Here is a 144,179-nt window from a genome sequence, read left to right as displayed (position 1 = left end):
ACATTTGAGGAAGTGGCTGGACAGCGGGAATTTTAAAGTGGATGAGTCATGGGGGATTAGAGAGGGAGCCAGGGCAGCTGGAGGCAGAGGGTTCACAGCCCAGCTCTGGGATTATTCTGAAAGGAGACCTGGCACTTGCCTTTGTGGAAGCCAAATGGCGGACAATTGCTGCACAGAGGGCAGGGGGTGGGATATGGCGGTGACAGGACACAGGCTGGAGAGACAGGTGGATCCTGCCCTCCACTGGCCTGGTCCCAGTGACTGTTACCACACCCCTGGGCTGCTACTGAGTCCCACATGGGTGTGGACCTTGGCTCACTCTGGAGAGCCATGGGCCTCCACAGTCTGGGGAAGGAGGTGGCTTCCTGGACCAGACCATGGTGGTCCTTGGTGTCCTAGTGTAGGGTTGGGACTGCTGATGCGTCTCCGATTTATCTGTATGTTTTTTTATTTTTAAGATAAGTTCCCGATTACCCAGGCTGGCCTTGAACTCACTGTGTAGCCAAGGATAACCTTTAACCTCTGGTTTTACCGTATCTATCCCCAAGTGCTGGGATTATGGGCACCAGCATAGCTGGCTTACCTGGTGCTGGGGATCAGGCCCAGGGCCTCATCACATAGGACAAGCACTCTACCACCACGCTACAGCACCAGAACTTGTTTTCTGAGTCCTTTCGACAGAGCTCTAAAGATTCCTAGCATTTCACCAGGGGAAAAGGTCTAACCTCATATGCAAGCCGGCCACTGACCTGGCATGGGCTTCTGTGTCTTACATCTTGCCTGGTGGCAGTGTTAATGATGAGACTTTCTAGAACTCACTGTCCTTTTTCTTGGTGACACGTCTCTCTTTTCCCTGGGGGTGAGTGGGGAACTGTGTTCTTAGCCTGTGGCTCAAACGGATTGTCCAGCCTACAGAGACAGAAGCAACCACAGCCCTGCCTTCAGAAGAGCAGAGGGGGCTGAGAATCTGAGACCCTTGTTTCATCTCTGCCAAGGCTGCTCCGTGACTGCTGAACTGAGGTCAAATGCCAGCTTGCAGTGGGTCTCTGCACAAACATGCACGTTAATGAGGAAGATGGCTGCAAAGATGTCAGCAGGCCTCCATGCCTTTCCAAAGGTGGAGTCTGTTTCTTTACTGCTCTCAGCGGGCCAGACCTGGCACTGTCCTGAGTAAAGAATGTGGTAGAGGCTTCACCAGGCCACGCCCATACCTGTGAACTTCTGCATACTCTCCCTGATCCCTGGGGCTCCCCACAGAGCTTCTGCCTTGCTGGGAGAGCATGGCACAGCCTGCTCAGAATGGAACATTTTGGGGAGAGAGGCTTGTTATCTTAAGCGAGGTCATTTTGACCCAGCCCACAATCAGATACCTAAGAACTCTGCTAAGATGGGTGACTCACCAGAATTACCCCTGTGGGCATAGCTGATCCCAGAAGAACCACATAGCTGACCTTCAGAGATATGAACAATGCTTGTTGTCTGAGGCCATAAAGTTTTGGAAGTATTTGTTACTCAGCAGAAGCTAACCAGTACAGACATCACTCGTTAGGCTTACTGGGCACTGAGCAGGTCCTACTGCTGTGGTAAAAAGTTGTCTAAACAAAATGTAACCTGCACAAGTCCTGGGGCTTTGGGAGGTCACTGACTTTGAAAGCACAAGGTATTCTTGTTGCCATGGATACTTCTATTGAGACAGTAGAGAGCAAAGAGAGAAACCTAGTGTTGCCTTGACAACAGGGTTGCAGATTGAAATCTGGGAAGGCAAAGGCCTATAAAAAAAATAAAGAGGTGGATCAACTTTGAAAGGCCTTTCCCCGACATCTTGCCTTCATGCCCGTGATGGCCTATCAGAAGCAAGTGTCATCGGAGATGGGAGCTGTAGAGTGAGCGACAGGAAGCACTTCCCTCATTAAAGCCTGTCCCACAGCAGGAAGCAGCAGGAAACACGGCCTCTGAGTGTTTCCTCTTAGAGTTGCAGTTTTCCGTTAGCCAGTTGCACTGCAAGGGTCAGAGCTCGCCCAGCTGGAGGGAGTTTAACAACCTCTAGTCCCTTGCTCCTGCCTTCTTTTGGCGGGAAGGGACATAGAGGCTTAGAGAGCCAAGGAGCATGAGGGTACCACTCAGCTCTGAAGCCAGCCAGCCCTGGACATGCGTGTGCAAGTCAGGCCATTTCCTAGCTGTGTGCCCTGTGCAGGCCTGATGGCTCCAAAATATCGTGGACGCTGGGCGTCACCCTAACGTTGGCCTTGAGGAAACGCACAGCAAAGCCCGCATAGCCTTTGGCTTGCAGTGGGTTCGAGACCATTGCTTGCTGTTAATTACATTTACTGTCAGGGTCGCTCTGTCTAACACTCTGGATGAACTGAAGTCAGAGAGAGGAGACCCAACCAGATCCAAAGTCTTCTAAGGGAGGCCCAACGGTGCCATCATGGTGCCATGGAGCTCAGGATTTGATGTCACAGTTGATAAGTTTCAGTTCAGTTCGGAGTCCCCTTTCTTCCTTGAGGGGCAAGTAAGGAGGGGTTTGACTAACCTAGTCTTCCACTTTGTCAAGGAAGGAACTGAGCTGCAGGGATGGCTAGTCTGCCCCCAGTCTCCAGGAAGTTTCTGGAGCTTGAGGGCTGACTCTGTTCCCTGGTCTGTGTCTCCTTGCCCTACACCTCACTGACTCCTGCAGAATAGTATCTCCACATAGAGGACCAGATGTTGAGTTTTAATGAAGGGAGAAGTGAAGGAAGAAGTTTGGGGGATCTGTTTGTGAGAGAAAACTCGCCAGTTGTGCGTGGAAATCTTATGCATAGCAAATAAGCGATGGCGAATCCCCACGTGCATACGCAGAGGTGCGCTGCAGCCGTGCACATCTGTCTCCGGTGACAGAGTGTGGTGAGGAGTGTGCAGACGCGGGGAAGGTTTGCTTTGCTTTGGTGGAGGTTCTACCCAGGGGCTGGAGAAAGGGCCCAAAACTGACAGAGTTACCAGCGTGAGCCCACAGCAAATCAGGAACTTGTGGGGCATGATTTGGGGTCAGGCAAGCATTTGACCAGCACAAGGAGAAAAAAGGACAGAGGAGACAGGTGTGCAAGTGACACAACTTCCTGGTCACCGGTGGGAAGGTCACCGGTGTGAAGGTCACCGGTGGGAAGGTCACTGGTGGGAACGCGTGGGCCTCTGTAAATCCCTGGGAGCCCAAGACTTCCCTGAATTGCTCACATGGTCCAGGGAACGTTGCCTTCCTTGTGTTTTGAGTCAGGGTCCTCTTACTTCTTTCACTAAACACAAACTAGTTTGGAAGCCCAGCAGTGCATGTGTGGAGTGGGTGCCATGTGGGAGGATACTGAAGTTCTGACTGGTAACTAGTTCAGCCAGGACACAAGCAGGCAACTCAGGTACCTTCCTGCCAGACATCTGCCATTCCCTGTGAAGGTCAGTGGTGTTGAAGGTGTGTGAGGAGGGAGGGAGCCTCATGCCAAACAGTCTATGTTGGTGGCAACATCAGGTGATTTTCTGGAGACTGAAGAGAAATAAACGCTCCTGTTAAGGCTGCTCCATTTTCAATGTTCGGTGTGTGTGTGTGTGTGTGTGTGTGTGTGTGTGTGTGTGTGTGTGTGTGCGTGTGTGTGTGTGTGGTGTGTGTATGTGTGCACATGGCTGTATATATTCCATTACTGCAGTTTCTCGGGTCATTTCTCAGGCTCCACTGGCAAAGAAAAATGGCTTCTGTGTTGGTGGCCTTGTCTGGCCTTGTATTAGGATGTGCTCCCTGAAAGCACAGCTGCATACAGATTCTGATTTTGAATAAAATTATTGCCTCTCTTGTCCCTTGGCAACGTCCCCCAATGCCACTCAGGGTTTGTTTTTGTGTATTCAGCTCACCATCTGTCCAGGGTTAGCTCTCTGATAATTTGAGTTTTGCAACCATGATTAGCTGTGGCTCTGGCTTTTTGTCGACTCTGAGCATCTGGTTGGGGATTACAGGTATACATAAGTGGGCTTCTTGGTGGGGCTCGGATGCCTCCTTGGGCACAACATGTCCAGCAGCATCCACTTCAGACTCTAGTCTTCACATTCTGTCAAGGAAAAGGTCCCACAAGGAGATATCAAATTGTAGTGAGAAGACAGGTCTCTGACTACATTTCTGAGCCTCAGCCTTTCCTAGTAGGGAGGGTCCTAGGAGATGCTCACTGTGGAAAGTAGTACTCTTACCTCAGCAAGTTACTGGTTTGGATAGCTGGCCTCCTTCACACTGGACGTGCAGAAGGAGGAAGCTGTTGTCCCCAGGCAGAGATGAATTCTGATTGATGGTCACTTCTGGCTATCTTATGCTTTTGATTTGTGCTGGGTCTGACCTAGGAGACTCTAAATGATGCTTGCTGAGGGCTCTAAGAAAGGCAGCTCAAGCAACAAAAACAAAGCTAAAAAGAGACTCGAGGGGGCTGAGGATATGATTCAGGGTAAAGAGGTTGCTGTGCAATCACACCGACATGAGTTCAGATCCTCAGGACCCATGTAAAAAGTCAAAGCTACTAGCTCACAGCAGTAACCCTGCATTGGGAGGTCAGAGGCGGGAGGGCCGGAAACTTATGGCCAGCCTAGCTGAATCAGAGAGCTTTGGAGTCAGTGGAGATCCTGTCTCCCAAAGATGAGAAGTTACTGAGGAAGACGCCTGTGTTATGGGAACTCATTCAACCAATAGCTTTTGGGGCACCGGCTCTTAGGGCACGGTCTAAGGTGGTATTCTATGAGTCTGTTTTCCATTTGGGTCCCATGTCCGTTTTTATTCCCATAATGGAGACAACTTGTGACTCTCTTTTAACACCTGAAGTTGACCTTTGCCCCCACACCCACTCCCACACTAACAAGGACACATAGCCTCCACACAGAACACAATGCACACACACCTGGATACACAGTACAGCATGCACATACGCCAGAAGAAATGAAGCAGAGGGCCATAGAGAAAGACACTCAGTGTTGATCTCTACCGGACGGAACACCACACACGTGTATTCCTGTTTGCACACACATCCACTTGAATGTGTACACATATACACATGCACAGGGGTTTCTGGCAGAGAAGACCCTTGCCTTTGGCTGGAGCTGATTGGCTGTCTTGCGACGGTCATGACCTGGAGTACAGAGCCTACATGCTGTGGCTGCAGAGTCAGAGCTGTAGCAAGGGACCCAGGTTTCAGTGCTGGCAGAGCAATGGCCCGAAGCTCTCGTTCCTTAGAATGGAATTGAATCTGTGGTGTTGGCACTCCAAGGGCTTGACAGAAGTGTGGGTCTCAGTCAGGCATGGGCTGCATGCGTTTAATCTCCAAATTCTGGGAGGCTGAGGCATGAATATTGCCGAGAGTATGAGGTCAGTCGGGCCATGCCTAAAGAAGGAGATAAAGGGAGGGAGGGTGAGGCAGACAGACAGGAAGGCAGGCAGAGGGGAAGGGCAGGGGAGGGGTGGTCTGGGGTCCGCTCCTTGCTATTCCCAGGACACCTGGGTGGCTGTGTAGGAGTGTCTGGGAAACCCCACGGCAGGAGCATGCTTTTTTGTCTGAAAAGCCTACTGAGGAGGATTCTGGTTTTGACAATAGTGGGTTCTGTGTCCCCCAGGATAGAGAGGAAGGCATTGGCTGTGTGGGTTGCAAAGTCTTCCGGTGGGCCAAAACTGAGCAATGCTCAGTAAGACAGAGGCTCGGCAGGCCTTCAGAGTTGCTTTCTGCAGTGCCCCAACTATTCTCCATTAACTCTCATTTGGGTATGGCATCGATTTCAATCTTGGGCTATGAGCACAGAGAAATCTCATTAATTCAGAACTCACCAATTCTGAGGTGCTAATTGGGGTGGAGGCTGGGCTGCAAGGGAGAGTGAGTGGGTTTTATGGACTCAGGCTCACGCCGTGGATTCAAAGAGACATCCCCAATTATCCACGACCCTCAGTGTGTTCAAGCTCAGTGGGAGTCATTCTTGAAAATCAATCTATCAACAACCATTCACCAAGGGTTCCTTATGCTCCAGTCCCCAGCTGGCAGACCATACTTCAGGGCTGGAGAGAAGTAGATGTTTTTAGGAAATGTGATTTCTTCTCGGGTCTGTGTTCCTGTCTTCCAGTGGCCTCCCCGAGCACAAAACACCTCCCTCCTTATTCATCCCATTCATCCTACATCCCCAGCTCTAACCATGCCCCTCCCAACTGCCTCCCTCCCAGGGTTCTTGTAACTTGCTGTTATTTCTATTATTTTAAAGAGAAAAAGCTGCCTCTCTGCCCCCCCCCCATCCCTCTCATCCCTCATCCCATCCCCTACCCAAGGGTGATGCTCTTGTGAGCTCACAGGAGGCCGGATACTGCCACAGACTGGGTCTGTGTACTGTTCTTATCGGTGACCTTAAGCACAGCTGGCCCCTCTGTTCTCTAGAAACACATGTTTTGGGTTGTGGTTGCTGGGAACTGAACACAGAACCTTGTGTGTGCCAGGTAAGTGCTCTACCACTAAGCCATACTCCTGCCCTTGCTTTGTTGAAGCAGGGTGTTGCTATGTAGCTCAGGCTGGCTTTGGACTCACTATGTAGACCAAGTTGACAACAAACCTGCAGCCCCTCCATGTCCGCCTTCCCAGTGCTGGGTTACACGTTGGGCTTGGAAGTGTCTTTCTGGTGTGTCTTCCAGGTCCTAGGTCTGGATTCCACCCCCCCCCTTGGTGGTTGCTCGCTCTGCTGGGTTTTCTTCTTCTGTGCCTCCATGTTGTTGTGTCTGACAACAACTTTGCCTAGTCTTCTCTCATGAGGCGGGAGTCAAGGCTTCCCTTTCCTCTTATGTTCGGGGCTCCAAGTTCATGCCTGAGTGTGGGCCTTTCCACACTGCGGCTGCCTTGGGTGGCTTCATCCCCCGCAGGGAGCTCCCCCACCCACACGGTCACTGTTTGAGTCCATTCCAGTGCTGTCTCCTGTTCTGCGTGCAGGACTTTTGGAGCGAGCTCTGACTGTGTTTCTAGTTCTCACCCTACGTGGAGTCCACCAGCAAATCCTTCTGCTCTGTCCTTAAGGAGGGTTTTTGATGTGTCTATTTCTCTCTCTCCCTCCCTCCCCTCTTTCCTTTTCTTTTTTTGTTCGTTTAACAAGGGTCTTTATGGGTAATTCAGGATGGTCTGGTACTTGCTATGTAGCAATTCTCATGCCTCAGCTTCTAGATCATTTGGACTATAGATCTTTGCTACCAAACCCAGCTCTCTTTCTCCTCCGCCCGGTCAGAACCGTCCCTTGGGTGATGGCCTTCCTTCCACCCAGTCTTGTCATCCTTCCTAAGTGGGTGTTGTTCAGACCCTACCCTAGCCATTGGCAAACCTTCCTGAGGCATTCGTCTTTCCTAGGGAGGGTCCCCAAGCCCTGTCCCACCTCCTAAAGCCACCTGAGGCTCTTAGCTCTTCCCCTGCTGGTCCAACACGTCTGTGGCTTGGGTTCTGGCTCTCGGTTCCCTCTGTGCCCAGTGCTTACTCCTTCCTCCTTGCTCAGCACAGGGGCCTCATTTTGTGTCTGCACTCTGGTCCTGGAATGTTCGTAATATAGAGCAGGCCTTGGCTGTTCTGGGGACTGTGGTATCCATTACTTTACTGAGCCCCAAATCAGCTGCCAGGGGAGAGGATCTCCCTGTGGACTGACTTCCTAGCCTAGACAAGAGGTGGGCAGAGACTTTCAGGCTCCTCCAGCAGCCAGACACCAAGCTCGGCCCCGGAGGTAGAGTCCGCAGTCAGATGGCTGCTGCCATCTGTGGGTGGCTAGGCCTAGTAAGAGTATTGCAAGTGTGTGTTTGTGCGCTCACGTGCACATGTACATACATGTGTGGGTCTGAGAACAGACGTCAAACAATAAATACATACAGGAAAAGATTAGGCGGGCGGGCCATGGCAGCACTCACCCATCATCCCAGGGAGACTGATTTTGAAGCCAGCCTGGGCTACAGAGTGAGAAACCTTATCTTAAAAAGCAAACTCAAACAAAAAGGATGATGTAAATCAAGACAAATGTCAGTCAGGGTGAGGCTGGGCATGAGCAGGCCTGTCAGAATGCTTGCATGCATGATGTCTAGGTTTCATGCTTAGAGTCCCACAAACTGAGTGTGGTGGCATGTGCTGGCATATTATTTACGATTTATTGAAGATTGTCTGAGGATCCATAATGCAAAGCTAGCCACAGCCATAGAGGTCAGGCAAAGCTGATACACACCTTTAATCCTAGCAGCCATACTAGCAAGCCATAGAACGAAAGCTCTGAGAGCATCTCTCTTCCTTATATCCCTCTCCACCCAGCCATATCTCTCCTGTCTCCACCTCCCTAGTGCTGGGATCAAAGGCCTGAGCTCTGTTTCTCTTCTCAGGGTGGCCTTGAACTCAGAGAGATCCATCTGCCTGTCTCCTGAGTTCTGGGATTAAAGGTGTGAGCCACCACTGCCTGACTTCTATGGCTGTGGCTCACTTTGCATCCTGAATCCTCAGGCACGCTTTAATGTTATAAATAATATATCACCACATTTCCCCCTTTTTGTCTAATACAAAAAGAAGGCGACAACCCACATAGGAAAAATTCTATAAATAAGTAAAATAAGAATACACAGTACATACTTGCAGTAAGTTCATCAACACTGGCTCACACCTGTAATCCCCCTTTGGAGGTGGAGACGGGAGGGTCAGGAGCCCAAGGTCAGTATGGGTTATAGAAGACCCGGTCTCAAGAAATATTTTTTTTTCTCTTTTTAAAGGAAATGTCTTTTCCTGTTGCTATGATAAAATATTCTGATGAAAGTATCTTAACAGAGAAAGGGTCTGTTCTGGCTCAGGGTCCGGTCTTTCATGGTGAGGACATCGGGGTACAGGACCTTGAACCAGCTGTCACATGCATCCACAACTGCAAACCATCGAGCAGGGAATGCGTGCTGCTGATTGGCTCTCTCCTTCCCTTACTATAGTCCAGGGCCCCAGCCAGAGGAATGCCCTTACTTCAGTTCACTCAGTCTAGATAGTCTGCTATGGGCATGCTCAGAGGCCCCTCTCCCAGCTGATTCTAGGCTTTGTCAAAGAAGTGGGGGGCGCCAATGAGGGGATGTTCTTAATTGTGTATTGTTGCATTTCAACCTGGTATAATTCCATGTTCCACCGGGTTGAAGTGTTACATTTGATGAATCATGGCGAATGTATATGTCCACATTTCAGTCCTTGAAGGCGTTTTAAAGTCATCAGCTGAGAAAAGTCTCTCTGAAGAGAGATCACCTGAGCAAAGCCCAGTGGGAGGGGAAGAGGGGATGAGAGGGTCTGTGTCCCGACTGGAAGGTTATCGTGGAATACGGATCGGGGGAAACAGATAGGCTGAGTAGACGTTTATTCAGGGAGAAATAACTTACTACAGAGACAGATGAATGCCAGCAGGTTCCTGGTCTCAAGGAAGCCTCCAGATGCTCCTCTGTCTTCGTCCAGGAAGCGAGAGAGCTCCGAGGTCCCCAACCCTAGACTTAGTTCCCCCAGGTCACGTCCGCACCTGTCCCCACCCCCAATGGGCAGGGTCAGTGCCACAGGTGCAGACAGAATGAATCTCTCTGGGGTACCAGGGTAATGAGGAGGGCATAAGAAATAGCCAGTGGGCAGTTTGCATGAGCCCTGTTGATCTTGGCTGTGCCCTGTGGTCTTTGTGGCCTCGGATACGGTAATGGATGAGGGTGTGCCCAACCTTTTGAAACGGCAACATGACATCATCATCTACAAAATCTATGCCCAAGAGTCAAGAAAGTTTATGATATTGTATCACTTGTAGCTACCCTGGTGCACATAGCCTGTGAATCTCAGGTTGGGAACACTCGCAAAAGTATGTGTCTCCATGGTGTTAGAGATAACAAAAATTCAACAAGATTTGATCACATTCTGGAGTACTGTTGCATAATTACAAGTACATATTTATTTAGTACACACATGCTACAGTGAGCATGTGGAGGTCAGAGGACACCTTTCAAGGTGTTGGGCTTCCCATTCCACCATGAGAGCTCCAGGCATTGGACTCAAGGTGCCAGTTGGTGGCAAGAGCCCTTACCCACGGAGCCACTTAACTGGCTCTGAGGACATGCATTTAATCTCTTTGGACTTAGAAGTACTTTTTAGTATCAAAAGGAATTGTCAAAGTCACAGAGTTCCCATGAAGCCTTGGCTAACTTCCTAGATGATGACATCTTACACAGCCACACACCTTGTCAAAGCTTGGAAAATGACCTGGGTACCCAACTGCAGCCATGTCTCCCCAAGTGAGCCTGTGCCTCTGTGTGTGCGAGTGTGTGCATGAGGGTGTATGCACATGAGTGTGTGTTGGAGCACTGAGATCTTTTTGCTCACAGCTAAGCAATGGCGATACCAGAAATGTTTAATATTCAGGATGTTCCTTCAATGACAGAGATGAATAACCTGTGTTTCTGCCCAGAAGGCTGGAAATGGAGTTGCTAGTCACTTGTGATCTGTGCTCTCTGTAGGGCCAGGCCACACCAAACTTCCACAAGCAGGACAGGAGTTAGCTAATGGCCCAAATGACCTCTATGCTATCTGTATGACTGAGATACACCAGATCATTCCCTAGACCCTGAAGACAACGCATGTAGCCTCTCTCTAGAACACATCTTCATGGAAAAAGTGGCATGCACTTTGAGAATTTCAGTGTAATTGTGTCTCCTTGTATACAGATGATTGTGTTACAGCAGGATATTATTATTTTATTACAAATTGTACTAAACTTAAAAAAGCCTACAATAAACTGTCCAGGGTCAGACTCTAGAAGTTTGACCCAACACTGGCTATTGAGTTGAGTTGTGTTGAACTGGGTTTCCTACAGAGACCGCTGTATAAGCGCGAGCATGTGCATGTATGCATGTGTGCGTGTGTGCGTGCGTGTGCGTGTGTGTGTGTGTGTGTGTGTGTATGTGTGTCCTAGCGCACACATGCACTTCTATACCATTTTATTACACATGGGATTCCAGGAGCCTGAACATTACCGGTTCACGCACTACCCTTCACCTGGAAGCTGTTCCCATGCAACAGTCTCCTGGCTGTAGCACAGGGCAATCCAGATTCTAGGAGCCTAGAGTTGCCTCTCCCTCTCGGAAATCTGTCAGTCTGAACTTCTCACGTGCATTAAATCGCTCAGTACATACTCTTTATGTATCCTACCTGTGTTATGTCCTTGCCTTTGTCTTCCACTCAGTGACGATTTGCATATTGCTGACTGGTCTGGGTGAGCCAGCTTCTGGCAGAGGACAGTCACACTCCTTAAACTATAAACTAGATGCAAACTTCATGCAGACTTCAAGGTGTCTCATACATGGGGACCTCCTTGAGCCTGTGACACTAGGAGAATGGGGGTAGAGGCATGGTGTTGGCTTGGGGTGGGGGATAGTGAGCCGGGAGGGGCCCATGTGCAGACTAGAACCCAGCCAATGTTAAAAATAAAAGACTTGAGAGGCCGGAAGTGTCATGGGCTGGGGGGACAGTCATGTTTCTGTAAGAGAAATGGCCTTTGGGCAGGGCCAGGAAGCACACTCATTCCAGCCCCGGCCTGGCTTCCCCTGCCTTCCCTTCCCTGTTTGTCTAACATGTCGTGAACTGATGTGGCTACTGGAAGATGCGTGGGTTTCCCAGGTGCGAAAGATCCCCAGTTCTCAGGGCTCCACTCACCGTTTGGGGGTGTCCAGCCTGGAGCTCTGAGCGCACGGGCACCAGATGTGAGTTCTTTCATCTAACATGTGGCTGGGGTGGGAGCCAGGAAAATGTGTTTAAGGCCATTGGCTCCCTTTCCTCCGGATGAATGAACTAGGCTTTATGAACCTGCCTGTGGAGGCTTGCAGACATGGCTTCTTCTGGAGATACGTGACCCTCTCTGGCACAGATGGACAGTGGAGCCCCAGGCAGAGAGATGAACCCAAGGTGGATTGCATGGGTGAGGAACTACCCAGAATCCTGTTGGGCATGGAGATATGCAGGCTTTGGGAGCGTGGGGGGGGCATCATACATAGTTTTTAGGTGACCTGCCCAAGGACCTCGGGGGCGGTTTCCTAGTCTTTGCTTCTAGGACTCTGGAGTCTGGATTCCAAGTTGTGCTCCAGCTTGTACTTGTCATATAACTTTAGCTGTCACTGGTCTCTGTGGCCTCCATGTTCAGCTCTGAACCGAGGGCTGTTGATCTGCTCATTTCTGGTTGCTGTGAGACCCGGTAGCAGCTCAGCTAGGAGCTCAGTAAACGGGAAGTGTTCCTGAGTCGTGTCGTGTGACGTGCTCACAGGGCAGAACGTTCAAAGATGCACTGGCCCTGCTCCTTCACTTCTTACCTTCTCTTTCAGTGAATTCCTGCCACCCATGGGGGTCACCACTCCCCTACTTAAAGTTGCCTTTCAGCCAGAGTCCAGAAGTCCTGATGAGACATGACCCAGGCTAATGGCGGTGGCAGCAGCCAGCCCTCGTGACCGCGCCCAGACTTCAGTCCCCAAGTGTTACATCTACAAAGAGGCATCCCACACCCCGACGTAAGGAAGGACATGGCTTCCCACACTCACTGACTGGGCTGCCCTCAGTGGCCATGGCCTCAAGGTACTTCCGCTCTACGCCCGACAGTGGCCTGAGCCCTACTCCTTCCCCACTTGACAGTCTCTGGCCTGGAACAGGGGCATGATCTTGGGAGGGAGGTGGGGCAGATGCTTCATGTGCAGCTGCAGGGAGGTGTGACGTAGGGCCTACCCTTGAGCAGTAAATGGTCCTTCAGGCTTGTCTCCCACCAGGCCTGGCGAGAGCCGGCAGCGGCTGCTGCGAGTTGTGCTTCATTAAGTTTGTCCCTTCTTTTAAAATGGAAATGGCTTTTATTGCGCTTTTTCTGATTATAAAAATGATGCATGATCATTGTAAAGAACTCAAACCGCACAGGAAAGCATAAAGATGAAAATTAAAACCCCTCTGGTTCTTTGCTCGTAGGGTAACATCGGTCCGCTGCTACTCCGGTGTCTCGCTGTGTGGGCAACACACGCCCCATTGTGGGAGCAATTTTGCGCAAATGGGAAGAAACATCGTCCTGTGCTGATTTGTGACTCGTTGGGGTGTTTTCTCTCTCTCTCTCTTCTTCGTCTTTTTATTTGCTCAATAATATGATAGAGATATCCTTCCAAGTAATAATGGTAACAAAAACCAGTGTTCCATCAGCATTTCCGGTGGCTGTCTCGTGTTCCACAATATGATGGCCATCACTAGCCAAGCTGGCCTCTGTTGGAAATTCACCTTGTCTCCTCTCTATCCTGGCAAGTGTCCGAGGCCACCAAACCATCTCCGTGTGTAATCACGGTAGTGGGGTTAACACACGGGTCTCCCCAAAGCTTACCTTGTATGTGAGTTACTTTTCTTGTTGCCCAAATACAGGAGAAGCAACTTAGAGAGCAAGGATTCACGCTGGCTCACCTTTTGTGAGGGTATGACCCATCACAAACAGCATGGTTCACAACTGTGGCAGATGGAGTGGGTGGCTGCTAGCTCACATCTCAGGGGACCAGGAAGCAGACACGGGAAAGAGTATGGAGTGCACAAAGCCAGGCCCTCAGAGATCCACTTGCTGTAGCTGGGCCCAATTCCTGAAGGTTTCACAACCTTCCCGAGTAGTAGCTGGGAGCAAAGCATTCATGCCCACAGACCCACGGGGATGATTTACATGTTAAATTCTAACACCACGTAACGTACTGTCCACAGGGCAGAAGCATATCCCATGCCTCACCCTGCCTGGGTAGGTGCACCTGGGAAATATTGAACTTGTTGCCACTCTGGTGGATAAATACTGCCAAGCTGTCTTATCCGTCCCCCTTTGGATGAGCAAAGAGGTGACATGAATACTTATCCTCTGTGGCCATGGTGGCACGCCTTCTGGAAATACCCCACTGAAATGGATGCCTTGTCCTGTTCCTATGTTGTTGTATGTGTGCCTGTGCACATGTATGTGTGTGTACATGCAGGTGTGCACATGCAGGTGTGCACATGCAATCAGAGTTCAAGCTCAGGTACATTCATTCCCCAGACCCGGCGCCTCTCACTAGCCTAGGACTTGTGAAGGAGAGTTAGCTTCCTCCTGAGGATGTTTTCACCATGGTTTTGGGTGTTAAGAGTGCATCACCCTGCCCAGCTATTTGCCTGGATTCTGGGGACTGAACTCTGGTTCTTACGATTACCAGGCAAAGACTTTACTGACTGAACCATATCTCTAGCTGTTCCCACTCGTCTGAAACCGCTAGATCACTAGGCTGACAGGTTAAGTCAAATCCTCTGTAAACCCTGGGTTTAGCCTTCAGCAGCCTTCAAGGGGGAGGTGAGCTGGGTAGGTGGCCCCATGGAGACAGGCCGAGCACTCACCAGGCTACAGCTCTGCTATTGCCAACCCCCAAAGCCAGACAGTGGCCCCTTGTGCTGCTGACCTGGGCAGCCGCTCAGGAGCTATGTTAGCCTGCATTCACCCTCTGGTCCTGTGTGGCTCAGGAGCTATGTTAGCCTGCATTCACCCTCTGGTCCCGTGTGACTGCTGCGGGGCAGTCACGGGCAGTTTCCATGCTTATTTTTCCAGTAGGAAAACACACGCACCCGTCAAACCTTCACCCAAAGTCAATTTCCAAAATGATTTAAGGCAGAAAACTCAACACAGACCTGCACACAGGCCCCGCTCAGCCGAGCCAGACAGGCCTCCCTGTGGACTGGCTGAGGGGCCCCTGAGTCTCAGTGGTGGTTGCCAAGAAGGAAAAGTATACAGAAAGGGCCGATTGATGACTCCAGGGGTGGGTCTGGGTACACAGCAAGCAGAGACGGAGGCTGAGGGTACAGGTGAAGAATTCTCACACATGTGAACAAGAAAGGTCCAGGTCACTTCAGAGTTTGTCTTCCCCCTCCCCTCCCTTCACATCTCAGGAAACTGAGGCTCAGAGAAGGATAGCGCTAGAGTGCCACCCTTGTCCCCTCCTCTTCCCTTTACAACACTTCCGCTCTGTTCCATCTCAGGTCCCAGGACTTGAGCGTTGAATCCACGAGGCACTGCAGGGTGAGCAACACTCTACTATGGAGTAAATGGCTGCCTACAGTGACTACGTTTCTCAGTGATCTCCCTGTAAGGCCCCCGAGTAGGCTGAAAAATCTGCAGAGCCCTCAAACACAGTGATGTTCACACTCTCTCTGGAGCATGGACAGAGGGTCATGTGACAATTCACAGATTCCTGAGGTCTCTCCGTGCTGCAGCGAGGGCCGGGAAGAGCCATGACACCAACCGAAAGGGCCCAGCCATGCGTGAGATACAGCTGACTGTGCCCCACCCAGGCTTGCTTGTAAAACTGGTCACCCTGGGCAGATGCTGGGAGGTGATGCCCTGCAGGAAGTAATCAGGTCACTAGAGTTTGTCCCTTGGGAAGAATCAATGCAATTTTCAGAGAATCCTGGTCCACGCTCATGAGATTAACGTAAAGCCTGGACCCTCCCTGGTCTTGCCACATCACCATTCCTGAAGGCATCCCTGCCAACATGATGCCATGCCCTGGAACCATCTACCCGGGGAAGTCAATCAACTTAATCTCTTTAAACATGTGTCTTGTTACACATCCACAAATGGCTGTCCAACTCTGTCCACCCACAGTTACCTCCTCGCTAGAATTCTGTATAAGGTCTGTCTTGCTCATCCGTGAAGTGCAGAACCCAGGATGCTGTGTTGAAAGTGCCTTAGTGGTTCTGTGAGCCCCCTCTCCCTAAGGGGACATCCATGGTCATCTCTAGAGACTCTTGGAAGATGATGTTCCCAGGTCCCTTGGCTGTTGGATGAAGCCAGTTCTAGGTGCTTCTAGGACATCTCAGCTTCTAGAGGCCACAATGCTGTTTTCTGGTCCCCCTCCCCACAAGAAGGCAGTCAGCAGAGACAAAGGCTAGTTTCCTATCTCTTCTGTTCATGGCCTTACACCGGTCCCAGCGGACAACCCAGAGTTTTCCTATTTCACAGTCAGCTTTGTCCCATCACCAAGGTCCTTTTGCAGTAGCATGCAGGCTAGACACAGGCTAGACATCCTTTAGGAACATCTTGAGAACGGCAACCTTCACATCTACCCCTCCTCAGTAAAGAGCAGGATCCTAGCTCTGTCCTGTGGCCCCCGGAGCCCAGGTGACACTTGGTCTCAGATGCACACTGGTCCCTTGAGAACATCCTGAAACCACACTTTTGGGGTAGACAGCTGGCTCTTTCACCGGTTCCCGTCTCTGCAGCCCTTCCCCGTCTGGACTTGTAGGTGAGATCTGGGCAGTATTCTCTTCTTTTCTACCAGGTTCCAGGCTCTCACTGTTCCCAGTGTCTCGTCTGGCTGTCACAGCTGCTGATCCCCAGATTTCCAGATTTTAGCTGGACCCATGGTCATACAGAACAGAAATAAAACTTCCAGAGCCTGGAGAGGGGACAACAGAGGAGAGCAGAGCGCTTGCTGTTCTTGCAGAGGACTTGAGTTGGGCTCCCAGAACCCACACGGTGACTCGCATCTACCTATAAATGCAGATCCAGAGGATTCATCAACCACTGGCCTCCTAGGGTACTGCACACACAGAGATACATGCACAGGCACAGGTACACACACATATGAAATAAATATTTAAAAGACACTTCCTACTTCTCCTGCATCCACTTACAGCCTGATGTCCAGATTCTGGGCAGAGAGCTAGACATACATGATTATGTCATCTCAGGAGTTGTAATGGCAACATTGCCACATCTAGTGAGGGTTCCTGGCAGATGAGGACCACATCGACTGGATATGTGGGGCCAGCAGCGGGGTGGGGTGGGTGAAAGGGCTGTTCTCTTGGCACCGATGTGTTGTTCTGAGCTCCCACCCTGAATCACGCCCCTTCCTCCCATTTCTATCCATCCTGGAATGTGGTGGCCTGTCATCTCAGTCCACATGCGTGGGGCCATGTGTTAAGAAGGAAGCACCATCAATGAGAAGCAGTTCAGGTCCACCATCAGACTGCTGGGAGGTACGTGTGTGTGTGTGTGTGTGTATGTGTGTGTGTGTGTGAGAGAGAGTGTGTGTGTATGTGTGTGTGTGCGTGTGTGAGAGTGTGTGTGTGTGAGTGTGTGTGCATATGTATGAGAGTGTGTGTGCCTGTGTGTGAAAGTGTGTGTGTGTGAGAGAGAGTGTGTGTGTATGTGAGTGTGTGTGTGTGTGTGTGCATGTGTATGAGAGAGTGTGTGTGCCTGTGTGTGAAAGTGTGTGTGTGCGTGTGAGAGAGTGTGTGTATGTGAGTGTGTGTGCATGTGTGTGAGAGAGTGTGTAAGTGTGTGTATGAGAGAATGTGTGTGCCTGTGTGTGAAAGTGTGTGTGTGTGAGAGAGTGTGTATGTGAGTGTGTGTGTGCATGTGTGTGAGAGAGTGTGTGTGTAAGTGTGTGTATGAGAGAGTGTGTGTGCCTGTGTGTGCCTGTGTGTGAAAGTGTGTGTGTGTGTGTGAGAGAGAGAGTGTGTGTCTGTGTGTGTTTGGCAGTCAGAAGATAACCTTCCACTAGCTTGAGGCAGGTGTCTTATGATTTAGCACTGCCTACAGCGGACTAGTTGGTCCTCAAGCTCCTGGGGACTCTGCCTTTGCCTCCCATCTCCCCACAGGAACAGAGATTACAGATGCATCTGGCTGTGTGTGGGCTCTGGGATCTGAAGTCCTTGGGAGCACACAGCAAGTGCTTTGCCCATTGAGCCAACTCCACAGTCCCTGTATTGCACTGTTATGTAGGAGAAGGAAGGGAGGGCAGGGGTGGGGTGAAGAGGGGGAGGAGGGGAGGAGGGGGAGGAGGGGGAGGAGGGGAGGAGGGGGAGGGGGACGAAGAGGGACAGCAGTGGCAGTAATACTTACTAGCTTCTTGATTAATTAATTCACTCTTAGGTTGCGTGTCTATTACAAAAGTCCAAACTATCACCGGACAGCAGATCCCAGACCACTGCCGCTAATATGCCGTCGATACGCTCCCAGTGGGTGTTTCTTCACTTGGGTGCGTGCATCTACAACGTGCTGTCGACGAGGCACAAGCCCCTTACCTCTCCCACTGTGTCGTACGCACTCAGTCCCTCTTCTTGCGTGCCACTGCTAAAACCGGGTGGGAGGCTCAGAACGTTGACATGTTTCTTGATGGCTGTAGGTTCCCCCAAAGCGGCCAACCTCAAACTGCAGCCTTTTCCGTTTCACTCAGTGGTGCAAGCGTTCATGGATATTAGGACTGACGGAAGGTCAATGGGTGACCAGCACACTTGAGTGGAGGAAAATGGGTGAAGTCAGGTCAGTCTGCACATGGGGACAGCGAGTGGCGCTGAGCAGCAGGTATGGCGGGACTCACTTGTGTTATTAAGTTAGTCTCTGTGCTGGTTTGAATGAGGTGACCCAATAGGCTCATGTGTTTCAACACTTGGTCCCTGGTTGGTGAAACAGTTTGGGAAGGATTAAGAGGTGTGGCCTTATTGGAGGAGGTGTGTCATTGGGCGAGGGCTTTGAGGGCTCAAAACCTCAAGTCAGGCCCAGCCTCTCTCTGTCTGCTACTGTGGGTGAGATGTGGCCTCTCAGCAAATGCTCCAGCACCAGGCCAGCCTGCCTGACTCCATGCTCCCTTCATGATGATGATGGCTGTAAGCCAATCCCTAATTAAGTGCTTTGTCTTGTAGATGGTCTTGGTCACGGTTTCTCTTCACAGCAACGGAAAAAATAAGACAGTCTTTCTCTGGCCTTGAGTGGACCTCTAGCCATCTTAATGCATATTGTCACTTCTGCCTCAAGTTCAAGACCTGGATTCCGCTCCTCTCTGGCCACCCCAGGGAGAGTTGTGAAGATCCTTTGAACTTCACTCACAGGTTGCTTGCTCTCAGAAACATTACTTTCCATCTCCCAGACACCAGGTATTGAATGTCATCAATTACTTGATGTATTTAATTTTAGGATTAATGCTGAGACCCAGTGATGGGCTTAAGGACACACTAAATGTATTATTTTGAGACTGCCGTTAATACAGACTTGGGAAGATTTTGGAAGACTAAGTGCTCAAGAACCACATTCTGGTGTTGCCATGTTTGTTCAACCAAAGTACGTGTGGCAATTAGGTATAACCCAGACAGCTCATTGTGCAATTAATTGTTCAGTTCTGTCTGCAGGCACTTGGGGTTCTGACTGGGATGAACTTGTGTTTCTACAGCAAAGTCGGGCTGCAGAGCAGGGCCCCTCCAGTCTGATGGCCTCACCTTGTCCACCCTGATGCTTGTCAGAGCCTCGAGGCCTCTGGGCCTGCTTCTCCATGCCCTCCTCCCTGCCCTCCTCCCTCCCTCCTCCCTCCCTCCTCCCTGCCCTCCTCCCTCCCTCCTCCCTCCTCCCTCTCTCCTCCCTGCCCTCTTCCCTCCCTCCTCCCTCTCTCCTCCCTGCCCTCTTCCCTCCCCCTCCCTCCCCTCCCTCCCCCTCCCTCCCCCTCCCTCCTCCTTCCCCCTCCCTCCTCCCTGCCCTCCTCCCTGCCCTCCTGCCTCTTCCCCCTCTGTCCCTGTCTCTGTTGCATCATAACTGCTCCTCTCCATATATTTTTGGTTCTTCTCCCAAGCACGTGGTGGACAACCCTCCGCTCCCCCATCATCTTAAAGCTGGGTATCCCTAGTAACTAAAGCATTGTGGGCAGAAGGGACATGTGCCACTTCTAGGCAGAAGCTACACAACCCCATTTCTTCTCCTTTACCATGGCAACTGGAGCTTTCCCAGATGCAAGCTTCTCCATCAGCCTTGGTCTTGGCACCAGGATGTTGAGGTCTGTTTGTGACAGGGAGTACGCAGTTTACGTGGGCCTCTTTTACTTTAAGATACTGAGAGATAAGGATTGGTTTGTGTGACCACATGATCTAATATGATCTGGTAAATGCAGCCAAGTACAGCTTTCTTCCGTCTGCCTCCTCTGAGCCACACCTGACTCTGTTTTTCCTTTTTTTTTTTTCTTCATGGCACTTTTTGTCACCAATAATAATAATAATAATAAAATAATGATGATGATGATAATGACAATTATTATTATTATTTGGTTTTTCGAGACAGGGTTTCTCTGTGGCTTTGGGGCCTGTCCTGGAACTTGCTCTTGTAGACCAGGCTGTCCTTGAACTCAACAGAGATCCGCCTGCCTCTGCATCCTGGGTGCTGGGACTAAAGGCATGCACCACCAACACCCGGTGCCACCCAAAATTATTTAATTTGCCCATTGTGTCTACATTTCAACAGTTCAAAGATGAACATGGTTCTACATGCTTGTCCTTCTCAGTTAGGCTGGCTCTTGTTGCCCATGACATGTTGTTAACACCATGATGTAGGGCTGGGGAGACAGCTTGATTATAAACTCTGAGTTCCATTCCTGGAATCTACGAAAAACAAATAAGTAAAAGTAGGCTCGATGGCATGCAATTGTAATCCCTGTGCTGGGAAAGGGGAGAGAGGTGGACCCCTGGTCTCACTGGCCAGACAGGCTAGCCTACTTGGCAAACTCCAAGCTAGTGAGAGACCCTGTCTAAAATCAGACACAACCAGAGCTGAACAGTACCTGAGGAATGACATGGGGCTGACCTCTGCCTTCCTCATGTACATCGCATTCCAGCACAGGAATGGGCATATGCAGACCACAGCATACTTGTGACGTGTACGAACATGCATGTGGCCAGATGCACACGTGAAGCTCCATTCTGCAGCTGCCATGTACCATTCACATGTCCCAGAACATGTGAGCATGCAGAGAGGTCTCCTCCCATCTCTGTGAGCACCTTAGTTGTAGGATCACAGTGGTGAGTATATTGGGGCCTGTTGTTGAAAAGAGATATGAAGCTGAAACACAGGCGCAATTTATTTAAGAGCCCAGTAGCCATTGTCCTTCATCACATTTGTTTATTTATGATGTCCACTGCCTTCATCTATTACTTTCCATTATGTGCTTGGAGACAGGGTCTCTCACTGGGTCAGAGGCTCAGCATTTAGGCTAGGACGACTGGCCAATGAAGTCCCGTGATCCTTCCCACCTGACTGTTTCTTTATCTATGTGGGATCTGGATCAGGCCCTCATGCTTTACGTGCGGAGTCAATTCCCCAGACCCCCTTTTTTGTTTGTTGTTTGTTTTTTCAAGTCATGTTTCTCTGTGGCTTTGGAGCCTGTCCTGGAACTCCCTCTGTAGATCACGCTGGTCTCGAACTCACAGAACCTGTCTCTGCCTCCCTAGTGCTGGGACTAAAGGTGTGTGCCACCAACACGGGCCCCAGGCCCAGCCCTCCTCTAAGTCTTTTAAGGATGCGTGGAAGGGTAGCTGCATAGGAGCCCTGGCAGGTGACAGCAGGATATAGCGCATGAGTCTGAGCTGAGAGGAAGTAGTAGTGGAGTTCAGTGTAAAGCAGTTTGAGGACTAATGATCAATGACTCTGCTTGCATCCGAGCTTTTTTGTATGCCCAATAGTAATATGCGATAAAAAGCTGTCTAATTAAGCCTCAAAGCACTCTTTCGATAAGTAAAATTAAAAACTCTCAGTGATAAGAAAGCATTGTGTTTCGGTTAATTGGCAGCATATTTTCCTTTCCCAGGGAACAGAAACGATAGCACTTCTTGTGGTTGTGGGACTCGGGCTGAGGAAATGCAGCATTTCTTCTGAGGCTTGTCCTATCACTAAGATATCCGCTGTGTCATCCCACCGAGTTCAGCTGAGTTGAAACAAGGCCTCTGGAAGACGGGAAGGCTGGCTGCACTGGGCTGTGCAGCTTAAGCTCAGTGCACCGGGGAAGGATGCCACTGCCTCACCTGTGTGGCCCAGCTATGTGATGTCCTGCTCTGGCTGGGAGGGGCCCAGCTCCCAAGGGCAGCCATTGTGGGCCACACTCGTGTGGGGGCCTCCTGCCCTCTCCTCCCGGCCCTTCTTCCTCTCTTCTCCTCTGCTCCCCCTCCTCCCTCCTCTTCTTCCCTTATCCCCCTTTCTCTGCTCTCGATATTTTCTTTTTCCCTTCCCAGCCTGAAATTTCATATATATCCAAGCATGACCTTGAACTTACATATTCCTCCCACCTCCACCTCCCCAGTGACGGGATTACAGGAATGCCCCATTATGCCTCCCTTCTTGAATATGGTTCTGTGGGTGGAGCCCGGGGGCTCAGGCATGCTTTGCAAGCACTCTATCAACCGGACTATAGCCCAACCCTGCAGTTTTTATTTTCTATATTCATAAATCGTCTGAAGCAATTCAGGGAATAGGTTCTTTTGTGAAGTCTTCTATTTCTCCTTAATGATAGGCCCACTGGAAAATTCTAAAAGGAGTCTAGAGACCCCAGGAACCATTCATCCAGTCTCCCTAATGATGACAGCTTGCTTTTTTAGACAGGGTGTCATTATGTAGCCTTAACTTGCCTGAAACCCTATGTAGACCTGGATAACCTTGACCTCAAAGACATGTACAAGGGAGCTCATGGATCCCAGCATAAGACCGACACAGACCTCCTGAACATGGGTGTCAGTTAGGAGGCCTGGGAAGTCTGTGGTACCTCTGACCATGGAACCAGGATGTTTCCCTAGTGTAGGAACGGACTTCAGGAGTCCAATCCCCATGGAGGGATACTCCCTCAGCCTAGAGACAAATGACTTAACAATAGACTTTGATGATCCCTCATGGGAAGGCCTCACCCTCCCTGGGGAGTGGATGGAGGATGGGATGGGGGGGGCTGTGAGGGGCTTGGGAGGATGGGAGGGAGAGGGAACTGGTATTAATCTGTAAAATAAGCAAAAATATTTAAAAAAAAACAAAAAATAATTCATTAATTCAGAAAGAGAGAGAGAGAGAGAGATCTACCCGCCTCTGCCTCCTAAGTGCTGAGGTCAAAGGATTACACCACCATGCCTACTTAATATCAAGGTTTTTTGATACTAAAGCGCAGTGTCAAAAGTAGGAAGGTAATGGGGCACTACACAAGGGGCTGCTCCCAAGTCTTCAGCTAGCATCCAGCTGTTCATATTCTCACACGTCTACATGTGTGTGGTTTTATGCCACACTGCCACGCATTTGGGGTCCTGCGATGCCGGGTTCTGCCTGTCACCAGGGCTGTCCTTCTAGGGGAAGGTGTCCCTGGTCCGCACACTCATGACCGTGCAGGACCCCATTGCTTCTCTGTCTCCTTAGCTGTGTCATCCCGAGGACACTATTACACCGAACGTGCCGTGTAACTGCTCTTCTCCACTATTGGGTTGGGTGTGTCCTGGGTGTTCCTTTTGTTTCTACAGGGCTTCACAATCTAAGCGCAGCATAACCCGACTTAATCGACTACCCTGCTGAAAGATATCTGAGTTGCTTCGCTTTGACTGTTGAAATCAAAGCACTCATAAATGTTCAAATGTAACTTTTCTTGTATTTTGTTTATGTATTTTGGATGGACACAGAGAGAGAGAGGGGGGAGAGAGAGGGAAAGAAAGGGAGAGGGGGGGGGAGAGCACTCTCCCTTCAGGAGAAAGTACAACTTGTAAGAGGCAGTTTTGTCCCTTGCCCCTGGGGCCCAGGGATTAAACTCTTCATTAGGGTTGGCCTCTACCCACTGAGCCAGCTCATTGGCCCCAAATAGTTTTGTATGTGAAACACATACTCATTTTGCTGAGTTGTCTGGTAAGGTACATGTGTTGGCCAGTTTTACGCCAACTTGACACAAGCCAGAATCATCTGAAAGCAGGAATCTTTAATTAAGAAAATGTCTCCAGCCAGGTGTTGGGAGAACACACCTTTAATCCCAGCACTCAGGAGACAGAGGCAGGTAGATCTGAGTTCCAGGACAGCCAGGGCTACACAAGCAAATCCTGTTTCAAAAAACAAATCACAACAAAACCTCCATAAGGTGGGGCTGTAGGTAGACCTGGAGGACAGTTTCTTAATCTGTGACCGGGGAAGGGCCCAGCCTGCTGTGCACGGGCGACCCCTGGGCCGGTGGCCTGCTGGTGGCCCAGGGTTTTATAAGAAAGCAGGTTGAACCAGCCAGTCAGTAGCTCCCCTCCATGGGCTCTGCATCAGCTCCTGCTTTCAGGTTCCTTCTTGCTTGGGTTCCTGCCCTCACTTTTGATGGTGAACTGCTATTCAAAAGTGTGGGTGAAATAAATCTTGGTCGTGGTGTTTCATCACAGCAACAGAAACTGTAACTAAGACAGACAGCTACCAGAGGTGGGACATTGCTACAACAGACCATATTGTTTTGGGGAGGATTGAGAATTGAGTATTGACAGCTTAGTGAGCTGTTCTGTAGGAGCTTCGAAGATAAGAATGTAGAGAGCAGTGAGGACTAGGAGACCTGGCCTGTGAAGTTTCAGAGGGAAACCAAGACTCTACCGGGCCTTTCGTGTGAGAACCCATGGTGTCTGGTCATCTGGAGCTGGAGTAAGCTGTGATTTAACAAGAGACGGGAACCACTGAAGTAAAACCTTTGCTTTGCCGGGGCGATGGATGCTGGGGATGAAGAATCAGCTGTGATTAGTGAGATATCAGCATCGCTAGGGTGAAGTCTTCTGGTTAACGTTTGCTCAGGGACGGCACACAGAAGCTGTGCTCCAGCAGTGGACGAGGTTGCACCTCCTGTTGATAGCCAAACTTGATAGTTTGAGAGTCACCTAGATGATTCTGGTTTTGAAGGCATGAAAGGGTTGTGGAGAAGGGATGAGGCATTGAACTATGTGGCAGGGCTGGAGCCCCTGAAGACCGCTCAGGAGAGGCTATTGGTGAAGGTACATCGCAGTAGCAGTCCCAGAGTTTTGGAGCTGCCAGGCCCAAAGGATGACCACCAAGAACAGCAGCAGCAGGGGGGTGGAGCCTGGAAAACAGCTGTGTGTGCTGCAGAGGGCAGAGCTAGGGAAGCGACCTGAGCCCTTTGGAGGAGCCCAGAAGATCGTGAGCGGATCCCAGACATTGGATACTGAGTTGTTTACATTGCTGGAGTTTGGTTTTGCTTTGATCTAATTGTGACTATGTTCTGGTCTCACCTTCTTGAATTAAGAAAGTATTTAACTTAATTTTGATTTTTATAGGAGCTCACAGTCGAGAGACTTTGAGCTTTTAAAAGAGATCTTGGGTTCTTTAAAGAGATTGGATTTCTTTTTAATCTTTTGAGCCACTTTTGGTGGTACAGGCCTGTAGTCCCAGCACTTGGGAGGCAGAGGCAGGCAGATCTCTGTGAGTTCTAGCCCAGCCTGGTCTACAGAGTGAGTTCCAGGACAGGCTCCAAAGCTACAGAGGAACTTTGTCTCAAAACACACACACACACACACACACACACACACATATATAGAGAGAGAGACTGAACTTTCAGTGTTTTAATTTGTAAAGACTGGTGCTTTTAAAATTATGTTTTATGTTGTGGTATTAATATGGCATCTCGGGGATAAATGAGAAAGGAAACCTTCTAACTGTCTAGAACTAAAATGCATGTCAGGTGGTCAAGGGGTCAGTTGTGCTGGCTAGCTTTATGTCAACTTGACACAAGCTAGAGTCCTCAGGGAGGAGGAGCTTCCACTGAGAAATTCTCCATAAGATCAGGATATAGGTAAGCACTTTCTTAATTTGTGATTGATGGGAGAGGACCCAGCCCATTGTGGGTGGTGCTACCTACCCCTGGGCCGGTGGTTCTGAGTTCTATAAGAACAAGCCAGATATGATGAGCAGGCCAGTAAGCAGCACCTTCCATGGCCTCTGCATCAGCTCCTGCCTCCAGGTTCCTGCCCTGCTTGAGTTCCTGTCCTGACTTCCTTCAGCAATGAATAGCATGATTGAAGTATAAGACCATAAATGCTTTCCTCCCAAACTTGCTCTCTGGTCATGGTGCTTCATTGCTGCAATAGGAACCCTAACTAAGACACGTCGGTACCAGCATAGTGGGGTATTGCTGTGACAGACCTGACCTTGTTTTGCGGAGGATTGGGGACGAGGTTTGGGATCTGGGGCTAGAAGAGCCATGAGAGCTCTGTGGGCTGTTCTGTGGGAACTTGGAAGATAAGGGTGTGAGGAGTGGTGCAGGGGATGGAGGCCTGGCTTGCCAAGTTTTAGAAGGAAATGTAAAGATTCTACCTGGATCATTTGCTCTCTTGAATTAAGATCCTGTGGTCCTGGTTGGCTGGGGCAAAGAATCAGGTGTGATCAACAAGACATTAGAACTCCTAAAGCGAAACTTTGCTTTGCTGGGAAACTTGATGCTGGTTGGCCGGAACTAAGACATTAGCAGTGATTAAGAAGAGACCAGCATCACTGACATAAAATCTCCTGGGAAGTATTTCCTGAGAGCACAGAGAAGCTACTATGTTCCAATGGCGGCCACCGTTGTATCTCGTGTGGGCAGCCAGACTTGGTAATGTGTAAGAGTCACCAGGAGGTACCGGTTTTGAAGGCATGAAAGGGTCATGGAGAGCAGCTGAGGCTTGAGCACTGTGAGAGGCCGGGAGAGGTGAAGGTACAGCCTCAGTGGCTGTTGAAGGCCCAGGACTGAACTTGAAGCCTGGCACCATGAAGAGAGCCTATGGGAGGGAGGCTGTTGGTGGAAGTAGCCCAGTTGCAGCAGAAGAACCCAGTGCCTTAGAGATGTCAGTATCCTGGGATGGCCAAGGAGAGCAGCAGTGAGTGGGGACAGCTGTGTGTGCTGCAGAGGGTGGAGCCGGAAAGCGGCTCAAGCTCCTCGGAGGAGGCCAGCAGACTGGACACTGGGGCATTTTCAACGTGGTAGTTTTGTTTTGCTTGGTTCAGATTGTGACAGGGTCCCCTGGTTCCTCCCTCTTGAAGAAGTTATTTAATTTAATTTTAATTTTTAAGGAAGCCCACGGACTTGAACTTTTAAAAGAGATTGGATATTTTAAAGACTGAAATCTTAATGCGTTTGAATTTGTGATGACTGGGAACTTTTAAGATTAATGTGAGATCTTGGGGATAAATAAGAAAGGAAGGGTTATGGCTTAATAGTGATAACTTGAGCGTCAAGTTGACAAGGGCTCAGTTGGACTGGCTGGTTTTGTGTCCGCTTGACACTCGCACAGTTGTCAGAGAGGAAGGCGCCTCAGCGGAGGAAAAGCCTCCTTGGGAGCCAGCTGTCATGGTGTTTTATCACAGCAATAGAAACCCTAACTAAGGCAGATCCTTTGCAAACCAGATGTTGGGAATAGTAACAAAGTCTAATTTAATGATTCTTTTTTTCATTGATTGTGGGTTTATTTTTTTTTTGTATGTGTGTAATCTAAGAACTCTTGGATTTAAACCTAAATCTCAAAGTTTTCTTCTTAATAATTAAATTCTCTCTCTCACCCTCCCTACCTCTCCCTCCCCTCTCCCCCTCCCCTCTCCCTCCCCCTCCCCTCCTCGCCAAGTTAAATTTCTCTGCATTGTTTGTTGAGAAGATGACTCTTCCTACCTTCTTCCCTTGAGTCCTTGTCTGGGCAGTCTGGCACAGGATCTGGGCTCATTTCTGCACCCTTCATTCTGTGCTCCTGAGCTGGGTGTCCTTCCCACCAGGACCACACTGACTTGGTTGCTGTTGCAATAAAGCAAGTCTTAAAATTAGGTGTTGAGGAGATCCTTCCAATTTTTTAAACACTACTTTTATTGTAACATTACACACGCACGTGCGCGCATGAGCACACACACACACACACACACAACAAAAACCAACAACCAAAAAGCTGATGGTTAATGCTTTAGGGACACTTACCAGTTTTATTTATCAGATCCGTACTGTCAAAGTTACATTAAGTGTGCATGTTACTATTATAACTCTGAGACTTCATCTTTGAGTCATGTGTAACAACCTTAGGAATTGATAGATTAGTCAGGGTCCCAGCATCCTTGTTGGGAAGCCTGTGGGATGCTGGTTTCTGAGGAGGTTTTCTTGCATAGCTCTGCCTGTGTCTTGTGCTCACTTGGTATCACTGACGGTCCTGTGTGGACAAGAAAGGATGGTTCCCAGTGATGGAACCCAGAGGGAGACCTCTGCTCAGCCAAGAGCCTCCCTCAGCACGGCCCAGCATCAGATGGAAGGTGAGGCAGTAGCTGGTAGCAGGTATCTGGTGGGAGCCATTAAGAATCAGGGCAGCCCCTCCCATGGAAAGAGCCACAGACTCCTAGGGCTGGGAGCTGGTGCTGGCTGGCTGGGGCAAATGCCCTGGTGCTATCCTAGGTCCTGAGCAATCTCTGAAGTCCCTGAGAGCTGTCTATGTCCTCGTCTGTCTATGTCCTTGCCCTCCCCCATAGCCCCTCCACACCAAGAAAGTGACTCATTCGCTTAGGATCCACAGAGTGGTCAGGGTAAGAAGAGCTAGTGTGCACGGAAACCAGCCCTAAGGAGTGGAAGATCAAATGACGGATAAGTTACCCTGTTCATGATTTTGGCCAAGAGCAACAGGAAGAGGCCAATACCTGGCCCTTCCTCCTGCCCTTCAACATAGACAGATAAAAAGGCTCCAGGGTCAGAGAGGGAGAGTGGGGCTTTCAAAGCTAAAATTTAGCAAGACTCTTCTGTTGTAATGGTGTTTTTTTTGTTTTTAAATTATTTACTTGTTTGTTCATGTTTGTGTATGTGAGTACACATGTTGTAGTGGGTGGGAAGGTCATAGGTCAACTTCTAATGTTGTTCTTCTGGCACTAGCCAGTTCCTTTGGCCTGTGACTCGTGGATTAAGCTAGGCAGGCTGCCTACTGAGCCAGGGATCCATTTGGCCCTTCTGGCCCTTCTGTCTCATCACAGAGGCTGTGGTTACCTCCACACTTAACTCGGTGTCCCGACCAAGTTAAGTGGGATCCCGATGCGGGTGTTCATGCTTACGGGACAAGCACCTCACCACCTAAATACTCCCGAGCTTTCATCGTTTCCATAGTAATTTCCCAGCTCATGTTTTCTTCCTCAGGTAGCCTGTGGTGCAGGGTGGTAGCTGTAATTGTCAGCTGACAAATGATTGACTTGGATCTTTTCTGGATTCCTCTTTGATTTTGTTCATCCCAACCAATAGTGAGTGACTCTTTTGAATTTTGTTCCTAAGGCCTTGCAAAGCACAAGTCTAGAAGACCAAGTGCTTAACCACAGCCTTTCCAGGGTTTCATACAGGAGTGGATGTGTGAAAGCCGCATGGGAGTGGACCTCACATTCTGGCTTGGGAACTTGGCTGGCCAATCTTCCTCCAGAGTAGCCTTTTGAGGGCCCCTCACACAGTGTCTCCTTCTTGTGTCCCGCTGTGCCTCGCTGGCCTAGGACCACCTACATCTACAACGCTTGTACCGCTTGCTTTTTAATTTGCCCCCAAAAGAAAACCCTTCCCTGGGTCTGGACCCCGAGTTGGAGGTCCTGTGGAAGTGGGAGGCCAGAACGTGGCGTGGTCTACTCTGAGCCTGCAGTCACCTGAGCATCAGTCTGTGTCGGGGCCTCCTGTGATTGGCTGTACCACAGCGACTCCTGCTAGAGCTCCTGCTTGACTTTAAAGAAAAATCCTCAGCCAGGTCTGGCGCATTAGTGTTGTAGCCTCCTTCAGGGTGAAGGTCAACCAACAATTTTCAGCTTTGTTTAGAGCATTTTTAATGGCGTCTAGAAAATGCTCTAATTATGAGTGATTATCTGCTGAAGTGCTCACACGCTCTTTGAAGCCCTTCTAAGTTTCTCTGTACCAGTTCACTCTACTCACAGAGTTCAAGTTGTTGGAGGTACTTATGAAGGATGAGGCAGTTTTTCTTTCCCTTTCTTTCTTTCTTTCTTTCTTTCTTTCTTTCTTTCTTTCTTTCTTTCTCGTGCAATTTGGACCATTTACAAGGAAGGCTGGCTCTCTTTCCTTTGGGTCTGAAACAGGGAGATTTTATTTTCCATTCATTCCTGTGCTGTCTCCTAAGTGAGTGGAAGCTGTCAGAATGACCTGGAAGTTTCCTTCTTACCTAGGCATAGTTGCATTCTGAGGTGAAAAGAATGTCCACATGATCCTTACCCGCACCCCACAATGGGACCCACTCAGCACTAACGATATTGGAGACTGGATCCCCTTTGTCATCCATCTGCCCTGAAGGACCTTCGGCGGCAGCCCTAGTTTGTACTCTTGGAGCCTGCAACCAAAGGTTGCAACATTTCTGTGTTGCCTGAGGAACAAAATTACCTGCAATTGTCAACAGCTGACTCAAAGCACTCTGATCAAACCACACATGCACCCATGTGAAGGGAGAGAGAGGCCCTGAGGGTTGGGGTGGGGGGTTACCTCTTACCTTACATGGTTAAGTTTTGACATCTCGACGCAAACTAGAGTCAACAGAGAAGAGATGAAGAATTGCCTCCATCAGAATTCTATAGGTAAGGCTGGGGGACGTTTTCTTGACTGATAATCGATGTGTGATGTGGGAGGTCCCAGACCACTGTGGGTGGTGCCACGCCTAGGCACGCAGTCCTGGGTTCTATAAGAAATCAGGCTGAGCAAGCCAGTGAGCAGCTCCCTCCACGGCCTCTGCATCAGTTCCTGCCTCCAGGTTCCTGCCTTGAGTTCCTGTCCTAATTTCTCTCGATGGTGGTCTGCAATCTGTAAATGAAATAAACCTTTCTTGCCCAAGTTGCTTTTGGCCATGCACGGGGAGTAACTAACTAGGGCAGCTTAGGTGGGCTGGTGGCCTTAGACATCTTCCAGCTCACAGGAGGCCCTGTCCTTCATTCTCTTGTCCTGCTGCACCGACAACCCACCTTCCTTCGTCTGCCGTTGCCACGGCTGTAGAGAGCCCTCTGTCACCTAGAGCCACCTCTTTAGGATGTGTGCTCCAAGGCTCTGATCTTCCTCCTCCCTGGATACAGACTCTGAAACCGCATCTCCCAGCTTTGGCACAGTCTGTGGCTGGGAGACCCCGGCAGATGGCAGTACAGTAACCCAGTGACCCGAGAGCAACTTTTTTTTTTTTTTTTTTGCCTCCCGTGGGCTCTGAACTGTAAAAGTGTGGCAGAGACCCACCCAGAAGGGAGGTGCTCGCAGCTACTCACAGCTGAGAGAAATCAGTCATCCATATTTTAGAGCCACAGTCCCGAGCAGAGTGTCCTAAATCGGTGAACCTTCATTTGCAGTAAGACCTCTCATCTAGGGCCTTACACTTTCTGGAAATACCTAAGCAATGTGAAACAAGCTTCTGAATGCAGGGCTCTTCAGTGCCTCATTCTCTGCCAAGAACTATGATTATTCCTGGGCACATTGGCATGTGACGTTTCTCAAAGTAGTTTGAGCACAGACTCTGGTTCCTTTTCAAGCAGTGTCCCCTAGCACTGTTCACGGGATGTCCTTTGGGGAAAGTGTCACTCAGCAATGACAGCGTTATCACCCAACTTCTTGCTGGCCTGACCGGTTCTGACGTATATTTGAAGCCAAGAGAGATGACCTACCCTCCAGTATGGAGGTCTAAGACCCTGTTCAGTTGTATGGTTTCGAGTGGGACCCTGGAGGACTGCCGTTTGAGTGAATGGATCCCAAAGCTTGGTGAACATGTTGCACACTGTCTACCCACAGAGGTGGTCACTGGGGTGGAATGGCGGAGGAGATAGGTCGGGGAAACCTGAGGAGCCAGCAAACACCCTGACCTTCCTCCAGGGAAACCCCTTGAGCAGAGGAGAAGGAAAGTGTGGAGAGAAGGAAAGCAGAAGTTTCCATTTGTGCCCAATGGGTTTGTTTTTTTTATCTGTTTGCAAATGTTCAGTGTAATGGTTTGAAACCCAGCCGTGAGCTGCCGCCGCCCACACAAAGCTGCCGTGGCGCTGAGCTCCGGCAGGCAAGCCATCTCCCCTGTGTCGGCCATTACCCCGAACCCACACCAGGGCAGGCTGCTCACCACCCCCCAGTGTCCCTATGCCACCCCCCCACCGCCTCGGCACCCCCGACTCCCACCACCCTCCACACACACCATCCTTCTTTTTTTAAATCTCCAGCACTCGCTCTTCTCTAGAGGAGGAACACAGAGAAGGCAGAGATGGGACGAGCTGGGAGAAAGCTCCGGCCTCATCGGAGCCAGCAGCTTTCAGGAGAGCGCGGCAGGCCCCCTGCCTGTGGAGTGACCACTGAAAGGTGAGAGAGGACTTTGTGATTTCTTTGTGCACCTGGAGGTCTGGGCTGCAAGGCCGGGTGCAGGGCTCCGATCCACAGTGAGGCAAGCATGATGGATGCCTCCTTCCAACACACGCAGTTGTTTCTGACACAATCCCCCACTCAGGGGCACACAGGAGCTCGGAACCCAGGGGCTTCTGGTTTCCCCCCACCCCTCCTCCACCTTCTAGCACAGCCTCCAAACCCTGAGGTGTGGAGCAATGTGTGAGCCTGTCTTCGCCTTGACCTGTTGATTTCCGACTAAGGCTGCCGGCCCTTCCTCCCTGGAGTGAGCACTGACCCACACTTTGGGGGCCATATGGAATGGTCCTCCATCCAAGGGGCTTTGGGAAACCCCTTTCCCTAGTGGCCCCAAGCCCGGTAATCAGAAGCAATCAGACCCAGCTGTCCAGCTAATCGGTATGAAATAGGCTTCCTTCCTTGCAGAAATCAACAAAGTTTAAAATAGATGGGACTGTAATCGGAAACGAAGCTATAGAGTTGTATGTGATGTAACAGGCAGGGGCATCCGCATGGAAAATACAAATGACACAGTTTAGGACCATGGGAGCCAGGAAAAGCAATGATGTCCTTGCTTATTAAGCATGCTTATGGGTCAGAGGGTAGCTGAGTGGGACCATCACTTCCGGAAGTGAAATCTTCCAACACTAAGAAAAGAAGGACAACAAAGATGGACTGGAGAGAGAGAGAGAGAGAGAGAGAGAGAGAGAGAGAGAGAGAGAGAGAGAGAGAGAATAGCACATATAGAAGAGAAGCTGAAAGGCTCTGAATTCTGTGTAGTCAGAGATGAGTCAGTTGGCAAATCTCTATTTTTAGTTTTCAGACTCTGCTGTTGCCGTCTGCCTGGCATTAATTAATGTCACAGGCATGTCCCACACTAGGTTCTGAAGGGCCTTGGCATGCCATTCAGACTAGAGGTGTTGATCTTAAGCACAGGCTCTCCACAAGGCCTTTCGGCCTGGTCTCTAACAAAAAAAACGTGTCCAGAACGTCCTGCCCTCTGCCCTTGGCCTCTCCGGGTGTATCCGTTCGTCTCTTGGCTCTAGGCCTTAGCTGTCTGGCCATTGGCCAAGGGAGAAATACAATTGTTATTCCTTGTTTTTCCAAAAGGAAAGGTTGTACAAGTTGAAATTAGTGTGTGTTGGGGGGAGATGTTGGGTCGTGGTTTGGAATAAGAAAGGGGGTCCCTGGGGTATTTCTCCTACTGCTAGGAAAAAGGATGCTGACTTTGACAAAGTTTTATACCACCACCACCGCCACCACCAAAGCCTGCTTCTGTTTCAAGCAGTAAATCTGTTCTTATAGAGAACCATATTAGAGCAGAAGAGGCCACTGGCATGGAGCCATGCTTCGTGGGGAGGTGAAGGCAATGGACACGTTGAGCATAAGGCAGAAGGAAACATGGAAGGCTGGGCGGCATCCAGTATCTGGGATAGCTGCCTCTGTGTATTAACACTACCACCAGGCCGAGCAAAACGCGGGAGTCCCTCTGCCAGAATCCTATTTAAGAGACCACCCTTATGTTCTCTTCAGTGACCCAGAATAGTTTCCTACAACGTAAGAGTGAGCCTGAACCGTCCACAATTTTGTCTTACATCTGTGGAGGCCAGCACACAGGTTTCATCAGTGGATAAAGGTCCTCTGGTTGGCCACTCCAAGCCCGACCTCTGATGAACTCTTCAGCATGGGATGGGAGAAGTCCTATTGTGCCTGGTGGTACGTGAGAGGCCCCTCCACGGAGTGAAGAAATGTGGGATATAGAGGAATTTCTGAAAATCAGGGCCAGTTTCATTTCCTGGCCCTGAGGAAGGATTGCCTTCCCTAAATCTCCGAAGCCTTGGCGAATAATGGACAAACACAGGGTGTTAGACTTTGGCCTCCATTCTAGCCTGGCATCCAGATGGCTGCACCACGGGCCCTGAGTTGTGTGTTCCAATCCCATAGATGCCCTCAAGTTCTTAGGCCACTTTCCCACAAGCCTCCTCTGAAGCTCTTCTAGCCTAGGAGGAGGGCCCAGATGGAACCTGTAGACCAGGAACACTGTCCACAAGGGGCAGAGGCAGAGGACAGGTCTCCATTAGTCAGGAAAGTCCCTAGTCCTTTCTAGGCTGGCCGTAGTATTTGTGACCACAGACAGGAAAGTGGTTTTCAGACTCCTGGCCTCTGTTGGAGGTCTGACCGTAGCATGCCATTAGCAGCTCTGGTGAGAGCCTCCTTGGTGCCCTGGCTGCCTTTGTTGCATAGGTTTAACCATCCACAAGGAAGCAGATCACCACTGGCTCAGATTCATAGGAAACAAGTTCCCAAAGGAAAACCTCACTAAGGCTGGAAGTGTCATGGAAGGGTGGTGCTGTGTGTTACATCGTCTTTGTGATTGCCTGAAGGGTGGGAGCCCACCCAGCATGACTTCAGGGGAAGAACGCAGGATCCTATGTTTTAATTTTTAGATTTTATCCGGTCCTACACCCCATAACATATCCTATCCACCGGCCGTAACCGTACAATTTATCTTCTCCACAAATCTTGAAGGAAAACGGTCACTCTTGGGTGAGGCACGTGTTTACCAATAGTGTCCCTGTTCCCCAGGGTGCAAAACCTGGCCTGGCAAAGCCCTCAGGTGCAGAGCTGACCCCCTCCCGGCCATCATGCATGGCTCGTGCCCAAGACTGTCACTTATTCCCTGTCTTTCCTCTCTCTCGGGTCTCAGACAGCCTAAGACGGCCTGAAACTTGCTATGTAGCTGAGAGTGACCTAGAAGTTTTGATTGCCCAGCCTCTGCTTGCTCACCAATGCTGGGGTGACAGGTGTGTCATGCAGTGCTGCAGATCACGGAGTGGTGTGTGCTAGATGAGCAGCTCCACCACCAGAGCCACACACAGCCCCCTCTCCTTCCCGAGTGACCAGCGCAGTTGAGCTTGGTCTCAGGTGCTATGCTCTGCCCCACACAGCATGGTGCCTAGCTCAGACAAAGTCCTTAAGTAAGCCTAGTGTTGCTCTGAACTGTCTGAAGGGCTCCAGAGAATTGAAGGATGATGGAGGGATCTGTGGGTAGCCGCGGCTTGGACACCTGCTCCATCCTGGACTGAAACAGCCTGGTCCACATTACCATCCCCCCACAAGCTCCACCCCCACCCCCACGTGCCATGGCTCACCTCTTCCTCTGTGACCCTGCCATGGGCCTCACATCCTGTGAGGAGGCCCTAGAAACGGGTTTTGTTGACAAAAACACGCGTGCTCTTCACCACAGGAAGCGTGGCCTCACGTTCGCGGTGATAACTGCCAGGCTCCTCACAGGGCGGGAGGGGAACACAGTCTAGCTTTCGTACCTAGATTAGGAAGCACACTCATCCTAGCCCCTGGGCAGTTCTCAGTCCGCCTCACATGAAGCCTCCTCTTCCCCCTTCCTATCCCAGAGTAGGACGCAGGACATTTAGGAAACAGAGACCGTGTCCCCTTGAGCTTTGGAAGAGCAGCAAGAAAACAGGATATTAGTAATGACTGGAGCCCCCAGGCCTCGGCCCCAAGTGTCGTGTTTTTGTAGAATCTAGGTCACCCGGCTAAAGTTTGAATTTCAGTTAAACAGCAGACCTTGTTTTGATATAAGGTTCTATAGAAGCTGCTCTTCATAAAGAATTACTCGCCGTTCCCTTGGAACGTAAATTTAACCAAGAGTCCTGTAGTCTTGTGTTTGTGGCGACATCTAGTCACTGAGGCCTAGGGGACCCACTTCTTCACCTAGATGCAACTCTTGGCCCTCACATACAAAAAAATACGGAGCTGTCTATATGCCAGCATTGCTCCATGCTGGACACTTTATGTCAGGGGTTCTTATTGCAGCTGTCTCGATGTGTGTCGTCCAGAGGAGAAACTGAGGCTGGGAGGTCGGTGTGAATCACTGATCTGCCAGCTCTCAGTCGGTCTGCACGCATAGTACTCACTGGCAGTGGGTGGGTAAGCGCCGCCAACTTCGGAGAGGCAGTAATAACAGGTTAGCTTGGGAAAGCTCTGCACAGAGATGGGGAGGGATGTGTCAACACATGCAAATTATATGCAAATATACGTGGCCCTCCTGGCAGGCTCACTAGGGGAGACCCAGGGACACAATCTCCAGTTGTCCATGGGTTTCTGGCAGGGGCAAGGGTAGCAGGCTGGTAGCTGCCGGGTCCCCAGGAGGGCCTGAGTTCCCGGTGCACGTGGGCTGGGGTAAATGCTCACACGTGTTCTCGTGTTCTCTCGGCGTGGATGCGGATGTGAGGGGGCTGGCGTGGAGGTGGATGCATGAGGCTGTGGGGCGTGGTGATGTATGCGTGACCTGCCACCTTGATCTGTGTATTTCCAGCAAGCCACATGGCTCCTGTCTCCTGGGATAACCTCCCCCAAAGCTCCGGCGTTGCTCTATGGAGGAAAGGAAGTAGTCCTCCTCTACTGAGATAGCCTTGGAGTGAATGTGGGGTGAACACTTTGTACTTCATTCTCCGGGCCTGGGTTTGTGTTGCTCTTACTGAATACTCAGCACAGTGACATTGGGAAGATAGAGCCATTTGCCCACAGTTAATGGTGCGATAAGCAGAGATTCAACTCCAGAAGCTCCTCTGTGGTTTGGCTAGGCATCTTATCATGGAGGAGCGGGAGAGTATGGCATGCTGCATCCTGGTATGTGTTCACCACAGAAAGAAGGCTCCATGGTGGTTTGTATTGGTGATGGCAAAGGTTTTCTGGGACTTGTACTTTTAGAGTTAGTAGGATTGGCCTCCAACGTTGATTCTCACTGACGTCCTACGTTAGGAGGGCTTCTCATGAACAGGAGGCTGGGCTCGGGGGAGTCACCCAAGACAGGTCCCTCCCTGGCTTTTTTATCTGGCAGAATGTGGGGAAGGTCTCCCCCAAAGGCTGGCCTTATTTTTCTGTAAGAAAATAGGCCATGAAGCCTGGGCCCATAATTGTCCTTGTTGAACCCTTACTGGCTAGTTTGGGGCAAGTCACTTCACTGCTGAGGGCTTCCTGTCTGCATTTGTGAAATAGTGTATTTGGTAAGGTGTCTCTGTCCCACGAAGATCGGAGGTCTCACAGGCATCCCATCAACTGGTCACACTTATTAGTGCCACAGTGAAAGAGAGGAATGTTTCTCATCTTTGTAGATCTCTGAGTCCTATGGGGGAGAGGACAGGCTCTGAGTATGTGAATCAAGGAGAGTATGGTGTTTTCTGGTGGAAGAGGCAGCACATAACTACTGTGGAGGAGAATTCAGAGAGGAGAAGCCGTTGCTTGACTAGAAGGTGCATTTATCCATTTGCCACCCATTTATCTATCCACCGACCAGTCATCTACTTATCCATCCACCCATTCACTTCCCCACCCACCAGCCATCATTTACCTACCCATCTGTCACCCATTCATCCATCTAGTCATCCATCCATCCATGCATCTCTCCACCATGCATCTACCCACCAACATGCCCATCTCTAGCCTTGAGTGTGGAACAGGTCAGAGAATATGATGCCCCATGGGAACCAAGAAACAATATATTTAGTAAGTGTGATAATGGGGTACATGTTGATCTGAGAAGCATGCATCTAGGGCAGTGGTTCTCAACCTATGGGTCTTGACTCCCTTGGGGGGGGGTCACACATCAGGTACCCTGCAAATATGAGATACCTATGATTCATAGCAGTAGCAAAATTAAAGTTATGAAGTAGTGGTGAAGTGATTTTGTGGTCGGGGTCAACACAGTGTGAGAAACTGCACTGAGGGGTTGCAGCCTTTGGAAGACTGAGAGCCACTGATGTAGGGCTTTCCAAAGAATGTGAAAGGTCCGTGGGAGGCAATAAGGGATGGAAAGAGCATTCCAGGCCGTGAGTCAGGGTCCTCTCTGGGGACCCTGACTCAGGCAGGAGTTCAAGAAGCTAGACGCCAGTGTGTGGCTTTGCTGTAGATGACCAGGAATGGGGATAGGAGGTAAGGGGGGACAGCAAATGTAGGACTGTCTAGACCAAGGAATGTCACTGTCTCACAGAGCAACAGGACTGTTGAAAGAGATCCCCTAGGACAGAGGTGTAACTTTATGTTTGCACAAGGTTTCTCTTTGCTTCTGAGGGCGGGGGAAGGGCATGGGCATGTTCCCTGAGCACCTTGACCAAAATCTCACTTGGCTCCCAGCACCATCCTCAGCCCGGTGTCCTCCAAGGCTCACCAGGGTGTCTGGGACAAACTCTGTTCCTAAGGTCTGTGCCCTACTTGGATCCCAGCACTGTTGCTTCAGAGAACACATGTGTTGGCCCTGGCCATCCAGCTCAGAGTTTGTTCTATCTGAGCCAAATCTCAAGGAGCTTCACCCAAAGAGAACAGGAAGGCCACAGAATATTCAACATGCTTCAGATCTACCACCTGGCTCTCATGAAGGTCAGAGACGAAACCTCCTTGCTGGTTTGGGTGTACCCTCATAGAGTGGATCCCCGAGGAGCAGGAGGCTTGGCAGAAGCTATGGATTGCTTCATGCGGAGCGGACTCGAAGGCATCTAAGGTGAAATGCTTACTTTTGCCACACTGTCTGGCCTGTCTAGGTCTGATCACGAGGCTGGAGGAGTGAGTTTACTTCTCCATAGGGGTCATCATCATGTCTCAAAATGTGCCAGGCAATGACAGCAGACCTTCCCCTGACCTCCAGAAGGTAAAGGACAGGGCACAAGGACACTTGGGTTACTGTGGTCTTGTAGAGCAAATGAATTCCATGTTCTTTGAGAGGCAGTGAACTCTTTTTTACATGAAGTTACGGGCAATCTTTACTCCCATGGAGCATGGGCTTCCCTGGCCAGTTGCTTACCATGTGCCCACTTGGAATTAACTGAAGCAGGCTAGATCTATCTATCTATCTATCTATCTATCTATCTATCTATCTATCTATCTATCTATCTATCTATCTATCTGCATTGTCAAGGAGTGCATGGTTTGGTGGAGAAGCTTCATTTGTCTACATTGTCAAGGAGTGCATGTTTTGGTGGAGGGGCTTGGCCTAAAGTTTCAAAGACTTGAGAGCGTGCCAGCAACAACGAGACCCTAGAGGCAGGCGTGACTCCCCACGCCTCTTGGCTGCGTCAGGCCTTATAGAGAGGGACATTTGGGTCCTGGATCTGTTTTTCTCACTTTACAGGGAGGAAACAGATGCATCCAGAAACTGGCCCTTCTCCAAAGATACCTGATATACATTTCCACACATGGTGGTGAACTCTATAGCACATACACGTAACCTTACAGGAAATGGGACTCCGGCCTCTGAGCTGTTCTCTGAACAACAGACTCAGAGGTACAAACAAAGAGGCTTGATGACTCTAGTTCTTTCTAGTGTCTCTTGTGAAGAAGCATGTCCATATCAACCCTCCAGAACGTCTGCTCTGAGCAACCTGTCCGCTCATCCCATGGGAACTCCAACATCACATCAGCCCTCCAGAACGTCTGCTCTGAGCAACCTGTCCGCTCATCCCATGGGAACTCCAACATCACATCAGCCCTCTAGAACGTCTGCTCTGAGCAACCTGTCCGCTCATCCCATGGGAACTCCAACATCACATCAGCCCTCTAGAACGTCTGCTCTGAGCAACCTGTCTGCTCATCCCATGGGAACTCCAACATCACATCAGCCCTCTAGAACGTCTGCTCTGAGCAACCTGTCTGCTCATCCCATGGGAACTCCAACATCTGCGGTCTTCCTCCTTCCGTCCACATCCAGGCATTTCCCTCAGTTATTCCTCCGTACTCCATGCCGCCCTAGACTACTTGGAAGACCATGTCTCCTTTCACCCTGGAGACTCTGTGTCACTTGTCCCCTGCACGACCTCTGGCTTCTCCCAACATTGTCCTCACTAGCCTTGGGTTGGCTTTTGTGACTTGTAAGCAATGAGTCATCTCAATGTCTTTGAGTTTGGTTTGCTGTCTTCTCTGCCTGTGTCCTCAGATGCCTGTGGTTGGGCCACTCGTAGGCTCACTTTAATGGCCTCGCTGTGTCAACTGCTTCTTCCAACTCCATTCCTCTCCCCCCTTGCATTTACCTCCATATGCATGGGCCTCTCAATTGGACGGTCAGTCTATATAAATAGGTACCTGACCCATCCTTTTCTAAGCCTCTGGTCCTTTGGCTGCAAGGAAGCCTGGGAGTAATTTGCCTGTCCACCTGTATTTGTTGAGCAAGGGCGTTATGGTTGAATGTGACTTGCATGGCATCTGGGAGAGCACGTGTATTCTTCCCTTGTGGATTTTTTTGGGTGAGAGGCTGCCTGTTTAGGTTTCTGTCATCCTTTGTTCTATCTAATTATCCTGATTATGCACCACGCAAAAGATGATAGAAGAGTTTAACAAAGGCAAAAATGTTCTTGGTAGGAGGAAGAAATTGGAACAAATTGGAAAAAGTCAGAGCCCCTTTTAGTCGAAGGGACGTGGACACAAAATACAGTGATGGTCCTCATCTGCACACACCTGTGCTTGCATGTGTGCTCAGAACACACCGGTGTGAACAGGAGCTCTGGCATGATGGTGGTGTGGACAATGACTGAGGGTCTGGTGAGATCCAGGGCTACTTCCACTCGCTCATTAGCTGGTCAGCCTTCTGCAAATTGGGTTTAGCTCATATGAGAAATCTGAATGGAAAGCGAAGGGAGAATCATGTCCCTCAACAGCATTTGCCTTAAGTGTTGAAGCGCTCGACCTTGCATATTAGATGGTTTGCAAAGTACTGTTGATGCTCAATTCTAGACTCCCCTCATGTCCTGGGAATAAGAGCCGAGTTATTTTGAGAGAAGGGGGGATTCTCTATATCTAGGGCTTGGCTTTGGAGGACATGCAAGGAAGATGCTTGGGGACAGTGGGAGGTGACTGTCACTTGGATGATGAAAAGATGAATTTCACTATTTCTCTAGATTCTCAGTATTGAAAAGTGAGTCCCTAGAAAGACTTTACGCACTGGATAATTTGGAGCATACACTGCACACACACACACACACACACACACACACGCACGCACACGCACGCACGCACGCACACACACACGCACACACATGCACACGCACACACATGCACACACGCGCATACACACACACACACGCACACACACGCACACACATACACACACGCACGCACACACACGCACACACGTGCACACACACGCACACACACACACGCACACACACACGCACACACATGCACACGCACACACATGCACACACATACACACACGCACGCACACACACACGCACACACGCACACACACACGCACACACGCACACACGCACACACGCCTGGGACATGTGCCACTGTCTCCTCTATCATTGTCACACTGGTAGTAGGTAAGAAAACATATCTTACTTCCATCCCTTTAGAACGTCTCTGTGGACACAGCGGGGCTGTTAGTTGCTGTGGTCATCTTGTGTAGATCTCTGGAATGCATTGGTGATGGTTGATGTTGCTCATCAAATGCAAGCATCTAGAAATACCTACAAGACAAGCCTCTGGGCAGGCCTGTGGGTTATTATCTAGATTAGGCTAATCGAGTGGTAAGACAGGTGAATATAGGCGACACTATTCCATGGACTTGGGTCTTGGCTGGAACAAAAGGACCAGGCAATCTGAGTACAGCGTGAAACGTTCTCTGCTGCTTTGACTGTGAATGCTATGTAACCCATCAGCTCTTTCAAGCTTCTCCCCACCCTTCTTCGAGTTGCTTTTGTCAGGTTGTCTTGTCACAGAAACAGGGAAAGTTATTAATAACTAATCATCTAGTAGAGCATCCCTCTCCCTGACTGTTTCCACCACCATCCCCTGTCCATCACCATTGAACTCTGCTTGGGTGAGCATTTTGCATCGCCCATGGGACAGGATGCAGAACTTCCTAGTTCCATGCCTGGCTTATTTCCCTTAGTGCGATGCGATGCCATCAGTGTCTCTGCCCTGCTGCGAAGGCCAGGGTGCCTTCTGTTTTTCCAAAGAATGAATGACTGTTTCTATAAAGTGCTTTTAATGAAGAATAAAAATATATATAAATAAAAACAAAGTCCTAGTGAGAGCCAGCTGGTGAGCCCTGTGCTCAGGGAAGAGATGGCTGGCGTCTTGGCCAGTGCTCCCCTTCCTGGAGGGGATTGTGCTCCTGAACTTTCACTTAGGAGCCAGATTGTGAGTGGCTTTTGACCTGTGTTCTGGCTCTTTCCAAAAAAGGACTTGAGGGCACTCAGAGTAAGAACACAGCCAGAGGACAGACAGTAGGAAACAAACTACAAGGAGAGCTCAAGAGACCACAGATCCAAATCCCAAGAGGGGTCCTGTTGTCAACGCATTTCACAAGGACAGAAGGCTTCTTGGCTTGTAGAGATGGCTGGCTGAGGCTAATCACAAATCTGTGTTTTTATCTATTTATTGAAATGTTTAAAGATACTGCTTTTATAAATATACCCAACAGGCACCGACTAACCAGCTTCCCACTCCACCGTGGCGGGTGTGGCAGGGTCTTGGCCAGCCATATTGTTCCCCATTTGGACTGATGAACCCATCTCTTAAAAATAACAAGGAAACAACTCCTTCCCTTAGGGAACTTTGAGAACACAAGGAGAGGGAGCAAGGTTTTGTTTGTTTGATTTCGCTGAAATTTCAAGACTTTTTTTTTTTTTTTTTTTCCTTTCTTTCTTTTTTTCTGGCCTCAAAAATTTAATCTACCAAACAGTGGGTGATGCCAGCAAAACCACTTCTGGTGCCGAAAAGACAATTTCACTTTTACACTCAGTGATTAGGAATAGGAGAGCCAGGCCCTCAGGAGCCACATCACAGCTTCCTGCACAGGGACGCAATCTCAGGAACATGAGTGTTCTGCTTTCCTCTGGTTTTCCATCCGTCACTCAGTCACTTTCATTACGCAGAACACGGCATGAGCTCAGCCCGCAGTGAGAGTTTGGGCAATTACCTGCAAGAGAACATTGGTGTACCAGCCCTGGGAGGTGAGCCATTGTACCTTTCCCAGAGCACCAGCCACAGCCTCCCCCTTGATGGAGTCAGCTCTGCCAATGTGGGAGGAACTGTTCCAAAATGAGCCCTGGGGGCATTTTATTTCCCAAACAGCCTTGGCCGCCCAGGACAGGATTGGGCTGTGGGTTAGGGGAGGTGAGCGGCTACATTGTGGGTAAAGCTGACTATTTTGCGGTCAGAAGGTTCTGCTCATTCTGGGCCCACTGGATCTCTGTGATGGCAGTGTGGCGTGTCCATCTCTCAGCCTCCCGTCATCACTGTCCCCACAGGTGTTTTTGGCCAGAGAGACCAACCCCAGTGCAATCCCCACACACACTGTCAGATGTATGAAGGGTATCAGATGTGTGGTCTGGAAACTTCCCCCAAGATTGGCTTGCAAAGCTCTATGGATGTACTGGGTAAAATTTTCTTTTTCGTTTTTGTAACTTCTCTTTTCAACTTTAGAAGGGACTTCCATTAGCAACAACAACAATAGTTATTATTAATAAACACATTGCTAAGTCACCATTAAATATGTATTATTAAATGTAGAAACTATTGTTTTGAGCTTTGTATTTGGAATCATTTTACAGAAAGCTTGAGACCTATCACAGGTGTCCTTATTCTCCTTGGCCCTGTGCCTGCCCCTCAGGTGATGGAAACCATGGCTGGGAAATGCACAGGTTGAGGCCTAGCCTTCTCATATGCACCACCGGCCTTGCTGGATGTTAATCCCCGGCTCTCACTCCAACCTGTGGTTGCCTTTTACAAGGCAACTCTCTCTTTTTTCTTTTTTAAAGTTTTTATTTTATTTGTTGCTTTTGCCTGTCTGTATGTTTGCATCAGGTCCCCTGGAACTGGAGCTACAGATGGTTGTGAGCTGCCATGGGGGTGGTGGGAATTGAACCTGGGTCCTTTGGAAGAGCAGCCAGTGCTCTTAACCACTGAGCCATCTCTCCAGCTGCAAATAACGTGTTAAAAGAGGCATATATATGACATAGGGCTGGGGAGAGGCGGCTCAGTGGACTAAGGGATTGACTTTTAAGAGCAGAGGTCTGAGTTCAGATCCCCAGCACCCACCCAATATGCCAGGCATATCTGTCACCCCAGGGACACAGACCCCTCTGGAGCTTGCCAGCCAATCAGTCTAGCTGCTTCCGTGACGCCCAGGCTCAGAGAGACAACCTGTCTCAGGAAACGAGGTAGAGAGCGGTTGAGGAAGACACACACTGTCAACTTTCATCATCCACATCTACATTATGGCGTATTTTAATGAATATTACCAAAATACATACTATGAAGTACAGCTTGGGACAAATTAAATGATAAAACCAAGTCAGCGGAAATAAAGGTGTCATAGAAACAAGAAGAAGGAGGGAGTGAGCATTTGGAACGGGATAACCCTTTCTTCCATTCTTCAAGGCCGGAGCCATGCCCTGGCTGAGGTGGGATGGGGCTTCCAGCACAGCAACCCTTCATTGCCCCATGAGGGCTGGGGAACCATGGGAGGAAACGAGGAGGGGGCAGAGAGAAACTTTCAGGAAGAATAAAATTGCCACTTCAATCATCCAGCTGACTCTTGACCACCCCATTACCATGGGAAATCAAAAACTGGCTGGATGCATCAGGCTCTAAATAAAATCATCATTTATCTGGCGGGAGGACATGCAGACAGGTAATTGCACAGGGTGCTGGTCCGGTTACACTTGGGGAGAGGCCCTTTTCTGTGTGCCTGGTGAACAACAGTTCCCAGCAGCTGTCACAGTCTGTGGGGGGCTCCTTCTCAAAGAGACACCACAGGCACAGCCTGCTTTCTCAGGACACAGGGATGGTGATTAGTACCTGCTTTTGGCACTGGAAGGAGCCCTGCAGAGGCTATCGTGGGGGAACCAGGCCCTTAAAGGGCTCCGACTCAGTGTGAAGCCCTGGTCTAGGTGTTCTCAAGGCAGGGAGTTGTTGAGCACCACAGGGAGGCCTAATAAGGGTGTGACCGCTCTCCTTTGTCTCCTGGCCTTGTTTTGAAGCCTTTGAGATCTTTCCCACTCTATAGAGTTTTCACCTGGTGTGTATGTTTCTAGAGTCTCCAAGTCTCTCAGCGAAAGGAAAGCTTCGACCTGGCACTGCTCAGCCCATGTTGCCTGAGAGTTAACTTTGTTCTTGGAAGGGGAACCGGGAACCCCGGAGCTAAGTGGGGGATGGATGCTCAAATCTAAGGTGGTACATAGAATTAATAAACCAGAGAGGGTGTGGACACAGACCCAGAGTCTGCTGATGGCCATCCCTAAGAGAATGAATGGCTGTTTCGCACAACTGGATTTGGCTCTTCTCAAATCGTGTCCTGTGGTATAAAGGTCAGTATGGAAACAAGCGAGACTACTCGAGTGTATACTTTGGAGGTCATGAATTTGGTCCCTCAAAGACTGAAGGCAGACAGGAGCCATGGGCCCTGGAAGGAGCAGAAGGCGCATGTCTTGCAGCCAGCATGCACTTGACTCATGGGAACACCAGGAGCCTTGCACATTGCTCTGGTGTATGAGTTGGCCTTGAATGCCCACACGCAGAGTTTGTCCATCCGGGACCAGGGAAGCCTTGCAAATGAGCCCCAAGCCCCTGAAGCCAAGGGAGCCCATTGCTGCTCTAAGGACAAGGAGCCACAGTATGAAAGCAACAGAGCCTGGACCTGTGAACGTGACCTTGAACATGATCTTCTAGCATCCTCCTGTAGTCTGTGGCTCATTCATTTAGCCGCATTAAACGGTTTTGCTTTTAGAGACAGTCTACATGAACTGCAAATTACCCAAGGAGCCTGCTCTTAGTATGTAGCAATTAATCTTTCTTATTTGTTTCCTTGAGAGAAAAAAATGGCCTTACAAAGCAGGTTAACTCTGAAAATTTACTTTTGATTTTCTTTGATGACTACAGGAGTTACTTAATATTCTGGTAGAACTCAAATATACTGTACACCCCTTTAACTTTTATTGCTTTATCAGTTTGTTTTTTAATTTTTTTAAATGAAGTCTCATGTATTACAAGTTGACTTCAAAATCCCTGTGTAGCCAAGGATGACTTTGATGTCTTCTGCCTCTACCTCCTGAGTTCTGGGGCTACTGAAGCACAATACCTCATACATGCATTTGCGTCATGTACATATGTGTACCATACACATGGATGGACACATACACTCACACACACGGACACAGACACAAGGACACACACGCACAGACACATGGACACACACACACGGACACACACACACACACACACACACACACACACACACACGGATACACTATAGCAAGTACCAATAAATCAGGGGGTTGCTGATGTAAGAGACTGGTAGCTTCCTCGTTTGCTGAGCTGCAGAGGCTATTGCGAGACTTACTTTAGCGGCATCAAGGCCCTGTGCATGGACCAGAGGTACAAGACCTGGCCCTTCTTCATCCTCCCCACCCCACATTCACATTCCTGAGGCCTCTTATACCTGTGGTGACTTTCATGGCTCCAGCAAAGAGGTCATGGGAATTTGCTTAGTCTGATTCTTCTGAAGTCCAGAGGAAATTCCCACTCTCCTAATCTAGCTGAAATGATGACACTCACAACACCTGGAAACAACTGATGTCAAATTGGGGCAAAGCTGTGGCCCTCTGCTTCGAGTCAGAACCCTGGTGAGTCTGCTGTGGCCCTCTGCCACAGAGTCTGCCGGCAGGAGCTCACAGCCAGGAACTTCTGGCCTGCCTTGTCTGGGGACCTTTCCCTTTACAGACCCTTCTCTGAGTCTCAGATTACACCCAGAGAAACTCAGATGTTTGAAGGCCAGTAGAGTAATGACCCCTTCACTCCTGCAGGGTCAGCGAGAGCAGAGGCTCTGGAGACGGGGGCAGAAGAAGAAACTCCTCTTGGGGGAGATGATGTTGATGCGATATTCTAAGATGAAAATGATTGCAAACATATCCGCATTGAACAAATTTTAACTGCAAACGGCACTCCAGGGACTATGGGATGCTCCCTGCTCCGCGCCATACCATCTACAATGGAAATAACGGAGTCAGCTCCATCTCCAGGAGGGCCAACGCCCTGTCTCTCACTCAGCCCCAGAGCAGCTTCATCTCTAGAGCAGAGCATTGCCTGAGCACTTTCTGGGCCTCAGGTTTCCAGATCAATAATCAAGGTCCCCGGAGATGGTTTGAATCTGCTTCTCCCGTTTCCTGTTTTCTAAGTGTTGCCGCCGCTGTGTTGAGTAATGCATAGAAAACGATCCACTTCCTTTTTCTGGGCCAGACTGAGCTTCATCTCCACTGGAGTGGCCTCCAGGCTTCTCAAGATGCTTTGCTTTGTTTTCTTCAGGGAAACATGGAGTTGGCTCAGTTGCTGGCGTCTGGGATGCCGTCTTGGCCTCTCTCTTCTTTTTGGCTGAGGTGTGTGGGGTGTGTGGGGTGGCATCCCTCCGTGTCGAGATTCTGCTTGTGCATGGGGCAGTGATGGAGAATGACAAGACACCTTCCTGGTAGAGTAGCAACTTCCCCAGAAGGTGAGGAGGGAGGGGGCAGAGAAAGGAAAAGGGGAGTGAGAGCTCCTAGACCCCCCTCGCCTCCGTGGACCTGTGGCTGTATCTCTCAGGACTGGCCTGGGCCACCTGCCTTTAGTGCAGATCTTCATGGGCTGAGAACCCACCGCCCTTCCTAAAGGTATGTGACTGCTTCAGGACATGAACACACAGAAGCTTCTAGAAGTGTTTTTAAACAACAAACTCCCTTTGCCGCTGGTGTGTTTACCTCCGTGGCTGCGCCTGTCAAAATGTTTACTGCAACTCATAACGGTTGTCAGAAACCAGGCCCACAGCTGATGTTCTGCTAAACAGAGAAAGACAAGTACAGGGCCTGGAGAGATGGCGAGGCAGCTAAGAGCAAGTGTTACTCCTGCAGAGGACCTGTGTGGGGTTCCCAGGACCCACAGGAGGCCAATAGTCATCCACAGCCCCAGTTCCAAGTGGTCCAATGCCCTTTCTGTCCTCCTTGGATAACACACACACACACACACACACACCATACACATATGTACATATAGGTAAAATACTCATACACATAAAGTAAGATCTACATTTTTTTTTTTACAGAATAATAAACACATTGCTGTATAAGCTGATCTTCACCGAAAGTGACCTAATTAAGCCAAAGGTGTGAATCGGCTAAAAACATATATTAGCCCTAGGGTTTGGAAAATACACCCCTCTACACACACCCCATATCACTGCGTCCACTCATAAGTACCCACGTATTTGATAGCAATAGGATTTATAGCCTTTCTAAACAGCTACCCAGCAGAATCATTGTGTGTGTGTGTGTGTGTGTGTGTTGGATAGGGAGCTTTTCAAAGGCTAACGATTCATAAATTTACACACATGCTTGGCCTCCCAGATTTTCAGGTGCCTAAGAGTTGGAGGGAATCTCGGAGAAGCCTGGGAGGCAGGTTTGAGGGTGACAAACCTCTCCTTGGAGAAAGCTCGTAGTTTAAGGCTGAGATGCTAACTGCTGACCCAGCAAAGGACAGGATGCAACCAAGAGAGATAACGTAAGCTCACTGGCAGGCAGAATAAATGTCTGGGCTTATTTAAAATAATGCTGTGGCCCCTAACCACCCTACCCATTGTCTTTGCTAAGAGCAAGTTTGGGATGACAGGTGAATGGGAAACAGAGTGGACCTTGAGTTCTGAGGCAATCTTGGGGTCCACAAGGAGACTCCGAGGCCAGGGTGCGAATCTTGGCTTACTTTGGCACTTGGCTGGGCAGCCAAGGGAGGAGCTCCCTGCTCGCAGGGCTACCCAAAAGGACCTGAGAGACTGCTGCACAGCTGCCTAGGGAAATGAGCTCACGGTGAAGGGCCAGGGGTCACCAGCCAGAGACACCTTTTCCCTGGCAGAGCCAACAAACATTGTGTACACAGAGCCAGGCCTGGAAAAGGAAGGTGGGAAGACCTTGGCTTTAATGAGAGGGCAAGCCAAGGGGGAATGAGCCAAGGCCGCCAGTCACAGCCCGTGTCTCACCCTTTGAACAAAGGCCCCGAGAGCTTGTGGTGAGACCTGGTAAAACCTGGAGAGCACAAGTCTCCGGGTTTGTAGGTAGCAAAGACGTGAGGACAAGGCTGTCTCTGGGCTCTCGGGATGGATGCTGTCACCCCTGAAGCTTGAGAGCCGCAAAAAGGCAGTCTTGACACAGAAGTGACTGTTTCTCGCAGGTCTACAGTGCAGGGTAGGGTTAGCTGACTGCTCCAGGGAGGGCTCGAGAGTCTCCTCCACACCAGTTGTAGTTTGTGGTGATTTCCAACTCATATCCACAATGCATGCAGCGTTCCGTGTGTGGCAGTGATGTGGATTTCCTTCCAGTATAAGGAAACTCAGAAAACTAACAGTGGGGTGTGAATCTTGCCAGTCATTCTGGCATGCCAGCTTGAGGCTGGAGCATCACTGACAGCTCCAGGCCAGCCTGGGCTATAAACCAGCCCATGTTACAGAAAATGGCCAGCCAGCCAGTGGGACCCATGGTTGGGGGTGTAGTCAATACTCTGTGCACACCACACTGAACAGCATGGGCTCAGCGGGAACTTTCTTTTCATCTCGACTCTATTTATTAACTTGCTTTTATTTTAGCGAATTAGTCTTTTGCGGAAATAATTGTGGATTTGTAAGAAATGGCAGACTCCCTTTGCGTGTCCCATCCGGGTTCCCCACGAGCAATGGCACAGACTTTCCTAGCGTGGCCAACTGACTCTACCCTACCGCCCATGCCTGCTCTCTTCCCACCCTCCCTTAACTGTCCTTCTGTCCCCGAGGCCTAGAGTTTGTCACTTTAGGAATGTTTTATACTGGAATGGTGGGAAGGCTCAGCAGGTAGAGGCGCTTGCTGCCAAGCCCTGACGACCTGAGTTTGCTACCTGGGACTCCCATGGAAAAAGGAATTTTCGTCTGGCCTCCACACTTGTGATGTGACATACACATACCCACATGCCTGCACATACACACAGGAGACAAACAAATACACAAGCACACAAGTGAATGTATTTAAACTCCAGTTCTACTGTACAGAAGTTTTAAAAGAATATTTTACAAAGGAGATTTCATAGTATGTAGCTCCTGGGCCTAATTCTCTGGAGAATCGTCCAGATTATTCTTTCACCCTCTTATTTTTTATTTATATTTTAATTTGTGTGTGTCCCTGTGTGTGCAGTTGAGGGGCTGGGGAAGGTGTTGTGTTCGTGCTTAGAACTTGACAAGCAGTAGATTAGGAGAGTTGATCAGTGAGTCCCAGGGACTCTCTTGGCTTTGCCTCTCTGGTGACAGGGTTCCAAGTGTGCATCACCAGGCCCATCTTTCTTCAGCTGGGTTCTGTGATCGAACCCAGGTCCTCAAGCCTACCTGGCAGGTGCTTAACCAACCGAGATACCTCCCAGTCTCCAGTTTGAGCCTTCTTATTGCTGAGTAAGATTCTCTGATGCAGATTGTGCAGTTAGTTTGGACTTGCATCTGTGAGAGACCAAGTGGACTGCTCCTGCTCCTGTTATGAGGAGAGAGGCTGGATGCACTTTCCTCCCTCTGGGAAGCACGGGTGTGCTGTAAGATGGTAGCTGTCTGCGTGTTTGTAGCCACACAGTGTTCTAGAATGCTGATGGAGCTGGCTGCCATGGGTACATCTTTAGTGACCTGTTTCTTACCCTTTTTACTAGTTTTCCACCTGAATTATTGTTGGATTCTTTGTCTCTCAGTGTTAAGTTTTCGTGGCTCTTTATAAATTCTAGACACAAGTCGGGAAGCTCTGTTGGTTCCAACTGTTTTCCCCATGTTTGTGGCTCTGGTTTTCTCCTACACATTTATAGAGCAAAGAATTTTCATTTTGTTGAGGTCCAACTTTGTCTCCTAGTTCCTGCTGTGTGAGTGACTCTCCGGCCTTAGATCTGCAGGGTTCCCTCCTTCCTTTTCCCTCCTACGCTTCATAGTTTCACAATCTGTACCAGAGCTCACTTTACATCTTGAGCTTGTTTTTGTCTAACTAAGGTAAGCTCAGGCTGTAATTTCTCTTTTTTCTTTTGTGGACAAGAATAGATTTTCCATTCCATAGAGAGTTGATTCCTCGGTACCACATGGGGCAATGCTAGGCTTTCCTCACTGGGTTGCCTAGAACGTTTGTCAAAAATCCACTGGGGTGTGGTGGCCACACCTTTAATCTTGCACCAGAGAGGCAGAGGCAGGTGGATCTCTCTGATTTTAAAGCCAGCCTGGCATGCACACTGAGACCTTGTCTCAGTTGGGTACTTTATGTAGGTCCGATTCTATATTGTGTTATTATGATGGCATGTCACTGACCAGTGTGTCTGTCTATTCTCCTGAAAGCACAGCCTTGGTTGCCATGACTCTATAATGAGTTTTTAAACCATTTACATCAGAGTTTTCTTGTTAGATGCTAAGAAATTCTTATAGGGACTTTAACAATACTTGATCTACATCTCTATACCAATTAGGGGGATAATTGAAATTTTTGCTAGGTTGAATTTTCTAATCCAGGGACCTAATAAGTCTTTTTATTATTTATATTTATATTATATATATTTTGTCAGTAAGATGCAATCTGTGAGCCCTTGGCATGTTTTGTAAGAGTTTTACTTAAGCAGTTTTGAGTATAAAAGACATTGTAATTTGAATTTTGATAGAATTCACAAGTAGCATAGAAACATAATTAATGTTTGTATGTTGATCTTGTGCCTGCAGAACTTCTTATTAATTCTGAAGGGTTTTATTTTTTTCTTAAATTCTTTGGGAATTTATACATAGACAGGCATGCCATTTGCCAGTAGGGACACTGTTACTTCTTCTTTGCTGGCTGTGTGTCTTTCCATTGCCTGTGCTTTGTATAATTATTTTTCCAATGTTAGTTCACTGGTTTTAGCTTGAGAACTGTTGGTTCAGAGCAATGGACACCTCCCCCTCCCTCGCTAGTTCATCTTGCTGGCTAGTGTTCGCTTTGCAGCGTTATGAATGGTACTTGTCACATTGAGAAGATGACAATTTTCTTTCAATAACGGGTATTAGATATAACCATGTGGTCTCCTCCTTTACTCTGTTAATGTGGAGGAGCACTTTGAATATATCCTAAACCCTTGGTCATGGTGTGTGGTTCTTTTCATGTCTTAGCGATTTAATTCACAATGGTTTACCAAAGGCTTGCGTCCCAATTCACGAAGGGTGTTATTTTCTGCTTGACTTCCTTCATACTATACATGTCAGGATGATGTCTGGGTGCATAAAACATCCACTGCTTTCCAGCTCTTGGATAGAGCTGGTATTAATTTCTCGTAAAATTAATTCTCTACCCCAGCACCCAGAGACTTCTTATTTGTGTGTTTTCAAATCATAAATTCAATTTGATAATAGTTAGAGTGCTGTTCATGTCATTTATTTCAGATGAGGTGGGTTGTGGCAGTTTATGCCTTTTGGAGAACTGGTCCCTTTCGTGCATGTTATTGAAGGTTGAATGATTCCCTTGTGAGCCTTTTGAGGTCTGTGGGGTCTGTAGTGATAGCCCCTAGTTCATTTCTGATATTGATAGCTGGTGTCTGGTCTTATTTCTCCTTTGTCTGCCTTTGAAGACATTCTAAATCAATTTTATTAAACTTGTCTAAGAACAAGCTTTCTGTTCCATTGATTTTTTTCCCTCTGTTATTTTTGCTTCAATTTTATTGACTTCTTCCCCAACCTATATTATTTTCTTCCTTCTGCCTGCTTTAGGATTATTATGTGTGTGCGTGCCTGTGTGTCTAGATTGCAGAAGGAACTTAGAGCTTTCACCTAAAACTTTCTTTCCTAATGCTAACATTTCATGCTACAGATTTGCCCCTCGGTACTCTCTAAGGTGTGCTCTGCAAGTTTTTAAGCTGTTGGGGTTTTTTGTTTTGTTTTTTGCTTTTGCTCAGCAGTGTACTTTTGATTGCCTCTGAGACCACATCTTTGACCCATAGGTTGTTTTCAAGTGTGTTGTTTAGCTTCCAAGGACTTGGAGTTTTTCCTATTTCCTTCCTCTTATTGATTTCTAGTTTCATTCCATTATGGTTTAAGAACACACTTGGTTTTATTTTAATTCTTTAAGTCTGTTTAGGCTACTTTATGACTTAGGATACAGCTTTGTGTATAGGTGTTTGATCTGGTGAAGATGCAGAGGCTGTATAGGAGGTAAAACAGGAAACATTTATTGTAAGAATACGTAGTTCTCTAAGAGTGCTATAAGACACAGGAGTATCCCCATGGATGACTAAGAGAGCACAAGGAAGGAGAAATATGAAGAGAAACTAGACTCTGGGATAGGATTGTTTAGCTTGACTGCAACTCAGACAGAGCTGCTAGGGAAATAGTAGGTAACATTCCAGCATGTAGGTTGGAGACAACCCACTAATAGCTAGAGACACAGGTGTGTGCTGAGAATCTGGGTATGGGACACACGGGTCTTCTGAATTCACAGGTGAGAAGAGGGCCATTCTCCATGGACGTGATAACCAGAGACAGACTGCCCAGAATGGCAGCTGGTTGTAAGTTGCTGAGCCTTGGGGGTGGGGCTGCTGGGGCGGAGCTGTGGGTCTGTGCTGTGGGTACTGTGCATAGGTTGCTTCTTGGACGGGGCTGCCCTGGTGCTGGGGAAGTGTGTTTTGAGGCCCATGGATGGGGTAGTTCCATGCCCCTTCCCCACCCCATGCTGACCCTCAATTTGGAACACTTAGCTGTGTGCACAGCGTGGGAGGGGAGAGCTGGGGAGAACTGCACAGTTTCCTGTGCACTGAAGGGTGTGTGGGGCGTTGAGTGACGATACGCTTGTAGTTGACACAGCCATAACAGCAGCGCATACGGACAGTTCAGATCTCTGCTTCTGCCTCACAAGAAACAAACATCTCTCCTGTTGCAGAGGCTCTCACCTGTCTTCAGGGCGAGAAGGTGGAGGGGCTGTCTCTGCAGCAGGGGGTGTGTTTATCACACTAGTTCAGTGAGGGTCTCGCTGAATAGCTTCCTCACTGAAGACCAAGTCAGAAAGTTAAGTGCCAGCATCTCATGTATAAAACTTAAAAATTAGAAGCAGAGCCAAGAAGTGCAGCCTGGTTAAACAGAGATAAAGATATCCATGCACAGTATTCCTAGAAAAGGCACACAGAGCCACCCCTTGTGTAACTGCGTGTGTTACACCTCACAGTTCTTCTCGGGTAGCCATCCCATAATTTCTTCTCCTTTAGCTCTTTAGTTCTTGGAGTACCTGGTAATCCCTGAAGAGTCTGAGGAATCCTCTTCTGATGCCACAGACATCCTCTCTGTGGGTCTTTGTAGCCCTAGAGGGCCTCTCTCTAAGGCACTTGGGCTCGCCTTCAGTTGAGGGTTCATCGATGATCTGTGACTTCATTCTAGAAGGTGGGGGGAGAGGGGGACAGCTACAGGTTGGTATCCAGGGGCCAGAGAACTCGCCTTGTTGGGGTTTGTGTCGCTGTTACCTGTGGTTGATGCCCACCCGCCTTGCCTTTGACAGCCAAGAGCTACCACGCAGGGCCCTTCCTCTTCTGTTCTGAGATCATCCTCACCGTGTGATGACGGAAATACCAGATGACATCCCCTGCAGTGCTCCCTGTCCACAGAGCTGTGGGCCTGTGTGGATGTTCCCCTGAACTTCTCAGTGCTCCACCGAGGAGCTGTTGGGAATCTTCATGAGAAACGTAGTGGACGCAGGCCTTTGGGTTCCCTGATCCTCGTCAGGTGGGGGAAGTGCTGGTGTTCTGAATGCCTTAGCTGGAGGCCACTGCCGCATCCAGATCTCTGCCTCCTAGCCTAGGACGCAGTGAAAGCGGTTACCTTGCTGTGTAGTCAACACATGGAACTGAAGAATCTCTGGGGAACTTCCCCCCTCCCTCTCCCCCCCCAGGCCAGGGAGCTCCTGGGATCCCTGGTGGAACCCCTCAGGCTCATTTGCATGGGGTGCTTGGTATCTGCTGGCCCCTGTGGCGGGCCTGGAGGGCTGCTTGGTTGTACTGCCTGTTTCTCCCTGTGTTACACTGAGTGCCTGGCCCCAGTCACCCTGCTCCCGTGTCTCAGTGCACAGGGGATGGTCATGGCGAGTTCCATGGTGGCTCAGCTCTCTCTTACAAGGTATCTGCCCCAGGTGAGCACCTCACAGGGATCCCCAGTGGAGGGAAGTAGCCCTTGTAAGGCATAGCAGGGTTCGAAGCTGCTGGCTCAGTCCAGTTCTCACTCATGAGTCTGAGATGCCCTCATTCCAAGCCTCAGGGCTCCCACTAACTCCCCCCACCCCCCCCTGCACGCACTTCTCACATGGAAAGCTCGGCAAGACTTTGAATTCATCAACTCGCACCAGTAAATTCTGCATTTGATTCTCAGCCATGTCAGCCCCACAGCTCTAAGAACTGAGGGATTCTTCGGGGCTGTCTTAGAAGCTGTCTGGCTTCCAGAGCATGACTTGAGGTGGGAGTTAATGGAGCCGAGGTTGTCATTTTCTCCGTGTAAGCACTCAAGGACACTTAGGAAAATCCATGTAATACCACAGCCCTTACACTAGCCACCTCTTACACTAGCCACCGCTTGCACTAGGCACCGCTTGCACTAGGCACCGCTTGCACTAGGCACCGCTTGCACTAGGCACCGCTTGCACTAGCCACCGCTTGCACTAGCCACCGCTTACACTAGCCACCGCTTGCACTAGCCACCACTTGCACTAGGCACCGCTTGCACTAGGCACCGCTTGCACTAGGCACCGCTTGCACTAGGCACCGCTTGCACTAGGCACCGCTTACACTAGGCACCGCTTGCACTAGCCACCGCTTGCACTAGCCACCGCTTACACTAGCCACCGCTTACACTAGGCACCGCTTGCACTAGCCACCGCTTACACTAGCCACCGCTTACACTAGCCACCGCTTACACTAGGCACCGCTTACACTAGGCACCGCTTGCACTAGCCACCGCTTACACTAGGCACCGCTTGCACTATCCACCGCTTGCACTAGGCACCGCTTGCACTAGCCACCGCTTGCACTAGCCACCGCTTACACTAGCCACCGCTTGCACTAGCCACCGCTTGCACTAGCCACCGCTTGCACTAGGCACCGCTTGCACTAGGCACCACTTGCACTAGGCACCGCTTGCACTAGCTACCACTGCTGTGCGTACAGCCATGCCACTCCAGCTCCCAGGACACCTACTATAGATGTCACTTTGTCTCAATTGACCCCGATTGACTTGATTAATTTTGATGCTCCGGCATGCCAGGGGTTGCAAGACTCAAATTTTTCTTTGGAAAGGAACTTAGCATCCTCTTTGGACCCATGGCCATCACAAAGGTCCACCCCAGTATCCCACAGGGATCTATCCTTGGGACCACACATCCAAGACCACATCTGTAGTCATCTGTACCCATTAAGGAGGTCAGCGCCACTCTGGAAGCTGTGTTGGGAAGTAGAGCATCATAACAATGATAATCAGAGAGCAGCTATTATATGTCAAGGGTTTCTAGGCAGTACCCTGAAGAGGCACACATGGCCGGGCTTCTGGACTCCTGGAGGAGCTGTAGTTTAGACTACAGGGGAGGGCTACATGTAGGTCCCTGATTTGAGTAGATGGGGCTGGTCTGGTTGCCAGAAGAATGGTTATCAATGCTGTGGAGAGTGTCTGGAAGGAGCCACCCCAAGCGGGGTTCATGGGTGGCTCTACACCGCGACATGGTTGCTGTAAACATCTGTACAGCCTGCCCCTCATGTCACAAGCGGCGCACCTGTGGTCTCAAACAACTGGGCTGGCCAGGGGGTAACCCAGCAGACAGAGACAGCTCCGTGGGCACTACTATCAAGCATGAAGACTTGGCTTGGAATCCCCAGCACCTGTGTCCCAGTGGCGGGGTGGCAGGGACAGGCACACCCTGGAGTTGATGGGTCAGCCAGCCTAGCAAATTGGCGAGCTCCAGGCTCAGGGAGAAGCTCTGTCTCAAAGGATAAAGTGGAGAGCAACTGAAGAGAGACTGCTAATGCCCACCTCAGACCTCTGTATCCACATGACACGTGTGTGCACATATACAAGGCACCATACACACGCGCACATACACAAGAAAATTAAAAATAGAGGTTTCTACACTTTACTCCAACAGTGAATCAGCGACACCTACCCACCTTGGCAAGTTGCACACATGCAGACCAAGTCATCCCCCTCTGTGCACAAGGATTGATCCAAGGATACCCAATCTGGGGATACTCAGGTCCCTTATATAAACTAAGTACCACTTTGCATAGAAGCCATGGGTATCCTTTGCTGCCTGAGGATCTCAGCTGGATGACCTCCAGTGCATAGCACAAGTAGCCACTATGTATACAGATGTGCCCTCTTGGGAGTGAGTGACCCGAAGGAAGATGCCTGTGCTGATCCAGTCCTCGGTCTTACTTTCTTACAAACTGAGACTCATCAGTTTGTCTAGACTGGCTGGCCAATGAGCTCCAGGGATCCACTTGTCTCTACCACCCTGATCCTCAAAGTCAGGGTTACAGGAACACACTGCTTTGCTCAATTTATTAGGTGGGCGTTGGGGCTCAAACTCAGATTTCCCTGCCTGTACAGCGTACTTCATGCTCGAGCCAGCTCACAGCCCTTTCTCTATGCACTGTGTTTATTTTCTGCACATATACTTAAAACCACATCAAGCCATATCGTGGCGCTTGTCTTAACCATCAAAACTAATTAAAAAGCTCAAAAGTAAGTGTTTTTACCCATACTTTCACACTTTCCATCGTCCCTTTTCCTTTCTGAAATTCTAGCTTCCCCCCTTTCCCTTCATTACTCATTCCCACCCCTTTGGAAGATCCTGCCCAACCTTCCCAGTGCCGAGGCCCTTTAGTACCCTTCCTCATGTCGAGGTGACTTCCAGCCGTAAAGTTCTTTTCTTGCTAATCCATAACTGTAGTTTGGACACTGATACCAATCGAATCACAATATAAATATCCAATATGCACTGCATGATATCTGATAGGGGACCCCAAGGGTTGAGACCCCCTGCTCTGGCATGTCCTCCTAATTGAGGCCATCTTGATCTCTCCTTGCTGTGAAGAGTCACTGGATATGGGGACAGAGTTGGTTGTTCCTTTCTTTCATCCCACGGAAAACATCTCACCCGTCCTGCTGGTCTCCAGATTCCGAGATGCCGCGTCCAACCCTGCCCCCTCCCCTGACACCCGTGTTCAAGTTGCTTCACACTTACTTTGGTCAGATTTCCCCATCTTTAGCGGCAGAAGTTTGATGCTGGTGTGTTTTGGTGAGGAAGTCTTTGGGTGAGGTGTTAGGATTGGGGTGAGTTGTTTTTGGGTTTAGTGTTTAGGGGCAGGGCACAGATTAGGCCTAGGTTTAGATTTGAGTTAATGTTTGTATAAAATGTTGGGGTGATGTTCACTTTGTGTAAATATAGACTTATGCCTTTTGTCGTACTGGGCTTTTCATTATTCTCCCTTGAAAGATTTTTGTTTTTTGAGAGACGCTCTTGCCCTGTGACCCAGGCTAATGTTGACTCCACAATCCTCCTGTCTCAACCCCCTGCACGCTATGATCACTGGAATTCACTAATAGGCCTGTTCTTTCACCATTTCGTAAATGCATCTTTTCGTGTGTATGTTTGCGTGTGTGAATACGGAGGCTCACATGTCACAGCGTGCCCGTGGAGGTCAAAGGGCAATCCCAGGTGTCAGCCACCCCTTTTTACCTTGTTTGAGGTAGCATCTCTTTTGTTCTCTGTTGCACTGGCCAGGCTAGCGGGCCCTCAACCTTGCTGCAATTCCCCTGCCTCTGCCCACCCCCTCCCGCCATGAGAATGCAAAGATTGCAGATGTGGGACCACACCCAGCTTCACACAGGTTCTTTGGCGTCAAAGTCAGGTCTTGATTGCATGGCAGGGACCTTTACCCACCGCTTCTTCAGTCAGCTTCACTACTTTCCTTTTCCTGTTTTTCCAGAGCTCTGATGTCACAAATGTCAGATCCTTTTTAGTCTCCTGGGTCCCCGCAACTCTTGTCTCTATTTCCTTACGTGTTTCTTTATGTTGTCCGGAGAGCTTTGCCTTGATTATCTTGTTTCCAGATCTCTAGTGCTCGCTGCCGCTGGCCCCTTCCGTTTGCTGGCAAGCCACCTATTGAGCACTGAAACTTTTGGTTATACCGGTATTTTTTTTTTTTTTCCTTCTAAAAATGACTTTTAAAAGTATTTGATTTCTTTACCAGTCTTCCTGTTTTCCGTGTGCAAATGTTCACTGAAACAGCCTACCACGGATGGCTTCCTATTGGCCAGATCACCGATGTCTCTCTGTCTCTCTGCTCCCATTCACTTTGAGGTATTCCTGGGTCTTGATATGACTGGTTGGCATTTGGGGGATTCTACTGTAGGAGTCTGGGTCCATTGAGCCTTCTGCTGTAGCTGGTGTGGTTGTCACTTTCCATCGTTGACTTGGTTAGATGGCGAGACACCTGAGGAATTAGGAGGAGCTCTCTGGGAACACCTGTGAGGGTATTTCTAGACAGGATTAGTGGAGGTTAGAAGACTGACCTGGAAGTAGGAACCCCTGCCCTGTGGGCGAGGGGCCCAGACTGCAGTAAAAAGGACGGAGTTCTGTATCGGTAGAGATAAAGGATCTCAGCCATGTAATCCAACTGTGGTGGCTCCGTCGAGCCTTCCTCTCCCACCCCACGCCCGCCATATTGAACCTTCCCCCATAAATGGCTTTTAGTCGGCCTCTTGGTCCCAGCGGCAAGAAGAGCAAGGTCACTTCATCTTCCTTTGCTCTGCAGGGGAAGGGTGGCGCAGCTGTAGGCTCCCTGCTCAGCTGCCCCTAAGCTCGGCTGCTGGGGCCTCATTGCTGCTGCTTGAGGGAAGCTTTTCCAGCTCCTGCTCTTCATTCATCCAGGCCTCCCCGTCTGCCACAGAAAGCACTGCCTTGTCCTTCCTTGTCCCATGTGGCCTCCCCGATGGCGTGGGCTGCTGAAGCACACTACAGCTTGAGCTAGTGTCGATAGCATCGTCTCAAACCAGAGAGGCTGCATTGAACAGGCCACTTCATCCGAGCCACCATGCGTGTGTGGTAGTCTAGAAAAGGCAGCTTTGGGTCTGGAAACAGACCTTAGGTCACCAGGGTTTTTGGGTGGGAGGAAGGGGCTCTCCACAGCTTTGGAGGGATGCTCTTTGTCTTCATTGTATTGGAGGTTCTACTGCCATACCTGCTTGTCAGAATGCGCAGAACGGTACATCTGGAAGGGTAAACTTCATTGCATACACGGAAACACCTCATTGTATATACATGGTGCTTAACTAAAGACCAACTTTCTGTAGGGACTGACTACTTTTCTCACTGAGATGACAGTGAACGGACCCTGTCTTCAGCTTTTGAACGTCACCCCTCAGCTCCCATGATGTTTACTGCGGACGCGCCATTTGTATGGGATATACCTATTGCGTTCTGTGTTCCCCCGGTGGAACATGGTGTAGTGACTGCTTTCCATGTCATGCTGGCGAAATACTCAACAGAGTAATAGGGAAGAAAGGGTTTGTTTTGGCTCAGTGTTTGCTCCCTGGGTCAGTCATGGCAGGTAAGGCAGAGCAGCAGGAGACAGCAGCTGCTTCCTCAACTCTGGATGAATCAAAAAAGAAAAAGAAAAAAAAGAAAAAAAAAAAAAAGAATGCTAACTTTGCTAACTTTCTCCTTTTCCCCTCTTTATTCAGTCAGGACTAGGTAGCCAGGGTATGTTTCCTCCTCGTGTAGTCCCCTGGAAAGGCCCTCACAGGGTGCACCCAGAGATGTGTCCCCTAAGTGATTCTGGGTCTAGTCAAATGAAATTCAACCACCCTAGCCATGCAATAGCCACCCACAAAACTAAGAGTACTGTAAGTCACGAGTACCCAGCCCCAGCCTTTGGGCCACATGAAGCCCAGAGCTGCAAATGCAGCCCCATACGAAATCTTACACATTGTTTTAAGTGAGACTTGATTTATTTATTTTTTTCTAACTTGATTGCCCAGTTTTCAAGCACAAACTATGTAGCCGACAACACCACTCAGGGAAGCCAAATGTTTTTTCCTTAATCTGATCAAGGTGGCCTTGGAAATTAGCCGCCACAGGAGGTTAAGGCTTCTAGAACTCTGACTCACACGGGCTCTGGGGACTCAGTTCTATCTCCCTTTGAACTCAGCATGCTATCTGTTTGCTGGTTTCCTGGCAAATTATTGTAATTATATGAAACAATAACCATCCCCAATACAGCTCGGAATTACATTATCTCCCAACTCTGTTACAGCCCGAGGCAACCAGGAACAGCATCGCCTTATCTGACACGTTCTAGGCTGCAGGGACACGTGGACAGTCTCCAGCTGGCCTTGGGTCTGTGGAGCTCCTTGTTCACTGGGTGGTGGCTTTGGTCTCAGTACCCTCTTCCAGCAAGTAGGAAGGCTTAAGACCTGCTTCCTTCACTTACCACTCAGACAGCTACCCAGACCTGAGGCCAGCCACTCCTTTGCCATTGAACACAGCACAGTCTCAAGATTCTGTCACTTCAGGCCATTTTATACATGGAATAATTGGTCCTTCCTTCCTTTCTCCCCCCTCCATCCCTCCCTCCGTTCCTTTCTCCCTCCCTCCCTTCTTTTTCCTCAAAGGCCCAGAAAAATAAAATTCTTGCCCAGATAGAATTAGAGAATACTCTGTGACATCTACAAATGCAGCTCCTTTAACTTGGAGAGTCAAGCCTTAGGGCCAAGGACGTGGCTCAGTGGAAGAATACTTGCTTAGCATGTGTGAGAGCCTGAAATTCCCAGGACATGATACATGTATATATCTCAAACATGTGAGGCATGTTCCTGGCTGGGGGTCATTGCCCTGGCTGCCATCTGCATTTGGGTTGGGTCTTCCATTTGTATCTTTCCCCCAAGTGTTTGTTCCTTTGCCCTTCTCAGTGAGATCACCCAACCCACGGCATTTAAAGCCTTCCAGCCCTTCCTTTCCCACTCACGCCACTCTCCCATACCCTCGGACATCCCTTTCCCTTTATACATTTTCCAACGTAACTATGTTTACAAAACAATCTCTTGCTGCTTAACTAAAACACGAATCCTACAGTGGTTCTTTTATTTAGTGGTGTCCTGTAGAGTCACCTCATAAGTCTGACAAAGCCCTCATCCTTGGAGCTTCCCCTGTCCCGGCCAAAAGGGGACCCGTGACCATCAGTGTCCAAGGTTACTCTTCACTCTAAGCCGACATTCAACAAACACTGGAATACAATGAATGGATTTTTTTTCTTTCAGGTAGAAGCTACATTGGAATAGTTGCCTGGTTTTTTATAAGTCACAGGCCCACTTCATGTCCCTCTGAGTTTCATTTTATTGCCACTATAGCAATTAAGTGATCTGTGCAAGGAAGAGTCTTAAGTGCCCTGCACGGGTCCCGACTCATGAGCCGCAGTGCGGCAGCTGTGTGCTGCGGGACCTAAGCCAAGCATCTCTACCCCGCCAGCTCCGCTGGGTGCCGGGCACCATGAGTGCCTCCTCTGTCCCTCTCCCTTGCCTCCTTGAATTCTAGCAAAATGTGTGCCGTGAAAAGGTGTCCGAAAGGATCCAAGCGGGGCTGGAGAGATGGCTCAGTGGTTAAGAGCACTCGCTAATCCTCCAGAGGGCTAGCTCGAGTTCACTTCCTAGCACCCACAGGGCAGCTCACAACTGTCTGTTAACTCCAGTTCCAGGGGCTCTGACCCCTTTGTACAGACAAATATGGAGGCAAAACCCCAATGTACACTAAATAAGTAAATAAATCTTTTAAAAAGGTATTTAAACATTGGCTGGGGAGGTACTTGCCATACCATCAGGAGGGCCTGAGTTTGATCTACATGGCGTGTTAATGCTGGGTGCTGGGTATGGTCATGCTAGTAACCCCGGAGCTGGGGAGGAAGAGACAAGAGCAGCCTGACGGACAAGTTCCAGGAGAAATCCCAACTTGATTAAAAAAAAAAGTGGACAGTGCCTTTCAAGGTTGACTTCAGGCCTCAATGTTTGTGTCCTTGTACAGGCATGAACACATGTGCACACACATGAACACATATGCACACACACACACACACACACACACACACACACACACACACACCCGAAAAAGTAGAAAAGGATACAAGTGACTGAGCTGGATGGAGACTAGAAACCAAGGGAGGGAACGCTCCTCATGTTAAACACTGTCAGTAGCATGTCCGTGGTCCTTGGGGGTGCAGCTGAGAATACACAGGCTGCCACACAGGACTTGCTTTTGTGACCTGTTCCAGCAATGCATCCTGGGAAAGTGGGTGTCAGCTGATGGGTAAGGCAGAGAACCCTTAGTCCAAGTGACACTTAATGCTCTTTAGGAGACTGTCCTCTTGCAGTTCATCTGGATCCTGTCTAACAAAAACATCCCCTAACACGGTAGAGTAGAACGATTATCTTGTATTTGACCTGTGGATCGGTGTGGAAGTTGGGAGTGACTTCCCCAGAGTGCTGTTTTTGTGTTGCTGGACTTATAGGTATGTCTGTGGTCAAGGGCCAATGTTTAAATACCTTTTTAAAAGATTTTTTGCCGGGACAGGGGAAGCTCCAAGGATGAGGGCTTTGTCAGACTTATGAGGTGACTCTACAGGATACCACTGTAGGATTCGTGTTTTAGTTAAGCAGCAAGAGATTGCTAGGCCTGCCCGGTTATCTTAATTTGTTTAAGCAAAACATAATTTCATCACCAAACAGAATTAATTTAGATGAAGCTGTAGTTTGACTAACAAGCAATTGAGCTTGACAGGTCCTGGGCATCCTTGGGGATGAGTTCTTGTGTTGAGGGGGTGGCATAGAGAACCAGGAAACCCTACCCTTATGTAGACCCTTCTAGGTTCTTCTTCACCATGACAAAAATTGCAGAGGCTCCTTTTCTGTGGGAAAACTCACAATACAAAATTTAAGTTCCAAATTCACTGTGGGCCCTGGAAAGCCAAACACACACACACACACACACACACACACACACACACACACACACACAGAGAGAGAGAGACAGAGACAGGGTAGAGGAGAGGCATATACGCCTGAGCAATTCAGAGCTTGGGGTGAGGGCTGGTTAAGGGGTGTGGATGCTTAGAAAGTAGCAGAACTATTGAGGAAGGGTGTTGTCATCTCAGAACCATGATCAGGATGGGAGGGGACCTCCTGGAAGATGTGTGGCCTCCAGTGAGGGCCAGAGGCAGTCAGAGCCAATACCCACCTCCCCCTTTTAATCTGCAGTGTCTGTCACAGAGCAAAGCCAGTTCAGTGCAGAGGACTGAGTAGGAAGCCATTGCTACTACTGTGGGTGCTCAGGGAAGGGAGGAACTAAGGGTGTCACAGGGTAGGATTTAAATTAGAGAAGATGTCACATTCGCTGGCCCCTGACACACACACTTAACAGCAGTTTAGAAGCTGAATGTTAATTTTAATGATGTCTATCCTGAAAACTGCAGCAATGCAGGGCTCCTACATGTTGTCATAGTAAGCATGGATGTCTGTTCATGTGTAACTCCCCTAAACATTGCTTGGATTAAAAACAATGCTAGTTGATAACACACTTTTAGAGCAGTTTTAGGCCAATTACAGAGTGACTGGGGCTGGGAAAGGGCTCAAAACCCAGGGGCTTGGCTTTTGAGTCTCTAGTGTTAGTATTCAGGGTCTGTACTGCCCTGTCCTTGGGGCTCTGACAGGAAAGGCCCTCAGCTGAACACCTGTGCAATTCACTAAGTTCCCTTTTAAAGGGGCCTGCCCACCTCCCATCTCTCTCTCTCTGCTTCTCTGCCTGTCTCTCCTTCCTCCCTCTCCCCTATTTCTGCCCCTTTTCTCTTCTGCTACTCCTGTCTCCAGAGGCTGGTCTTCCCCTCCCCTCCCCCTTTTCCATTCACTTTCCCCTAATTAAAACAAAGAAACAAACAAACACAACTCCACATGAGCTCTGTTGTATGATGCCTTTTAAAATTGCAGAGCTTAGTAACTACATATAAAACTGGGTGTGGTGGTCCGTGTTGGGAAGTCTTATAAATACTGGCAGAGGAGGGTACCTGGATGGGAGGTAGAGACAGGCAGATCTCTGGGGCTCCATGGCCAGCTCCACGATCAGTGAGTGACTGACTGTGCCTCAAAAACTAAGGTGGAGTGTGGCCAAGAAAGACAGGTGACCTCCAGCCTCTGTATGCACACCCACACATGCACACACATATATGTGCACACATGTGCATGCACACACATATGTACATGCGCACACATACATATGTACATGCACAGATGCATATGTGTACACACACCCACACATGCACACACATATATGTACACGCACACACATAGATGTACACACACACCCATACATGTACACATATGCATGTACAAGGACATATACATATGTACACGCACACACACACACACATATGTGTACTCACACACCACACCATACACATAAAGGTGATGCTTGTGACGACGCCAGCACTGCAGAGACTGAGGTAGAAGAGATCACTTTTAGTTTGAGGCCAGCCTGGGCTAAATAGCGAGTTCTAGGTTGACCTGAGCTACAGAAACACAAAACCAAAACCAACCCAAAAACACAAAGGGAAGGCTAGAGAGTTCCTACCTGCTGCGTGGCAGCTGCCGAGCACACTGCTCTGTCACAGAGGTCCACACTTACCTGAGAGCCCCCTCTTCTTGTGACATGTTTCATGGTTTGTCTGTATACATAGACATGTACATATGTCTTTTGTGCCTGTGCAGACCAGAGGTTGATGCCAGCTGTATTTCCTGGTTGCTGCCCACCTTATATTTTGAGGCAAGGTCTCTCACCAAACCTATGGCTCATTGATTTAGAAACAGCCTATCCAATGAGCTCTAGGGATCCTCTGTCTCTACCCCCAGGTGGGCTCTGGCACGTCTCATTTTCAAGTGGCTTCTGGGAATCCATACTCAGGTTCTTATGCTTTATCCACCAAACCACCTGCACGTACCGTGGGGATTGGCAGCGGTCTGTCGGCATCTCTCAACAGTATCAGACGGATGATTTCGCTGCTGCAGATACCCTTTGGACTGTGTGTTCATTCCTTCCTCCCCTCCAGCTGTGGCACTCACAGATCTCATTGTGCCACACTTCTGTCTGTTCTAGAGTGTCTGCTCCTGGAGCCACGTGCGGGAAGCAGTCTTTTGAGCATAGCTTCTTTCTCTTAGGAATATATATACACTGAAGGTTCCCTGCGTCTCTTTGTAGCTTGGTGGCTCATTTCTTTTCATTGCCGAATAATACTCAATTGCCTGGCTGTGCCTATGTCTGCTTATTCTTCTGCATACTGAAGGGCATCTAAGCACTCCCCTGTTTTCACAGTGATGAGTAGCTGATATTAATCATCTGGACTCCAGTTTTTGTGTGAACACCAAGTTTCCAACCCATTGTGGAATGAGGGTCTCCTGTTTCTGAAAGTCACAGTAGAGGCTCTGTAACATAACATGTTCATGCTCTTGTGTATGCCGCTCCTTCTTAAAAGGAGTTTTCCAGCCACAAAGGGGATTCATGCACGAATGGAGAGATATCAAAGCCTGGAGTTCTGCCCCGGTGGTCAAGTGGATGACTGTGGCGTATGATGGACTGAAATTAGGTAACATGTCTCAGAAGCCACTGCCTCTGCATCCAGTTCCTTCCAACTCGTGTAGCAACTCAGTGGGCTTCCCCTCGGCCTCTCTTGCATCTCACCTTGAATGTGGGTTTTGCGGACCCATCTGGGGTTTCATGTTTCCTCTCTGGCCCGGCCCACTGAGGGTTTGTTTTTGTTTTTGAAGATCGTCATTCCGCATGTTTGTAGTGGAGAACACAACGCTCTGTGGGCAGAGGTACACAGAGGGGTGGGGATCCTGTTTCCTGTGTGCCAGCCCTCGAGATGACAACAGGGTGGCCGGGGAATCTGGGTCTGCTCTTCCTTGCCGTCCCATGCCCCTGATTTCACTATAGCCCAACAGGGGCAGCGCCCCTGGCCCCTCATTCAAAATCAGTTACGTCTTGTAGAAGTTTGCTGGGACCAGACTGAGGGTCTCCCAGGAGGAGGGTATGTATCAGTTGCTTGGCCCCAGCCAGGATCAGCTATCATTCCAGATCAGGCTTGGGAGAGCAGAGCCAGAAGGGAGGGGAGGGGGTTTACACTGTTTCAAAGAGCTGAGCCTCCTACCCACTGTCAGTTCTGGCTGTGATTTTGTTCTCCCTGGTAATGGGCTTGTGTTTGCTGGAGCCACCTGTCACTGGGCTTCAGCTTCCCGGGTACCTGCTGCGATTCTCACTTCAGAGCATCTTTTCTGCTCCCTCCTCCAGAGCTGCATCCCTCTGTGGGAGGACGTGGGGTCTGTGGGTTAATCCCCAGCAGAGCACTCTGTGGGCTGTGTTCCCTCCCATCAGGACTCTTGCTGCTGGGGCTGCTCTTTGCAGACTGCCTGGCATGGGGTCCCACTTACCTCTCCCTCAACTCCCCAGGAGGCGGGCTGAGGTACTCCTCCCTTCCTTCTGGTCCCCTCCCTTCCACTTCCTCCCCACCCGCCCACTGGGACTATCAGAGAAGTGTTAGCAGCTCAGGCCCTGCTCATTACCCTTCCTGCCTTAGGATGAGGGCTCAGAACTTACACATCCTGACTCTGATTCTGCCACAAGGACTTCAACGGTAGCCTCTCACACATCAACCCTCAGACACCATTTCAGAGACAACCGGGGCTGCCTTGCCCTCTAGGCAGGAGGGGCACCAGAGCCTGCTGTGGTACTCATCACCCAGGGCAGTGGGAGGCAGTGGGTCCCAGACTTGCCGCTGTTCCCCATGGAGCCGACTTGGTTGCCCACGTTGGAACGGATGGGGTGACATACAGCTACAGAGAGCACTGTGTGTTTTCACATAAATGATTTCGTCTGCCAGCCCTGGTGGCACCCACATACTTGTAATCCCAGTGTCCAGAGAGCTGCAACAGGGGATGGTGAATTCCAGGCCAGCCTGGACTACACAGCAAGACCTTAATATGAACAAAGGAAGGAAGCAAGAAAGAAAATGAATTAAGTTGGGCATGGTGGCACATGCCTGTAATCCCGGCAATCACGAGGCTAAGGCAAGGGCATTGCTATATATTCAAAGTCAGACTGAAGACCCGATCTCAAACAAAACAGAACAAAACAAAGCAAAACTTGGTGAACCAAGTTACAACGTTAGGGTAGCTTAGTGACTCAAAGGCAGCCAGGCCATCTGAAAGGCCACGGCGGCATGGGTGATGGGTAATGAGTGCTGAAGACTGCCTCCCTGGAGCTCATGCACAGCAATCAGGCAGCTCCATCAGAGTCTCTTCTCCCAGCACCTGGTACTGTGCATAACTTTAGAGAGAGCCCTAGTGACTTCAGCAGCTCCGAATCCAAGGAGCCTACTTCCTCCCTGCAGGAGAGAGGGTTTGAATTCAGAGGAAACAGCCACACAACTACCGAATTGTGTTCTGCGGAGGAGGCCACATGGGTGACTCCTTCCAGCAGTGTGTGAGGATTTCTCACCCTCCAAGTCCCTTACCAAGATTTGTTATTTCTAGTCTATTATTCTTACTGTCCAGTGCTAGTGAATGGGAAGTCATCATGCTGGGTTTTCTCTCTTCGAAACTTGCTTTGAGACAAGGTCTTCCTAGATAGCTTAGGCCAGCCTCTTCAGTGCCTTTGTCCATTTAATTAATTTATCTATTTGTGTATGTGTGGACATGTAAGTGTGGCTTGGTGTGTGTACGGAGGTCAGGGGACTATTTGGGAACTATCTGTGGTAGTCAGTTCTTTCCTTCCACAGGTGGGCCCCGGGAATGAAATTCCATCTTGTAAATCCTGCTCATTTGAAAATGGCTTCATTTGATCTATACAATTCTGTGCATGTATGTGTGTGTCCGTGATGACATGTATGCATGCGTGTGAAGGTTAGAGGTCAACCCTGGGCATCTTCCTCAACCTCTCACTGACTTATTTTTTATTATTTTGAAGTTTAAAAATTGTTATTGTTATTATTATTATTATCATTATCATTATTATGTGAGTGTGTGTATAATGGGGATTTGTGTGCATATACCACAGTGTACACACAGAGTGCAGAAGACAACCGTGAGCTTAGGACAGCAAGCACCTTCACCTTCTGGATGATGTTGCTGGCCCCTCAGCCTTATTATTTGCAAAAAGCCTCTCGCTAATCTGGAGCTCAGTGATTTGACTGGAATGGCTGCATCTGCCTGGCTCTGCCTTTTCCCAGCACTGGGATTGCAGGCATACTCCACCGCAACCAGCTTTCACAGAGGCCTGGGGATCCATACTCAGGTCTTCCTGCCTACATGGCAGACACTCCCCTAACTGAGGCATCACCTTCTTCTCTCTCTCTCTCTCTCTCTCTCTCTCTCTCTCTCTCTCTGTGTCTTTTCACTTTCTTGATCGATAGTGTCATGATGCACAGATGTTTTAATGAGCCAAGTTTCCCCCACTTTTACTTTTGCTGCCTGTGCTCCCAGGATCTGGGAGCCATTGCCAAGTGCAAAGTCCACATCTTGATCCATGTCTTCTAAGAGTCTTACAGCTTTTGATCTGTCATTTATGTGTAAGGAGTAAGGTTTTTCTGCCCGCCGCTGCTGGTCTGGTCCCGCCACCACAACAGCCCCAATTAACACACTGAGACTCTGTATTAGATATAATTCTGTTGGCCCATTACTTGTTTCTTATCTGCTAGCTCTGTCTTAATTATTAACCTATTTCTATGTATTTCCACGTGGTCTTACCAGGGAGAGGCAGCTGGCGGTTCTGCCTTCTCCAGACTCTCCATCTTGGCTCCTCCTTCCTCCTTCCTCTTTCCTCCTTGTCTCCTAGTCCCTCCTATCTTCCTTTCCTATTGGCCAACAGTGCTTTATTCATTAACCAGTATGAGAAACATATACAGAATGACATCTCCCATCATTTATGTCTGTGATCTGATTTTGAATTACTCTTTGGCCGATGGCATAAAGCAGAGGCTGACTTTGGTTATGGCGCACACATGCAAACACAACAATAACAGGGTTTGTTTTTAAAGAATATATGTAGTTGTATTGTCTTTCAACATAATTTATTTCATAGAATATTTATATCATTTCCCCTTTTCTCCACTTTTAAAACAGGGCTTTGCTATTTAGCCCAGGCTGGCTCAGAAGTCATGGCTTCCTGCTTCAGCCCCCCAGATGCTGGGCTCACAGGCATGAAGCAGGTATGCAGCTCACAGGCATGCAACAGGCATGTAGCTCACATCTGGCACAATTAGATTTTAAGCAAGGCTATGTCTACTGGCTGGCTTGCAAACTTCCTGGAAACTCTAGCATCGGCTTTCTCAAGCAGGCATTTGCTCAGACTGGCCCAGTCACCCCCAGCATCATAACTGTCCGCGTGTAGACAGCTTTCAGAAGACTGTTTGGAGTTTCCTTGAGGGCTCTCAGGAGGGTGGTACTGTGTTCACAGAAGCTCAGGTGGGGGTGGGTGTCACCGGCTTACCTAACATTTCCCTCCAGTGTCTGATGTTCCCTTCATGATTTGAAGAGCAGGATGTGCCTGACATTAGTTTATCTTCTCCTCCTGACCTAGTGGTGGCAGAATGTGATGGGCTTTGAATAGGGGGTCTGATGAGAGCTCCTTACGGTGTCCTAAGGCCAAGTACAGTGTTCCAGATGACACTTGGACTCAGTGAGATCGCAATGCTTTAGCATACACATGACCATTGGGTTTGGGGAGAAGCTAGACTGTGAGAATTCATCATGAACTATTTGGGTCACACTTCATGGGTTGAAAGAATAATGCATCATCTTTCTGAAATTCAAGTTTGTCTTACAGTCCTGCATTTTAGTTTCCTAATGTAGGTAGTCCCCCACCAAGGCCAGCTCTGATTTCTACTGTTGTCCTCCTGGCTGAAGGCTCAGAGCCTCATGGTGAGAAGGGCCTGGCTCTGGGCATTTCACAGATCTACAAATGTCATTGTAGGCAAGGACGGGATTTGAATCTGCTGGAGTAGACACTGTGCTTAACTGTGGATGTGTGTGACTTCTGTGTGTGCAGTGTGTGTGTGTGTGTGTGTGTGAGAGAGAGAGAGAGAGAGAGAGAGAGAGAGAGAGAGAGAGAAGGGTGGATCCAATGAAGAGCCCATTTGCCAGGCAAGAGCTCTCTCACTGAGCTACATACCCAGCCCTTTTTTGTGTGTTTTATTTTGAGGTGGGGGCTAGACCTTGTAACCCTCCTGCCTCAGTCTTTTGAGTAGCTAGGATTACAGTTTGGCCACACCACACCAGCCTTTCTTAACATAGGGACAAGAGTACTGTGGGGTCGTTGAGGCTCATCGGGTGTAGTATACCCCTTCTGACAGGGAGAAGAAAGACACCCATAGTAAAGTGTGTTTCTCATTCCCAGGTTGACATAAATCTTGGGCCACACAGATGATGAGGAATGGAGGCTACGGAACCTACCCACTCTATCCCGCCTGCCAGGGACCAGTCAGCTCCTGCGCCTGGTGTCCTAGGGGGCCTCGGTGGGCAGGCCTCACCTCGCCTGACCCTGGGACGGGTCACCCTGCCACCAGAGCAGGGTCTGCCCCGAACTGTCTTCCTGAAGGCCTTGCCTGTCCCACTGTACCACACAGTATCCCCTGGGGGCCTCCAGCCACACGCACCCCGGGTGGCAGGAAGCCTGGAGGGGGCCGGTGTACCCTTCATCCTCAGCCCCTTGCTGCAGCCTGACGCGCCCAGTCCCACCCAGATGGGCAAGCCAGCCACCCCGGCCCTAACCGTGAACATCGTGGGCACACTTCCTGTACTCTCCCCGGGCGTGGGGTCCACACTGGTCAGCACAGGCAGGGTGAAGAACGCTGGTAAATACCTATGCCCGCACTGTGGCCGGGACTGCTTGAAACCCAGCGTGCTGGAGAAACACATCCGATCCCACACAGGGGAGAGGCCTTTCCCGTGCACCACCTGTGGCATCGCCTTTAAGACCCAGAGCAACCTATATAAACACAGGCGGACGCAGACACATCTCAACAACTCTCGGCTGTCCTTGGAGTCTGAGGGGGGTGGCAGCAGCCTTCTGGAGGAGGGCGACAGGCCTGGAGAGACTGCCTCAGTGGATAGCCGGGGAGACGAAGGAACTCCCGAGAACCCTCTTTCCCCGGGTACCCATGCTACCCTTGCTGCTAGGAACAGGGAGACCCCTGAGGATCAGGCCCATACGACGTCGCCCGAGTTTCCACTAGCCAGCCCGCAGCCTAGGCGGAAGGTGCCAGAACCAAAGCCACCCTCCTTGCAGAGACAGCAGGAGACATGCTCAGAGAAGCCATGGGACTCCAAGGCCTTGGAGGGCCCGCTGAGAAAGTGCGAAAGTACAGATTCGGGCTACCTGTCGCGCTCGGACAGCGTGGAGCAGCCTCCCGCTGCCTCGAGCCCCTTGCACAGCCTGTCGGAGCACAGTGCAGAGTCTGAGGGGGAAGGAGGTCCTGGCTGTGGGTCTGCAGGCAACAAAGCAGAACAGGGAACACCGGGCGCCAGCCTAGAGCTAGAGAAGAAGAGACTGGAGGAACGCATTGCCCAGCTCATCTCCCATAACCAGGCAGTGGTAGACGACCCCCAACTGGACCACGTGCGACCCCGCAAGACTGTGCTGTCCAAACAGGGCAGCATTGACCTGCCCATGCCATATACCTACAAGGATTCCTTCCAGTTTGACATCCGGGCACTGGACCCCAGCCGCAGGAGGGCCGCCCTTAGCCCAGCCCACTCTACCTTCACACCCTTGCAGAAGACCAGACCCCTCTTCTTCCACTCTGTTCCCACACAGCTCTCTACCACCGTGGAGTGTGTCCCTGTCACCAGAAGCAACTCACTGCCTTTCATTGAGGGTTCCAAGTTGTGGCCAGAGCCACGGGACCCACAGGATGCCTTTCCCAGTATTCAGAAAGCCTTGAGTCCCAGGCTGACCCCTGCCCGGCTGGGAGACTGCCCAGGACTGACCTTGACAAGCATCCCCAGTGGTCACCCTCGGGCCCTGGTGAGACAGGCTGCTGTGGAGGACCTGCCATGCACCCCTACCGGGGACCCTTCAGCTATTGCCGAGGACCTAGATGGAAAGAGAGCCGCGGTAAAGGATGGGGCGCTGTGCAAGGGCAGAGCCAGTAAGAGGTATGGCCAGAAGAAGCAAAAGATGTTCTCCCAGGAGAAATGGCAGGTGTATGGGAATGAGACCTTCAAGAGAATATACCAGAAAATGAAGACCAACCAGCAGGAAGGACAGAAACTCAGGGAGGTGAAGCAGAGCCAGGGGTTGGAACTGGACCTGCCTCCCCAGGAAGAGGTAGTAGGGACTGCGGGTGAAGGCCTCTCTCAAGACAATAAGATCCCCATCCTTGGGGACACTGCAGCAGGGGCTAAGCTAGGATCGTGGGGAAATCGGGCATCTCTGGAGGACTCTTCGGAGTTTCCCAAGCAACTGAAGGCAGTGGCCAGAGCCAAGTCATCTCCTACCCTTGGCAGCACAGAAACTCTCTGTCTGAGCAGCAAGAGCCCTCTGCTCCCTCCACGCAGGAAATCGGACCTGGGATGCCAGCTGCCTCCAGAACCCGCACCCGTCCAAGGAAAAGACTTAGAAGCCCCTGAGTTGGCTTTGCCAGACTCCAGTCATGAGGTTATAAACGACACCTGCCCTGGGGACCAAACCGTCCTCAGACAGCCCAGCGGTATGTCTGAGGGTCCCCAGCCTGCAGAAGACAAGTTACCCTTGGAGAGAAAGAGACTGAAGATGGAAAGGCTGGGCCATCCGGAGCAGCCGAGGCCTCTGGAAGCTGAGACCCCAGGCTGTTCTGTGCGGGCTGTTTCCCAGCTAGCCCAGAAACAAGACAGTAACTCTGAGGAAGTTGTGAGCAGCTCAAATGACATTATCCAGCACGTGACCGTGGCTCTGGAGTCCTGTGGTGCCTCCTCAGCAGTTTCTGCTATTGTCCTGAGATGGCCCGGGCTAGGGGACAAGGATCCCACGTTGCCTTCTGTACCTAGGACTCCCGAGCTCCACTCTCTGCTGCTGCCCGCCCAGCCCCGGGATCCTGGTGTCCCTGATGCTGTATCAGGTGGGTCCTATGCTCCCAGGTACCTCCTCAGGCTGCCTCAGGGAGAGACCCCCTCAACACATGTTGCTCCAGGGCCCGGGAAAGGCCGAGATTCTCTGTGTACAAGGGCACCGCCTGGAGAACAGCTGCTTCTTGCTGGATCAGAGCTGGGAATGCTCCAGCCACCTGGTGAGGCGGGTGGTCCCCCAGAGGACCCTAGCTGTTCCAAGCCAAAGGACGGAAGAGAAGAGGCACAGATGGGAAGACAGAAACAAGACAGGACCAACAGCAGCGCCCCCATGGCTGAGCACTGTCCTGACCCCAACACCGGCACCACCCAGGAGACAGCCTCCGTTCCACCTGCTCACCCATGTGGCAGTCACATGACCCGGGATGCCGTGGGCGAGGACCGTGCCCCCCATGGCCTCTGCACAGACAGCGCACCCACAAGAGCTAGAACGTATGGGAATCTCTTGAACCCTTGGACATCATCCCGGAAGCTGGGCACGCCTAAGATTGCCCTGGAAGGTCCTGCTTCAGAGACCGAGGAAGGGCTGCCTGCCTGCTTTCCCTCCCAAGCACATTATCTCCTCACACCGTTCACAAGGCCCCAAGGGTCCGTAGGCCCGCAGAAACTGGCCTTGTCATGCCACGTAGGGCCCCCCAGGAGCTCCGAGGCCCCAAGCTCCTTCCCCTCCCTTAAGGCTGAACCCCAGCTGACATGGTGTTGCTTGAGTTGCAGCTTGCCTCTGCCTGCGGAGCAGCAGAGGGCAGCTCCTGGGCGCCTGGCTTCATATGCCCCTGATAGAAGCCTCCAGGCAGCACCCAAGAGCAGTGGAGGAAAGGCCAGGACAAGCCACGGAGGAAGAGGAGGAGCAGGGACTGCAAAGGCGCCTGAGGTAACACCAGTTAAGCCTGGGGACTTGGGGAGCATGAGAGCGAGGCAGCGGTGGTGGACAGAAGGAGGTAAATGGGGAGGAGAGGGAGAGAGAGAGAGAGAGAGGGAGAGAGAGGAAGAGGGAGAGGGAGAGAGGGAGGGAGAGAGGGAGGGAGAGGAAGAGGGAGAGGGAGAGAGGGAGGGAGAGAGGGAGGGAGAGGAAGAGGGAGAGAGAGAGAAATGGAGAGGGAGAGAGAGAGGGAGAGAGGACTAATGGGTCCATCCCTGTGGATATTACCACCGTTATGATATTTTCTATTTCCAAAGGAGGCTAGGGCTGTCATACATGGGTGGGAAGAAGTAAAGGCCCTAGATATGAACAGAACTCAACAAATTCATAAACATAGAATGGTAAAGAACTATTGTACTAGGGCCTGGGTCATGGCTGAATTGAAGTGCTCACCTCACAAGTTTGAGGACCCACATTTAAAAAACCAAATGTGATGGCAGGCCTTTCCAATCCCAGTAGCCGGGAGCTGGAGACAGGGAGATCACTGAGGTTGGCTTAGATTAGCCTCGGCAGAGGGTCCTAGGCAGTGCGAGACCCAAAACACAAGCTGGATGACTCCTGAGAGAGTACACCCAAGACTGCTCTCTGGCCTCCACATGCATGTACACCGCGCGCACACACACACACACACACACACATACACACACTCTCTCTCTCACATGTGCACACACACACTCACATGTGCACACACTCACACATGTACATGCACACACATAGAGACATGCACACACACCCCACACACATACTCTCTCACACATGTGCACATACACACACATATGCACACTCACACATGTACATGCACACACATAGAGGCCTGCACATACCCCCCCCACACACACTCACATGCACACACACACATGCGCACACACACATACTCTCACATGCACACACCACACACATATATACAAAGAAATATTTCACTAGAGCATCTAGGTAAGATATTTGTAATTAGACATAAAACTTCATTTTATTCCTGGTAACAGGCCAAAAAACAAACCAAAAAAAAAAAAAAAAAAATCACGCTGCCCACAACTCTCTAGGTCATCTAAGAAACAAACTATAGTTTAAAAAATATTTTATTTTCAATTATGTATATGGGGCAGGTGATTTACAGGTCATCAGCTCCTTTAGAGCTAGAGTTGCAGGCAATTTGTGAGTCACTTGTTGGCACTGCAACTCTAATTTTGGTCCTTTGCAAGAGCACAAGTGCTCTTAACTACTGAGCCGTTTCTCCAGAAACTAGAGACCCATGTTGACATATAGACTCCAGACAGAAAACCAAAGTGGAACAAAACCGAAAAGAAGTGAGTAAAACACTTTGAGTGGGTGGGAAGCTCATTATCTTAAGTGTGCTGGAGAAATCACTCCCTTCTAATCACAGTGACCAGACTCAGGCGCGGCTCTGAGGCCCTTAGCAGCGACGATAAGCTCCATGTGGCGAAAGTTCAAGGAGGAGTTTGCGGCCCCATCTTGAAAGCTTTCAAGACTTATCCTGTTAGGAGATGGCTTGGGTCAGGGAGCTGAGGGGAGCACCGAGGCCCCAGTCCTAAGTGAGCTTTATGGGGCAAAGACAAGGCTGGGTCCTGAGCTTTGCAAGCCATTCCCAGGAGCTGGGGGTCGGGATCCAAAATCTGGCTTATATCTCCTCCCTCCAAATTGTGGGGATTCCTAAGGTGGGCAATATGGGCTATGGCGCTAGGTAACTCTCTGCTCACATCAAAGGTCTGGCAGTTCTACTGGTGGTCCAGTCTAGGCATGGTTCTGGAAGGTTCCGTGTGGCATACTACTAGCTGCTCAGTAAGACTATCTCACAGGCTCAGGCCATTTGGTTAAACAACGTTTTGGTGCCTTAATTTCCATAGAGAGGCATCTTGCTTCTAGAGAGAGAATCCATCATGGTGTTCCCCAACATGAGGGCTTTGAGTGACATGATGACAACATGCCTGGTATTTTCAGCTTCCCTACCCAACAGTCTCAGGGACAAAAGCCCAGGATCAGGTGTCCAGTCCACAGAGGAAGAAAGGACTGTGCCATAGGAGGGTGAAGATATCTCATGAGAACAGCAAGCAGAAGAAACTGAGGCTTCATTCCAAGAGGTAAGATATGTGGCATTCTCTTCCCCTTCCGTGCTTCCCTGATACCGGGGACCCGGGAACTGAATGTGGCATTCAAATGGCAGCTCACCCCCAGAGGGAGGCTCCTAGTCCTTTGGTCTGGAGTTCTATAGCTCCAGATCAGCCTCTCTTGCCCATAGCCCACCCAGAATGATCCCACTGACCATGTAACTGTTACTGGTGTCTTTCGAAGGCATAAACACAGTAAATATTTGAGGTAACCAGGTAAAAAAATATGTCCATTTCATTTTAGTTCTGAGAGAATATTTATTAATTATTGCTTTTAATACATTTTAATATTTGTGGGCAAATGTGTTTTTTGAAGAAAAAATTAAAAATTCGGAGAAGTGAAGAGAATCTCTCAATAATTTCAAGACTTGGGGATACTCCTCTGAACATTCAGAGGCACTATCTTCTAGACAAATATCAGGGACACCTTTCAAGAGGCCTTAAAAGCTCAGCAGCAGATCTTGGGACAAGTTCATCAAGCAAGGGGTCTATCTAAAAATAACAGCCATATCATAGAAATTCCACATTGTGTCTCCCACTCCTCTTAAGTTATCATAAGTTCTGAGGACACAGGACTTGCTCTCTTGAGTGGCCACAGGTGGCCAGAGAAGAGTAATAGCCACCTTGGTAGGGTGAGAACTATGCTTTGTGAATGTCCCAGTTCCCACATCTCTCCAGCATTGGATATTCATCTATGTTTCTCAAATGTGCTATATGCCTACCACCCTAGACACTTGAATTTGATGATCTTAATAGTTAACCTTGTGGAAGTCAAGAGAGGAAATCTCTGTCAGGGAACTGCTCTGTAAGTGCCTTAAAGGTGAATATGTGGAGTTGGGGCAAAGGGGAACAAGGAAGTTCTAAGCAATGGTCTTGTCTTACTTTTTAATTGCTTGATAAAGCACCATAACCAAGATAGCTTACAAAAGAAAGTACTTATCTTGGGGATCATGGCTCCAGATAGTTAGGGTTAGTGACCATCTTGATGGGGAGCATGGCAGCAAGCAGGCAGGCATGGTGAGGAGCAGTAGCTCATCTATCCATCCATCTATCTACTTATCAATCCATGTATATATCAGTCACCACATCCATCCATCCATCCAGTCATACCAGTCATTTATTTATTCATGTATCTTTCAATCATTTATATCATGTATTCTCTCTCTTTCTCTCTAATTACCAACCTACCTATTTACCTACAAATCACTTCCTGGCATTTACTATGAGTTGTTACATTCTGTGAGTGAGGTTGACCCTTCTTTAATATTTATTAATGTTAATTGATTTTAATGTTTTAAATGATGAATGTAATTTATAGGATCCTGTGAGAACCTATATAGTATGGATTCTTTATCTGTCAAATGTTGTATATGCATTCTTCTGTCAAGCATGTAGTTTTTAAAGCCAAGTATGTATCCCCTATGGAGTTGATCCATTCTAATTTTTCATACCTTGATTCATTTTGGACCATGCTTGTGATATTTTCTTCTGCCCAAAGTGCACTCTTCAGAATTCTAGCAGAGATGAAGTCTTCCCTGTTTGTCATCAGTTTGAAATATCTGCATTTTATTCAGGTGATAGGGAGTATTTCTTCTGGATTCTGCACTCTAGGTAAATACTCTTTTTCTTTCAAGGCATCAATCCACCATCTTTAGTTTCTTCTTTTGGTTGAGAAGTCCACTGCTAGCTGTGCATTGTCTGTGGAATGGTTTTATCTCCTGTCACTGCTAAAACTCTTATTTTAGCATTTATGTTCCATCATTTTACTGTGATGTTTGAAGTTAAATGTTGCTTTTTATGGATCCCAGAATCCACTGGGCTTTGATGATCTTCCTAGAAAAATCTCAGCCATCATTTCTCAAGCATGGTTTCTGTCTTACCTTCTTCTCTTTTTCTGACAACATGAAAGTGATGTATCTTAGACTTTCTCTTCCACTTTTGTGTGTGTGTGTAGATATACATGTGTAGTCATGTTCTTGTGTGTGCACATGCACATGTGTTCCTGTAGGCCAGGCACATGTGTTTCCTGAAGGCCAGGAAACAACTTAGGTTTGTTTTCAGGTACATTTTTTTTTCTTGAGGCAGGGTCTCTCATTGGCCTATACTTTGCCCAGGAATCTGGTTGGGTCTGCTTCCCAGAGCTGGGTTTGAAAGTGCATGCTATCATGCCTGTTTGTTTTTTGGTTTTGTGTGTGGGTTATGGAAATACAGCTCGGGTATATGTATGGCTCAAGTCTTCATGTTTGTGTGACAAGTGCTTTCCCAGCTGAGCCATCTCTCTGGGTTTGTTTGGTTTGTTTGTTGTTTTTTGTTACTGTTGTTGTTTTGTTGGAAACAGGGCCTCATTGTGTAGCCCAGGCTGGCCTGCCCTGGTGATACTCTTGCCTCAGCCTCCTGAGTGTGGGCTTACAGTGTGCACCACCAGGCCTGACTTGCATTCTTCTGCCTTTAATAACTTTTGTCTGTCTGTGCCACAGGTGGATGCATTGTTCAGTGGTATCATTGCAAAATTTCTAATTCTTTAAATAACTTCTTTGTTAAAGCTCAATTGAAATATAACCAAGTTTTAATAAATTGCACATCTTTAGGACATATAAATTAAACAGTTTTGACATATATCCTTAGGACACCAATAGTAGAACTAAGATCATAGAGAGATAATCACTCCCAAAGTTTCTTCCATCTCTTTACAATTCCTCTCTTCTGTCCACTCTGCCCCTCCAATTCCAAGTGAGCCTCAAATGTGCTTTGTGTCATTGCATATTTGTTTGCTTATTCTAGACAGTGAGAGAAACAAAATCATACTCTTTGTGTGTTCTTCTCTGAAGTTAGCTTTCCCAGTCATATTAATTATTCTGGGGGTTACCCATTCACTTGCTGTAATAAAACACGATAAAAATTAAGAGATAAAAATCAGCTAAGGGGAGAAACTTTATTTCAGCTCACCTTTCCAGATTATAGTCCCTCACAGAAGGGAAATCAAGGTTGTAGCAACTTGAAAGCAGCTGTCACATCATATCCATAGTCAAGAGCAGAGAGAAATGAATGCATGCACACTCATATGCACACCCATATGCAACTCACATGCACACACTCACATGTAAGTCACATGCACACACTCACATGCACACTCATGTGCACATTCACATGTACACACTCACATGCACACTCACATGCACACACTCACATGCATAGTCACACACACACATGCACACTGACATGCACACTCATGCACACATTCACATGGATACACTCACATGCACACTCACATGCATGTTCACTCACCTGCTTGCTTGCTTGCTTGTGCTCAACTTGATTTCTCTTCTTATATAGTTCAGGGTTCCATGACTAGGAACTGGTGTTACCACAGTGGGCTGGGTTTTCCCACATCAACTAACATAATCAAAACAAGCCCTCAAGGACAACCTGCGCTAGAAAAATCCCTCATGGAAATCCACTTCCCAGGTTGTTTTAGGTTGTGTTCAATTGCCGGTTAAAACCAACCATCACGGGCAGAAGAGACGGCTCAGTGGTTGAGAGCACTGGCTGCTCCTTTAGAGGTCCTGAGTTCAATTCCCAGCACCCACATGGTGGCTCACAACTGTCTATAGTGGAATCTGATGCCCTCTTCTGACATAAAGTCATACAGGCAGATAGGGGATTCGTATAAAGAAATAAATATTTAAAAACAAAACAAAACAAAACTAACCATCACACCTATTTTGTGTGCATCAGTGAGTTATTCCTTCTTTGTTTCTGAGTAGTGTACCACTATGTCACCTTTGCTTACATGCTCCCTGAGGACAGATGTGTGGTTTGTTTCAGTTGGGGCTGTCATGAAGAAGGTGAGCGTAAATGGTCAAGTCTTAGTGTACACGCATGCTTTTAGTTCTCTGGAGTGAAGCCCCGAGAGATGAGTGGCTAGACTGGGAGTTCTTCAGAAGCTGGGCAACTGACTTCCAAAGCTGTGCACTCGCTTTCCATCTGCAGTAGCACGTGTGTGTAAGAGGCCAGGGTCCCTACAGGTTTGCCCTCGTCTGCCAGGCTCGTTCTTTCCTGTTGTCTTTTTAGTAGGTGTGTCATAACAGTGTGCAATGGTTGGAATTGGCGTTGTCCTCACGCCCATTCACTCACGCGTTCCTTTCCCGGCTCACGGCTCTGTGAAGTCTCCGTTCACGTCTGCTCTGTGAAGTCTGTTCATGTCTGCTCTGTGAAGTCTCCGTTCACCTCTGTTCTGTGAAGTCTCCGTTCACGTCTGCTCTGTGAAGTCTCTGTTCATGTCTGCTCTGTGAAGTCTCTGTTCACGTCTGCTCTGTGAAGTCTGTTCATGTCTGTTCTGTGAAGTCTCCGTTCACGTCTGTTGCCCCTTGGAAACACGCGTGCCCATTCCCTCACGCGTTCCTTTCCCGTCTCACAGCTCTGTGAACTCTCTGTTCACATCTGTTGCGCCTTGGAAACACGTTGCCTGCACTCTCATGCTGAGTTTTGAAGATTCTCTATACATTCTCATTAGACACATCCTTCACCAAGTAAGACATTTCCAAGGACTTTCTTCCAGTGTACGGCTTGTCTTCGTTTAGTTTTAGTTATTTACAAATGATTTTTTTGAAATTATATCATTTTACTTTTTCCTTTCTTCCCTCTGAACATTCCCATCTAACCCTTCTTACTCTTTTTCAAATTCATGAACTCTTTTTTTTAATTGTTGTTAGATACATACATACACACATACTACACACACACACATCTAAATACATACATTAATATACACACATACATGCACATACACACACATGCACACACCTAAATACATACATTAATATACACACATACATGCACACACCTAAATACATACATTAATATACACACACACGCACACACCTAAATACATACATTATTATACACACACACGCACACACCTAAATACATACATTAACATACACACACGCACACACCTAAATACATACATTACTATACACACATACATGCACACACACACACACACCTAAATACATACATTACTATACACACATACATGCACACACACGCACACACCTAAATACATACATTACTATACACACATACATGCACACACCTAAATACATACATTAATATACACACATACATGTACACACACGCACACACCTAAATACATACGTAATACTACACACACACGCACATATACACACCTAAATACATACATTAATATACACACATACATGCACACACCTAAATACATACATTAATATACACACATACATGCACACATACTACACACACACACACACACACCTAAATACATACATAATACTACACACACACACGCACATACACACACCTAAATACATACATTAATTAACACACAAGCAATACACACACACCTAAATACATACGTAATACTACACACACACGCACATATACACACCTAAATACATACATTAATATACACATATACATGCACACATAAACACACACACCAAATACATACATATTAGATACAAGCAATACACACACTCATATACATCCACCTAAGTAGACACATATTACACACAGACATACACATACCTAAATACATACATATTACACACAGACACAACACACACCTAAATACATACATACTACACACATACATGCACACATACATACACACACCAAATACATACATATTACACACAAGCAATACACACACCTACAGACATACACACACCTAAATACACACACGCGCACGCACACACACACATCCAAATACATAAATATAACGAGTTCTGTCTGCATAATGCTACTTGTATAAACCTTTCTTTTCAGGGCTCACTGTTTGCTACTGGAAATCCAAATGCTTCCCCCTCTCAGTGTTCCTTATTTGTAGAGCTGAGGCCTCCTGGCTCTCCCTACCCATGTCAGCACGTCTACTGATGATGTCCTTGCTCAGCTGTGCTGCTGAGATTCTGAGAAGCCTGAACTTATGCCCCTACTGTCTTAGTCTTCTGAATGTGGGACGTAGGCGTGTGCCACCATGCTTGGCCTGAGTTGTTCTTTTTGTCTATGTATTCGCTTGTGTGGGTACTTGGGATTAAACCCCAGGGCTGTATGAACACTGGCCGAATCCCTGAATCCGCTACCACTGTGCTGTCATCCCCAGTCCCCACTTTCTGTTCTCAGAACGGTGTGTTTTAAAGAGTGATCATCTTTAATTTTGACAAATCCCATTTTCTCCCTTTTCAGTTTCCATTGAGCATGCTCTTCCGGCGAGAAGTTGGAAGTTTCTTACTAAACATGATCACGCATTTCCTTCTGTCGTTCTGTACCTTAGGTTTCAAATTCCAGCCTCTTCAAATTCTGTTTAACTTTCATTTTTGGTGTGAGTTATAGATAGATGCTCTGAAGGCATCTGATTGCCCTAACATGACCTATTTGTTCATTTTGTTGCAACTATCACCCTATTTTGATTACACCACGAGACCCCAGGACTTTCTATGTGAATTCAAGGCACTGTGGTGCTTCTGTTACAATAGACAACGTCTGCTTGGGGAGACAAGTAGGTGGGGACCTTTGATAAGATTTTTAAAGGAAAGTCAGTGGAGGAATGGAGAAACCGACAGTGTCCAGCCTGGAAAACGTCTTCCTGGTAAGTGGGAAGAAGCGTTGAGAGGGATCTCACGGGACTCTGTGTAAGGAGCAATGACTCCCTCACACCATGCCCATCAGGGCATACATTTGCCCAGGCTTTTATTTGAGACATAAATGTGATCAATGTTCCCTCTTCTTGACCAGGAGTCCGTAGCCTCCCATGTGATTTCTTTTTCGTTGACATCCTGTTTTTATTGGTCTGATTTTTAAAGATATTTTTATTACATTTATTTGTTCTGTGTCTGTTGAGGTCAGAGGACAAAGTGCAGGGTGGGTGCTCTCCTTCCGCAGTGTGGCTGAGCACGGGATTCGGGTTGTCAGGCTTCCAGACAAGCGCCTTCACCTGCTGAGCCATCTTGCAGGGCAGGCCTATTGATTTTGAAATGTAGTTGTCCATGGATATTATGTTTTATCTCCAAGTAGTTAAACTAATTTTCAGAGCTGCTTGGTAAAATTCTGCTTTTCTTCTTTTCAACCGTGTGTGTGTGTGTGTGTGTGTGTGTGTGTGTGTGTGTGTGTCTGGGTGTGTGTGTGTGTCTGTGTATGTGTGTGTGCGTGCGCGTGTGTGTCTCTGTGTGTGTGTCTGTGTGTTCGTGTGTGTGTCCCTCTGTGTGTGTGTGTGTGTGTGTGTGTGTACACGCATGTGCATGTAGAGGCCAGAGATTGCTATCCAGCATCTTCCTCAGAACTTTCCACCTCATCTTTTGAAGGGGCGGGGGTCTCTCACTGAACCTAGAGCTCATGAACTCCGCTTGGCTGCAGGGCCAGCATAGTTCAGGCACCCCTGGCTCCACCTTCCCAGCACTGGGACTGAGACTCCCACCACTAATGAGCCAGGGACTCCCGCTGCTCACCCTGCCAGCCTTTTTGCCCTGGCGCTGAAGATCTGGGCTGAGTTTCTGTGCTTAGCATGGTAAGTTCCTTCCTGACTTAGCCATCTCCCCGTTCCCTCGATCTTTCTTTTCAAACCACACTTTAGAGATTGCCTGGGTTTGTTCTCCATGATCCCAACGTTTGAAGTTTCCATGTCTGCCTCTGTTGTACATATTGACTCTGGCTTACAGCGTCTGGATTCCTTGTGTTCATGGTACAGGGGCTTTGAGACTTGAGCTGAGAGCACCATTCTCCATGTAGAGGGGAGAATACCCTGGTTTGCTTCTGCTAACACCTGTCAGATTCCAGGCGAAGTGAAGTTCTTGGCACTGAGGTCTTCCCGGTCTCAGTCTCTATGAGTCAAGAAGGTCTCTTCTCTTTATAAAATTGGCTGGAGGGATTTCTCTGCCTTCCCTGTGCTGCAGGGTCCAGGGTTGGGAGCACTCATTTCTCAGTCACCTGTGTGGTGACTGCATAGCCTGCTGTGGCCTCAGCTCTCTAGAGCAGCAGAGACTTCCACGATGGTCCTGTCCCACCTGAGCAAGGGGACACATACAGAATCCACCTGGTCTGGCAAAACTATCAAGATGAAAACAATCTTACCCATCCAGATTTTCTTTCTTGTGAATTTATCAATACATTTAAATATATTTAATTTCTAAGAACAACTTAATTGGGGCTGGAGAGATGGCGCAGTGCTTAAGAACATTGGCTGCTCTTCCAGAGGACCCAGGTTTAATTCCCAGCACCCACATGGCAGCTCACAACTGTAACTCCAGTTCCAGGGAATCTGATCCCCTTATCCAGACATACTCACAGGTGAAACACTACTTTACATTAAATAAAAATAAATCATTAAACTAAGAAAGAACAACTTAATTGTATTTTCAGCGTAAGAAGGGCAGTGACTGGACTAAAGTGCTAGGTCAGGGTTTTCATTTAATTTGCTGGGACTTAACATTAAGAAGATGTTTTTTGCTGGCATGGTGGTGCACACCTTTAATCCCAGCACCAAGAAGGCAGAGAAAGGCAGGTGGATCTCTGTGAGTTTGAGGCCAGCCTTGTCTACAAAGAGAGTCCAGGACAGCCATGGTGTTACACAGAAAAATCCTGTCTCAAAATAACAAAAAAGGAAAGGAGGAAGAGGAGGAGGAGGAGAAGAAGAAGAAATTCTTACTATTTTTTAAGCTGTGCTTTTGCTGATCTGTCCAAGCCAGTCTCAAGCTTCGATCCTCCTGCATGAGCTCCTGAGAGCTGGGACGTGTGAGAATTTGCAGGTTTTGATATATCCACAAGGGTTCCTTGTCTTCTGCAGCTACCTGTTGTTGGTCTTGTCAAAGAAGTCTTCCCTAACTTTCAATCTCCCAATGGCACGAGCATAGGAAGACTTCCTCTGATATTTTTCTCACATACGTAAATATATATATATATATATATATATATATATATATATATATATATATATATATATGAGAATTTGGTCTGATTCTTGTGATGCAGACAACCAGGAGCATGGATCAAATGTGATTTTCATTTGTTGTAGGTATGATTATATTTCTGAAGCCAGGTATATGTTTATATATTGCTCATGCATATTTCACATGTAGAGATTTATTTTATTGGAAAAGTCTAAAACATGTGGAATTTACAAAAAAACCTCGCAGACCTGTATATAAATAGAGGGTCCCTCATCTGTTTGCTATTTTTAGCTTCTTGTTTATACTTGAAGCTCATATTGGGATTTCTATTCTGTATTCTCCCTCCCCCCGCCCTCCCTCAGAGCCATAATGGAAATGGCTGTTTCATTAATGAGGCTACACATGTTAAAGGATAGGGAGTCAAAACCACGGAGTCCGTCTTGAGTGTAGAAATGAAAACACTTCGTGCTTGCATGCCTAATTGCTTCCATGTTAACTTGAGGCCTAGATAGTCACAAAGTTCTCAGAATCCATCTGTGCCAGGCCCGCCGCAAGCACTGGACCATGGAATTAGGCTTTATTGATTAATTTGTGGCTGTGTACAAGCATGAAGTGCACAGAGCTTTGGCTGAGGAAGCTTCCAGCAAGCCCAAGTGAGGGAAGAGAGTGAGGCTGTGTGGGAGAAGGGTAGTCTTAAAGGGCACAGTCATCACTGGAGGAGTGTGGCTCACCCCAGGCACTGAGGACAGGGTTCTCTCCCTGAGGGTCTTCCTTGTGTATGGGCTGTTCTTCAGTTATGATGCGATTTATTCAGAAAGAGGAGTCTGTGAGGTGCAGAGATACAGGCAGGTAGGTAGTGGTCCTGAACTCACGTGGCCCCTGCTGCACATGTGTCTGAGACCCTGTGGCTGGTCACCCACAGGACCAGAGCTTTAAGCATGGTCCCAGACAACTCTCAGCTTTAACCTTTGCTTTGCTATGTCCTTGGGGCTGTGAGAAGAGCTGGGAGACACAAATGGCAGCATGGGGTGGGGGGGGGGTCTTTGCCTGTGTGAGCACATGCGAGGCTGGCCTGTACACCCAGCTGGCCGTTCTCAGCTGTCTGAACACACAGAGATGTTTAGAGTAAGCAGGGCTTGATCCAGGGCTTGATCCGTTTCAACCATTGTCATGATTCACAGCAACAACCTCAACCCTCCCTTTTCCTGAGTGAACCAAGGGCCTCCAGGCCAAACCGAAGGCCCCCGAGATCAAGACCTTAACCTAGCAGTGTTCCAGAATTCCTGCTGGCCTGGCCTGGGCGAGAAATGCTCACCATGACTGGTCTGCATGAGACCAAGGAACAAAGGTATCAAGATATACACAAAAAATAGAGAAGAAGCTTGCTCAGAGCCTAGGAGTCTAGTTCAAAGTTCGAGTTCTGAGGAGCTTCTTTTGAAAAGCCTAAGTGAGGAAATGGACCAGCTCAGTGTCGACATGGGCTTGGAAAACTGAGTTGATCTTAAACTCAGCCTTGAGGACACAGAAAATGAGAAGGGACAGAGCCAACCTCACGTACTGGGTTCACACGTACTTAGTATCAGTCACATGAGAGCTTGAAACCCTTCAAACCTAAGTAAGCATTTAGAGGAGGAGGCCACTCACCGCCAACCCCCGGATGGGGCACTGTAGAAAGAGGTGCTTGAGGGGAGGGTTTGAGGGTTTGCGACGGAGGAGGGTGACCTCCTAAGAGAACAGGAAGGCTATGAGGGCAGGGAAAGGGGAATGGAGATATGCCGGGATGAGTCTAGCCTCAGCCCGCGCCCCTGGGCCTCTAGAGTGGGAACTGTACTCACTTAGAGCGAGTGTCACTGAACAGCCTCACCCCACACCACCCCATCTACCAAAGGGGGCAGAGGGGACATGGGTGGTTTCCTGAGTCCCTGCTGACCCAGAAGTAGAAAACTTAGACGTTGCCTCACAGCGTCTGGCATGCCTTGGGGGTCCCTGAATGGCAGGAGATGAAGAACTACCCAACCAGGCTAGTTCCGAATGCAGCTGCTTGGGGTGGGGGGTGGGGGTCTACACACAGACCCCTCTGAGAGGAACAGAGAGAGGTAGGCACAGCCCAGCCCACAATAGCACCGGGGGTCTTGCAGGCTCTCCTCAAGAATGACAGCATCCAGACTCCACTTTGGTAAGACTGCCTCGGGGCCAGGACCTGTCCTGACAGGCCCCATAGCAACTTTGATTGAATGACGTCCCCAGGGTTCAGGTTAGGTGCTATTCTTCATGTTTGCAAGCCAGCAGCAGTTACCCGTGGTCTTGGGGGCAAAGGTGACCCTGCACACTTACTGGCAGCCTGCTCCCAGTAAGCCTTACTTTCCTTCCTTCCTTTGTCTGTGTGCTTTCATATCAACTCCAGGGGGCTGGGGTGGGGGTTGCGATGCGTGAACTAGCAGCCTGCCCTCCCGCCGATGGCTCTTCAGGGAATGTGTGGTCTTGACAAATGGGAAAGGGGCTTCAGGGTACCTCTACCCCAACCCCCAGGGGTGACAGACAACTCCTGATCCAGCCAGGGAAGTAAAGCTTTTTTCCAAATGTAGACACATGAAGGATGAACAAAAGGCCGCTTTCTTATTGTTGGTGCTAGAAAAGGGTAACATTGGAGAGGGTGCCCTATCCCTCAGCCCTTATTTAAAATGCTGCACTCAGCCCCTGTGAGCAGGTCCGGTGTTGGCAGAAGCTCAAAGGAAGCGTCACCCCCTCTCCAGAAAGTCCGTGCAACTCCATGGGAGTCGAGTGCTTGGGAGCTGAAGCCTGCACAGGGAGGAGGCTCCCACAAGCATTTGCAAACAGTGCAAAGAGCTTTCAAACCAGTTTAAGGCATATGGCAGTGAGCCTTTATCTCAGTTTGCTTACCTGCCAGATATGGGTGGTAGACGTGACAGCTGATCCACTCAGGCCCTACCTGCCTGCCAGTAGAACATCGTGAACCTACACCCTAAGGAAGAGGTACAGTGGCATTAGCAGAGTACTGCTAGATCGGTGGCCTGCTTGACAAAGGGCAATAGTACAAAGTCCCGGGGACAATTAATTAATGCGAGCGGACTCCCAGGCTTTTCTCTTTCTCCATCCTTCGGATTTCTTCCCTCTGGGTTGTGAGTGAGTGACATTTTGTTTCAGGGACCACTAGATCAGATGATAGGGAATCTTTGCAGACCCCAAGACGCAGGCTGCCAACACCGCCTATGGTGGCTCTTAACACAATGGTAGTTTACATGCTCGGTAGCCCCACGGGGGCGGCAGCCCTAATATGGTTACATTTCCACTTTTGCACAAAGTTCTGTGCAGTGATCTGTTTAGCAAGAAGCTAAGGACCTGAATCTAACATCAGTATCCACCTGCAACATTGCTTCCCTAAGCTGGTCCTCTGCAGTATGAGTAGCACCTAAACACGATTTCAGGCTGGGGATGTGCCTTACGTGGGCAGAGTGAGTGCCTTGCTCACATGCGTGAAGTCCTCTGCTCCAGCCTGGGCATCACGTAAACTAGGCACTGTGGTCCTGTGATTCCAGCACTCAGAAGGTTGAGGTAGTACCTCCTCAGCTATGTAGGAAGTTCAAGGCCAGACTGGGCTCCATGAGAGCTTGTTTCAAAACAAAACATCAAACCCATCTCGCTTCGTCCCTGCACAGCCTGTGGGTGGGCTATTTCCATCCTCACATTCTGGGGTTAGAAGGTGAGTTGGGGGGAGGGGGGACCAGGAGAGGTGATGGGGGTGGGTGGGTGAGGAACGGATCAGCTACTTCACTTCCAGCCCCGGTGTCTCTGGCTTTCCTGGCACATGCTTTTCGACCTGATGTACTGCTCTGCCCCACAGATATGAAGGAAGCTTCTGGCAGAGAGCCAAACGACTGTGCAAGCCACCCTGGTTGCCAAGAAGAAGCTGTCCCCCACACCGACTTGAGGGGTTGGAGCCCCGAGGGACCCTTGGGAAGGTTTCATCAGAAGTGGCAGGTGAGACTTTCCCTGGCGGCCAATCCAGGCAAGGAGAGCAAAGGCCCTAGCGTTTATGTCGGGACAGGAGTAAATGGACTGGTATCAGGTCAGATCCAGAGGGGTCACATGTATGAAGGGACATGATGAGGTTTTTATCTGTGAGACAATCAGCCCCAATCTGTGGGAATGCCATCGGGTAAGACGTCAAGATGCCAGTCTGGGCCGTGCAAACACATCCTTGGGCCTGGAGACAACAGGCCCTGTAAGGGTTCCCTTGGGGTCTGGGGGGAATGATCGGGAAATGTGTTCACTGAGAGACCTCCCCCCGCCTCCCCCCATCCGTAGACAGGAAGAGAGCTCAGTTCCTTGCACAATGCTATCATTGTAAGGTTCCAGGGAGGGGGCAGTAAGGGCTGTGGTTGGCGTCAGAGCCCTGGGCAGGTATGATGGTTCTATGAGAGACACATGTCCAAAGCTTACCGGGGCAGCATTGAGGGCCGGGCCCAGAGAGAAATGCAGCCTGAACTCACAGAGGCTGCTTCCTGGAAAAGCGATGTTTCAAGCTCCTGTCCCTGAGCAGCCAGTACAAGCCAGTGAACTTTCTGAGCCACCATGTCTCCTCCCTTTCTCCCAGCAGTGATGACTCCAGCCTTGGTCTTGTTTGCAGAGGGCTTGACTGGGAAGAATGGAGTCGCCTGTGAGAGGCTGTGGGGCCCATCTGGCCAGTAACATCTCAATTACCACATCTTTGCATCTGGTTGTTGACTGGTTGGCTCAAGGGCTGACCCTGGGCTTTGTCCTTAGGACCCATGCGGGGCAATTACTCCTCCATCTCTGTACAGCTCCAGCACCTCCTACAGGCAAATGGCACTTGCTCCACCCCTCTCCTACCTTACCCTGACCCCCAAATCTTCCCTCCATGTAGACAGGAAGATGAGACATACCGTTCTGTGGCCCAGAGTCAACCCAATGTAGGTATTCAGTCTCCCTGCTGGATGGCCAGCTGCAGATGGCAAAATGTTGTTTTTGCTAAAGGATCTCAAGGGGAAGGATGAAGGAACTCAGCTCTTCTTTCTCCATTGCCCATGGCGCTCACCTTCGTCTATATCTCTTTGTTCTACTGTGCTGGGTGATACCCTCTGTGGAGGAATCTCAGAGCGACACGTGGGTTTGCTTGTGTATATTAATAGGAGAAAGGCCTTCCATACAAGGCCACAGGATGCTGTGTGACTATGCTTTCTCAGTGGACCTTCATATAGACAGTATTGATGGCATCCTCAGGGCATGCCTTTTCCCATTCCTTGAGAGACTTGCGTCTCATTGTTGGGAACCCAGATCTCAGGGCCGTGGAAGCGGAGGAGCTTTAGTCAGAGGAGTCCCACATTAAAGTGGCCCCATGTAGGAGCCATGGCCCCTACTGCCTGGCTCTTTCTTACTTGTCACCATGTGCCCCGTCTTCACGTGTTCCCATCAGGATTTGGTTCTAGGGTTTTCCTTCATGTGGCGTGGAGCTCCGGGAACATCCCTGATTGGACTCTGCCAATGAAGCGGTTGGGGCTAATGGTCGTGGCTGTCTATGGGCAAAAGGTTGACATCAGTCACAGGTGAAACAAATGGAAACGGCTAATTGCTAACAGTTCTCCTCCAGCAAGGAAGCCATTCTCATTAGTCTTTGTAGGAAGTTCCCTTTGGAGACCAGGGACTCTTTTTCTGGAAAGGTGGGTGTGCCTTTCTGGCTGCGTATTGGGCATATGCAGGAGACTGGTCAGGAAGCAGGAATGTGGAGCAGAGTGTAGGAGCTGTCTTGTGGGGCGGTCCAGTTAAGGGTGTGGCATCATCCATCATGCCCATTGGAGGTAGGAAGCTTGTACTGCTTCCCTATATAATGCTATCACAAGCCCGGTGCTTTCTCTCTCCTCACGGTTCTCCCAGGCAACCCCAGAGCCTCACGGCCCCACAAAGGTTCAGAAAGAAGTTTCCCCTCCTGTTCTTCCAGCCCCGCGATTCTAGTTTCTTCAGCCTGTGGCCTCACTTTCCCAGGAGCTGGCTCCATTGTCACATGACCTTAGGTAAAATCACCCGGCCTTTTTCTTATAAGGACACCTGTCATTGGGTTCAGAGTGCTTGCTAACCCTAGGGCCACCTCGTCTTAGGAACCCTGGATTAATGAGCTCTGCAGATCCACCAGCATCATTTTCACAGATCCCCAGGGTTGTTCAGCCCAGTCTAACCCCACACAAGTGATTGTTAATGTCTTTCTGAACCAACAAAGGGCCGGCGGTCATCAGTGTGTAGAGAAGAGCATCACCTGGGGTCTCCTTGATAACAAACACATGTGGCAGAACATTCCAGTTAGTCTAAGCCGTCAAAACAGAATCACAGGGCTGGGGAGATTGCTCACTAGGTAAAGTGCTTGCTGGGTAAGGGTGGAGAGCTGAGTTCAGTCCCCGATACCCAAATGAAAAGCCAGGCATGTAATGTCAGCACTGGGAGGTACTTACAGGAAAATCTCTGAGGTTCACTGAGAAGCCAGTTTCACCAAATTGATGAGCTACAGGTTCAGTGACAGATCCTGTCTCAGAAGGTAAGGTGGAAAGTAATTGCAGGGGATACTTGATGTGGGCTGTGGAGACTTCAGCTCAGCATTTCCCTAGAGTGTGCCTAGCCTTACCCTCTGGCTCCAGTCATGGACTGTCAGCTAAAGAAAAGAGCAGCTACCCTCTGTAGCCCTTCCTAGGCACATTTGGGAAGTGTTGGCCCTGTTCATGGGGCATGGGCTGGCTTGACATCGAGATACAGAGACATAGGCTGATCAGAGCAGTCTTAGAGAGCCACCTTATCTTTAGTCTCTTTAAACGCTCCTCTCAACCCAGCAAGATGTCTGAGAGGCCCAGACATCTCCCCAGGTCCCTCCACTTGGGGGTAATCTGTACTCTACAGTCCAAACTCAACAGTAGCCTTCCATGGCTTTGGCACAGTCCCAGGAACAAAGCTGTGAGCTAATGAATGAGACCAGGTCTCGCCAGAAACCAAACCTAAGGATGGGAGCACTAAGTTAATCTTTCAACCAGAACCCAACTCCAGGCTTGCACCCCATGTAGGTAATAGTACCCCAAACATCCTGCAGGACTCTCGGGTGTCTGATATCTTTTGTCTGATATTGGATGGGGTCCCTGGTGCCCATTTTCAAAGGAAGAGCTGGAATCATGGCCAGTGCGGGGCAGGCACAAGCCTGTAGAGCTAGGTCTGCACACTGACCTGGGAGAATTCGTCATTGTGTGTCTTTATTGAAGTGTCAGAGGGGTGACAGGGCAGCCCAGCAAGCTGGGGTTGACAGAGTGTGATGGACACCTGAGTTAGGGGATCGGAAAGCATGTCAAAATAAACACTGTTTGGAAACCAAAGGCCAAAGGGTTTCATTATCACTGCTCGCCAGTGTGACCACGATAGAGAGGGGAAGGGCACTCCGAGGTGAAAAGTGAGCAAGACAAAACTGCTCTAACTGCAAGGGAAGCCTTTTCTGGTGGTCCAGCATTCATGAGTGACTGTGCCAAGTGTACTTGACAGAGTGGGTTCTGGAGAGACCTGAGCTGATGCCGAGTGATCAAGATGACATAGGAGTATGCCTGTCGCTATGTGTGCAACTGTGCTGTGTGAGTGCTTGCAACTGTATTGTGACTGAGTGTGTGGCTGTGTGTGGCTGTGACTGAAGGTGTATCTGTGGCTGTGGGTACCTGTGACTGTGTGTGTATCTGTGGCTGTGTGTACCTGTGGCTGTGTGTGTCTGTGGCTGTGTGCACCTTTGGCTGTGTGGGCCTTCAATTGTAAATACATGTGACTGTGTATGTGTGCCTGCAACTGTGTTTACCTGTGACTGCATGTGTCTGTTTGGGGGTGATCGAGGAGGAGCCATATCCCTAGGCAGAACAATATGTGGTGACTTGTTGAGGGCAATCCACGAGGCTGTGACTGGAGAAAATTGGTGGAATTAAAAGAAGAAATTGAGAATCCCATTACTTTGGAATGAAGGATTTGCTGGTTGTAAGGCAGGAAAACCATGGGTTCTTGCTCTGGAGGCTCCCAAGAAGTAGACATTTCTAAATACTGGTCAAGACCATGAGTATCCAAGGATAGTTAGATTTATATGTTTTCTTAAGACTCTTCCCATCAATAATTTAGGATGAGACAGAGTGAGAGAATGTTTTAAAAATATTTTTAAGATGTTTTATTTCTCTCTAAACCATTCCAAGAGCTTGGAGCCACTCAGGTTAACAGATGGTATGGGATGAAGCCATCTGTAAGCAGAGGGCCAGGAACTCACAAAGGGTGGAGCCCAAGGCACACCATGCTACACTGGTTCCTGGCTATAAAATAGTCAAGGGAACAGAGCCTTTTCTTTTAGTTTCTTAAACCCAAACCCAATATTACCTAAGCCAACTTTTGAGCAAGGCCAAGGAGGGCTCTAGAAATTTCTAGGTGGATACAAGGCTTTTCAGGCCTCCTAGTACAGAGTACAGTAAATGTGAACACTGTGTGTGTGTGTGTGTGTGTGTGTGTGTGTGTGTGTGTGTATGTGTGTGTATCCAATCATAGGAAACAGTTATGTAGATTTAATCTAGTAGGATTGAACTACCTCATTCAAAAGACTGGTTTTTAAATAGCAAGTCACTGAATATACCAAGAAAGCAAATGTCTACCTTATAATCCAGATGGTTGGGGTGCCCCAACCATGAGGGTGGCTGCTTAGCTTGCAACAGGGGAACCTCCCCAGCTCCCTCCAACAAGCTGAATGCTGCCAAATGTAGCCCATTCTCTCTCCTTCGCTCTGCCCCTGCATGCCTTCTCCCCGCTTCCCTTTAATTTGTCCCCCTACCTCTCCACGTCTCTCTGCCTCTCGTCTTTGTCTCCATCCGGCACTCATACAAGCTCTTCAGAATAATTTTCACAATAGTCATTCCTTCTCCACAGTAGTACCTTCTGCTCTTTCCGTTACCCATCACCTAGAGAGGTGGAAACTTCTAGAAATAGTTTGTAAGTTCCCAGCCACTTTTATAACACTGTATTGCTATAAATATTTCAACTTTGTTTCTAGTTAATCTCTTTATGGACCTGATTTGTAAGCCAAGCACTGCTTGTAGACAATGGTGTCCAGTTACACACAGAGTCTCTTTAGTGCTTGGTACTGTCTGGAGTCCCTGTCACCTGTGGTGGGTCTTGCAACATATTCCCTGTGAGTAAGGGGACAGCTGTGAATTGATTGTTGAGTGAAAATTACAGCCAGGATGTTGAAGGTCATGGAGCTGATGGAAGACCATGGGAAACCCACCTCATTTACACTCATGGGGGGAGTTAAGCCAGGCGAAAAGCTAGCAGGAGAAACCCAGCAGGGATGACAGTGAGGAGAAGCTCGGGGGTCTCAGGCTGAAGAGAAGCGCCTCAAAGAAATTGATGAAATCCTGAAATGTGTTTAATGAAGGGAAGAAACCCTCCATCCTTCTAAGGAGACTTGCTACGGAGTCAATTGGATGTGAAGGCAGCCCTTTGGGCCCCTTGTAGTTAGGTGTCAAAAAGGGCTTCATGTTCATCAATACCTAATTGGCTCTTATTGATATTCCTACTTAATGCAGAACTTGCTATTATAACCTGTAATAGTAGGGTTACTTTTGTTTTTAATCTTTGTGGGCTTATCATTTCAGTTTTTGCTGTTGTTTTTTTTTTTCCCCCAACTTTAGGCTTCATTGATTTTCAGGACAAATTATGAAAGTTATTAATTCTCTTCTACATACAGTGAGATCTTGGCCCCCCATTGTTCACTAATGCATCATAGGTATGTTCTCAGTGGCCATGCCCTCAGACTGGCCATGCTGGTGGCCTCTGCCTTCAGTTGCCTAACTCTGTGTAAGCTCTCGTGTCCACAGAGCAAACACTTGGACACAGTGTTTTCAGGACTTCACCATCAACTGAACGTCACGTACGGCATAGTCGGAACCCAGTTCCCATAACTTCAACACTGAGCTGGAAGGGGGTGTAACCTAACAGTCAGGCATGTGTGAGACCTTGGAGCGGACTCCCAGCACACAACAATAAATAAATAGCTAAATATAAGTAAATAAGTAGTCTAAGCAAACATAGTGGCATATGCCTGTAATCCCAGCTAGTAGGACCAGGGGTTCAAGATCATCCTTGGCCATATAGACAGTTTGAGGCCAGCCTGGGATACAGGAGAGCCTGCCTTCAATAAATAAATAATTGGTATGTAAGTAAGATTGAATAAGACCAAGTATAGGCTTGGATATTTGGTTTCTGGTTCTGCTTTCAAGTTGTGTCAATCATGAAAGAATTCGTACAGCAGGTGTCTAGTCTGGCAGTGGCAGGGTGGCATAATTCAATTTCACAGAATCATAGTCTTCAATCTCAGGGCGCATCAGCTGTCACCTCATTTTTACAGATGAAAACTCTGGAGAGATGAAGGTAGCTAGTGCCAGCCTGTGAATACATCTTTCATCTTCTGTAGCCTCTACTACACTGTAGTGGGGAACCAGAGTCTGGAGAGGTGGGCTTATCCTTTCCAAAACTAGCCCCTAAGGCAAAATAAATAAATAATCACCCATAATGAAAGTTCCCTTTGAAAATCCGATCTTGGGTATGAACTGTACGCACACATGATAAGCTCCACAAACAGCGTGTTGGCGGATGAGCTTAAAGAAGGGGAAAGGCCATATGGCCATCCGCCCACCTGGGTGGTTCTGAGGCTAAGCAGTAAATCCAGCCACAGAAGGCAGGGTCGTGAGGAGGTCTCAGGTGTCTTTCTCCTCTCTAGCACAGGCTTTTGGTTTTAGCACTAAGCCTCAGAAAGGCCTGTGACATCTTAATGGAGTGGTTTGTTGTGATGGGGATTAGGCAACATAATAGAGTTTCGGTCTTCCTGGGTCAGGGAAGGGTGAGCAACAGGTGTCATGATGATGAGAGACGTCATTTACATGCATATGTGATGGGGACCAGCCATCCCCCTGCACACTTGAGTCTTCTTACCAGCTTGGAAATGGGGTGAGGGGGGCAATTTTCCACTAAGTACCAACTTGAGCCAGCTGGAGCCAGCTAGCTCAAAACTGACCTTTCAAGGCCATGGGGGAAGTTCACCAGCTAAAGCTTGTTCTGAAAATGATTTTCCTGATGTGTGTCCCAAGTGCCCGGTCTCATTTGAGAAGCCTGCAGGTACACCTTGTGCGTACACATGAACATTCAGCTACAGGCTCTTGTGTTTTATTCCCACTAGGAAAGGCAACTGAAGGGACTGGGAGAAGACACAGTGAGCGCTTTTGTGAGGACCTGAGTGTGATCCCCAGCTGGGGCTGGGGCTGGAGAGGTGGCTCAGCACTTTAAAGCCATGGACCTGCTCTTATAGAGAGGACCTGAGTTGGTTTCCCAGCATGCATCTCAGGCAACTTGCTCTTGTCTGTAGCCTCTGTAGGCACCTGCCCTCATACGAACAAACCCTTACCCAGACACACGGCACTTTTTGTTTTCCTTTTAAAAAGCTGGGTGTGATGGCGTACACCTACCCCAGTGCTAGGGAGATAGAGACAGGAAGATCTCTGGAGCTCACTGGCCATCCGGCCTCATTAGGGCCCCACGTTGTGTCAAAAGACAATGGACAACCCCCCAGGGTGGCCTCTGGTCTCCAAGTGCGTGCATACATGAGTACCTGCACACACACACACACTCTCACACCTACACCCTGCCCCCGTGTACACACAAAGGGAAAAAGAAAAGGAAAAAGCAACAGAAAACCCCATAAATCTGTCCAAACAAAAGGCTGCGTCACCCCCAGAGAGGCTGTAGACGTGTTTTGTTGTGTGACACAGTGCATGCCCTGCGACAGCCTTGACATGCTGCACCCGGCTTTCAGAGCACAGTCTCGGAGATGGGTGCCACCTCCCTGGGACTTGTCTGCATTTCCAGTGGGACATTCTCTTCTCGGGGAGATGGAAATGAAGCCACTTCCAGCCTCATTATCATTCGCCTAATATCGCAGTTACTGACCCAGGGTTGCAAAAAAGAATCTGGTAATTAGCTTGGACCCAGTTGTCGTGTTCCTATGCACATCTCTCTCAAATGGATGGCATCCGCTCTGATTACTATTATTATTATTATTATTATTAGAGATTCCTTGCAGTAAAAAGGCCTTTTCCATTAAGTGAGCTCTGTCCTGTTTACTCTGGAGCTGGGGCTGGGGTGCATTAGAACGTTCTGTGGTAGAAAGAGCACACTTATATTTCCTTAGAAACGAATTTTGCGGAAGCGAAGGGAGAACATTGATGTAATGGACATTAATTATTCGAGTCCCCCCCCCCCTTCTGGGTGGATTGGAAGGCCTGCCGTTCTTCTCAGTACACAGACTAAAATTGGAACCCTGAAGAGGAACCGAGTGTGGTCCTGTGCCCAGTGACACATCTGAAGTCATAGTGACTGAAGGAGATGTTTTATGGAATGATAAGGAATACATTGGGTTTATGGGCTGCAGTTTCCGGCAGGCAGCATGGCTTGTGGCAGTAAACACGGTGATGTTCTTGCTGTATCTCTAAAGGGAGTCTTTAGCAAATGCTCTCAGAATTAAGCTTAGGAGACAGCCTCTGCAGTCTAGAAGGCTCATCTGTGTCTATACCTCTGGGCAAACTTGGGGGGAAGAACTCTCCTCCTCATTGTGCAGACAGGGGAAACTGAGACGCAGAGAAGTGTGTCTAGCAACTTGCAATGCAATCACTCAGATGCAAAATCTGGTGGACAGCTTAACAGTGGGTTTTATTCAGTCCAAACCATTCCTGTGTGGTGTTGAACCCGAGTGGGTGGTGGGTGGCGATACACACCTGTCGAGGAAGGATTATTGCGAGTTTGACTATGGAGTAAGACACTGTCTCAAAAAGCAACAAAACAAAAACACAACCCAGTTCTGGACACAGGGATCTGGAAGTGACAGTGTGTGCCCCCTGCACCCCAATTCCTGCTGGAGCACTGGTGGTGCTCACCAGGTACATGCGTTCAGATGGGTCTGCAGGGAGCTGGGGTTGAGACCTTGTCTTCCAATTTAGAGAGAGACACAAACAGAGAAGAAAGCAAGAAAGAAGAGAGAGAAGAAAGAGGAGAGAGGAGGAGACAAGAGAAAGAAGAGGAGAGAAAGAGGGGAGAAAAAGGAGTGTGAAAGGAGTGAGGAGAGTAGTTAGAAAAGAGACAGAAGGGAGGGAGGGAGGGAGAGAGAGAGAGGGGGGAGGGAGAAAGGGAGGGAGGGAGAGAGAGGGAGAGGGAGAGAGAGAGGAGGAAGGGAGAGAGAGGGAGAGGGAGGGAGAGAGAGGGAGAGGGAGAGAGGGAGGGAGAGAGAGGGAGGGAGGGAGAGAGAGGGAGAGGGAGAGAGGGAGGGAGGGAGAAAGAGGAGGGAGGGAGGGAGAGGGAGGGAGAGAGAGAGAGGGAGGGAGGGAGAGAGAGAGGGAGGGAGGGAGAAAGGGAGGGAGGGAGAGGGAGGGAGAGGAGGAAGAGAGAGAGGATCCTTTCTCCTTAATGACTTCCATAGTCATGGTACCACCTCCAAAATGTTGTCATAGAAGAAATGAGGCTAAGGCTTGGGCAGTCCACCACCCATCCAACACCTCCTCTAGTGAAAGCAGAGCTTGGAGAATGGCATAGACCCTGCTCTGTGTACCCCCGAGCGATCGTGTGATGCTTGTATGGAGCCCAGAAGTTCATGTTGAGTCTTTTCCAAGTGTTTGCCCCCTTATTCTTAAGACAGGGCTAATCACTGAAGCTTGAAGATTCAGCCAGGCTGGCTGGCCAGAGAGATGCCTGTCTCTGCCTCCCAGGAGCTGGGATGGGAGGTGCAGGATGCTCTGCCTGGCTTCTACTTGTCTGCAGGGATGAACCCTGGTCCTGTGGTTGTGTGGTAACCATCAAATCATCCCCTCAGCCTCCAGCTACAGTTTCAGCAGAGACTTCCAGATTGCTTGCTAATTAATATCGGCCCGTAGCATATTAGAAGATCCTTCTGCCCCTTCCTCTCATCCAGCTGTGTCCTCTGAGCCCCTGAGATGTGGGGCATGCTGCCCCAGGAACCCCTAAACCCCGGGCCTCTCTGCTTGCTTCTCGACAGACCTCCTCATTCTCAGAGTTGTGAATGTCATCACAGGCAGAAACCCAGAGCTCTGCTCACAATCTTTTTCTGTTTAGATCTCAGAGAAGTTTCTCCTGAGCAAACTTGAAGTCCACAGGGCACAATTTGATGTTCTTTCCAAATATTAATTGATTTATTCCCCAGCAGAAGCATGATGTCTCAGCCCTGCTCGGGGACAGTCTTGTCACTGTTAAGGACACAGAGCCACACAAGACTTCCTCTGTGCCTGGCCAATTCATTAGACCGGGTTAGCAATTTGCAAAAGAGATTAATTGATTTTCAGGCTGCTGAGCCCTGAGTGTTAGTCAGCTCTCTCCTGGCAGCAAGCTCTGAGAAGCACTGCCTACCCCTGGGAACCCAAGAGGGCCAACATCAATGTGGAAGGCTGGGGGCAAAGATGGGGGGGGGTGCTTCCCTTATCATCACAAACCTGAGCTTAGACATGGCTTCTGGATCAGGGTTGCATGCAGGGCCCCCAGTAGGGACTTCTGGGGTAAAATGAGAAGGTTGGCAACAGAAAATGTGGATTTCTTAAGGTGTGTGTGTGTGTGTGTGTGTGTGTGTGTGTGTGTGTGTGTAGGAGGAGGAGGAGGCCAGAGGGTTCTCAGATCCCCTGGAGATGGAACCCTGCTGTGGGTGTTGGGATTTGAACTCTGGTCCTCTGAAACAGTATATGCTCCTAACCACTGAACCTTCCTTCCAGCCCTCTCCATCTTATTTTTTTGAGTTAGGCTGAGTAACCAGAAATTCCCCTCAAGTTCTCGTCTCTCTGCCTTCACGCTGGCATTTTTATGGGCGTGTGGGAAGTGGAACTCAGGGCTTCATAGCTGAAGGACAAGCACCCACAGACCCAACCATCTCCCAAGCCCGTTTATCGATGTCCTGTTGTCTTATTTTTGAACACTGTACGTTGTATACCTGTGTTAGGAAGGTTCTGTTGTGAGAAAAGGAGCCTTAATTCCAGTTTGTCTACACACACACACACACACACACACACACACACACTAGCGACAAGAGAAGGAAGGAGCCATTATCTCATGTAGAAGGAAAAAAAATGGCTTCAGGTTTGTCCTGGTCCAGCTTCTACTGATGTCTGTTACACTGGGTTACTTTGTTTCTATGCAGCAGGAACATCCACAGCCTCTTTATGCTACTGTGATCTCAGCTGCTTGACCCAGCCCAAGTCCCAGGTCTAGTCTGGGTTGCTGCCTGTCTTTAATCTAGCCACTGAGATATTGTGTGGCCAGCCCTGGGGATTTGGTCACCTCTGCAGAGCTGTTGAGAGCAAGAGAGCCAGGGTTGTCTAAAAGAGGAGGGGTCAGGCAAGTGACAAGATACATTGTTGTCTATCCATACAAACTTGGGGATGGTGTCTCACCCCGAGGTTAATGCAGGGGAGGTTTTCTTATGAGCAGGTGCGTCATGAGATGGAGTAGGGAGGCAGAAGATGCCGTGGGCTCTCCTCAAGGTGCTCAGGGACTAGCTAGAGGACTATGACGCCTTTATGAAGGAGATGAGTCCTGAGGTTTGCATGCAATTACCGGCCCTGCTGTGTGCCAGGCAGTGTGTGGGAGCAGAAGACAGGCAAATGAGAACACGACATGGCCCTTGTCCTTTGGGAGAGCTGGGTCTGGCAAGGGGAGCAGACAGAGACGGGTAAACAAGTCATTACAGATGCGGCGGGCTCGATGAGCGTGCCTGTGTGATTAAGCTTCTGAATGAGGGGTCTTGACAAGGCCGGCTGGAGGAGGGGGATGAGAGCTGCACAAACAGGAACTGGAGGGGGCTGCAGCAAATCCCCACCCCTCCCCAAGGCCTCGCCATCCAGCCTCCACGGCAAATGGAGGGCTGGGGGCCTGGGGGTGGCTGGTATATCCCTCCTCCCCGCTCTCTCCCCTCCTTCAATCATAAGCATTATTTTTTAAAAACCATACGTGCTAGAACAGCCAGTGCAGGCGAATAGCACTTAACCACTGTGTACATGTTTATCTAGAACTGTTTCCTTAGCGATTGTTCACAGTCTTGTTTACTGGAATTACTTGTCCCCCCCACCCCTCCCTCCCTCCCCCTCTGTTTTTTGAGTCAGGGTCTCTTGTAGCCCAGGCTGGCCTTGAACTCCCTATGCAGTCCAGGATGACCTTGAACTCCTGATCTTTCTGCCTCCACCTCCAGAGTGCTGGGATGACTTGTGTGCACCGGTCATGCCCTGTTCAAGCAGAGCTGGGGGCTGAACCTGGGGCTTTGTGTATGTTAAGCAAGCAGCAGTCTACCAAAGGCGCTACAGCCCCAGCCTTTAGACATTTGATGCGCCCCCTCCTGCCCCGAGAAGCCAAAAATGCCCTGGGTACTAATGACCAGATCAGCTGGGAGGTGGGGAGGGAGGATGGAGGAGTTTGAAAGAGTGGTCCAGATGGGTTACTTGAAACAATAAGGACGTGTCCCTGGGGATGGGAGGGGACTTCTGAGCACCTTGCCGACAAACGGTTACCTTTGGCTTAGGAGAGAGTCCCTCCCCAAAGGTACTGCAAATGAAGTCTGAATTTTGTTCTAGAATTTTCTCACGTGAAATGCAAGAACAAACAAGCAAATGAAAGCAGAAGACAGAGTAGGACGAATAACATCCCCACCCCTGTTGGGCTCCCCTCCGTCATCTACCCCTCCAGTTCCCAAGTGGCCTCTTTGGTTAGAACCTTCAGGGTTAATTCTAACTAAGGTACCAGCAGAAAGGTGAGACCAGCAAGTCCGGAGGGGACGCAAGTGATGCGTCATCAGCCTTAGGTGACAGTCACCCACCAGGAGAAGGGGATTTGCAGTTCAGTCCTTTAAACCCCCCCCCCCACGATGTCATGGGGAACGTTTGATTTTGATGCTAATAGCGCTTTGCCACCTGCCTAACCTTTTCCTAACCCTTTTGCATCAAGAGGGGTTAGGTGTCCACATCTGGCTGGGGGCTGAGAACAAGGTTGTTTTGATGAAACTTGTTTTTTTTTTTTTTTTTTTTTTTTTTTTTTTTTTGCCTGAGCATCTGCTGCCGCAATGCTTCGCCTTGAAAATCCCCCAACTTGTACCCAGCTCACCTGGGAAGCTGTTGTCCTTGCCTCTCAGCTTCCTGTGAAGCCGGGGGCAGGGCGTGGGCGGGGGGGGGGCACACAAAGACCGGTAATTTCATTTGTGGAGTTAGAATTCATTTGTTTCTAAGTCAGGGGACATCTGTCTCTTTTTGCCTGAGGCCTTCATCTGTAAAATGGAGTATAGCTCCTGCCTCTGTGATTCATCTAATATGGCTCCTGTCTAGAAGTCCTGACTCATTCCAAGAGGGCGGGGCGGGAGAGAGGAGGATAGATGAGAGGTCCACCTTGCAGGGTCCTCAAGGCCCACCTGCTACTACAGAATTACAGCACTCAGTCACGTAGTGACCGTAGTGACCGTGGTGGCAGACAGTAGCGGGCGCACTACCCTTTCCACCCCAGAGATGACCTCTTGGGGCCACAGGAGTGAGCCAAGAGCTTTGGGATCTCATTCTGCTGCCTGGGAGTGGGTATCAAGTAGACACGGGGAAGACAACCTTTGATCGCTGTCCCAGAGGGAGCCCAAGGAGTCCCTAGCCTCCAGACAGGCGCCCTGACTCCTACCGACCTTCACCCCAACCTTGGCACCCCAACCTTGGATGCTGGCAGGGAGGTCGGAGAATCAGCTCCAACAATAAGCAGCTTCCTGTTTCCTCATTTGAGGGAGGGTTTTAGTCAAATGTTTTCCCTCATCTGATTTTCAGTATGGCCCATGGGGTCAGAGGTGTCTGTCAAGGCCACCCCATCCCCATCCTCACTGTCAGGGAGTCATGCCCAAGTTCATACGTGGAGGAAAAGATAGGTCCCCCCTCTGCTGAAACTCTTAAAATGTTGGCTTACTTCTTTAACTTTCAGAAGTATTTGCCCCCACAGCCTCAAAGGCATTAACGTTTGATGGCTACAAGTCACCTGGCATGCTGGAGACGGACAAAAGCCCCTTCTAAGTACCTACGTTTGAAATTATTAAGTGTTCATTAGAACACCCCCGGGTGCTCAGCGCTCTCAGGGATGTTTGCTTCTCAATTTTCTATAATTTCCTTATTTTTTTCTCCTAGCTAAAGGCAGATGAAAAACGAACTCCACGCATTTGAGTCTCTGAATCATAGTTAATGCGCGACGCCCCCTCCCTTAACTCACTGTTTCCCTCTGCCTCCTCCTGTCTCCTCTCTTATCAATCTGATAATGTTCTTATTCCTTTTAACCCCTACTCCGGCTTCCACTTGGGGAATGCATGCAAAAGCACCGACCAGCTCTGTCTATACCCCAACTCGCTTTGGGCAGGGGGCTGCAGGCTGGAAGCCATAGAAAAATCGAGAAGGCGGTGGCGGCTGCACAGCAACTCAGGAGCAGGCAGAGACTGGGGGCAGCTGTCTGCAGGCTGGGTGCAGAGCACACCCTGGGCAGCCGCCCACGGCCCCTGGCCCCCCTTGACTGGCTTCCGGGGGGCTGGGGAGCTGCGGCTATGCGTGGACTGTTCTGGAAAAACACAAAGCTCCAAGCCCCCCTCCCATCCGCTCTCCTGTGACTCTGGTCTTACATGAGCAGAGAGGGAACAACAACTAAAAGCTGTTTTTCTCTTTCCCTTTCTTTTTATTTTTTTGACAACAACCTCACATAACCTCAAAAAGTTACCCATGAATTTACCAAAAAGTTTTTATGAAACTATTCTAACCTCTGGTGGGGGTTAAAAACAAGCTCTGTGGATTTATTATCAAAAAAAAAAAAAAAAAAAAAAAAAAAGCGAAGCATGACTCGGTATTTGCTGGAAAATCGTCTTCCAAGCTTCAACGGCGCCCCCTACCGCCTTCTGCGCGGAATCACAGGCGCCGACTGCAGCAGGAGCTGAGGGCTGAGGGCTGCTGCAGGCTGCCGGGGACCCGGTCTCCGGTGGGTGTCTGGACCCCTACCTTTGCATCCGGGGTCTGACCCGAACCCAAACCCGGACCCCTTGATGGGCCCTAGCTTATATTTTTCAGAACTCAAGTGGCTAAACCAGGAGCAGGCCGATCGCCAGCTACGCTTGTACTGCAAGCCTGAGCTGGACCCCTGCAGAACAGGCGACACTTAGAGTCTGAGCACGCAGGCGACCCTTGCTTGTTTATCCCTTTTCCGCTGCTTTCACGTAAATGCCACCCAGATGTACTGAAGGAAGAATGATGACCCCCACAAAGGAAGAAAGGACAAGCGTGCAGGCCAGCGGCCTCATAGGAGGCCGAGACCCAGGGAAATTGAGCATTGCAGAGAGCAGGGAGAGATGGGCAAAGAGGACCAGGAAATGGGGTGAGGGTCCCCGTGAGGAGGATGCTGGATGTGGTACCCCCCCACACACACTTTGAAACGCTGGCTTTCGTTCAGAACTAGCCAGTTTTTACGAAGCACATGGGGAAAAAAAAAAGAGGAAAAAAAAAAAAAAAAAAAGAAAAGAAAAAATACTGTTCAGGCAGTGAGGAACCAGCTCGGCTATGCAGCCTCCCCAGCAGAGGCAGCCACGCTCAGGGCTCTGGGCCCTCACATCTGGAGTCCTGTTGCTGAGGACTCAGCTTTGCTTCCCAGCCTCAGTGTACCGCCTTGAAAAAAAAAAGACAGTGCCGAAAGAAAAAGCAAAAACAAACAAACAAACAAAAAACCTATTATGGGAAATAGCTTGTAGCTTCCTGGTACCTGGTAACCTCAGCTCCTATACAGGGAGAAAACCAGCTCTGATCTCTATGGAAAAATCTAGAACCTGATATTAAATAGATCTTCCAGTGTTTACATGGTGGGTATGCATGCTCGCGCACACGCACCCGCCCTCAAACCCTCTAGACCTCAGCATCGAGGTCACTGAGATGGTGATGGGGGGCTCACTGCCAACCCTCCCTGTCACCGGACACCCACACATCCAGCATCTGGCCCTGGAAAGCCAAACACCAAATCCAGGGTGGCTGTGGCTCTTTTGGGGTTTGTGAGACTACGGAAAGACAGTAGCTTTTCCTCACCAGCAACTCTTTAGAAGTCCCTTGGGGGGGGGTTGTCCTTGGGGAGGGGCACTTCCTCTTCTTAGTGGAGGGGGATCTGTACCCTCTCTTACTGGTGGGTACGTACATGTTCTTCCTTCCCAGCTTCTCGTTGAACCAGGCCCATTTCAAGTTTGGCTCCAAATGTTTATTTGTGGTTTGGGGCCATCTTTCCTAAGACGGGCTTGCTGGGTTTACTGAAGGTTCCTGGACTAGTGCACCAGAGAGCCCGGCTCTGACCCAGCCTAGGCTCCCTCTGTCCCTCCTGATGGCAGTACCTGGTGTTCTGGTGCCCCTGGTGGTAGACTCTAGCATAGCACCCTGTTGCTTTAGCACCGCAGACAGGCTTTGCCCAGCCGCCATTTCCTGGTGAACTGCTGTAGGTTCTAATTGTTCCGTCCCTGTTTTCCCTCTTGACATAAGGTATGGCCATACAGTCGGGGCTGCCTCAAGCCCGCCTCGTGGTTGCCATCCCACCAGACAAGGGGCAACCTAACATCCTACCGTGTCCCTATTGCATCCTAAAACATGGACCCAAACACGTGTGCATCTATCTCTGTACGAGTGAGTTAAACAGAGTATATTGTTGATGCTCCCAAACCCACAGGTTAATGGCTCAGAGGAAATTGGTGGTACATGTTTTAATCTTAAAACAATTGTTTTCCTTTTACAGTGGCTTCCGGGTTCTGCAGGGAGTTATGTAATCTCTGCCTGTCCCCTTTTTCCCTCTGTAAAGTGTGATGCCTCATGCTGCTAAGTGGCAGAGGAAGCTCTTCATTTTCAGTTATTAATTTCTATCTGTTGTGTTCTGTTGTATTTAATTTTAATTAATTGGAGTGACATTTCATTATAAATGCAATGCATAATTTAAAAAGACTGGAGAGAGAGAGAGAGAGAGAGAGAGAGAGAGAGAGAGAGAGACCTTTTTAGTTCATTCTAAGTAATTGCATTTTGAAGCTCAGAATGAACCGGATCTGGCAGGTTCTGGAAGCTTCTCTGAGGGGTAGGATTTGGGTTCTGGTTTTGTTTGGTTACTTTGCTCAAACACGTTTGCCACAGCCGGGTCTCAACCGCTTGAGTTTCCAGAAACGCAGGAGGACATGGGGGCATACTTCTCCTCTACTTCTCACCATGCCTCTCTCTGTAAATGTGAGGATCTGCCTTGCAGTCATCTGAGGAGTTAGATAAGGAAGGAATTGATGGGTTCTGTCAGTGTTCAGAGCAGAGGAATCGATCCCGGCTGGAGTGGGCTATTTCAGTCTGTCATTTGTTTCTCAGAGGCAGATGCATTGGATACTTCCTGGGGGACAGGGGCAGATGACGTAGCCTTGCATTTTGTGGCTGCCGTTAGGTAATGTTAGGTAAATCTTTCATCCCATCTTTGGTGTGGGCATAAGGTGCTGGGGTCAGCGGACATGCAGTCTAAATGCCCACTTCATCCTCTGGGGTCTAAGGGAGCATCAGTGTCCTGGGGGGGTTGGGAAAATGACCTATCACTACTCCTGGTACCGAGAGTAGTCTAAAATCCATCTCAGAAAGACTCAGGCACAAAGCAGGTCTGCTTGTTTTGAGGTATTTAGGTGGGCTGGGGACTTAAGCCTTGTCCCTACCTGTCATTCCTAAAATCAGAGTTAATATTTTTCCAGGATACCTCTGGCTATCTCTAGGCTATCTGCGATGGCTTCCATGGGTTCTAGTGGCCCCACAGTATCCTCTCCCAGTAGTAAGTCCAGTAGGAGATTATTAACCAAAATCCCAGCATGGAGTCTAATTTAGGGAGATCTGGTTGTAGGCAGTCCCAGATCCACTCCTTGACCAGGTGGGAGGCCACAGTTAAGTGGGGCACCCTGTTCTAAGGGAAGGTGTCTTCTAAAGGAGCTCCTACTGGGAAATCAAGTGCTGGAGCGCTCTCACCTCCAAAGCGGTAGAGAAGAGCAAGGACTTTCATAGCCAATGAGTCCTATTCTGCACACGATGGGCCACATGTCAACGGTCTTAGTGATGCTGGCAATGCCAGGAACTGACCCAGATGGTTTTTATTCCCATATCCTGTCTAGAGCCCTCATCTCTCCAAAGGATTGTTCTTGGCCAACAGGAGCCATCTCCCCCTAGCGTCTTCCCAACCTGCAATTCTCCCAGGGACACATCTCTAGAAAGTCATCTCCAGGAGAACTGGACGCCAGTTATCTATAATTTCCAAGATGGAGGCATGTACCATACAGACTCCATACCTTTTCTGTTTTCTTAACTCAAGGAAGGCGAAGAGTCTGGGGGACAACTTATAATAGAGATTAGATGAGAAGGGCCAACTTCTACTTCTGACACTTAATTGATTACTCTAGTGGCCTGGGTCTCTTTAAGTCTCTGTTACATAAAGCGTTGGTTGGTGACACGTGTTCTGCTCACATTTCACGAGGCAGCTGAGCTGAACTTGCAACGTGCGTCTTTAATAACGTCTTTGTCATCACCGGAGCCGCTGGCTTGAGTCACCTAATGTGGCTTTCAGAGCACAGCTCTCTGCTTTCATCCAAGCTCTTTGAGACTCAGCACCTTTAGAACCAGAGGACAATGCCATCATAGAGATTTATCCTCAGCCCTAAGAGCCCATTTTCACTCAACATTAGGACACTCACTTTCATTTTTCCAGTAGATGCCTGTTCGCAATTGTCACAAAATATGTTCTGCTTTGCTTCTCTAAGGCGGCCTTCAAGAGATTTGTTTGGAGCAACATGTAGGGCTTATAATTGTATCCCAAATGTCTGGGACTAATGACTGTATTTGTGTTAAAATCACCCCCCATTACCTTTTCCAAAACTAATTTTCTCAGATAATGTCTCTGAATAAACCAAACCAGCATCCATTGGCGTCATATCAGGCTAATGTGTTTTTCTGAGTAGCGTTGTGTAATTCAAAGTGAAGAACTCATGTTCCACAGCTCAGGATGGGGCTGTGTCCTGAGATGCCCATGGCTAAGTGGAAAGCGCCTAGAGCCCACAGTGCACTGAAACCCCACGCACATCCATCTCAGTGTGGGACACTGTGGGGTGGTAGCTGTTGTACTTCCTGGTTGGTGGGGCTGACAAGTGGTTGGAGCCACCGTTGAGACACTGTAGGACCCCTCAGAATCAGCACCAAATGGTTAGTGGCTAGTGAATGCCTGCCACCTTTCACCATTGTGAAGCTCTAACATCCGTCACCAAGGCAACCTACTGTAAGATGCCAGCCATTTGGTAACTGAGAACGCACCCTGTAAAGTGGAAGGCTGTATGAATTTGGTCATGCCCTTTGTTTTGGGGGAGAAACTTTTGTTTTATGGAGAGTCCTTAGTACAATATGTTCTCTGAGAGGTCCAACGGGACTGAAATGGGCTAGAGGCTTCTGCTAGACTAGAGTGCCATGTCTGAAGGTCAGATGAGATTTGACTGGACATGGGCAAGAATGCTTGCTTCATTCTAACATAAACTGAAGGCCTGCCGCCTAAGCAGTACCCTGAGCATGGATGTTCTGCTTCTCTGTGTTATTTTAAGTGGTCATCCATTTTAACCTTCCTTAAGGATGTGCGTGCCATCAGGACTAGTACACATATGAACTCACGGAGACCGTGGAGTCATGCACAGGGCCGTCTGCACCTGATGCGGGTCCTAGAGCTGGAAGGAGAGGTAGGCACACAACCCCATCCCTAACCCAGAAACTATATTCAGTTGCATTTGGCAGCCACTTGGGAATGAAAAATAGTATTCCACAGGGGGTCTCACTGGGGACAAAGCGCTTGTAAGGCCCAGCAGTAATGGCCAACACAAGATGACCTTGATGTCATCTTTGGAAGCTCTTTGTTTTAAAATTCTGTCAGGGCATTCCTTTTTTTTTTTTTTTTTTTTTTTTTTTTTTTTTGTAACCTTACTGATCCTTTGTGTATGCATTATGGCTTCTGATTTTGTGTTTTTATGGGTTCCCTGTGTGTGGGAACATATGTGCCCCTGTGTCTATATGTGTTTCTTGTGGTCCCTCCCCCCCCCCCCCCCCGATCTTTTTCTTGTTTGGTTTTTTTGTACTTCCTGACTGTTTGTTTTTGTCTTATTTTATTTTTATTATCGTTCCTTAGATGCCTTTTTTTTTTTTTTTCTAATGAGAGACAGATCCAGAAGGGGGGAAGGTTGGGAGGGACTGGGAAGGGTGGAAAAGGGAAAACTATAATCAGGATGTAATGTATGAAAAAATCTATTTTCAATAAAAGAAAAGCATGCATGAGTGCATATAGAGGCAAGAGGTTAACGAAGCTGTCCCTCTCATCGGCTCCAACTAGGGACAGTGTCTCCCGCCTAGGCAGTCAGATAGACTGGCTGGTCAGTGAGCCCGGGGGCATGTCCCTCACTCTCCAGTGCTTGTTCATGGGTTCTGGAGGTTAAACCGAAATCCTCATGCCTGTACGGTAAGACTTTACCAGCAGCCACGTCCCCAGCCCCATCATGCATAACTTTATTGTAACAAGTCAGTACTTTCACTGCTCAGCGTGATGTCATCATTGTCTTGTACGCTCTCCTAAGGGTCGAGTCAGGGGTCGTCTTAGCGAGCGTCCACGGAGCATTTACTCTAGACTGGTCATAGCAATGAGCCCTATCCGCATTACTTTTAAACTTTTCCCTCCAATTTTGCTTTCATTTTGATGTGTCCATGTGTGGAGGATATGTGCACAAGGGTGCACTTACCTGCAGGGGCCAGGCAAGGGCATCGGGTCCGCTGGAGCTTGAGTTACACATGCTTGGGAGCCTGTTGATCGGGGTCTGTGGAGCTAAACTTGGATCTTCTGGGAGAGAAGCAAGCACTGTTTTTTATTTTTTTAACTTTTAAAGTGGTAATCATTTTTTCCATTTTTTAAAATTTCATTTTACATTCCAAGCACAGTTCTCCCTCCTACACCCCTTCCCACCCCCACTGCCACAGGGCCAGGCCCCTCTCCCATGCATTAAGACTGAGCATGGCATCCTAGCATAGGATCGACTCATGGCAACACCCAGCTCAGGTACCAGGTTTGTATTGTGGTGCCAGGGCCCCTCAGACAGTCTAAGCTTCACAACTGTCGCCCACATACAGGGGCCTAGGGTTCCCCGTAGTTTGTATAGTTGTAGTTTGTATAGTCTACAGTTTCTATAAGATTGATTCAGCTGTCTTTGTAGGTCTCTCCATCATGAGCTTGACCTCCCTCCTCCCTTGCCTGAATTCTGGAGCTAGGCCTGGTTCTTGGTTGTGGATCTGGTCCCATCAATTACTGGATGAGGGCTCTATGGTGATAGCTGGGGTATTCACCAATCTGATCACAGAGTTAGGCCAGCTCAGGCATCCTCTCCACTGTTGCTAGGAGTCTTAGCTGGGCTCCTCCTTGTGGGTTCTTGGTACCAGGTTTCTCCCTAAGCCCATATTGGCTCTCTCTATTAAGATGTCTCTTTCCAAGATGGAGAGATGGCTCAGCAGTTAAGAGCACTGGATGCTCTTCCAGAGGATCTGGGTTCAATTCCCAGCACCCACGTGGCAGCTCACAGCTGTCTGTAACTCCAGTTCCAGGGGATCTGACACCCTCCAGCATGCAGGCAGGCAACGCACCAATGCATATAAGATAAAAATAAATCATGGGCTGGGTGGCGGCAGCAAACACCTTTACATCCCAGCACTTGGGAGGCAGAGGCAGATGGATCTCTGTGAGTTCAAAGCCTGGTGTACAAAGCTACACGGCGAAAGCCTGTGCCCCGCCCTGGCCCTGTCTTCTTTCCCTCATGTTCTCACCCCCCCATTCCTTACCACCTCCCACTCTCAGCTTATCCCGCAGATCTCACCTAATCCCCCTTTGCAGGGTGACCCATGCGTCCCTCTCAGGGTCCTCCTTGTTACCTAGCTTCTCTGGAGCTGTGGGCTGCAGTCTGGTCATCCTTTGCTTTACAGCTAATACCCACTCATGAGTGAATACGTACCGTATTTGTCTTTCTGAGTCTGGGTTACCTCACTCAGGATGTTTTTTTTCCAGTTCCATCCATTTGCCTAAGCATTTTATGAGGTCATCATTTTTTACAGCTGAGTAGTACTCCGTAGTGTAAATGTACCACATTTCCCTTACCCCTTCTTTGGTTGAGGGGCATCTAGGTTATTCCCAGCTTTTGGCTACTATGAATAAAGCCACTATGAGCATAGCTGAGCAAGTGTCCTGGGGTGTGAGTGAGCGTGCTTTGGGTAAACACCCAAGAGTGGGATTGCTGGGTCTTGAGGTAGATTGACTCCCAGTTTTCTGAGAAACCGCCATACTGATTTCCAAAGTGGCTGTACAAGTTTGCACTCCCACCAGCAGTGGAGGAGTGTTCCCCCGACTCCATATCCTCTCCAGCATAAGCTGCCCTCAGTGTTTTTGATCTTAGCCTTTCTGACAGGTGTAAGATGGTATTTCAGTCATTTTGACTTGCATTTCCCTGGTGATTAATGATGTTGAGCATTTCCTTAACTGTCTTTTGGCCATTTGAGATTCTTCTGATCAGAATTCTCTGATTAGATCTGTGCCCTACTTTTCAATTGGATTATTTGGTCTTTTGATGTCTAGTTTCTTGAGTTCTTTATGTATTTGGAGATCAGTCAGATGTGGGGTTGGTGAAGATCTTTTCCTATTCTGTGGGCTGTTATTTGTCTTAATGGCAGAGTCCTGTGCCTTACAGAAGCTTCCCAGTTTCGGGAGGTCCCATTTATTGATTGCAACAGACTCTCTTAACCAATGAGCTATCCTTCCAGCTGCATTTTAAAGCTTGCTTTCTTTTTTTTCGACAAGAATACAGGTGCTTGCTGGGCAGTGGCAGCACACATCTTTAATTCCAGCACTTGGGAGGAGGAGATAGGTGAGTGCAAGGCCAGTCTGGCCTGGGACAGCCAAAGCGACACAGAGAAACACTGTCTGGAAAAATAAATCTTCAAAATTATAATAAAATAAAAATAAAGAAAGGATGCAGGTGCTTTAATGAGACTCCTTCTAAAGATGAGGAAATGGCCAGTCCATCTGATTGGTGATCCCACCAGTGCCCCTGCATCCTTCAGCTCATCTGGGCTATGGTGTGCCTCCTGTGGGTACCAGGGTCACGGTGGTGCCCTTGGAGCTCCCATGTTTGCATGTGAGATGGGGAAAGGACATGAACTCTAGGAGCTTGGCTACAAGGGAGACTGGGAGAGGTCAGTTTAGCCCCACAGTGGTGGACTGCTGCTGGCGGATGGCTTTTTGTAGGTCTTCCAGCAATCCCTACATGGGCTGCTGTCTGGATCTTGTCAGGAGGTCATGTAGCTGCAGGGTCTGGGATAGTGCTCTGGAAAGTTCCAAGCAGCACTGGGCTTCAGGTAAGAAGACGGAGGACATCAGTGGGGGTGTGGGGGAACCCAGTGCCCTGACCTCACAAACCTTTCCGTTTAAGACGGTGGTGAGGAGCTGGATTGTAAGTAATCTTATTTAGGGCCCAGGGTTAACTCAGAAGGTAAAGTGTTTGCTATGCCAGTGTGAAGAGTCTGCTCTCCAGAAGCCATGTAAAAAAGTTGTGTGTAGTGGCATGGGACTGGAACTCTAGCAGTGGGCACACAGAGGCAGGTGGACTGTCAGTCTAGCCTACCCATGAGCTCTAGACCAGGAAGAGACCCTATACATACGGGCAACACTAAGTGGGCTCAGTAGTATATCTACAGGCACACACACACACACACACACACACACACACACACACACACACGTATGTGTATGAAGTAGTGAGTTTGAGAAGGGTGAATGGGAAGGGTGGTGATGGGAGGAGAGGAAGGACTAGAGATGATGTCGATGTGATGGTGGTGTAAATAAATATAATTTGTGGCAGTGTATATACAGCTTCTGAGAAATGACACCCAAGGTCGACCTCTGGTCTTCACATGCACTCCCATGCATGCCTGTGTACACATGTGTGTACTCACACCCAGAAATACACACACACACACACACACACACACCTTATATGAAAAAGAGATTTCACTAAACCTTTGCATGCAATTATCTAGATGAAGAGTTGGCAAAGTTGTGGAGGCCAATTCATGATGATTTCTGACTATAAACCCTATAATCCCTATGACAAGCACTCAACCACACCGCTGGAGAAAGCAGTTAGTAATGAATGGATGTGGCTGTGTGCCGATAAAACTTTATTTACAAAAGCAAGCAGAAGATCAGATTTGCTCTTCAGACTACTGTTTGCTGGTTGCTGGTCCAGATAATCTACACATATGATGGAATGATAAAGGGCACATTCAGCAAGGGTACAGGGTGTTCATGGTGTTTGGGGAACAGGCAAAGGGTGAGGCTTTGCCGATGTTTCACACTATTGTGGAATTAAATAGGACCAAGTGTGGACGGACTTCAGTCATGAAGACCAAATACCACAATAGGTTTAGGTTTCGTTTCTCCCACAGATAACCACTGGGATGTAAATGGTCTAGTCTTATACGGTGCTCCAAGGTGTGCTGTGGGCCTGGGCTTCCTCTTCTTACCATCTGCTTTCTTTACCCTAGGGTTTCTTTCTCACATCCTAGAATGGCAACGGCAGGTCCTGCTGTTAGCCCTGTGTTCTAGTGAACGGAGAGGAGAAGGAGAGGCATGCACGCTCCTGCGAGAGGCACGCCTTGTAAACTGTGCACCATTCTCTCATATTGCCTAGACCAGAGCCGAATGGGCAGAGCGAACAGGTTTCAGATCAGCAGGCCTGCACACCTGCTGGGAAGCGGCTCCTTACAAGGACAAGGAAAGAAATCACAAGGGGGTCACTCAGAGCTCGCCAGGAAAGTTAAGGTACTGGCACGGGGTCTAAAGGGCTTCTGTTCCTTAGAAGGGACTGTTTCGTTGAGTGTCCTGGCCGGCAAAGCTTTCAAGATGGAGTTGACTCCCAACGTGAAGAGGTCACTTTTCTTCCCATCCCTTAGACGCAAAATCTTAAGTCCTGGCCTTGTGTCTTTCTAAGATCAGTGAGCTTTTACTCATAAACGCCGTTCTGGGGCAGCGAGGGTCACATTGGAGAGGGGGAAGGGGCTTTGGAGCTCTCTCTGTTTCTTTACTCCTCTCTCTCTCTTTCTCACGGGGTTTCTCTGTGTAGCCGCAGCTGCCCCGGAACTCCTTCTGTAGACCAGGCTGGCCTCTAAATCAGAGACCCGCCCGCCTCTGCCTCCGAGTGCTGGGATTAAAGGTGTGCGCCACCTTTAATCTCTTTGACATCTCTTTAGGAGTTTTGTTATCAAATGCACCACACTGTTCATGAGCTTGGGGACCCCCCCCCTGCTTCCCCTTCTACCTTGCCCCCTCCTGTGCCCCAAGGGGTGGGGTGTCTCCCCTGTCTCCTCTCTGCCACGGTTGGTCTTCTGTCTCGTCATTTTCACAAAGCTGTTGCTGCTTCTCACTGTCAACCACTGAAAACGCCTCAGATTATATGGCGAGCCTCAGCAATAGCAGCAGAGAAACACCTTGCTATTGTTTACACGGAACAAGGCGTCAAACTTCAGGAAGGTGTCCTATTATCTCTTCATGCTTATTCTGCTTCCCAGGCCCCCTTCACCCATCACTCGGGGAAGAGCGGATGGGAAGTCTGCCCTGTAAGGGAATTCAAGGAGAGAGACCCCCCCCCCTCCCCGCCGCCACCATCAAAGGGTGCAGCAGGCCTGGGTGGGACAGCAACTCCCATGCCAGCGGGTGCCTGTTGTCCTAGTGCTGCTAATCACAGATGCTCTTCAGACGCCTTCGGTCACCTTTAAACTTCATATTTAGCCTTTAAAGAAAACTACTTCCTTAAAAGAAGGAAGAAAAACAACAACAACAACCCTTGATGAATGCACACTGACATTAAATGAGTTTGAAAAAAAAGATCAGGGTTTACAATATCATTATAATCAGTGGGAGGAGAGGGCCAGGTCCATCATTACCGCTCTCACTCGTGGACGGGAGGGAGAGCGGCAGCACAGCAATCAGAAAAAGAGATTTTTCTCTAATGCTGATCTGACTGTGCCTCCTTCCTGGAGCCCACCTCAGCACTGGGCTCCCTCTGGTGCTGTGTTCTTAGTCTACCTGGGACAAACCTCCCTCAGAATCTACAGGTCACGCACGATAGACATGGGGGAGGAAGGGTGTGCTTCATGAACAGAGTGGATTTGGGATTCTGGAAATAACTACACAGGCTAATTTTCTTTCATCCATTAAACTCATTTTACTGGGTTTAAAATTGTGTGTGTGTGTGTGTGTGTGTGTGTGTGATGCATCGTGCATGCCACAGCACACTTGAGGCAGTCAGGAGACAACTTTCAGGACGTGGCTCTCTCCTTCCACCACGTGGGTTGATGAAGTAGAAGGAGAGGAGTTAAGGTGACCCACGATGAGGGTCATCCCTGAAGAACAGGGAGGATGGAGCCAGTGTCAGCTCTGTGCTTTCCACCTGGGGCTTGGGAGTGAGGGTCACTGTCAATCACCAGCCGACAGGGTGACAGATCCCCAGGCAAGTCTGTGAGGGCAAGGGGAAGACATTCACCTCTCTCTGCTTCCTGACTGTGGATGCAACGGGGCTGGTTGTCTCACGCCCTGCCGCCACGATTTACCTGCCATGATGGACTGGGCCTTTGAACAGTGGGTTGAGATCAACCCATCCTTGCATTTCGTTTGTCAGACTTTTTTTGTTGAGGCAAGCTACAAGACATACCCGAGAAGCCACCCCTCTGAGTGGACAGTGGTCACAGTCTCCTACTCACCTCTGCTTCACCCCAACGCGCAGCAGGTGCCAAGAGAACAACTTTAGAGGATGTGTTGGAGCCTTTCAGTCTTGTGGGCCAGAATCTACAACCGAACTCATTTGTGTCTATTGCTGATGACTTAATTTAGGGGGGGCATCTGGGGGGCTACAACCCCCCATCTTCTGAAAATGAGCAGAGGAAAACTCACCCCTCTGTGGTGTGTGATCGTGGCTGGAGAGGGCAGTCTGCCATGTGCTCTTGGGACATCACTTGCTCTTGGTTTTGTTGACTGATACCTCTGGCATCAGACCTTCATCATAAGCAACCAAACCCTTCTAGCTTAGCTGTCTCATAGGGATTAGGTACAAGGCTCTCACTTGGTTTTCTGTTTCACTATTGCTGACTCTGTGTGTGTGTGTGTGTGTGTGTGTGTGTGTGTGTAAGCAGAAATCACGTTAGAGCTTGTTCTTCAGACATCATCACCCTGTTTCTTGAGAAAGGGTCTTCCACTAGCCTGGAGATCTCCAAGCGGGCTAGCCTGGTTTCCACCAGGTCCAGAGACCCTCCTGTCTCCACCACCCCAGTGCTATAGTTCAGCACATGTCACCATGCCCAGCTTTTTTTTTTTTTAAACATGGGTTATGAAGTTCCACCTCAGGTTCTGCTATGTGCAAGGCAAGCCCGTTACCAACGAAGTCATCTTCCCTGAATTTCTTGCTGTTTTTGAATATAGGCCTCACATGTTTGTTTGTGGGATCCCAACCAGCTAGTGGTCCTAATGGCACACTGTCCCTAAAAGTGAAGACAGAAAGCAAACGTGTGCGTATTTGAAAGAACATCATGGAAGCAGTGACATTTCTGATGACGTCTTAGAAGAGGACAAGGAGAAGATGTGGACTTCTCAAAGTCTCAGAGTCTGGCTTCTCCTCTAAGAGAGAGAGTTTTGCATAGTCCTTCAAAGGGCCACGGGTAGTTTTTCCTGTGACAGTACTGTGTGGTCCCACATGCTTGGCTTCCCCTGTTGGAAATATCTTGGAGCATGGTGGCTGTAGGGTAGGGATTAACATTCTATTAACCCACGACCAGTAAGAAATTTAACAGTCTTTTTCCTCATCATAGAATCCCATCTTGAATGCCACGTGACAGCTGTTTCTTTGAGTTCCTCTTGGCTGGAACCATTTTCCAGGATGTCTCTCTGGTGGTGGAGGAATGGTGGTTGTCTTGTAGGATGAGACCCATCCAAGCTCATCTAATGTTTTCCTCACCATTAGACAGGGCCTGTGGGTGCTAAGAAATCAGGCCACGGAGAGGAAAGCCATTTCACCAACTCTGTGGTTGCTGTCCCTGACCACCTGGCCAAGGTCACAGCATGTGTTGGGTTCTTACCCTCAGAAATTCTGGCTCTTTGTGTGTGTGTGTGTGTGTGTGTGTGTGTGTGTGTGTGTGTGTGTGTGTGTGTCCTAGAGACATGCAATGCCAGGGTCATTCTCTTCTTCTCCACAGCTTTCCCTCAAAGATACACTCTGCTCTCCATCCTCAGCGGTCTCTCCTGTACTCCATTGCTTTCCCCCTGTACATGAGATCTGCTTGGTATTCCTGCAGCAATATCGATACACACTTTCAGAGCGACGGTGTGAAGCTGAGGTCACCGCAGTCTTTACCAAACCAAACTGTGATTGGAGAAGTAAATTACTTAGATTTTCCGTGAAAGTATTTGATAAGAACCACATTAAAATCCTCACTGAGGAAATATACCCCGGACCTATAATCAGAGGGGAGATGATGTCTATAAAACATAAAGAACCATGGGGTACATTTCTGTACAAAAAAAAAACTACTTTAAAATTTTATTATTTCCCCCGTATTATTTCACCAGCTCCTGGCTCCTCGTTCCCTATTTATCAGAAGGTGGGCATGGCTTTCTTTCTCTAATAAGTGCCCTAATAGCAGCTCATGAACAAGCAGGGGCCGGTGAAGTCTACTTCACAAAGATGGATAGCCCTGGGTCTTCATAAGAAGGGAGACATATTTTGGAAGCAAATAGTCTAATATTTTTTAAGATAGGGCTTTTGAAGGTTGAATTTGTGTACAAAAGTTTCAAATGACTCAGGGATGGTAGGGTTAGGTTACTGAACACAGAAAACTGACTTTTCCCGTCCTGGCCATTGGTCAGCCCTTACCTAATGTTGCTTCCTGAGGATTTATTATCCAAGTCCATATGCCCTTAGCTCAGTTACTATTACTATTCCACTTTGTATTACATTTTCCTCCTCCCTTGTCCCTTCCCTAGGTGTGGAGGGAGACACGATCCCCAGCTGGCTTGGCTATCGGGGATTTTTAGACCAGGCTGGCCTGGAACTCACAGCAATTTTCTTGCCTGGGCCTCCTGAGTGCTGGGATTACAGAAGCAACACCAGGCCCAGCTAGCAGAGACTTAACCCTTCAAAGGCCCTTCTTCTTGAGGACCAACCCTTCTCCTTCCTGAGTGTGGGAGCTTTCCTCATGAGCCCCTTGTCCTTAAGTGTTGATCAAACATGTTTCTGCTTGGGGGAGTCCATTCTTGCCTGTCTCTAAAGTGTGTACTGTGGACAAGTTCTACTTACTACAAAAGCCAAAGTTTGTGGGATTTATTTTTGTTGTTGTTGTTGTTTCATCTTAGTTTAAGAGAAGGCTCTTTGCTTTTTCTTTTTCTGTTTTTTTTCCTCCTCCATTTTAGAGATCTTGAGGGGAAAGTTAGGAGCATAACAAAACTCTCATGTAGAAAATGTCCCGGGACTTGCAATTACTGGAGCTCGGCCGCCTTGTTCGGAGCTCGCAGGCTTGCTTTTTCCTAATGTGCGTTTTAGAGGCTGCTATTCCCATCTGGCCACTGTGGCTCTCTCATCCTTTCCCTGGAGTTTAGGGGAGGCTGGTTTGGGCTCTTCACCCTGAGAGAACCTTCAAAGTAATAGACTCTACTTAATAGTCTCTCCTAGTGGTTGGGGGGGGGGCAATCTGGGAAGAAAATGGATAGCCTTGCCCTCTCCAATAGTGGGCGGAACAGAAACGTGTTTTGAGAACAGATGTGCTAATCATTTTTCAAATGGACTTTTTGAAGGTGGTTTTCATGCTGTTCTTAAACGCACACATACCACATACCACCAAGAAAGGGCGTGGGGGCTCTGCTGGCTGCGCACTGCCCCCCTTGGGATTTTGCCTGTCACCATGCTACCTTCAGCCCCTCAGTGTTTTCTCCAGAAGCCGTTGTCTTTTGAGGTCCATCAAGAACTCCCACACTTACAGGGTTTTGTTAAGTGCCCCCATCAATAAAGGCCTATTTATTGATAATCATTGCTCACTCCAAGTTAACTGGGGTAAGGTGGGTGCAACGGTTGGCTGTCCAACTCAGTCCTCCAACAGACTTCTTTCCGACCTACGTCCCTGCCTTCTGTCCTAAGTTAGGACAGACAAAAGATACAAGTAGCAAACAAAAGATACAAGACACCAGTTAAAGTTGAATTTTAGACTCTAAAATTGAACTCTAAATGGACAGCAGGCATGTATGTATTTGAAAAATTGGATTTAATCATTTTATGTGTGTGAGTGTTTTGCCTGCACGTGCTCCTGTGCGGCACGTTCTTGTCCGCTGCCGTGGAGGTCAGGAGGGAGCGCCGCTTTTCCCAGAAGTGGAGTTGTAGATAGTGGTGAGTTACCATGTGGGTGCTGGGAACCAAGAGCAGGCCCTCTCTCCCCAAAAGCAGCAAGTCCTCTCCACCACAGGGCCAACTCTCCATCCTGGCATGTGTATTTCTAAGCACAAATGTGTCCCTAGTATTATATAACACACACCTGTGTCCACAATGGCCGGTCCCATGCCCACGGACCAGCATGGACCAGGCACCCACGTTTTGTTGGTTAGTCTTCCCTAAAACAACACAGAAGGCACAGCATCTCTCAGCGTCGGCGCAGCTCTTCCTGAGCGGAGTTCCGAATCCGATTTCTCTTCTCTGTCCAGGTCAGTTGGAGACTTCTTGTCCACGTCCTTCCAGGCATCCTGGGGTCTTTATTCCAGCCTGTTATTCCTATACTTAGTTGATTACCTCTTACTAGACTGGAAGCTGCTTGCCACCTGCCAGGCTTCCTGACCTCCCCAGGGTCTCTGAAATCAGGGCTTTTGATTTGTCTCTTTTCTGTCCACCTGGACATCTGGGCTCTGATGAGCTCCTTGCCTGCTCAGGATGTGGCCGCCTCAGCAGGGCACTGGGGGCAGTCGAGGGATGGGAGATGTCCATCCTGCAAAGCCACGCCCATTTCCCTTCCTTCTAAAAGCTGAAGGGGAAGGGTTAACCACCTGCTCTCTTTGACATGGATGAGGAGGACGTCAAAGGTGTGACTCCAGGCTGAGAAAGACACTCAGAAGCGATCAGGGACCCTGACCTCACAGGCAGGGTGTATCTCCCCAGGGACCCTACCCTCGGTTTATCATCCAGCGCACTATTCCAGCTCCCGGAGGCCTCTTCACCTGGTGTTTATTAGAGCCTGCGGATGGATTTCTGGATGGGACTTCTGCAATAATGGCATATGCTGGACCTTCGTTCACTGCACACGTGGGACTGACTGGAGGGACTCTCTGTGAGAGTCCTCTGTGGGTGACAAGCAGCTGGGGTAACCTAGACTAATATCTGCTGTTAAAAAACAAAACCGTGGAGCCCTCTTGAAGTGACAAGCCCATATGCACAGGGCAGTGTCTCTTTGACCACATGGCTCCTCTTGGGGCATCCCACCCACCACCCACTCCAAACCTCACTTTGCCAGCCGCTGCAGGGACTGTTCTGATGCTTATAGAGGGCCCGAGTGAGGAAGCGCAACCCGGCTCACTTCCCCTGTTTGCAGCCCTCATCCCTTGATGGTCACTCATGAATTTTCTCATTAGACTCTGTCAGCATTTATGCAATCTGAGTAAGCTGCTCTATTTCAAGACTGCCGTGCCCGTTTACGAGCCCCTGAGCTGGGTATTGCTTTTCTGGGTTGGGTTTATGACTTCCGTGTTTTAAAAACCAGCATGAGTCCCTCTGTAAGAGTCTCAGCAGCCAATGCCTGACTTTCAGGCCTTTCTGGGACCTTGGTCAGAGTCCATCCAGTTGTCAGTATTCTCTGAGGATGTTGTGGGAAGGTCTCTGGCTCCCATCAGGAGATGATTTGAGGAGGGTCATCATGTGTTGGCCACTGTCTCTACTTTGTGAGGACAGCCAAGTCAACAGGTACTTGTGGATTCCGTTGAGCCGTGGTACCTCAGCTCTATCCAAGACCATCCCCATGAGAGGAAGCTGGGAGCAGCCTAAAGTTTCTGACTGTTGTCTTCTCTTTCTCTAGGAAGGCCTGAGTATTATTATATTATTCCACGTGCCTCCAGTTTCTCTATGTAGTCTCCAAGGTTCGGCTCCCAACACCTGCCAGCCCCTCCCCAAGGGGAATGTTCAGGGCAGGGTGCCTGTGTTGCTCACTTTCTCCCACCAAGGGGAAGACCCCCTCCCACATTCTTTCCTACAGGTCTCTCGGGTCCCACACAGACTCTACCGTTGAAGTAAAATCTTTTGGGAAAGATCAGGCCTTAAAAATTATTATTGTTTTGTACATGGGCCCTGGGTATTGCTCATGCCACAGTGTGTATGTGGAGGTCAGAGGGCAGTTTGTGGGAGCGGGTTGTCTCCTTCTGCTGTGTATGCTCCAGGGATTGACCTCTGGTTCTTAGTCTTGATGGCAAGCTTCTTTATCGGATGCTGTCCTGGACTGATGGTTTGCTGTTTGTTTTTTACATGCCTCTGTGTGTACGCATAGGTAGTTCTCTTGTGTCAACTGCTTCTCTTTAAAAATAGTAAAAGGAAAGATCTAGAAATACGTTTATGATTTTTCTCGTTGGCTGTAGTGTGTGTGCAAACACACTTGAGTGTGTTTCTTGGCAGTTAGAGGTCAATCCTGAGTCTTATTCCTTAGATGCTTTTTACACCACCCCCACCTTTTTGAGACATGGTTTCTCTATGTAGCCCCAGCTGTCCTAGAACTCACTTTGTAGAGCATGCTGGTCTCTAACTCAGAGGCCCAGCTGCCTCTACCGCCACGTGCTGGGATGAGAAGCACGGGTACCATTGCCTGGCCCACTTTGTGGGATCCAAGAGATGGGCCTACCTTCCCCATTATCATTCTTGCTCGGCAACTCCTGCCTTGGCTTTTAAGCAACAGGCACAACCTCCATGTTCAAGACCACAGGACCCACTTCTTGTCCAGCTCAGCTGACTTTTGAAACTATATTCTCCACTTTGAAAGAACTCGTGATTGTCCCCCTTTATTGCCTTGATGGGAATCCATGGAAACCACACCATGCTTGTGCTGCGAAAACGCCACTTCAGCGGGTTGTTGCGCAGCCGTAGAGCAGGACGAAGCCAACTTGAAAACACTTCAACAGCTCCTTTGTCCACCCAGTTAATTTCTTTCTTATACTCCTCAGTCAGAAAGCGTTCTTGAGGAAGCTTTGGCATGGACATTTCTTCTTTTTAAAAGAAGGTTTTGGCCAGAGGTTATTCTTCTCCCTTTATCTCAGTCCCCTCTACTGTTTCAGGCCCCCGCCCCTCCGCTACCACTGTTTAGAAGAAGGTTCTGTGTACTAGCTTCTCAAGGCCTCTCTCCTACAGCACAGATGGAGGGGATGGCAAGGGCCAGCACCGTAAGGGAGGAAAAGTCACCAAGCTCTGCACTCAGAACGAGGAAGAACAATGGCGCTCACATCTTCTCTGCTTTTCTGAAACTTGAGGATTGATCAGAGAGCCTCTCTGAACATCTGTCTTTCTGCAGAGACTGCACCTGACTTTGTTTCTCCCTAAGGTGACTGGAAAACCAAAATTGATGGAGCCAGCACCCACATTTTCTTTCCTTTGACTTAAGCCTGTTTTCCCCCACCACCCACACCCTCTCAGGATTAATGGAGGAGCCAAGGGAGGAGCCTTCTCCCTGGCTATTATTATTGAAATGGATCAATTTCTCCTTTTTAAGGATGCAAGGAAAAATGAGCTCTCCCAAATAACTCAGTTAGATTTTGAGAAATGGACCTGCCTTTCACAGGCTCATTCGGTTGTAAAGAAACATTAAAAAGTAATAATTCAAAGTGGGTGTGTATGAGCGGTTTGTGTGCGTGTGTGTGCGTGTGCATGTGTGTTTGTGTGTGTGTGTACATATGAGCATGGAATTCAGAGGTCAATCTCTCAGTAGCTTTCTACCCTGTGTCTTGAGACAGTATCTCTCCCTGGGACCTGGGACCTGGGACTCACCCATTGGGCTAGACCATCAAGCTGCCTTTTTCCACCTCTCCAGTGCCGAGATTACAGGTGCATACTGCCACACATGGGGCTGGGGATCCTAACTCACACACACACACACACACACACACACATACACACGTGCACATGAACATATACAAACACATACACATACTCAAAAACATGCACACATGTGCACACACAAACACATGAACACATAGTCTCTCACTCTTTGTGTGTCTCTCTCTCACACACACACACACACACACTTGTGTAGTTGTCTTTGTGCTCTGACAAAGACATTCAGAGATGAAAATGTTTGCCTATTATGTATTAGAGGCAGAAGAACCAAATGGTGTGTGTGTGTGTGTGTGTGCGTGCGTGTGTGCATGCGTGTGTGTACGTGCGTGTGTGCATGCGTGTGTGTGTGCGTGCGTGTGTGTGTGCATGCGTGTGTGCGCGCGCGTGCATGCGTGTGTGTGCGTGCGCGTGCGTGTGTGTGTGCGTGCGTGTGTGTGTGCGCGTGTGCGTGCGTGTTACAACCTGTGAGTATCATGAAGATGAGGGAGGCTATGGGTGGAGGCCCACACCATCAGACACTGTCCCAGAATGTTTTCTCTAGCAGAATCAAGATGGCAGCCTGAGCAGCAGGGCTCCCTCACCCACGGACTCCCTCCCTTTCCTCCGATGAGAGCTAATGGGTCTGCAACATTATTTTTCCTGCCAGAATCAATAGGAGATATTCTTTCCCAAAGCCATTATTTAAGTAATATTGCTTACAGAATTGCTGAAGCAGGATAACCCCTCCTCCTGCGGGGTGTAAATCTTCAGAAACGATGAAGCAATGCCTTAAACACATCAATTATATTCCAAAGCCTGAACTTTTTTCTCTACCATTTTCATTTAGAGTTAAGAAAGTTTGAAATTAATGACCCATAAAGTAGATTCTCTTGAATTAATTTTGACACTAAAGCATTCAAATAATATTAACACCCCCTTCCTTTGGTTTCCTTTCTTCCCCACAGCTTGTCCTTTCTTTATTTTGAAGCATTCTCTTATTGTCTGGCTGTGGTTAAAATTTTGACTTAGCAAAAGATTTTTAAGAACATTTCCCCACTCAAATATGGGTGATTTTTGGCAGAGTTGGGGTAGGATGGTAAGGGAAGTTTTCTCAGACTGTCATAGAAGAGAAGAGAAAGAAGAGAGAGAATCAAACATAGTTCAGGAGATTAGGCATGAAAAGAGGCAATAGAACATACCACAGATTTGGTTAGAGATAAACAAACAAGCAAACACTCCTTTCTCTCCTTTTCATGACCCTCTCAGTTCAGCTAGAGAATCTAACCATTCATTACTGGCCCGTGAGGGTCCATCTCTCTGTCTCAGCTGCTTCTTCTGGCCCTCTGGTTTGCCTAGTGAGCATCTTAACACATCAAAACACAGCACCTCCTGGCCTCACTCACCAGACACACACACACACACACACACACACACACACACACACGAAGAAGGCGGTGCTTTGATCACGTTAGTTGAGGTAGGAGGACTACCGCGGGTGGCACCATCTCCTGGACAAGGGGATCATGGACCATACGGATGAAGACGGCGAGATGAGTAGATGCGCTCCCTGCTCCCTGCTTCCTGACTGCGATGAGGTGCTTCAAGCTCAGCTGCCTGCGCTGGTCCTCATGGCAGGCTGACCCAGAAATGTGAGCCAGAATACACCCTTTCTCCTTTAAGTTGCTCAGTCAGTATTTGTAGTCACACCAACAGGGAAGGAAGCTGAGCAGCAGCCAGCAGTTCTTTCCTTCTTATACAAAGCTCTCTCTGTGCACATAATATACAACATGCCATCTCTACAGCGGCATATAAACCTTTCCGCAAGGGGCCTTTACTCTGTTGGCAAGTGTTTCTAACGTTGGTTCCTACTGCCTCCCTGCCTATTGTTCTAACCAGCAATCCCACACCAGGAGCCATTGTCTCTAGGATGATGTTGTATTATCCCGCTTTATGATGCTATCAGATTATCTTCCCAACGTAATTTTCATGGTCTGGCTAATTAGACGATGTCTAGAAAATAGCGATGATAAAATGCACACAAAATAACAATTTCTACTTTTTTCCTTTGCAAGCTCTGGACAAATGTGATGAGCATGAGCCTCTGTCCTCCCCTGTCTCCTTGCTGGATCTGGGGGTCAGGACAGCTTCTCCAGGGTCTGGCCATGATGTCCCTGCACCCAGGTAGCCTCTCCGAATGAGTCATTTATTAGGGTCTTTTCCGGTGAGGACACCTCGGGAGCACCCCACACTCTTTCATTACCTTCTGCCTGTGTTTTACACAGACCACCTAGACTGTGTAGGCAATTTTCCTCAGTAAAGAATAAGAACAACCAGAGATGGTTCATTCATTGGCAGGGTTGAATTTAAAAAAATATTCAAACCTGCCCATTCACAGAATTTGAAACAAGCTGAGAGGAATACGTGATCCACACATGCTGGTTCGCCCTGGGAACAAGATTTGTGTGGGGGTGATGACAAGGGCAGGTGGGCCTAAAGTAAAAGTTTGCGATTAATTGATTGTCTAAGTACAGCATATGCATATCCATGGCCGCGAGTGACCCTGGTACAAAGCTAGGCTCCACCTTCGTTGACTTCTGTGCCCGCCTTGGGGGCCTCTCGCGTGCTCTGGAGCCTGGCCTCTGGGCTTGGGCCTAGCGTTCTGTGGGGTTGTCCTCTGAAGCTGTTTCTGAGGTACGGAGGACCCTTCCCCTCAGACAGGCCCTCCTACATCTCTTCTAATGACCTACCTGCACTTTTTAAAAAATTATTATTAGGATTAATGAAGGAGTATTAATTCTTTCTCCAAAGCTGTTATTTAAATCACAGTTCTCTGAAACTGCTGAGACAGAATAATTTCTCCCGGTTCCTGGGTGTGTAAATCTTAAGGAGGGATGATCCTCTGCTGCAGGTATGTTGATTGCATCCTAAGAAGAGATGCCACACAATCTTCATTCAGCAACAAGAGACTTTGAAAATCAGTGTGTATGCAGTGCCGGTCTGGGTCCACCTTGGCTTTTAACACCGGCAGATCTCTAATCACCTTCCATTATGATTGCACAGTCCTGTCTTGACTTTGTGTTTGAAGGGTGCACTTTTGTAGAATGGACATGTTAAATTTTTTTTTTAAAGACTCCAGGCAAGATTTTAAGCACCATTTTGTCCTAAACATAGCCGCTGCACAGGATGTCCATGAGGGGAGCGTCTGATTGCCTTTCATCAGAACAACTGAAGAGATGAGAAACTGGCCGTGGAAAGAAAGGGTTCCTGATGATGGCAGGGAGAACTTTCCAAAATCGCATTAGAACAGAAATACAGGAGGCTCGCCTCGCTAAACATACTTTTCTGGTCCCCTCTTGGGTCCCTCCTGCTGGTAGAACTGGAGGCTGGAGATGTTTCTGCCAGCTCTCCAACCACCCACCAACTTCTGGGCTTCCCTTTACTTCCTGGTTGCCGTCGGCATCCAGCATCGCCCGTGTTCTATGCCGAGAGGACCGAGGGCCTCTGCCACCACTTCGTACCGTACTGTTTCCTAAAGAGATTACATAAACAGTAAGACATCAGTAACAGATGAAGGTACCCTCAGACAATGAAGGAGGTATGCAATAGGGGCGTTAAGAACACGGTAGGATAATTACATGGCTCAATAGTTCAGATTTATTAGTGACACAGCTCTGGGGACAGGCACAGCCTGGATGGAACAAATCTTTCTGTGGCTAGAGGTGAGGTTGGGATATCGCCTCACTGTCTGAGCATCTTCTTGCTGCATCTTTCACAGTGTTCATGTCACCTGGTTGGTGACATAGTGTGTGTGTGTGTGTGATCATAGCTCAGTGGGTAAAGGCATTTGTCAGCAAACCTGATGACCTGAGTTCAATCCCAGGACCCACACAGTAGAAGGAGTGAACTGATTTCCTGAAAGTTGTCCTCTGAACCCCACATATGCCCCACCAACAATAACAATAACATGTTAGGAATAAAATACATCTCTGTCCCCATTAGATAGTAATTTCCATGAGGGGTATCATCCTCCCTCACCGCCGAATGAACGCCTTAGCTCTTGGAACAATATTGGCCACATTCAATGTCCCAGTCAATACTCAAGCTCAACAGTAAGGGCTCAAAAATACAGACTTAAAGTGGATTCAATAAATACTTTAATAAATGAGCAAATAGCCATTCGCAATGTGATTAGTTTTAAAGATCTGTCCAGCTTCCTTGTAAGTGATTGCTTGTTTTAATTGCCAGCACACTGCGTGTTCTTTGATGGCAGAGACACTTTGGAACAACTTAGTCTCAAATCAATTACGAGTTCCAGAGACAAGCCCACCTTTCTGTTTATAATTTCTGCTCACTTAGGAGGGCAGCAGGCTGATACTGGAGGTTTCTATCCCTACTTCAGATTTCTAAGTCTGTGGACTCCATATGAATGGAACTTGGGGAGCCATTGGGACAAACCAAAAAGCATTATTCAAATTACTCACATTTTGAGATAATGATATTTGACTAATACATGCATTAGCATTTTAATAAGGCCTGGAAATGAGACAGCCCGAAGCAGATTTGACATTAAAGAGGCCGATAATTCCAGTGTCCGTTTTGTCGTGTTGTCTCTGCCTGAGTTTTCTTTTTAATTATTTTACACTTTCTTTTAGCCTTTTCAAGAGGGCTAAGTTTGCCATTGCTGTAAGCGCTTAAGCAGTCTCTTCCTACTGACGTGGCACGACAATTATTTCTAAGAGAAATTATTAAGAGTGCGGCCTTTAATCGGGGAAAGAACACGCACGCGGCGGAGAGCCCTGACGAGAGCTCTCCTAACAAGATCCCTGTAATGGAGTGTGGGCAGCCAGGCTCCGAAGATGCATGGAGACGGTAGAATCTGTAATTCTGGAGATGCGGAAGTGATTCATAGGGTGTGGGGCCGGAGCCTAAACAGGATGGCATTTTGCACTTCAAGATCCGAGCAGAGCCTGGCTTGCCTGATGGCTTGAAAGGGGCCATCAATTTCAAGGCAACTTAGTGTCCTGCTTCAATAATCCAAATTAGTTTAACACACTTCGGTGACATTTTTTGGGCATTTTTCACAATTATTAGAGATAATTCACTTTTCTCTGTAGACTGTAGGGTTGAAAGCAAATTAAATCAATAGATTTTCTTCCTTTGCTCGCTCAGATGAGCCAGAAGTTACCAGTCAAATGTGCACACGACCTTTCTGCTGAAGCTTGAAAACCCAAACAACCTGTTGGGAAGAATTTTGGCCAATCTGATTATTTTCTCTATACTAATTGGCTTTGTTTCCTCATTAAACTGAGTGAATTGCCTTGCCATTTTGTCACTGTTGGGACGGAGCTTGATCTGTTTAGAGCAAGTGGCTGTCCTTGACACACCACGGAGCCATAGACGTGTTGGCCATTGTGACAGCTTCCTGATGAGGGTGGAGTGGATCCTGAGTCAACCCACTTTCTCCGCACTGACTTCCACTGACCTGGTTGAGACATGGTATCTGGGCCCCCAGGAGACCTTGGAACTCTGGGACTTGGCTTCCTAACTCTGAAGCTTTGCTCCCCTCCGGGCTACTCTTCAGGTGGCATCTTCATGTATGTTTGAAAAACAAATGTCGACCTACATTGAAAATACTGGCTTTCCCCCCATAAGGTATTTGCACTCTGAGTTGAAATCCCTGTGGACACCTCTACCTTCGTTTTACCCCACCCCTTCACTTACACCCCCTCACACTGGTGTCCCTGGCCTAGCTACAGCCTCTTGGCCCCTAGATTCTTTCCTAGCTTTTGTTCTTCCTCCTTCTAGAATATTTTTTGCACGTGGACAGGTGCAATCGTTGTAAAGGTCACTGGCCATCTCTCCGGCGTTTCCCTACCTTTGCGGCCAGGTTCTCTCTCAGCTCGTGCGTCTTGTTCTGTCCACAGCAGCTCCCAGTTGCCCTTCCCTGCCAGCTCCCTATCCTCTGTCTTCCTGCTTCCTGAGCCCCATGCTACCTTCGCGTTTCTCTGCTCATCATCAAAGCCGGTTTGCCCAGGATTACTGTACACAGTAAACTCGGGGTACTTCAGACATCTAAGGAATGGGTTTGTGATACTCATGCCCACAGAAGATGATTTGGGGAGGTGACACCATGTGGGGAGACCAGAGGACATGATGTGCCATCAGCTTGGTTTATTTTCACACAGAAGTCCCCCACCCTGGCCTGGTGCTCACCCACTGCACTAGGCTAGCCAGCCATCAAGACCCTTCCCCAGCGTAGGGTTACAAGTGCGTAACATTGTACCCAGCATTAGGTTGACGTGTGGCCAGATGACCCTACAATGGAGAAACTACCTCTGAAGACAACTACATTGTTTATTGTCGGCATCGTCGTTGTCAATCACTTCTTTTCTGTCTTTTTCATTCCCTCCTTCAATCTTCTTCTCCTCCCCTCCCTCACTTCCATTTCTTAAAATGGGAAAAGAGAGCCCACAACATTTACTACAAGCTTAAGGCATGCGTTTTAGCTTGTCCAGAGAGAAATCAAGTGTTAGGCATTTTGGGAGTCTGGGGAGTGATTTTAATATGTTTGTAGGGAGGTAAAGAGAGACGTGGTAGACCTCAAAACTTATCAACTCCGAGGAAAACAATTTTGTTTAAAAAAAAAAAAGGGGGTGGGGCATGCAACCTTAGTGTTCAACACAGCTCAGTGGTGACAGGTGAGTGCCTGGGTTAGCGCAGCCACCTAAACAAGGCGTGGGTGGAGTCAGGGCTATGCACAGGAAGCTTAAGCGGATGAAGCATGACAAGTGTGCGGTGTGCAAGGGAGCCGAAGTCTTGGGGGGATAGCTACTCTCTTCTGGCCTTGAAGGAGGCATAGGTCAGCTTGTAGGCATAGGAATAGGAGGGAGAGAGAGATGAACCTCAGAAGACTCCAAAGTGAAAAAAATACGGCTGGGTAGGCAGGGGTTGCTGGCTTTCCTAATAAGTAGAAAAAGGTTTGAGGCCTTCAGACTCTGTGCATGTATAACTTTAATCAAAATAAGAGCATATTTGACAGTGTGCCCAGTGCATCTTCCAGGGATCCAGGCATTCTAGAAAGATTCCCCCCCCCCCAGCTCATCTCATAATGCAGTCTACCTTCTCGGAAAGGGCTACCCTGTGGTTCTTTTGGACTTATCGTAGGTTCCTGCGAGGAAATGGAGGAGCGAGGGAGGGGGACAAGGGGGGAGCAGGTGTGAGCGGCGGTTCTGTCTCATTCCTTCCCACAGAGAGACAATCGCCATAGGAAATGACGGCTTCCTAGGTACACATCTCATTCCCTGCTGCCTGGCAGCATTCTGGTAGAGACCAAGGCGTTCTCACCCATGGTCTGGCAAGTTCTCCGATCTTGCTACCTGGCTCCAGGACTAGAGGACTCAAAGTGTTTTAAAATTAACACAAGAAGCCTAGATGGAGGATGACTCTGTTGTGAGAATAGACCCCACGACAATGAACACTATTTACAATGTATAAGGTTATAGAGTCATCAACTTGGCAGCTTGGCTTTACCATTTCCTTCCTTGGAGGAGGTGAAGACAGTGCATTTGGCTGAGTGAGAATTGAAGGTAACCAGAGTCCTGTCCCTACTGTGTGAGCTGAGGCTCATTGTGGGGACTTGGATAGCCTCCTAGTCATTCTTGGCTCACTTCGTGATTATACGTACATACATGCATACGTACATGCATACATACTTCCTCTTTCAGGTCTAAGTCTGCAAGGAGAGCTGTCTTGTGCCAGCACAGACTTGCCAGCTGGTCATGGGAACAAAGAAAGGGAAGGTGACTGCCGGCAGACTTCAGAGCCCAGCTCCCCTGGCACAAGCTCAAAACTCATCATGGAAAGAAACACGTTGACTCTGGAGGTAGGAACCACCATTCTGGGATATCTACCCATCATGTAGACTTACGCCTTTATGTCCATATCACTGTCTATGTGGTAAAATTCCCTGGTCTCCTTCTAGGGCTACCCAGAACCTAAAACAAACAAACAAACAAATCCCAAACGTTCTACACCAAAAAAAAAAAAAAAAAAAAAAAAAAAAAAAAAAAAGCCAAGATTGGAGCCAGGGAGATGTTTCAGTTAATAAAACACTTACTGTTCAAGTATGAGGACCTGAGTTCCAATCCCCAGTACCCATATCAAATCTGGATGTGTATCTTGAGGGTCTGTACCATCAGCATTCCTACAGGGAGATGGGAAGTAAAGACAGGAAACCTCCTGAGAGCTCTGGGGCCAGATAGCCTGGTGTGCACTGTGAAAAACAACCAAGAGAGCCCGTTGTGAGCCAGGTAGAAGGTTGATTTACACCAGAGGCCATCACCGGACCTTCACATGTCACACATACAACCGGTGCACTTTGGTTGGGAAACTGTTGCTTTGTTTTCTTGAGAGCCTCAAGTCCGTGTGATTAATTCCCCCAGAAGAAAGATTCTACCATATGTCGGGTGTTATCACAACGTGAAAGCACCCTAGTTGGGCCAGGAGACAGGAAGTGTGGGATCAGCTGGATAATGGAGTTGTTTGGCTTTACACAGAGGCCTATGTATCAGTCAGAAGCTTGGCTGAGGTTAATGTGCTGATTAGTTATTAATGGAAACTCATGAGGGCATCATATTGAGGTTCACGCTCAGGGAGGAGGCGTTGGGACCTCAGGACCTTGCTTTCATTGTGCGCTGTCTTTCTGACCACAATGTTCTTTATGCCAATTAACCTTTCCCCCTATTTCTTTTCCCTTTGTTGCAGGAGGTTTCTCTATCTGCTGGTGAGCATAATGACTGTTTTCCGGAGAAGGAGCATGCCAATGGGCCAGGGCTGTCTCTGCAAGCCAATGCATACTTGGCAGGGTTTCAGGAAGGTCCTCTGCCCCAGAGCAAGGGTTTTGGTGTTGGACCCCCAGGGACTTTGCTGCCGCCTTCCCAGGATCCAGTCTCCACAGTTCCCAACCCATGTATCTCCCCAGGTGTTTCAGAGCCACCTCCATCCTTTAGATCTAAAGGAACATTTCCCCACCATGACATTGCTACCTCTGTGGCTGCCACCTGTGTTTCTGCCGGGACACAAACAGAACACAAAACACTGGGGATTCATAGTGCAGAGGAGACTCGGTCACAGGGCTCCCCAGATAGAAGAGCCATACCAGAAAGCATAGCACAGACGCTTCTGCCAGCGAGACCTTCACCTGGCAAACGATCGCCTGGAAAAAAACATTTAGAAATACTGCAGTCAGACCTAAGTCCAACCGCTTCACACCAGGAGGAAATGAGACCCCAGACAGATTTTCCTTCCTGGGGCCAATACAGCCATGGGGAAGTGGCCGTCCAGTGTGCTCCTTCAGGAAGTGAGAGTCGGACATGTCACAATGAAGGATTAATTAACCCCACCAGTGTCATGGCTCCTTCTGACCAAGGAGACACAGAAGTTTCTGAAGCCCCCTTGAGATCTATCCGCAAGCGGAGTCTGGAAGGAACGAGAAAGCAGATCCGGGTAGAGTTCAGCGACACCAGCAGTGATGATGAAGACAGACTGGTCATAGAGATGTGATACGCTTCCAGGGAAAGGCGGTGGCCATGGCCAAGGACTTGGAATCTTCTGGGCTAGCATTACCATGTGCGATGGGTGCCGAACTCTCTCAAACCTCCACAGACTCTGAAAGCCATCTGAGATTCCGTCAAGCCAGCTCTAACCAATGCCGTGCCCAGATCCAGCCACACCTTCCTCTAGCTTCTTTCAGATGGACCTTGTACTCTTCCACATCCACTTGGAAGTGCCAAGGTGGCTACAAGTGCAGTCTCAAGCCGTTTGGTGCACACAGCTCCAACTGGACGCAGTAATAAGCCTCACCCAGGAAAATGACACTAGCCGGAAGAGCCATATGTGACATTGCTCTTGACAAGTGAGATCCCACAGGGTCAAGCACCTGACACTTCCGTCACGAAGTGAAAAATGCCAGGCACACTTGGGGTACCTGGGGTGGCTGGGGTGGCTGGCGGAAAAAAGGATGGGGTATGTCAGGGATAGCCATCCCAATGGGTAGTGTAAATACACATCACAATGCCCAAGGCCCGTTACATGTTGCACAAATGGTCAATTCTTGTTTCTGGTCCAGTAACACAAGCACGTATGACCCTTGAACTTGGTGCCTTTTCTGTGAGAGACCTCCCTCCACCACACGCACACACACACACACACACACACAAAAGCCTCATGGTTTTGGTTTTCCTTTTTTTTTAGTTCTTGCAAAGGAACATTGCATTAAGTCAGTAAGATAGTCACTGTAGTGAGTCATTTTTTTTTTTTTTAAAAGGGGGAAAATTCACTTATTTTTCTCTGATTATTTTTGTCATATTGGGTTCTGAGCAATTTCAATTAGAGGGTTACATTTTAGTAATCTGTACAGCTTGAACTGATGCCTTTCCCTCATGATGGCATCTTTCCGGATTGCTCTAGAAGCTTCCAGGACGTAGTGCTAATTGGAGTTTTGACGCTGTTTTACATCTTGGTAATTTTATTTTGAGGACTTGGTGTTATTTAGCTGTCAAATTAAATCAGCCTTTGTATTATGCATTTCAGAACAGCACAGATCAAATCCCCCACTATTCTGAGCTGGTGCGCCCCTGTGCAGAGGCAAAGAGGTCTGTGTCAGTCAGCCCTCTACGTAGGCCCCAGGTTTCCAGGTTCCCCTTAAACGGGAGAGGGAAACATCAAGAAGTTTACACTGCTCATTCCTCTATGGTTTTCTTCTTGCCTTGGTATGATTTCTAGCCAAACTTTTGGCTTTGCTCCCAGGTAATGACTCTCATAGAACATCTTGTGAGAAGCATCTCCCTCTCACTGACATGGTTTCTTCAGTCCTCACCCGTGAGGAAGTATGGTCTGACTTCAAGCATTTTCACATAACTTTTCCAGCTTTGCTGTGATTCACAGAGAACGCCAATGTGACGGCAAGAACAGCTCCCTCTTATTAGGCACCTACATCTGTGGCCGTCATGCACATGTTCAGGGATAGCTCACTGATCGCCAACCCAGCCAACAGGAGCTGAAAAGACTAGACATCGCTTCTGTGTACGTCTTAGAGCAAATGAAAATGCTGTGGCGATTGGCTGCCCTTTGGGTGTCCTGTGCTTGAGGGGAGCAGTGGATGGAGCTGTTGGGGCCCTGAGGAAGGGGGACATGGTCCTGGCTGGGTCTTTGGCTGGGAGATGGCTGTCTCTGTGCAAGCTTCTCTGGATGACAGTGAGGTCTAGGTGGAGGAGCTAACAGTGTCTGTGGGGCTAAGTCCTGGTGGGAGTGGCCGATAGAGGGGCCATGGCCTCCTTTACACCTGTGTCTTCATGGCTTGGAAATGTCCCCACAGAAGCCATTGCTCCAGAGCTGTCATTGTGGGGAACCGATTCACAAATACTGCCAGGATTCTACTGCTATGTAGTATGTGAGCCGAGGGAATGTTCATCTAACCAACCCCCCCCCCCCCCACACACACACATACACACACCAGAATTCCTGATTTTGGTGTACAGTCACCTACCTAAAAATGAGAATTTGTAAAACAAAGAACATAAAAGTAAGTGGAAGAGAACGTGGATGTAGGTGGGACTGGCTCCTCTGAGGAGGTGCAAAGGAAGAAATGTCACCTTTTAGATCAGTGGTTCTCAGCTTGGGGGTGGTCAAGGCCCCTTTGGGGAGTCAAACAACCTGTTCACAGGGGTCACCTAAGACCATCAGATAACACAGATATTTACATTATGATTAATAACAGCAGCAAAATTACAATTATGGAATAACAACGAAAATCATTTTGTGGTTGGGGTCACCACACTGTGTGGGACTGTGTTAAAGGTCACAGTGTCAGGGAGGTTGAGAGCCACTGTCCCAGATCCTCATTTCCAAGTGGCTACTGAAGCCTGAGGTGGCTGCCAGGCCCATGTCACAGTCGTAGGCACACTAAGCCACACGTCACAGTGGGAACTCTCTCTCTGCTTTTTCTGGGCCACCATAGCCAGCTGCCACCCCCAAGTCTGTATCTGACGTTGTTAGATATTGACTCCGTCTCTTTAAACCCCTGTGTCTGTGACAAAGACAGACAGACTGCCAGACCCACTGCGTTCCCTGGTCATTTAGTGAATGTCAGTCCCCCCCATCCTCTACTTTAAATCAACATGTATTTGTGAACCTTGTATTTCAATCGATTTTTTTCAAACAGTTATTTTGAATGACCTTGGGAGGAGCTACCTGCTGAAAAACATCCTAAAGGAAGGTATTGTTTAGTTTGGTTTGGTTTTAATGGGGAGTCACACACACACACACACACACACACACACACACACACACAGTGTGTGTGTGTGTATATATATATATATATATATATTATAACAGTCACTGGTTTCTATAAATCTAGTTTTCTTAAGGCAAAATATGGTTATAAGAATATTATGAGAAAACATTCATCCATAAAACCCAAAACTCAGCTTGAGTTACTAAAATAAAATTCTGGTATTACCAGCTGACCATTGCCACAGTTTGGCAATATTGCAAGTGCACATCACATGACAGTCCAGGGAAAACACATCTGTTTTCAGTGCTGAGGATGTAGCTCAGTGGCAGAGTGCCTGCCTGGCACAGGTGAAACCCCGGGTTCGATTCCCAGCACTGCACATGGAGCAATGTCTCACAACAGGTCAAGGTGTTCTTGGGCAGTACTGCTTCTCCTTTGAGCCTTCATGAAGGCGGCTCAGCTTCCTGCATGGGCGTTGGCGCCAGGGGCGTGTGCATGGCCCATGAGAAAGAGTCTTTGCCGTGGAGCGCCATTGCTCATGGCGCCTGCCACTGCTGTTGACTCTTCCTCTTACCTGCTGTGCCAGGCCACACTTTGAGATGCACCTCTTCACTTGGCCAACTCATGAAGATTTGAGAGTGACTTTGGTGGCCAGCCTGGCCCTCCTTATTTTAAGGCGCCATGGGATTAGCTCTTCCCTCCTGTTAAGTCCAAGCTTGGCATTTCAGAGGGAGCTAAGACCCAAGACCCAAGGCTCGTATCTCACAGTAACCAGGACAATCTTCGGTTTGCTTTCAAAGTGGTGGTGGGGGGAGCAGAGAGAGAGGGGAAGGGAAAGGAGAGAGACTGGGGGACAGAGTGTGGAATAGGAAAGAGGGAGGGAGAGAGACAGACAGACAGACAGACAGACAGACAGACAGACACACACACACACACACACACACACACACACACACGGATATCTTCTGGACTTTAATAAAAGTGTGGCCAGCAACTTGGTGTGTATCTTAGAACCAACTGGAAGTTCCCTTTCCTAAATGCTGTCCTCTAAAGCTGGGGTCTGAAGGAAGCCTTGCTTTGCAACAGTGCCGTGTGACCATCGTCCTCGGCATGAAAGATAAATGATTCTCAGTATCATGCCAAAAAGTATTTCCTTGCACTCATATCCATTACTTAGAATGATAGCATTATTCATTTTCCCCCCAGCATAGAAATTTGCATTTTGCACAAAATTTGCCTGGTACAGCAGATTTTTATAGTTACGGGAATGTGCAGCTGCTCAGCGCCCGGCATGTCATTTAATAGGTGGGAGGGAAGATGGCCCACCTAGCTCTGAGGTGGCCAGATTCCCACAACTGTGACAAGACGAGCTTGTGTGTTTTTCTTTACCCCAGTGGTTAGTTCCCAGTTCAAGAAGCACTGGCTTTGAACGCCCTACGTTTGCCTGTCTCTTCTGAAACTCATTAAATAGAGATGTAGGGATCTAGAACAATCCTGAGTGCTAAATTTCAACCCGTGTGTGTGTGTGTGTGTGTGTGTGTGTGTGTGTTCTCCATACTCTGCACTGATGCAGTAATATGCTCAGAAGGGATGTACAAACATGTGAATGTATTGTATCACCATGGGGAGAAGGAGCCAGGAAAAAGTCAGTACTGGCCACTGGGAGCACTAGAGAGTGACTCACTTGCTTCCACAGGCTTCCACAGGCAGACAGCTCTGTTGGGGCTCACTGCTCTACTCTTTGTGATGGGGAAGAACTTGGCTTCTTATCGATGAATGCTCCTCCTCCTTCTTTATATGGTTAAACTATTTTGTTTTGATAAAAAATAAAACTTAAAAATGAAAATGTCCTGTGTGGTTAATTTTAACCCAACCCACTCACCATAAACAATAATTTCCTGTAAGGCTTACCTTGTGATTATTCCCAGCCCATTAACCAGACATCCTGTCTGCCATATTGGAATTCCAGTCCAGTCCACGAAAGGGTGAGATAATAGCAAATCACCCTGTTTTCTTGTTCTGTTACTTGCCCCTGTGTGCCTCATTTCTCATACGACATGCCTTAACTTATAGTTTTTAACTTAGAAATGCTTTTTAAAAGTTCTTAAATGTAGCTAAACTTTAAACCACAAGAAAGTATTATCCACAGTGCAATAATCCAAAACTTTCCCCCTTGGAATTGATGTTTCTTGGAAGCTTAATGTTATTCATCAACAAAGAAATCATTTGTACATCAAAATCATACCTCTTTATGAAGCTAGCGTATGTGCTCATTGCAAGAATGTTTCCCAACTCAGCACAATCTTATCCCTCTGCACATACAGCCTCATGCTTTGGAAGACCCAGTGTGAGTGGGAACCTGGGACACAGGTACTAATTGATGGCTCTTAACTGGTTATTTCCTAACTCCTCAAACTCTGGTTGTAAGAAATTAGTCCATTGATTTTCAAACTTCAGCCATTTGAAAACTAATGTTTCTTGGTCATATGTTTTAATACAGCACTCATGGGTATGTTATTTTCTTAATCTTTTTATTTTTAAAAAAAAAATCTCTGCAATACAGGAGAGATTTTTGCTCTAAGCGACAATGTCTGTGAAATATCTCATTTAGTGTAATAGCGAGGAATCGGTTCTAATATACATTTAAACACAAAATCATTAAAACCTTTCATCCATGTGTCACTTAAACATCATCTTTATGCCGCCGTTGGTGTGGTTCTCACACTTGGGAAACTGAGATAATCTAAAAGGTGTAGGTGCAGTTAGAGTCTCCCACTCTTCAACTGACACTGGAATTGATGACCTTATGTAGAACTGTAACTACACAGGTGAGTTTTCTTCATCAAAATTAACAGCTACGGGGCTGGGGAAACGGCTCAGCAGTTAGCAGTGCTGTAGTGGTTTTGTGGAGGAACTGAGTTCAATCCCCAGCATCCATATTAGATGGCTCATTATTGCCCATAACTTCAGCTCCAGGGAAGAAACAGTGACTTATTCTGACCTCTGTTGGCACCAGTACTCATATGCACACACCCGCACGCGCGCGCGCGCGCGCGCGCGCACACGTAATTAAACATAAATAAATAAATAAATGGGTATTATAACGCATGCCTTTAATCCCCCACACAGGAAGAAGAGGCAGGCAGCTAGATAGGGTATAGAGTGATACCCTATCTCAAAAAAAAAAAAAAAAAAAAAAAAAAGGTTGATTTTCCTTATGTTTCCTTATGGTCCATTATTATCTTTTGGGGTGTGTACTTGGTTAGGGTATAACCTACTACTATTATTCTGCTAAATGAACAGAGGAACAAAATAACTCATAATGACACATTACACCCATAGATCAATGCACTGCTCAACCCTCATTGGGGAAGCTTCTTGCAGGAGATGATAACTGATACAGAGCATCACAACTGGACACCGTTGAGAGACTTTGGAGTATTCATCCCCCAAATGGGATGACTTTATCAAGCACCGGCCCCCGCCCCCAGGCTCAGAGGTCTATGCATCAGAAGAGTTAGGAAGATTATTAGATCTAGAGGCAGAGGATGACTCCAAGGAGACAGCATCTTCCAGACACAGGAGGGCTGGTGCACAGATAAATCCTCAGACTGTGGCAGCATGCACAGACTGCCCAGGTTCGAACAAGACAAAATGCCAGCGTGGATAAGGAGAAGTGTGTGTGTGTGTGGTTCCACTTAGAAGTTCTTTACAATTGATAGTTGCTGAGAGATGGGAAAACTTTTCTCCAATGGAGGGTGTGGTAGTTTGAGTGAAAATGGCTCCCATAGACCCATATATTCGATTGCTAGTTCAAATATACAGCAATATTTGAAGAGATTAGGAGGCATGGCCTCGTGGGAGTAGGTGTGATCTTGTTGGAGAAAGTGTGCAACAGACCCAGTGGTTCTCTACGTCCCTCTCCCCTTCCTCCTCTCCTCCCCCCTCTCACAATGGATCTGGATGTAGCTCTTAGCTACTTTCCCAGGCACTACAGTTGCATGCCACCATTTTCCCATCATGATGATTATAAACCAAGCCCCTGAAAGCATAAGTAAGCTCCCAGTTTTTCTTTCCTTTATAAGAGTTGCCATGGTCAAGGTGTCTCTTCACAACAGTAGAATAGTGACTGTTTCTATATAGTTAGGATTGCTATTGCTGTGATAAAACACCATGACCAAAAAGCAAGTTGGGAGGAAAGGGTTTAATTGACTTGCACTTCCAGACCATAGCACAGGAACTCAAGCAGGACAGGAACCTGGAGGCCACAGAGGGGAGATGCTTACTGGTTTGCTCCCCATGGCTTGTTCAGCATGCTTTCTTACAGAACCCAGGACCACCAGCCCAGGGACTGGATCGCCCACAATGTACTAGGCCCTCCCCCACCAATCTCTTATTAAGAAAATGCCCTAAGCCCTACCTATGGCCTGATCTTATAAAGGCATTTCTTTACTCCTTTCTTCCTTCCTTCCTATCTTCCTACCTTCCTTCCTTCTTTTCTCTCTCTCTCTTTCTCTCTCTCTCTCTCTGTCTTTCTCTCTCTCTTTTTAATTTTTTGAGACAGGGTTTTTCTGTGTAGCTCTGGCTACTCTGGAACTCAGCTGAAAAACATTTTATCAATTAGTGATCAACAGGATGGGATCCAGCCCATGGTGGGTGGGGCCATTGCTGGGCTGGTGGGCCTGGATTCTATAAGAAAGCAGACTGAGAAAGCCAGAAAAACCAAGCGTAAGCAGCTCTCCTCCATGGCCTCTCCATTAGTCCTTGCCTCCAGGATCCTATGCTGTTTGAGTTCCTGTCCTGACTTCTTCTAAGGATGAACAGCCGTGTGGAAATGTAAGTCAAATAAACCTATCCTCCCCAACTTGCTTTTTGATCATGGGTTCCATCACAGCAACATAAACACAACTAAGACAGCCTCATATAATGTAAAATATCCTGGGGTAACTCAAACCAAACAAGTAAAAGACTTGTATGATTAAAAGCTTTAAGACAATGAAGAAAGTAATTGAAGAAGACATCAGTAGATAGAAAGATCTCCTGTGTTTGTAGCTCATTATGATTAGTATAGTAAAAATGGCCGTCCTAACAAAAGCACTCTACAGAATCAATGCAATCCCCACCAAAATTCCAACACAATTCTTCAGTGATGTTGAAAGGACAATTCTCAGCTTCATATGGAAAAACAAACACCAAGCATAATTTTTAAAAATCCCTAAAATATTACATATATAAAGAAAATCTAAACAAAAATGGCCAAATAATAGGCAAGATGGAATCCCAACTGGTTATCTCTTGTCACTAAATGAAGCTTCCAATACCAGATTGGGTGACATACAATTAACCGTGTTGTGCAAAGGGATCCCATTGGAATCCCCAAATAACCCAGGTTGTTGCTCTCTATAAAGTGTCTGCAGGGCCCCGTTTTTGGAGACAGTATCTGCTCAACTCATTGAACATGGAGAAGGCAAGCTGGTGCCTACAGAGCCTTCACCTCTTGCATCTTCCATATAGGAAGGCACTCTGCACACTAGCAAAAGGGAAATATAAACACCAAGCCAGCCATGTACCTTCTGATCTACAGCGCTGTTCTGCCTGCCTGATTTATTAGCGCAAAGGCAGAACAAACCAATACCTAACTTGACATAAGTTCCACTTCAAGAGATGGAACCCATGCCTAACACTGTGTGGGTGACCCGGAACCTGAGACTAGCTAGCGCAAGGACCTAGGGTAAAACCAAATGCTGTCATTCAAAACAAACAAACCAAAACTCAAACCCAAACTAAATCAAACTAACCAGACAACACCCCCCAATCCCAAACCAAAACCCCCATGTAACAATAAAATGACTCCTGATGACAGATGACACTCTGCTATACTCATAGATCAGTGCCTTGCTCAGCCATCATCAGAGAAGCTTCAAGCTGCAATGACGAGAGGCCCACAGCCAGACCTTATGCAGAGAGTGAGAGGCCTTGGAACACTCAGTCCTAAATGGATGTCTCCATCAAATCCCTCCCCTCAGGGCTCAGGGAACCCCAAAGAAGAAGAGGCAGAAAGAGTGTAAGTGACGGAGGGATGGAGGACGCCAAGAAACCCAGACCCTCTAAATCAACATGACCAGTGCACATGTGAATTTACAGAGACCGAGGCAGTCTGCACAGGGCCTGCATGGGTCTGCCCCAGGTGGGGTCCTAGAGCTAAAAGTAGAAGTGGCCATCCACATCTCTAACCCAGAATAATCTCTAATTGCAACTTAAAATTTAGTTTTCTCCAAGGGAGTCTCACTTGGGAAACAAACTACTCTTAAGGGTAGGCTGCATGCCCATTGGTAGATGGACAACAGAAAGTGAATGCACAAGAAAAGAAAAAAAGAAAGGAAATGCATTGGCACCTTTGGAAGTTCCTTGTCTCATAATGTAATGTTAGAGTTTTCCCTTTGTTTTAAAAAAATTATTTTAACACACACACACACACACACACACACACACACACACACACCTTCTCTCTTTTACCCCTGAAGGCACTTTGTGGGTATATTGTGGCTTCTGGTGTAGTGTGTTTATGGAATTCCTTAGTTTGCAAAGGAGTGAGCTTGTTTCTTGTACCTTTCCTTGGGCTCTTTTCTATCTGTTTGTTTTGTCTAACTCTGTTGTCTTAGCTTTTGTTTTATCTTACCATATTTTATTATGCTATATTTTATTTCTACCCCTTAGGAAGCTGTGTGTTTTCTAATGAGATACAGAAAATGTATCTGGATGGGAGGAGAGGAACTTGGGAGGGGAAACCATAATCAGGATATATTAAGTGAGAAAAAATATATTTTCAACAAAAGTGGGAAAAGCCAGCAAGCTAAATAAGTAAATAAACAAATGAGTAAATAAATAAAAACTTATAGCTGGATAACTACTATTCCAAATCAGAGTGATATGATGTTAGTTAATCTCAAAGGATATCATATATAATCTGTTGCCTGAATTTTTTTTTTTTTGGTAGTGAGTTCTAGTTGTTTGGTTGGTGAATGTAGAGACTTCTCAGTAAGGACAATGTAACTAGGTGTTCATGCACACACAGCATGCAGGTGATATCACAGACAGGCTTGTCTCCATCTTTCCTTTGCTTCTCAATGTGAAGCAAATGGATTTGACCACAGTAACAACCGTGTCAAGCCACTTCTGAGCCTCCTGCTTGGTGATGGCTTGGAGATAATCAGGCTGGGACTGCACACAGATTCACTCCATGGCATCTGGGTCCTTTGCCTCCCACTGTGGTAGACTTGTTTGCAGTTTCCCTCAATTTCTGCCAGAGG

At 48.5% G+C, this 144,179-nt stretch overlaps 1 protein-coding gene across 1 annotated transcript; it reads left to right on the top strand.

Moving 5' to 3' along the window:
- The first annotated feature begins 71,649 nt into the window (after positions 1-71,649).
- On the top strand, positions 71,650-134,588 carry Znf831 (zinc finger protein 831). Its single transcript, XM_051185218.1, has 5 exons — positions 71,650-75,192; positions 77,197-77,336; positions 90,144-90,280; positions 132,302-132,459; positions 133,341-134,588. The coding sequence occupies exons 1-5, from the start codon at positions 71,650-71,652 to the stop codon at positions 134,136-134,138; spliced, it is 4,776 nt and encodes a 1,591-aa protein (XP_051041175.1). The 3' UTR covers positions 134,139-134,588.
- The last annotated feature ends 9,591 nt before the right edge of the window (positions 134,589-144,179 follow it).

Source organism: Phodopus roborovskii, unplaced genomic scaffold (assembly GCF_943737965.1).
Source record: "Phodopus roborovskii unplaced genomic scaffold, PHOROB, whole genome shotgun sequence".
Taxonomy (NCBI): Eukaryota; Metazoa; Chordata; class Mammalia; order Rodentia; family Cricetidae; genus Phodopus; species Phodopus roborovskii.
The sequence above is the reverse complement of the archived record's forward strand: the minus strand, read 5'-3'. Positions and strand labels throughout refer to the sequence as shown.

What these genes read in the sequence shown, in the direction of transcription:
- Znf831 (XM_051185218.1), top strand. Translation starts at nt 71,650, where the DNA reads ATGGAGGCTACGGAACCTACCCACTCTATCCCGCCTGCCAGGGACCAG. An exon ending in GGACTGCAAAGGCGCCTGAG is followed by an intron (nt 75,193 to 77,196) that starts GTAACACCAGTT and finishes TGGTATTTTCAG; the next exon opens with CTTCCCTACCCAACAGTCTC. An exon ending in CTGAGGCTTCATTCCAAGAG is followed by an intron (nt 77,337 to 90,143) that starts GTAAGATATGTG and finishes TCTGCCCCACAG; the next exon opens with ATATGAAGGAAGCTTCTGGC.